This window comes from Achroia grisella, unplaced genomic scaffold (genome assembly GCF_030625045.1).
Source record: "Achroia grisella isolate CSIRO2021 unplaced genomic scaffold, CSIRO_AGI_Agris_v1 utg782, whole genome shotgun sequence".
NCBI classification, from domain to species: domain Eukaryota; kingdom Metazoa; phylum Arthropoda; class Insecta; order Lepidoptera; family Pyralidae; genus Achroia; species Achroia grisella.
In genome coordinates, this window is record NW_026713022.1 from 5,499,283 (window position 1) to 5,643,461 (window position 144,179).

Here is a 144,179-nt window from a genome sequence, read left to right on the forward strand (position 1 = left end):
TTAAACTTAGTTCAGATTCCAGACTCTCACAAGGAATAGCTTGTAAGATTAAATACATATGTACTTTTGTTACTTTGTCAATATTGTAAGTTTCCTTGTGAGCAGTAAATAAAGATTATTATTATTAATCTACATATTTATAAATAGAAGTGAATTTAGTACTCCAACTGCCCAGTTGAATACAAATAAACCTACCGTGGATTCTACGATTATTATGTTACTAATATTGTTTTTTTTATATACACTAAAGTTTATTTAAATAAGTATTTTTTTTTTTCTATTTATATATGTTGCTGCCACAAATAAAACATATTTATAGAGTTTTATATGCATATTCAGTATGTCCCAGAGTCGGCCACTACTTATTTTTCATACCCCGAAGTGATAAAGGTAGCCACGCCACGCCACGCCACGCCCAACATTATTTTTATTTTGTGTAACTCTCTTGTTTATAATGTGGCATTAACAAATACATACAACCCTAAATTTTCACCCTTCTATCACCAATCCCTATTTTTTAAATAGTTAATAATTAAAAAATTTATATGAGAAAACAACATTTGGAGGTCAGATGTAAAGATACTATGTAAAAATATGTATTCAACGCGAAAGTTTTAATGAGACAGATGTACACACACAGACGATGTTAATCTCAGTTCAAAGTTAAAAATGGTAGTTAAGTTAACGTTTATGGTAACAAAAATCTGTAGATTTTGCCAAGCTGAAGAGGAAAGGCCACTATACATCCTATGTGGTTGTAGCCCACTCATGCACAAACGAAATATCTCTTGGAAAGTATACACTCTATCCTGAGGAGATAAAAACCATCGCTCTTAAGAATATCCTTCAATTCTTGTCCCTGACGGGTCTAGGTAGCGAACTTTGAAAAAGGGCGAGCACAATAGATCTATGCAGGTCGCGGTGCTATAGGTCTTAGCCAAATACTCTTATACATACTGGTGCCCCGCCAGAGTAAACCGTCAGCGCAGGCGGGTGCATCATTCCATTATCATCCACAAAAAAAAAAATACCCCTTATAGAACACAATAGATCTATAGTAGAGAAGGGGATTGTTAGTAATGTGGACTAATGACCATATTGCTAGCAGTGTACTATTTCAGGTTGACCTCCACGCGGTTCTCCCTGGAAACCATCGTGATAAATTCATTTCATTTACCAGAGCTAAGTGACCTGACCACATACTCATCTTAGTGATAAATTCATGGTGAATTTACCACTATGAGCTAACTGACTTGACCTCTTACTGATCTTATCTGTTTTACTGATAGCTTCACGTACCCCTGGGGGTACCACTAATTGGGAAACACCGATATTGATAGAAAACGTAATGGCACTCCCATAAGCTACCGTTTGGGGGGCAGGGGACTGTAAGTAATGTGGACTCATGACTCCATTACTAGCAATGTACCATGTTAGGTTGACCTCCACGCGGTTCCCCTGGAAACCATCGTGATAAATTCCTGGTAAAGTTGTCACGATGGGCTAACCTAACTGACCTGGTCTCATGCTCATCTTATCATCCTCCACTGGTGCACCTGACCTGACCTCATACTTATCATCCTCCAATGGTGCCCCACCAGCATAAACCATTAGTGCAGTCGGGTCCACCAATCTATTATCATCAAAAATATTACTGTTATTTATCGGCCCTTGATAATTGGTTAAAGCCACACCCCATCCGGAATTTAAAAACATATAACTACATATTATTATCTATTTAGGGCAATGGGAGTGGCAAATAAAACGACGGCCCACAGAATTCGAACTGGTAACCGCCTCCTATCGATATGATCAGTATTATTGATAAAAATAATTGTTGAATAATGACCGTGCATGGCAGTAGTTGTTCATGCACCGGATTTTCATTTAATGTTAGACATAGACATCTATATAAGGCAACAATTATACAACTTTTGTATTAATATTACAAAAAAAAACACATATATATTTTTTGTAATATTAATACAAACAAATAAGTGATTTTTTATTTTATTTTGACCCGAGTCTTCGACCGTGTGGAATTTATTCTTTCTTTTATAAAAATTTCTGATCTCTCGATCTGAATTTATAATGTAATATATTCATACATAACCAAACTTGTCTGTTACTTACTTACAACAAATAAGTAGAATACTTAAGAAATTAGCTTCCTTACAACATTAGGTATCTGTGAGTGAAAGTCCCGTCAAAATCGGTCCAGCCATTTCAGAGATCAGCAAGAACAAACAGACACAAAAATTTTGATATAAGTGGTGTATATACTCTCGTATGCATTTAGTGAAAATCTATTAAGATGAGAGTAATCTCATAAACAGACACTTTAATTTTATTTATATAGATCAATGGTTCCCAAATAGTTTTTGCTGCGTACCACTTCAAAAAAAGATCTCAAACCGTGTCTACCTCTTATTGTAGCAATCACACTAATGTTATAAAAGTGAAAGTTTGTGAGTGTGTGTGTATGTTTGTTTTACTGATAGCTGCACGTACCCCTTGACCCAGCTTCACGTACCCCTGGGGGTACGCGTACCACTAATTGGGAAACACCGATATTGATAGAAAACGCCATGGCACTCCCATAAGCTACCGTTTGGGGGGCAGGGGGCTGTAAGTAATGTGGACTCATGACTCCATTACTAGCAATGTACCATGTTAGGTTGACCTCCACGCGGGGCCCCCTGGAAATAATCGTGATAAATTCCTGGTAAATTTGTCACGATGTGCTAACTGACCTGACCTCATGCTCATCTTATCAACCTCCACTGGTGCCCCGCCAGCGTAAACCGTTAGCGCAGGCGGAAGAACCAATCTGATTGATTTATTTTTATTTATTTATTTAACTTCAATGCACAAAAATAAAGTGCATATTGGTATGTTTATATATTTGCATTTTTTCTGTATTTATCTACATTTGTTTTTAGTTATATATTAATTGTTAAATTGCACCGCCTTATTATTACTGATCAATGCGACTGTTGACTGGTAGAGAATGCCATCAGGCATTAAGTCCGACATGTATAATGTTTGGGTGCTAAAGAATAAATAAATAAATAAATAAATAATGTGTACATATGACTGACTAAACACCTTGCTGCGTTATCTACCAGGCAACCATGAGTGGTGCAGAGAAAGATTGTTGGCGGTTAACAAATATAAATAAGTAATAAAAATCTATAAAAAAAAACATATAAATATTATTAACGATCTCGGTGATGGTGATCCAGTGGTTTAACGCACCGCCTTACTTCCGATGGTCGCGGGTTCGATTCCTACGGCACAAACATTTGTATTCATAAGTATGATTGTTTGTATAGGTCTGGGTGTTTTCTATGTATAATATGTATGTATTTACGAAAAATAATATCTATATATTTGTATCAGTTATCTAGTACAAATGACACAAGCTTTAGATAGCTTAAATTGGGTACAGATGGCGCTGTGTGAATTGTCCTGAAATTATTATTATAATTGTTACGAGTATATACGACCTACTTATTAATTTGTGATTTAATATATTACGAGTAATAGTTTAGTTGTCAAATATAGATTGACATTATTGTAAATATATTATAAAAGGAGACAATAGAATTATTCTGCTGCTAACATATATATTATTTATTAGTAAACATATCATCTCAACAAAAAAGAACCCAACCACAACAATAATATTTAAATAAACATTTAATGATCTGATAATCAAATTATAAAATTTCAAGTTCGGTAAAAACGGATAAAATAAGATGGACGAAGCAAACACCGATATCAAAACAAATTAATATCAGAAACGGCCGTAGACTTGCCTTTTTTTGGACTACTCTAATGCTGTTGGCCGCAGCTGGCCTTTACCGCTTCACCAGTTGTCTTACTTGAAACTCGGCTTGACACGCTACCGCGTGTCTAGATATGTATCTCTCAGCATTGTTTTTATTGTGTTGTGATGTGTGATGTAATAAATGTTATTCTATTCTATTCATTACAAACTCATGAATATAAATGTTTGTACCGTGCGAGGAACCGTATCCGTGACCATAAGAATCAATGCTATGCTAATCCGCTACACTACAGAGACCGTCAAAATAGTAAAACACATCGCCAATTCTTCGAACTGGCATAGTGATGAATCATTGTTACAGCTATCGGTAATGCGAAATTCAGAGAATCAATTTAGATAAGTGAATATAATAACGAGCCTGACATCATATAGGTTATCATAGTTAACAAAAGTGTTCACCAGAATTGTATATTATTACTACCGGTGACCCAGCCCGCAAACGTTGTTTATGCTGAAGGGAAATAAATTTTATTTGTCAGAGAAAAGTTTTTTTTTAGGATGATAATAAAATAGTGCACCCTTTTTTCGGACTACTCTAATACTGTTGGCCGCAGCTGGCCTTTACAGCTTCACCGGACGATATAGGCGAGTGCAGATGGCACTCAAAACCCGCTGAAGGACTTAAGACTTAATTTAAGCACTTTTGAATAGTCAACCATTTTTTTTTTAAATCTACCGCTTATTCGGAAAGCTGTCTCATCACAAGAAGAATAAGCAAGAAACTTGTGTGTTACTCTTTTAAACAATCCTTGTAAGTTCACATTTTACAAGTCGAAACGTGTGAATACAAACTACCAACCAGCACTGATTTATTTAGGCTCAAATATAAAAACACAATAAGATTAAATCAGTCGTAGTGATAAGAGCAGACCAGTCCCTACAAGCAGCACTCGTTCATGAGTATGACGGATGAGCCAGCTATGATTGCGCTCTACCATATTTTAGGGAGCCCAATGACCCGGCCAACCACGCCGCCACATGTCTGGACATTTTAGTGAGCATGACTACTCATTCCACTCGACCTCGTCATAGCTACTTAAATTTATTATATGGAGAGGTTGAAGGCCAACTCCTGCCTGATGATACGACTTTAGTCTGAGGCAGAGCCGTAGCTACCGCCATATATGCCGTATCAACTATACGGGGCCCTCAACGTGCGTAATCAAAAATTAACTTCCCAATTTTTTTTATATCACAAATGACAAAAGTAAAAAAAAGTATTTTTTTCGCGCATCAGCTGTAAATGATTTGATACCGAAAAAGGCAAGAAGAGTGTATATTTAATTTGAACTGTTTGTAAAAATTTTGGAAATTTTTTTATTATATTTTTATTTTTATGCATTTTTTTTCTTTTCTAAGAAATAAAGGCCCCTTCGTAAGGGCCTCCAAATATATTTTTATACGCTTCTGGTCTGAGGGCACCGCTAGGGGTTCGAAGCTCGGCTCAGACCGTCGTAATTCCGATTCCCGTTTGAATTTAACAGGGGATCGATGGGAAGCCTGCGCTAACGGTATACGTTGACGGGGCACCAGTGGAGGATGATAGGATGAGCATGAGGTCAGGTCAGTAAACCCATTCGTGACGAATTCTGCAGTAATCATCAACAATAGTTTCCAGGTTCCAGAGATGATCGCGTGGAGGTCAACCTGATATGTTACATTATTAACAATGGTGTTATGATTTCCCCTTTCTTACAAACCCTCACCAGGTTAGAGGAGTTAATTCTTCTTTAGTCTTATTTTCTATCGCCACTTTCTAACAGCTTCAACTTACTTAGTATTTATATTATTTTAAAAAGCAAACAAAATAAAACCTTATTGAATAAAACAAAAGATATGGTATTACTTACCAATAACTATGATGCCCACTAACAGCGCTTGTAACCCATATATGTGCGAGTTATTTATTTTCTGATCGATCATTCTGTAATAAAAGAAAGTTCTATAAATACAATAGAAAGAATAGAATAGCAATTTTTTTATTCAAATAAACTTAAATTTAAAGACTTTCGAATAATTATACTCATTTTTTTAATCTACCGATCATTCGGAAATCATTCATCACAAGAAGAACATACACTTAGACTGTAGAATGAACTTCCTGCCGAGGTTTTCCCATGTGACTACAGCATGGGGTTTTTCAAGAAGGGTATATTACGGTTTCTTAAGGGTCGGCAACGCGCACGTGATACCCCTGATGTTTCAGGCGTTCATAGGCTCCGGTAACCATTTACCATCAGATGGGCCGTATGCTTGATTGCCACCATCGTAGTATAAAAAAAAGAACGAGCAAGAAAATTGCGTGTTGCTCTTTTAAATAATTGTTGTAACTTAACATTTTTAAGTTGTAACATGTGAATAAAATCTACTAACTAGAACTGATTCATTAGATTAAAAAAATTAAGTACACAATCAACTGTTTAAATAACTAAACAAGATTCAATAACGCAGCACTCGTTCACGAGTATGATGTATGAGCCAGTCACCACTGCGCTCGACCATATTTTAGGGAACCCAATGACCTGGCCCACCACGCTTCCACATGTTTGGACATTTTAGTGAGCATGACTACTCAAGACATTCGACCACGTCATATCCACTTAAAATGACGAGACCACGACTCGAGAAGCCTTGCGACTTCTCTACTAGTGATCAAATTCCGACAGTTATTACATCTGCACCCATACGACACTTCGTCTCTGAACGAAGCATCATCAGGCAAAGTTACGAACACTGATATGACTATTTGCTTTTGACAAAATTGTAATAGCATATGCTGGTGGTCACTCTATTCTCCCTAATTGCAGTTACCCTTAAATAAATTCAAAACATCTGTTAAATCATTTTTACTGAGCAAAGCCTATTACTCACTAAACGATTACTTGAATGACGAGCGTGCATGGCAATAGTTGTTCATGTCACACCTATATAAATACTTATACATTGTAAATAAACTGACTTTAAAAAAAAAAGTAATTCAATTGAGTTTCTTGCCAGTTCTTCTCAATTGGATCTTTATCCGACCGAACTGGACGTTAGGGAAAAAAAAATATAATGAAAAAACTTGACATTCATAAGCGGCTAAAATGTCCTACATGAATAAATGATTTTTGAATAATAATTTTGAGTTTAAAAATTAATCTCTATTTTTGTAAACATGTACAAGCAGATTTGAAAAGAACAAGAGCTGAGTTTCTTATCCGTTCTTCTCAGCTCGAAAGCACTCCGAACCGAACGGTAAATTAGACATATCATAAGAGTATGTAAGAGGCCTACATGAATAAAGATATTTTAATATGTACAATATAGTGTTAGAGTTAGAAAGAAAAAAGTTATAGAAGTAACTAGCTGTTGCCCGCGGCTTCGCTCGCGATAATTTACCCCCTTAGGGGTGGAATTTATCAAAATCCTTTCTTAGGGGATGCCTACGACATAGTAGCTTTATGCATGCAAAGTTTTAGCCCGATCGGTTTAAAATTGACAAAGTTTCATACAAACTTTCATCCCCTTGGGGGTAGAATTAATCAAAATCCTTTCTTAGCGGATGCCTACGACATAACATCTAACTGCATGCCAAATTTCAGCCCGATCCGTCCAGTGATTGGGCTGTGCGTTGATAGATCACTATGTCAGTCACCTTTGAGTTATATATATTTAGAAGATACTAGCGTCAACTAGAGCTAACGGGTACAAAGAGAGTCGAATTAAGGCGCGAGAGACAAACTTCTTGGCGTTCCATGGATTCACCGTGCACGTGCCGGGTCCATCGTGTGGCAGAGAGTGAAACTCCGAGCAGTTCCCGGACTTGTGAACCGGGTGTAGGTTTAAGGGGCTCTTTGCCGACGTACTACAACACTCACCTTCACCGCTCGTGTTTCTCTCCCTGCCCAGATAAATCTAGTAGGAGCCTGCTAGTGGAGCTTTAGATACACGTACTAGATGTAGGTTTAAGATTCCCCTTGTCGACGTACGTCACCACTCACCTTCACCGCTCGTGTTTCTCTCCCTGCCCAGATAAATCTAGTAGGAGCCTGCTAGTGCAGCTTTAGATACACGTACTAGATGTAGGTTTAAGATTCCCCTTGTCGACGTACATCAACACTCACCTTCACCGCTCGTGTTTCTCTCCCTGCCCAGATAAATCTAGTAGGAGCCTGCTAGTGCAGCTTTAGATACACGTACTAGATGTAGGTTTAAGATTCCCCTTGTCGACGTACATCAACACTCACCTTCACCGCTCGTGTTTCTCTCCCTGCCCAGATAAATCTAGTAGGAGCCTGCTAGTGCAGCTTTAGATACACGTACTAGATGTAGGTTTAAGATTCCCCTTGTCGACGTACATCAACACTCACCTTCACCGCTCGTGTTTCTCTCCCAGCCCAGATAAATCTAGTAGGAGCCTGCTAGTGGAGCTTTAGATACACGTACTAGATGTAGGTTTAAGATTCCCCTTGTCGACGTACGTCAACACTCACCTTCACCGCTCGTGTTTCTCTCCCAGCCCAGATAAATCTAGTAGGAGCCTGCTAGTGGAGCTTTAGATACACGTACTAGATGTAGGTTTAAGATTCCCCTTGTCGACGTACGTCAACACTCACCTTCACCGCTCGTGTTTCTCTCCCTGCCCAGATAAATCTAGTAGGAGCCTGCTAGTGGAGCTTTAGATACACGTACTAGATGTAGGTTTAAGATTCCCCTTGTCGACGTACGTCAACACTCACCTTCACCGCTCGTGTTTCTCTCCCTGCCCAGATAAATCAGGAGCCTGCTAGTGCAGCTTTAGATACAGGTTCTAATATAGTTACTGCAGTTTTAGACAGGCCAAAATCTTTTAGAAGATTATAGAGATTTCGTTGGTATACCATTCGCTTCTACTTCAATTGCATATAAATTAACCACATAGCCATTTTTAGTTAATTTGTAATATTTATTTATTTTTGTTGTACGATCTTTAGGTATATATGATTCCCATGGTATATTTTTAATTTGTTTGCTACGGATACAGACCCCATATGTCCATATAACTATTGTTAACTATCGTGTGACGCACCATTAATTAAAAATGGTAAAGTCAATAATCATGTAACCTGAAACTGAACGTCAGAGGCCAGAGCCAAAGTAATCTATGTGACATTGACAAGTGGATGACCGATGATTGAACGTAAGCTTTGGAGCTTACGTTTTGGAGTACTTAGGAGATACTTACAGTTTTGGAGCGAAAGTGCGATTATAAAAACAAATAAGAGATAGGTAATTGTGAATATTGTAGACATTGAGGTGTTTCTCTCCCTGACCAACCGGCATTACGCCTAAGTCGTCAGGATACTAGTGATTTTAAAACTATCTACTTGTAGTTACACAATCGGCATGGATACAGCGATTGTTCTTGAAACTATGTCCAATACTTTCCAACAGTTGATGAATCAAATGAGCGGCATCCAAGAAGTACGAGAAAAAAGGAAGGAGGTGAACGGTCACTCTAGATTTAGTCGCGAATTGGTTAATTTAGTTATAAGACGAGTCAATCGCGATTCATAATTGTGATTTAGAATTAAATAACTTTCTTTTGTTTTTAAAAAGCCCATCACCGACCGTCAGAACGTAATTTGCTAGTAAATATTATTATGAATGGTTAGCACAATATGTTTAAGCATTTCAATGGCGGATAACTTTATATACAATGCGGAAAAATATAACATAATCGATATCTACTAATATACTACTATTATTAAGGACGTAACTTTGGATGTTCGAGAAATTTCCCGTACTACTACTGGTCAAAGTTTGGGAAAATATTTCAGTGTATTAAAATATTGCCTATATACCTGTTCAGACCTGTTCAGTGTTAAGACCTGTTCTTAGTATTATTTTAAGAACAAAAAAATCGAACTGATTATTAAAACAATTTGTAACATACTGTAATAAGATTTTGTTTACTAAAATAAGCCACAGCTACAAACTACACTGTGTCTCTCAAACCATGACATTGGCAAAATAACCGATCAAAATTGTTGGCGGCCATTTAAAATAAAGAAGAAGACTCTGTTTTCATTTAAAATTATGATAAAAAATTACTACATTTATTAAAATCCGTTCCTAGGGGATGCCTACGTCATAGTAGCTTTATGCATGCAAAGTTTTAGCCCGATCGGTTTAAAATTGACAAAGTTTCCTACAAACTTTCATCCCCTTGGGGGTAGAATTAATCAAAATCCTTTCTTAGCGGATGCCTACGACATAACATCTAACTGCATGAAATATTTCAGCCCGATCCGTCCAGTGGATTGGGCTGTGCGTTGATAGATCACTACGTCAGTCACCTTTGAGTTATATATATTTAGATACTAGCAATTCTAGAGTCAACGGGTACAAAGTCGCAGGTATAGCTCGTTTGTAAACAATACTGACGAATTAAGGCGCGAGAGATAAACTTCTTGGCGTTCCATGGATTCACCGTGCACGTGCCGGGTCCATCGTGTGGCAGAGAGGGAAACTCCGAGCAGTTCCCGGACTTTTGAACCGGGTGTAGGTTTAAGGGGCTCTACCGACGTACGTCAACACTCAAAGGTTTGAGTGTCGCAACGCGCACGAGACACCCCTCGTGTATCAAGCATCCATAAGCGGAAAAAAAAAAAGCGTAAGCATTTACTATGAATGGGCCATATGCTTGCCAGCACGGCAATATAAAAAGTAATTTTATAAAACATACCTGAAGCTGTATATATCCTTATTAAAAGTTTCAGATCGTATATAATTAAAGTACAGCTGACATTTCTTCCTACAACTGTGTGCTACACCGTTAATACTCCATGATATTTGTTTGCATTCATTGCTGATTTTCACTACAAGTAACGAAAAAAATACATTACATATAACATCAGCGAAAATACAATATTTTTCAAGCGAATAAAAAAAAAATCAAGGCGGAGCTAACGTTTTGTTTATCATTTATTATATTTGCGCCGCCAATCATTCTCCGCATCACTTATGATTGACTGGTAGAAAATGCCGCGTGGTGTTAAGTCCGCCAAATTTACTTTACTATATATTGTATTATGTGTATTGAAGTTAAATAAATAAATAAATAAAATAAAGTTACGCACCGGTCATTAAACTTATAATATTCTGAAGGAATTTATAGTGGAAAGTCGCAATTCGCTCTACGGACAGCATTTCTGAACGATGCCGGCATACGACTGCGCCAGCGATTACTAACATAGACACTGAATCTAATTTTAGAAAATAAAGGATGACGTGTACCTGTCTATGGTATAGCAACGACAATCGATACTTCAATATAATGTAACAGTTGAGTCAAGTCAAACGGGTATGATATTACGACGGCCTGAGCAGAGTTTCGAACCACTATCGGTGCCCTCAGACTAAAGTCGTATCCGTCAGGCGGGAGTTGGCCTTCAGCCGCTCCATATGTCCTCCCGCGGGTTTGGAGTGCCATCTACTCTTGCATCCTATCGTCCGGTGATGCTGTAAAGGCCAGCTGCGGCCAACAGCATTAGAGTAGTCCGAAAAAAGGGTGCACTATTTTATTATTAGGTATGTCAGCTAGCATAGTGCAGTAGGTCCTCATAAGTCTTTATGTATAGACTATGCATATAAAAACTTTTTATTTTAATTTTTGTCTGTCTGTCCGTTCATTCCGGCTAATTTCTGAAATATCTGAACCAATTTTGACAGGACTTTATTGACAGGTAGCTGATGTAATAAGGAGTGACTTAGGCTACTTTTATTTTAGAAAAATAATGTTCAATTCCATGCGGACGAAGTCGCGGGTACAGCTAGTTGTATGGTAACTATATCAACCTCTCTTGATGTTTCAACCATGTTGCACTATATAATTATAATTTATGTCATGTTTAATAATTATCATTTCTATAAATAATATTAATTTTAATGATAAATAATAAATATTGTGTGTCATTTTATGTCTATTCTTGTAGTAAATAGGTATACAGATAACAGAGAATTATATTGATAATCCTGTATGAATGTTTATAGTTTTATGACAATGGAATGGCAATATATAGGCCAATGGCAAGCTGATATAACCCACTGAGAGATGACAACGTCATATTTAACAAGTTAATCACCACGATGATATCAGAAAAATTTTCACATGACCATGGTAACTTAAGTAATCTTTGTATAAAATTCCCGGAAATATATTTTTTTTTATAACACGGGACAAACGGACATGCGGCTCACCTGATGGTAAGTGATTACCGCCGCCCATGAGCACCCGCAACACCAGAGGAATTGCAAGTACGTTGTCGGCCTTTTAAAAAGGAATAAGCTCTTTTCTTGAAGGATTCAATATCGTATCGGTTCAGAAATACCATTGCTGGAAGGTGATTCCACAATGTGATTGTGCATGGTAAAAAGTTTCTAGAAAACCGCAGTATGGAGGACTGTCATTCATACAGATGATGAAACGGTACGGTTGTGAAACTCAGCAGCTGGTATTTTTTTTTTGAGGGTTGATAATGGAAAGGAGTTCCCGCCTGCGCTAACGGTTTACGCTGGCGGGGCACCAGTGGAGGATGATAAGATGAGCATGATGTCAGGTCAGTTAGCCCATCGTGACAAATTCACCAGGAATTTAACACGATGGTTTCCAGGGGTAACCGCGTGGAGGTCGACCTGACAAGGTACATTGCTAGCAATGGGGTTATCAATCCACGTTACTAACAATCCCCTTCCCCCCCTAGCAGCTGGTATTTTTTTTTTGAGGGTTGATAATGGAATGGTGCACCCGCCTGCGCTAACGGTTTACGCTGGCGGGGCACCAGTGGAGGATGATAAGATGAACATGAGGTCAGGTCAGTTAGCCCATCATGCAAATTCACCAGGAATTTAACATGATGGTTTCCAGGGGGAACCGCGTGGAGGTCGACCTGACATGGTACATTGCTAGCAATGGGGTTATCAATCCACATTACTAACAATCCCCTTCCCCCCAGCAGCTGGTATTAATCTGAACAATTTCTCACTCCCCGTGATATATGCGGTAGAAAATGCACAGAGATGCAATATCTCGCCGCAAAGCCAATGGGTCAAGTCTGTCACATAGACGTTGACTACCAATGCTTCTGGCTGCTGGGTTCTGAATGCGGTCAAATGGAAGTAGCTGGTATTGTTGCTGGTACTATTTTTGATGTGACATATATATGACTGACAGGAGGACTTTTGGAGGAGGCCTATGTCTTGGGACAAGCTGATGATTGTCAGCACAGAAGGTATAAATAAAAATAAATAAATAATATGACTGACATGACCAACCAAGTATATTAAAACTTTTTTCTCGACACGCAGTGTCAGTCTTATATGTCTGATGAATCCAAACAAGATACAAGTATGAACCTGTTGTTTTGATCACAGCGCCTTCTACCAAATCGCGTACGTCAGATATATGTCTGACATGGCAAGGTAGAACTTCTTAGCGTCAGACACATTTGACTGACATGGTGATTAATGTATTAACATGTAGATTGCATTGAAACATCTTATTTCTCACATAGATACTGGGCATTATTTTTATTGTTAATTTTTTTTTTGGTAGATAGGTATCTGCAATCTGTACTGGTACTTTAAGCAGGTGAGTTGTTGGTAGTAGGCGTGGGAGGATCTCTATCCTTTGACAAGGTCGCCATGTTTCAGCAAGCTAGAAATCTTTCATCCAGCTCAAGAATATTTGAACTTTTTGATCTTTTTGCTGGGTTGTTAACTAGAAGTTTCTGAGCTAATTCGTTTGGGTCAATAGCAAGGCAGGCCTTATATTTGATACTATATATTGTTAATTATGTGTATTATTTTTTAAATATGTTTTAGTGTACATTAATTTGAGGTAGACATTATTTAACCCCCAGATTTATTTCAATTAAACTGCCCATGGATGACTTCCAAGTCTCAAAATGTAAATTCACATTAGTTGCGAAATGACCTACTGTGGGCATGCAGTTTTTAATGTGTTAAATATTAAAGCTATTACACTAGAGATGCTATGAGAGACAAATTTGTTTGTATTACATCCAGCAAGGTGGACCGACGATCTGGTCAAGATCGCTGGAAGGCATTGGATGCGAGCAGCGCAGGACTGATTGTCGTGGAGATCTTTGGGGGAGGCCTATGTCCAGCAGTGGACGTCTTCCGGGCTGCGATGATGATGATGATGATGACATGGATTAAATATGCAGGTGCCAGGTACAATGTGTGGCTGAGCGAAGAACTACCAGCTGTTCCTGACCAGACTTGTGACCGGGTTATAGGTTTAATGGACCCCTTCACCTTCAATGCTCATGTTTCTCTCCCTACACACCAAAATATGGTAGTAATGTGTTGTGAGGATCTCAGAAAAAGTGCTGAATATTTGGCAACACTAAACACAAACATTTAGTCGGCAACATATAACCTGTTTGAGTAACTCTCTCATTTATTTCTGCCACATATATGCCATCTTTCTTTGTAATATGAATTTTACTAAGATAAGGCAGTGTAATCACAGACAAAGTGATATTGATGTGATGATGCTATTCATTTATTTGCCACTTATGTGGGACAACAGCTTGTTTGAGATTCTATCATTTTCATATATAACAAAAAAAAATATGTAAACTTTATTAGACTAAAAATAATCGTATGTTCCATATTTAAAAGGGAAATAAAAGTAAATTTACCTGGTTAAAGTAAATTTACCTGGTTACTTATATTTTTATGTCTGTTTGGCTGTATGGGCCGAGTCCTTTTGCCTTTCACTGAGATGGGAAAAACCGAACCAAAAAAAAAGTTAGTCTGTCAGAAGACCTTCACAGATTATGTATTTTAAATTACACAAAATATTATATTTAATCAGAATTGAATATAAAAACTTAACTATACGAATAGGTAACGGCTGACCGAAAGTCGGGGAAACTATCACTTAAAGCGAATATTTTGTGCAATATATACTTTATCAAAGTTAGAATATTACAGGCAATCAAGCATTATCATTATCAATACGCCCTGTATTGATATGAATCATGAAAAATGTATATCTTTTTTAATTGCAATAATACTCACGTTTACAATTTCCTTTACTAAATGTATTGTTTTTTATACACTGCCTTAGTAATTGCTTGAATGAAAGAATTTTACGTAACAATTTAAAAAAATTATTTTCATGTTTAAGAACAAAGTAAAAGTTTCAGTTATTTACTGTAACTTATTTTTATTTATTGTTACGACCACAGAGAACGACAAATAGAGCCATAGACTGCTCACCGTTATAGTGTGATAGTCAAGTTTGCCAACCTTAAAAGAAAATAAAGTAATAAAAAGAAATCCTATTAGTAATAATACAGTAAAAGAATTTTTGTCATCTTAATAAAATTTTCTATTCCTATTCAAATTTATGATATTTTAAAAATTGATTTTCTATTGAACTAGCCTTTTGTTTTTTAAACATAAATATAATCTTATAATTAATGTTCTATTACTCAGATTTGACATTATTGTACAAGTGTTCGAAAAATAGAACTTTATAACTACGAAAGAAGTTTTACCGGCGATCGGCTTTTGGTATAAGTATATAGTCAGTGTTCGACTGAACTTTGGAATTCGGTTTCGGTTTCGATTAAATACAGTAGAAATTATGTAGTATTATCTTATCTATGGTAGAAACTATGAACGAAATCGGAACTACAAATAACAACAACATATACTTAAGGAGATTCACTCTGCACTATCTATATAGTGCCAACCTAAACGAAGTTTATGCTTAAGTGTTAAACAACTGATACAGATTATAGTTATAATTAAATTATTATTCCAAAAATTGTTATTATTATTATACTTACGATTCCACATATTGAAGACCTTCAGTATTACACTACTAACAAATTACACATAAATAGCACTTCTAAAAACTACAGATAATCATCTAATTAAATAAAAAATTATAAAATACGAATTGGTAAATGTCACCACGAAAAAAGTATCCAATGGAATAAATATTTTGGAAACTAGTGTAAGTAATAAGTAATATTTAACTACGACGGCGCGGCGGCGTTAATAAAAGAACTGCGCAGTTGAATTTTATACGCATTTGAGTATTTGTGTTACATGGATATTTAAGTGTTTCGGTATTTCCCCTTGAAATGCTATTTTTTGAAGTTCGGAAATGATTTATTTTATCTTGATTGTTAAAGTCATGACACACAATGTCACAGAGTAACCATTTATTTAGAAACTCGAATTTAGTATGCATGTGGTGGCGATATGCATATATACCTATCAAAACAAAATTTTAGTTATATCACTAGAAAATACTGGAGATAAAAATTAATTAATCTTATCAATTCATGCCTGTATTAATTATACTGCCTATTTGACTGACAAAGAAAGAAGAATTATAATGGTTGTGTGTAAATTTTTCCAACAAGGTTATTGCCGTTACGGTCAAAATTGTAGATTTGAACACGTCTACGGATCAAAATATTCGTATCATGGTAAATTTTTTTTTACCCAACTTTAATTAATTTTATATATTTATATATATTATATAAAATTAATTAATTAATTTTATATATATTATATAATTATATTAATTTTATTTAATTAAAATTTAATATCTTTAGAATTTATTTCTTTATTTAAGACAACCCACAAGGTTTTTGCTCATTCTTTTTGTGGTAATCTGCGTTTTGAATTTGTGGTAGAGTAAAAAAAATATAACTATTCAAAAGTCCTCATACTAAGTATTTTTTAGATACATAATCTTATATATAAAATTCTCGTGTCACAGTTTTCGTTCCCATACTCCTCCGAAACGGCTTGACCGATTCTCATGAAATTTGTGAGCGTATTGAGTAGGTCTGAGAATCGGCTAACATCTATTTTTCATCCCCCTAAATGTTAGGGGCAGTCCACCCCTAATTTTTTTTTTTATTTAAAGCAAAACAATGTTTGGTTACTTAACGAACTGCTAATAACTAATGAACTGCTAGACCATAGTGGACATACTTATTAATTCCAGGTCTTAGCCCTGACAAAGAAGACTCAGTAGCACCTGTTGTGTGCAAAAATTCAAAAATAATTTATTCATGTAGGACATTTTATCCGCTTATGAACATCCCATTTTACATTATATTTTTAATTTTTTCCCTACCGTCCAGTTTGGTATATAGATCCAATTAAGAACTAACAAGAAACTCAATTGAATTACTTTTTTTTAAAGCCAGTTTATTTACAATGTATATTTATATAGGTGTCTATGTCTAACATTAAATGAAAATCCAGTGCATGAACAACTATTGCCATGCACACTGTCATTCAAGTTTAGTCTTTTTAGCTCATCATCATTTAGTTCGTAATAGGCTTTGCTCAGTAAATATGATTTAACAGATGTTTTGAATTTATTTAAGGGTAATTCCAACATGTCCTTTGGTAAATTTCTATACCTATTCCCATAAAAGACCTATTAACTTTTTCTAAACAATACTTGGGGCCAGCAAGTTTGTCTTTAAATCTAGTATATACTTATTGTCCTTATCATTATTTTGAGTTTATGCCTTTCACCAAATAACCTTTTGCCATTGCTTTTAGCCAACCCTCCAGCTTCACAAACCAGTAGCGGTATAACTGATGAGCAACTCGTAACTCAAGTACAATCTGACATACAGTCTGCACTGAAGGGTTCTCAGTGGATTCTATCCAGTTATACACCTTTTAAGGACAAACCTATGTTCCCGGGCATAACTGACCTATCACCGGAAGAGGCAAGGCTATTTATTTATGAGGCGAAGGCAAACAACAGCTTAGACTTAGCTGTAAGTATCTTTCACTTTTTTATAATAATAATAATCATAACCCTTCCAGCGATCTGGACTGATCTGAAGATCACTGGAAGGATGCGAGCAGCGCAGGACCAATAGTTGTACAGACCTTTGGGGAGGCCTTAAACAAGCATATGGCTAAAGGATGATGATGATGTATCATAACTCAGGACAATTTACACAGCGCCATCTAGTCCCAAGCTAAATAGAGCTTGTGTTATGAGTACTAGTCAAGTGATCTAACAATAAAATATTTTTTTTGTAAAGGCTTGCATAATATACATAGAAGACAGACCAATAAAAACAGTCATACTTATGAATACGTAAGATTGTACTGTGCACAGATATGAATCTGTGACCATTGGAAAGTACGGCAGTGTGCTAAAGCGCTAGACTACAAGGCTGTCAATTTTATTTATAACTATTAACTGACTACTAACTTCTAGTTAACTTCTACTGATTTTGTGCGATAAAAAACAATCTATGTATATCTTCTGGTGTAATCTTTCTTCACATCAAATTTAATTAAGATCTATTAAGTAATTTATTATTGAAAAGGCAACAAACAGACATACAAGATCAAGTGTATTTTTTTATTCGCATTTGCAGTATAATTATAGCTAGTAAGAATATAATTGGGTTACCAGTTATTCAAATTCAAAATATCTTTGCTCATGTAGGATCATATCATAACACACATCAAATCTACAGTCAAATAGAACTTGATGTTAGAGATGAGAAGAGCTGACAAGTCTTGTATTCTTTTATAACACAAAAATATTTTTTTTGTAAATGCATATTGTCATAATGTTCTAAATGGAATCTTGGAATCTGCAGCCTTAAACATTGATATCTTGTGTCTTTCCTGCTATGATCTATTTGATACGTCTAATATCTATACATCTATACCAAAATAACATTTTTTACCATTTTTGTCTGTCTGTCTGGCTAATCTCTGAAATGGCTGTGCCAATTTTGTCGGACTTTTTTGGCTGGTAGCTGATGTAATAAGGAGTAACTTAGGCCACTTTTATTTTAGAAAAATAAAGTTAATTTCCACGCAGACGAAGTCGTGGGAACAGCTATAATATGCATGCATCAGCAGCGCATGCCTCCTACTTGTTACAGTATATATAAATATATACACTGTAACAAGTAGGAGGCATGCGATAATCACCATAGAAACCGTTATGCACTCATTCGTAGTGCTATCGGATAATATTCGAAGTCGCGAATACAACTAGTAACATATATTTTTCTAATATCTAATTATAATATTTTTGGTTTATTTATTTTTTCTTGTTATGTGGCCCCCCCGGGTAAAAGCCTCTTCCATCTTCTGCCAAACCTTTCTATGACAGTTTGCATCCAGTCTTTTTATTTTTTATATCATCAGCCCATCTTTTTCTGCCTTCCTACTCTTTTGCCTCTATAGTGTACATACCAGTTCTAAAATCTCTTTTTTTTTCAGATTAATTTCATGAACAATCTGTACAAAGAGACACGAAATAAATACGTACAATTACTTTACCCATCACCATCCATTATTGATATATTAAGGAGGATAAACAAAGGTGAAACAGTTAGTTCACCATTCACAGACACAACTTCTGGACCCACTACAAATGCTGCATCTGTGTTCCGTAGCGCTGCACAAAGCACCTCAGTGTTCGGTGCCAACAGTTCTGCTCCTAACACATCAGTTTTCGGTCAACAGCAAACAAGCATTTTCGCTTCCCAAAGCACAGACAACTCCGGTGCAAAGTCAATATTTGCGCAAGCCACTCAAAACGCTTTCGGTTCGAGTCAAACAAATTTTGGTCAAAGTCAAAATACTTTTGGCCAGAGTCAAACGCAAAGTTTTGGTCAAAATCAAAGTAGTAACGTGTTTGGTTCCCCGGTCCAAGATAGCGGTGGTGCAAAATCGATTTTCGCACAAGCCAGTCAAAGTATTTTTGGAGGTAATCAACCCGCACAAACTCCTCAGAATGTTTTTGGGAACGCTTCTCAGTCATTCGGGTCGCAAACGGCGTCTTCCCAAAATCAAAGTGTATTTGCAATACAGAAGAGTGTATTTCCAGTGCAACCAAATGCGATCAATGTATTTGAGCAACCAGCAAACACCAATGAAGCGGGAGTTTATAGTACCATGGATGACATTTCCCAAGAGGATATGGAAGACTTCAAAAGTAATGAGTTTAAGTTAGGGCTTATTCCTGAAGTACCCCCACCGAAAGCACTATGCTTCAGATAGTTTTGTAGGTTAGTTGTAGTAAATTATTAAATACCTTATTCAGTATTAGTAGTAAGTGTATATTTATATAAATAGCGTTTTGTTACACGTTTTTAGTCTTTCAAAGAGTAATTGTATTCTAAACTTATAATAATTAGTGCCATCTAGTCCCAAGTTAAGTTGAGCTTGTGTTATAGGCACTAGACTACTGATGTAAATACATAGATGCTTTTTTTGTAAATAATGTACATACATAGTATACATTGAAACACCGAAACCGATACAAACAATCATACTCATGAATATTAATGTTTGAACCGTGCGAGGAATCGAACCCGCGACCATCGGACGTAAAGCGGTGTGGTAAACCTCTAGACCACCAAGGCCGTCGTAGACGTTGTTTTATATATGTACATAATGTAAATAAAATATAGAATATAGAGCAGTGTTTCTCAATCTTTTGCTTCACCTTAGCCTCTCTAAATTCTTTTGTCCATAATTTATAACATTAAAAAATAATATTGTTCACTTTAACAAACTGTAATAGGTTTTAGGGGGGAAAGAGGATTGTTAGTAACGTGGCTTGATAACCATTGCTAGCAATGTACCTTGTCAGGTCGACCTCCACGCGGTTCCCCCTAGAAACCATCGTGTTAAATTCCTGGTGAATTTGTGACGATGGGCTAACTGACCTGACCTCCTGCTCATCTTATCATCCTGCACTGGTGCCCCGCCAGCGTCGTCCGTTAGCGCAGGCGGGTCCACCATTCCATTATCATCCACAAAATAAAAATTGGTTTTAGGAAGAATTCTCTAATCAATACAAATGTTTGTACCGTGCGAGAATCGAACTGGTGATATCGGAAGCAATGCGGTTAGCGCACCGCCTTACTTCCGATGGTCACCATCACCAAGACCGTCAAAAAGATGATAGAAATAAAATTTTAACAAAACACACCAAAAACTACAATTAACCATTGGTGACATGACTGACAACATACTCATTCAAATAAAAAAAAAGAAAGCTGTATCAATTCGGTTCCTAAACGACGGAGTCATGAAGTAATAAATATTAAAAAAAAATATAAATGCATTCTCTAAACCTACTCCTTTGTTGGAGTCGGATAATGAGGACAAAGACAGGTCGCATCCATTGTGGTCAAATCACCGGGTTTGTGGTTAATCTATATTTTTTTTATAGGGGAAAAGGAGGTAGCCTTTATGGGGAAAATTCTAGCAATGGTGCCATAGATAACTTTATTAACAATTCTTTTCCCAATAAGGGTTCAAGAGTGTAATAAAAAAATGCTTTTTGTAAAAAATACCTTATTTATTTACTTACAATATTATTTTACAATAATGATGGTGATAAAATGACAAAGCATTTATACAGTCTTCTTTTTTTGATCAATAAATGAATCAGTAGAATTGTAAGTGGCGTTTGTAAATTTGTACTAAATTTACTAGTTTTCTTTAATCTATGTGTGTCAACACATAGACTAAAGAAAACTCCGGAAAAAAACCTGATAACATGTTTACTATGGTTTTTTCCCGGACTACTCTAATGCTGTTGCAGCTGGCCTTTACAGCTTCACCGGACGATAGGGGGCGAGTGCAGATGGCACTCCAAACCAAGGAAGGACTTATGGAGCGGCTGAAGGCCAACTCCTGCGTGACGGATACTACTTTAGTCTAAGGGTACCGCTAGGGGTTCGAACCTCGGCTCAGGCCGTCATAATTTCGATCCCCGTGAATTGGACGGGGGATCGATCGGAGGGGCGGTTACTAGGGCTGCCAACCTCTCATAAAAAAACTAGGTCAATTCAGCTAAAAAAAGGACGCAGTAATAGATCTGCAATAGGTAAATGTGTACTGATAATAGGGGAAATGAAATTCATTGACTTAAAATAGTCATATTTTTTAATAAAAGCATTTGTATAAAATAATGTTTTTTATTTTAATTTTAATGTTATAACCGAAGTTCTTGATTTTAAGAAGGTAGAATTATGCTTAATTCTGTACCTCCAAGAATACTACAAAAATACAAGTTCTGGGAAACCAGGACGGTTAGCAACTCGTATAGTAGATTTGACATATCATAGGTCTATAATAGACCTACAGCAGTGTTATAAAAAACAGCCTATAGTATCACATACAGGGTGTTGTTAATGTTCTATTTCTCCGATGTAACGTCCGGAACGAAACTGTCACCTGCACCATGCTACAGCGCACATGGTATAGATACAGGCTGTTAATATTGTATTTCTCCGAGGTATATCTGCTTGTCTCTGGAGGCGGACAGTAGGATGGGTATTATATACAGGATGTTAAGTGTTCTATTTCTTCGATGTATATCTGCTTATCGCTGGAGGCGGAAAACAGCATGGGTACTAAATATAGGATTAATGTTCTATTTTTCCGAGGTATATCTGCTTGTCACTGAAGGCAGAGAGTAGGATGGATATTAAATTACTAAATACAGGGTGTTAATGTTCTATTTCTCCGAGGTATATCTGCTTGTCGCTGGAGGCGGAGAGCAGGATGGGCTCCGTGGGATGGAAGTGTACGTCGTTGAGTGAACCGTTGTGTCCGGGCAGCCTGTACACGGCGCGTCGCGACGTCGTGTCCCACACGTACAGGAACCGATCCGCGGACCCTGCAGACACCTGCACGGACACATCCATATCACATAGTTAGGGACAGTTATTATTCCCCAATAGGGGGATTAGTAAATTTATTGTTCACTTACATGTTATTTAAGTCTCATTATACAATAATAATAATAATAATAATAATAATAATTACCCTGGACAATTAACACAACGTCATTTAGCCCCAAGGTAAGCAGAACTTGGGTTATAGGTACTAGACAACTCATATAGATAAGACAACTATGTTTTTTGTAAATACATACATTGTGGTATAGTGATGCAAATCAGCACGTTCAGTAAAAGATTGTGCGAGTGTACGTTTTGTATAACGACACGTAGGTCACGCAGTACCTCATATATATAGTTTATGTAATTATGAACTAGAGTATTCAAGATGTAACAGTTAAATATACAAGTTACACCCTACTGTGTGTGTTTAATACAAATGTATGTGCCGTGCGAAGAGTCGAACCCGCGACCTTCGGAAGTAAGGCGGTGTGCTAAACCGAGGCCACTAACAACCCCATACCTAACAGTGTACCATGTCAGGTTGACTTATACGCAGTTCTCCTGGAAATCATCATGGTAAATTGCCATTTGCAAAGATGGGCTAGCTGACCTGACTTCATGCTTATCTTATCATCCTCCACTGGTGCCCCGCCAGCGTAAACGATTAGCGCAGATGGGTGTACATTCCAATATACATTAAAAATATTGTGGGGAAATGGATTGTTAGAAATGGGGATACTACCATAGATAGAATACTTTTTCATGTGGTTAAGACCACACTAAAATTGTATTTATATGTATATATAATACCTTGGAGCCATCCGGGGACCACGCGCACCGTAGGAGGTTCTTCTCAAAGTTGTGCTGGTGACCCGACATCAGCTTCACGCAGCGCTCCGACGGCGCGAACGGTCTCACATCCCAGATCCGCAGCGTGTTATCCATAGAGTTTGACAGAAGGTATGAACCATCATACGATAGTGCCAGTCCTGTGTTAGAAATAGAAAGAATAATAATAATATATATAAGATATATATAATAATAATAATATACATAAAAGTCTGTAATAGAACTACATGAATAAAGATACTTTGAATGATAATAAGTTTATCCGAGTCTGCGCTCTTTTAATACTCCAATTATTTATAATATTTTATTTTGTTGTTATTATTTATGCTTCTATTAAAATTTTTATTAGATTTACTATTATTTCTTGTACTATATATTTATATATATATTGCTTTTCGACGCGTATTTTCTTATTGTACTTGTATCCACCACTCCACAATTCCTTTCAGTCACTCAAAGGTTGACTGGAAGAAATCCCTCTTTTGGGATAAGTCCGCCATTGTACCATCTATTTATTTTTTTATAAGACATATGTATCTATTAATATTTTGTACAATAAAGAATTACAAACAAACAAATTTATTTATTAACCAAATTGTTTCACATTAAATTCAAATTCAAATTCAAAAATAATTTATACATGTAGGACATTTTAGCCGCTTATGAATGTAAAATTTTTACATTATAATTTTATTTTTTCTGAACTGCCATGCACTCGTCATTCAAATAATCGTTTAGTGAGTAATAGGCTTTGCTCAGTAAATATGATTTAACAGATGTTTTGAATTTATTTAAGGGTAATTCCAACATATCCTTTTGGTATCTTATTGTAAATTTTTATACCTATTCCCATAAAAGACATATTAACTTTTTCTAAACGATACTTGGGGACAGCAAGTTTGTCTTTAAATCTAGTATTAATATTATGAATATTGCTGTTTTTTGGAAATAAGTCAAGATTTTTCTGAACATATAGGATTATTATATTACATTAAATGAAATTTACATTAAATAAGTCGACTGTGTGAGACGTACAAGCACAGATTTGAATACCATGCGAACAAATTAGCCCTAAAGCGTCTAGATACCAAGGATGAAGTATTCCACTTGAAGAGGGAATGTCTGGCCAAAATATAAAATAAATGGGATTCACGTCAATGGACGGACCTATCCCAAAAAAAAAACAATATATTTGATTATAGCCATAAAGCTGATGGCAGATAGAAAGAGAAAAGGGAAAAATAAAAAATATATATTACTATTTATATTTATATATTTTCTTAAGCCGGGGCTGCGATCTCCTTGTAAGTGAAAATGAAAATGCAAAAATGTTTATTTCTTTAAAAACAATTCACTTACCATAACATAGTGTTGGGATGACTCACATTCCAGTTGTACATTGTACAAGCTCTACTTAGTTTGGGACTAGATGGCGCTGTGTGAATTTTGATGGTGTTATTATTCCCAGTTACCATCAGGCAAGCCCTAAGCTGCTATTTTAGCCATATAAATAAAATAAAATATTGGTACCAAAGAGCAATTTGACGCATTACCAAAAGTATCATTTATGGCAAAACTTTTTTTAATAAATTACCCCCGGACTTGAGGAAAATACCCTTATATAAATTAAAAAATCGATTACATTATTGATTATTGGACAAGTGTTTTTATAACATCAGAGAATATTTATCTGATGATTGTTGACATTTTTTTTATATTGTATAATTGTTACTATTAATATATAATCATAATAGTGCATAAGACATTAATTTTAAATTATAATATTATAGATGCTGTCCCAGCAAACAATGTTTTGCCTTAAAATAAAATTTAGGGGTGGACTACTCTCAGACCTACTCAATACGCTCACAAAATTTCATGAGAATCGGTCAAGCCGTTTCGGAGGAGTATGGGAACGAAAACTGTGACACGAGAATTTTATATATAAGATTAATTTTAATATACTCAAAATTTGCAAACACGTAAATTGGGGCAATTAAACAGTTGCCAATAATATTATTACCTGAACATATTAAGCAATATCTAACTGTATAATACGCAAATAAATTTCATTTCATTTAAAAAAAAGGGCTTTCAGAATCTTACCTGTCACTGTGTCTGTATGTCCTTTAATTTTATATGCTATCTGGTTATTTCTAATGTCCCACACTTTGATTACATTATCAATGCCCCCTGATATAATCTTCTCTGCTGTATCGTTGAACAGCACTGAAGTGACGGGGTATGAGCTATCGAAGGAAGCTACTGGATTCCGTTTCCTCGCATCCCATAGTTTTATAGTATTGTCATCTGAAGCTGAAACTAGTAGTTCTGGACCTCTTCTTGCACCTGTAAAAATAGAATAGAATAGAAAATCATTTATTCAAATAAAATTACATTGAAGCAGTTTTGAATAGTCATAACATTTACTTTTTTAATCTACCGCTCATTCGGAATGCTGTCTCATCACAAGAAGAACAGGCAAGAAACTTGTGTGTTGCTCTTTTAAATAATTTATTCTTACTTACAATTTAAGTTTAAGTGTGTGAATACAAACCACCGATTAGCACTAATTCAATGAAATAATAATAATAGTAGTAGTAGTAATAGAAAAAAATTAACTGGATTTTTTTTTATTGAATTTTTGACGGTCTCGATGGTCTAGCGGTTTAGTACATCACTATATATTTTTTTAAAGGTTGATAATGGAATGGTGCACCCGCCTGCGTTAACGGTTTACGCTGGCGGGGCACCAGTGGAGGATGATAAGATGAGCATGAGGTCAGGTCAGTTAGCACATCGTGTCAAATTCACCGGGAATGTATCACAATGGTTTCTAGGGGGAACCGCGTGGAGGTCAACCTAACATGGTACATTGCTAGCAATGGAGTTATCAATCCACATTACTAACAATCTCCTTTACCTCCACACCACTATCATTATATCACCATCCTCTCGCGATGCTACCTTAATACCGTTGACACAGATTGTTTCACTATTCCATATTCATATAGACAGGTTTAGTAGTTCAGTGGTTTAGCACACCGCTTCAATTCCGATGGTCGCGGATTCGATTTCTCACACGGTAAACATTTGTAATGTTTACCGTGTGAGAAATCGAATCCGCATTCTTTCATAAGTATGATTGTTTGTGTTAAGGTTCACATCAATATTGTAGAAAAATCCGATATTTTAAAATGATATTAAAAGAAGATAGCTTGTGTTTCTCGGCCTGAGCCGAGGTATCTGTCAGGCGGGAGTTGGCCTTCAGCCGCTCCATAAGCCCTTCCGCGGATTTGCAGTGCCATCTGCACTCGCCCTCTATCGTCCGGTGAAGCTGTAAAGGCTAGCTGCGGCCAACAGCATTACAGTACTCCGAAATAAAAAAAATACCTATAAGGGTCGGGGTGTTCTCTATGTATATTATGTATGTAATTATATTAAGTAAATCAGGATTGAGCACAGTGGAATGTTTTGTTATTTATAAGAAATATATTAAAAAGCTTAAAAGACACTATTTTTTATTGAGATAATTTTTATACATAGAATAATGATAGTATTTATAATGTTTGTTGCTAAGTAACAGCTCGCTAAGAAGTATGTATACTTCTTCACAAATTAGAAAAAAAAATATCTATGTATTTCAGTTGTTTAGTAGGTACCCATAACACAAGCTCTTAGACATTAGAGAAGGTCGTAATGGTAGTCAAAGTTTCACACGGAATATTCATAGTCTCACACTGAATATTCGTAGTCTCACACATGTTAATTGTGGCGGAATTAAACAAATATCCATCGAGTAGTGAAATGGACTTCCGCAAACTAACACCTAATTATATTAAATACAAGCTGTACCTGTGACTTAGTCCATGTGGAATTTAACAAAAAAGTAAAAGTAGCGAAAGTTACTCCTTATTACATCTACAGCTACCTGCCAATAAAAGTCCCGTCAAAATCGGTACAGCCATTTCAGAGATTAGTCGGAACAAACAGACAGACAGACAATTTTTTTTTTAATTTTTTTTGGTGTATATACCTTATTTATATTCATATGCATGTAAAAAACGGTTATTTCAATATTACAAACAGACACTGTAATTTTATTTATATGATTGTTATATACATGTGATTATTATAGGTATAGATTACAAACCTGATACTGAATTAACGAAGTTGGAATGTCCTTTTAATTTTTTTATTCTAACACCAGTTGGCACGTCCCACACGGCCACTGTGTTGTCCGTTGCACAGGTGTACAGATGTGACCCGTCAGGAGAGAAGCACAGTTCCAATATGGCCCCAGTGTGGCCCGACATCACCATCACATTTTCACATTGTCCATACACATTCCATACAACTGTAAATTAAAATATAAGCCCCAAATTTGAATTTAAATTCATCTGTATTATTGTAAACATGTACAACATTTATTTGAAAATAATACAAGATAAGTTTCTTGTCAGTTCTTCTCATCTAGAAATCACTCCGAACTGACGGTAGATTTGATATATCATAAGTCTGTAATAGATCTACATGAATAGAGATATTTTGAATTTGAATAACATCTAAATAAGCTTTGGTTAGGTTGTGATAAGATGGCGCTGTGTGTATATCTAAGGTTATTATTATTCGTTAGATTTTAAAGTTTTTGATCATTTAATTTATTTCAACTAATTTTGTTATATACATTTCATCATTTTCGACTACTCCTACATCCTTGTCTTTGAATAGATTTTAAAATGATTTCCATACTCACATATTTGTCTATCAAAACCCGCAGATGCTAAATGTTTGCCCTCTGGGTGGAATTTAGCTGAAAATATTTCCCCTTGGTGCCCCTCCAGCAACATGATGGGGGCATATAGATTGGAAGTGCGTGGCACCTGAAGATATGATTATTAAGAACAATTATTCATTAAAATGAACGGTGAGGTCGCTCCGTGAAGCCTGTGAAGATACCAGGAGTCTTCTGCGCTTTTGGGAGGAGCTTGGCTGGCTACTTTAGTAGTCTGGCTCTGCACGCACAACGACCCGAATCAGAGGCTAATTGCGGAGACTGGAGTCCAACATACAATACAATACAATTCGTTAAAATGTCCTAATTAACAATGTAAACTAGTTCTTGACTTCTTAGTGTAAAATAAGTTGAAATGACAGCATAAATACTTTTATTTATTGCTAGTTGTGCATGTGGTTTCACTCACATGAAATTTATATATTTGTTATTCTGAGGTAAAGATTCATCAAAATTTGTTCAGTAGCTATTGCATGAAAGAGTAACTTACATATAAACTTCAACATTATAGTAAGAGAGGAAGATTGTATTGTATTGTATGGCTATTTTAGATGAAAAACAAAAACTCTTCATCAGATGTGAGTGCGATTTTCATATGCTTAACCGGCTAGAAACTTTCTAGTAAATTCACTATGATAGGTTAGCAACCCTAAGTATATTCTCATTAAAGTACCTTCCACTGGTGCCCCGCCAGTGTCCACCGCTAGCATAGTAGGGCACACTGTACCAATATCATCCACAAAAAATAATATCAAAACGCCTAGTTCGTATGGTTATGACACCAAATTCTCCACTTATGTGAGATTCATGTCCAACAGCGGGAGATGGTGGGTGACGAGGGTGATAATATAAAAAGAGAGTTTATATAAACTTACTGCTGAGGTAACCACGGCTTTCTCTCGAGTTCCGACAACAGATATTTCATGGCGCGTTCGCTTGGCCGGGACGACAGAATAGTCGTCTGCCTTCCTTTTTGCTTCTATTTCAGGCATGTTTAGCTTTAGTGTTAGACAGGTTAATATTCTATAAACTTCACAACAGAAAACTCCATAAGAGGAGGTTAGAATAAGGAAAATAAATTCTAATTTCTGAATTAAATAAACTGTGTATTTTGATTTCTATGTTTGATTGAATGAAAATGAATGATTGGATTTGACAATCAGTCGAATTTATTTTTTTATTTCACTATTTTGTGAACCAGGGTTCTAGCTCTTTATCTGTTTGCAAAAAAAAACACATTTATAGATTTATTCAGTTATAATTTGAGTGCAATGCTTTTATCGGTGCAGCTCTTGCAACTTTCCACATTCATGGATAGAAAGCTAATATTTAAAAAAAGATTTAGGTTGTTTGCAAGTGGTTAAATTTCTGACGAGTAAAAATCCAACGTGCCAATTCCTTAAAAAGAAAAAAAAAACATTTACTTTAATTTTGTCTGTGGATTAGTCTTAATATTTTTTATTATTATTTGTTTATGTAATTCCTTCCTAACCAACGTAACATTGTAGAATTTTTTTAATAATTTCCGAATGAAGTCTGTTATATTAAGAGTATGCAAAAATTACAACTTACTTTGGCAATTATTAAACCGCACGCTGTTAAAAATCCAGTAGCACTTTCTTATATTAGACATGTTATGAAAAATAAATTTATTGTTATTAAAACAAAAAGAGTTTCTTTGGACATCGAGAGTGCTAGTAAATTTTATAAGGAGCATGTTGGAAAATTCTTTTACCAACGCCTCATTACTTTCATGGCGAGGTAAGGGCTTTGTTAGCAAGAATATAAATTAAATTAATTAATATTACTGATGTTATGATCAATAATAATGGTCAAGTTGTATTTTTTATGATTGACTAGCTGCACCCGCGACTTCGTCCGAGTCGAATTTAACTTTTTTTCATAAAATAAAAGTAGCCTAAGTTACTCTTTATTACATCACCTATAAATCGCCACCATCGCCAATAAAAGTCCCGTCAAAATCGGTCCAGTCATTTCAGAGATTAACCGGAACAAACAGACAGACAAACAAAAATTGTAAAAAATGTTGTACCGTATTTATATTCATATGCATGTAGTGAAAAATGGTTATTTTAATATTACAAACAGACACTCCAATTTAATTTATATGTATAGATGACGAAATAAATCTTCGTCCGTCGCTGATGGTATATCCTGCTGGGCCATCAGTGGAAGATAATAGGATGTAAATATCGTTAGGTCAGATCAGAAATTAATCATGATGGTTTTCAAGCGAAACTATGCTCACTACATTGCTGGCAATAAGCCATTAGTCCTTAGTCCTTATTCCTTATTGCCTTCCTTAAATTTGTAACTAGTAACTTTTTCATAAAGGACTGGTAAAAATAACTAATATCGCTCATGTGAATAGAAATATTTTCAATATCTATTTCTCCATGGAATTTCATCACAATTTGTTTAGCCATTAGGACACTAAGTGGTAATGAACAATCAAACAATGGTGTCAGATTTATAATTAAAAATTTACAACTACAATAAATAATAATATACTGCTACAATAAATATAAAACTAATTTAAATGAAAAAAAAATATTTATGTAATATTGTATGTTAATATATCAGTGTTTTTTTTGTTGGAACAATAGTTCAGATTCCAGACTTTCAATAACTTGAGAATTTAAACATAATTTATGTACAGACTTATGAGTAGTAAGTAACTATTATCATTATTAACCATTAAGGGTTAATGTTAACCTAAAGGGTGCCGAGGAGTATTGTGGTGCTCTCGCTAGTAAAAATAAATGTAAAACACTAAAAGGCTCAATGGAATGCACATATACCTGAACTATGGATTATGCTAGTGGGATGATGAAGTAGGATGAGCGTTAGGTTAGGTCAGTTGGTCATCATGGAATATTCACTAGTAACTTATTATGATCATTCCATAGAGGTCAACCTGATATGGTACACTGCTAGCAATGGTGTCATCAGTCTACATTATTAAGTATCCCCTTTCCCACATATTTCAGTGGTTTTTTTTAAAGAATGATAATGGAATGGTGCACCCGCCTGCGCTAACGGTTTACGCTGGCGGGGCACCAGTGGAGGATGATAAGATGAGCATGAAGTGAGATCAGTTAGCCCAACGTGACAAATTCACCGGGAATGTATCACGATGGTTTCCAGGGGGAACCGCATGGAGGCGCGGTTCATTAGTTCACATTACTAACAATCTCCTTCCCCCCATATTTCAGTGGTTACATAGACCTACATGTAATGGGACATTGCAATGCAATAGAGCTGTGGAGACGATTACTTGGTCCAACCAGTGTCTACAGGGGGCAGTTCCAGGATCCAGACAGTTTGAGGAGTTTATTTGGTATTTCTGACACTAGGAATGTCGCTCATGGTTCAGGTAAAATTATTCAAAATTGGCTTCCAGGTTTTTCCATGTCACCGTATAAAAAATAAAATTGATTTTTTTGTATGTTGATTACAAACAAGCCGACAGAAAACTTATGTATGTTTAAAAAGTCAACAAAAAATTGTTGGTATTAAAAATATTCTAACATATCACAGTCATGTTATGAGCAATATGTTAATCCATTACAAATGAGCCTATAGAAAATTCTTGTATGTTTAAAAACTCATAAAATAGAAATTGAATTTAAAAAATCTATCCCACAGAAAGCCATCTTGAGCATACTGTAACTTATTGTAATTCACCAATATTTTTTTTAAACCAACTTTTTCTTTATTTTATGTATTTGGAATAACAAGCTTAGGGCCCCACTTGTTGGTATGAGGTAACTGTTACCTATATAAATGAATAGCACTATGGAGAGGATGTTATATAATATTGTGACACTCACAATATCACTCATGCATTGCCATTCCATAGGTCTAAGATGTCATGCTTCTTCTTATGTCCTCTTATTCTGTAATTTCACTGCCCAATCTGCACCAACAACTGAAACAGCTTACAAAGCAAGCTGCTTGGCAGCTGAAATGGGTGCGACTGAGGTCACTGCATTCTCACATGCTGTCGAACAACTTTTTACAGTCTACTGAACACAGCATAAAAAGTATATCAAAGTAATTTACATGTTTCAGATTCTCCATCATCAGCAGAGAGAGAAATTAAGTTTTTCTTCCCTGAGTTTTCATTCCACGATTGGCACAACAATGTTGAACCGCTGTACAGGAAGGGTCCTATAATATTTAATGATCATTTATTCCAACACGTTAGAAAACTATAGCACAATTTAAAACTTATTAATAGAAACTACCGGTGGTCTAGCGGTTTAGACACCTTACCTCATCATCGCTGTTTCGATTCCTCATACAGTACAAATTCGATTTCATGAGTATGATTGTATTTGAATGTTTCCTAAAAGTACTAAGTATGCATGAAAAATATATATTTATGTATTTATATCAGTTATCTAGTATCCATAACGCAGGGTCTGACTAACTTGGGACTAGATGGTGCTGTATGATTTGTCTAGGGTGATTATTATTATATTTTGACCAAGGTAGACTGTATAATCATCTGCATGGTTACATCTGTTTTCTATACTTCAGCTTTCTTTGTAAGCTATTTCAGTTCATCATCAGAGAAATTTCAGTCATGTCTTACATGAACCAAAAATTTACGAGTCAAGAAAACCGTAAACCACACCAAAATCAAAATATCTTTATTCATGTAGATCTACTAGACTCTTATTATATATCAAATCTACCGTCAGTTTCGGAGTGCTTTCGAGCTGTGAAGAACTGGCAATAAACCACAATAAGAGGGCAAAATCACCGATACCATTGGGTCGAAGCCGTTCAAATTTAAAAAAATTAGGATTGAAAAATAGTTATTACCACATAGGGCGAAGTTATAATGAATTTATAAAAAGAAAAGTTTATAAACGGTGGTTTATAAAGATCATAATTATTATAGCTCATCAAAATGACAGGATTGACTGATGACAATTGCAATAGGCAATATAAAGTTTTATTTATTAACTCTGTAATAAATATATATATTGTTATTTCTTCCAAAGCATTATTATCAATTAGTGATTAACCTTTCCGGTCAATCGATTTGTAGAAAATAATAATTTCAACAGAAAGTCATACAAAAAACTAGTCTCAAGTAATTACTCTTGAATCGTTAATTTGCATTTGAACTTATGTGAATTTTTATGTATACCTAAGTACTCATATTTATGTTAAGTAGGTAAACTTACAGATCATATAGGTCAAATTTGGTAGATCACGTTTTACGCGTGGGTATCAACGTTATTTATACATTGCTAGCAAAGTTTTTTTTTTGGATGATAATGGAATGATGCACCCGCCTGCGCTAACGGTTTACCCTGTCGTTGCACCAATGAAAGATGAGCATGGTCGGGTCAGTTAGTCCATCGTGACAAATTCACCAAGAATTTATTACGATGGTTTCCAAGGGGAAACCGTGTGGAGGTCAACCTGACATGGTACATTGCTAGCAATAAGATCATTAGTCTACATTACTATCCCCTTTCCCCCCTGCTAACAATGGGCTAATTAGTTTATATTACTAATGATTGAGGACCACAAAAAATATAATAAAATCGTGTGTTCTTTGGGAATAAAATTGTAGGTAGGTAGGGGAGGGAATTGTAATGTATTTAATTAGTAAAGTCACGTTACCAGCAATATACCTGAGAATTTCCCAAGTCATGTTATTTATAAAGTGGAATGTGTTTGTTTTAGCTCCAGAGTTGATTTGTGATAATTTACGATTTTAACACATTATGAACGGGGCAGGATTTTGTACCCGTTCTGAGGATTTCCACTTATAAGGTACTAGAACTCGTTCCGCACATTGCCGTTTAAAAGCAGGGAAGATATTAGTGGCCGTTTAAAATAAGTAATTTTAAGTGACACAAGGGAAAAATATATATACATATATATATTTATTAATACGGGTTACATATGTATACCTGCCCCGCTCATGATGAGTTAAGAATATTACATAATTGTAATATTTTATGTTATGATTATTACATGTAATAGTTATAATTTATATTGAATTATATCAGAATAATGATATTTTGTTATAAAACCAAATATTTGTAACTTTAGATTAGAATAATCGATTTGAGTTATAGAAATATAATTTCTATTATGTTAACAAACCTGTTTTATTTCACTAAACAATCAAAATAACTAATAAATCAATATATGTATTTAAATATCCAAAAACGTTATAGAAACACTGTAAACCATACAAACTTTATCTCATTATATTAATTACAACAATATTATTCAACATATATTATTAATTAATTATAATCTAACATACAACAAAATGAATTATCTTATTTATATGGAGATCACAAGAATTTTGTAAACATTAAATTTTGATTTAACTGGACGGTATGAGGTACAATGGTACGGTAATTACAACTGGAGACAACCATAGAGTTGGTTCTATTCTCCAATCTTGACAAAAACCTTTGGCCTCGAGAACACTTTGATACCCTCTTCCAACTTGGCAAGCTGCTTTTCTAATTCCATTTTTCTATTTCTCATTCTCAATGTATCAGTCTTGACTGGCATTTTGTTTAATTCACTTACTAATTCTGCAAAACCTGTAACATTTCATGTTCTTAAGAGATGATAATATAATGATGCACCGGCCTGCACTAACTGTTAACATTGCTAGGCCACCAGTGGACGGTGATAAAATGAGCATGGTCAGGTCAGTTAGCAGTTAGCATCATGGCAAATTTATGACCAATTTATTACAATGGTTTCCAGGGTAAACCGTATGGAGTTCAACCTGACATTGTACATTCATTGGTTCATTGGTTCACATCACTAACAATTCCCTTCCCTCTGACATTTGAAGTTATAACATGAAAATAATTACCAAATTGTATGTTTTGCAAAAAAATAAGTCTCATATCCTGTGAAGACTTAAATATAACATAATTCAAATAAATAAATAAATACAAATATCTTTATTTTGCCTGATATAGTAATAATTTGATTTTAGTTGTGCCTTGCAGGTAATTTTATAGGACTGCAAACAATTGTATTGTTAAATAAGTATAAATAATGGCAAGAAAATTAGAATCATTCTGCTGTCTTTATAGACAAGGTTTTAAAGCCAGGTAGTCAATAGCAGTTAAAAAATTAATAATCTATAATTACTTCAATATAATGTTGGTTTTATTTCAAAATTTGTAAATATAACAAAGCTGATTATAAATTAGGCCCCACACTAGATGAACCTGTATTACAGCGGTTCACAAAAAAATTGCTAGATGTTATTAACTATTACAGATCAGGGACTGGTCTTCTCAGGTTACTAATATTGATTAGACATTTTGCATTTGCAATAGCATATATATGCTGGTGGTTACTCTATTCTCCCAAATTTGAATTTAAAAATGAATCTGTATTATTGTAAACATGTACAACATCTATTTAAAAAGAAAAGCTGAGTTTCCTGTCAGTTCTTCTCATCTTGAAATCATTCCGAACTGACGGTAGATTTGACATATCATAAGAGTCTGTAATAGACCTACATGAATAAAGATATTTTGAATTTTAATATTATAAAAATTAAAAGTGCTTACTATTTCTAAGCATGCGCAAAGTTTCCTTCCTCTCAGTGTCTGGGAGTGTCACATGGCCGGGCGGACATAGAGTGTGGTCATCTTCAACCTTTGAGGCTTCCAATTCTTTGGTAATCTGGTCCTTGCGTTCTCTTATGTATTTTGGTACAACACCTTTCTGATAACCTACAATTAAAAGGCTAGATTAGTATTTGACTTTAGTTGAGAAAAGACATTTTGTAATTGCTTAGAATAATATAAAAAAATAGAGTAGTTTCTGCCTGTGATTTGCCTTATGTCCGACTAGACTAAGTAGCATACTCAGAAGGAAAGGAACAGTAGATCTCCATAGATCGAGGAAAGAACAAGAACTGAGTTTCTCGTCAGTTCTTCACATCTCAAAATTATTCTGAACTGATGGTAGACTTGATATATCATAAGAGTTTGTTATAGACCTGCATGAATAAAGATATTTTGAATTTGAATTGGTAAGTCTGTAATAGACCTACATGAATTAAGATATTTTGAATTTTTGAATTGGAGTGCTCTAAATATCTGGAAATAGCATTCAAACCATACAAAATGCTATAAATAATATGCTATCTTTCATTATGATTATTTAACAATCAAAGTGCATTCACATTCAGAGTACTATTAAAACCAAATATGTATATAAGGAGGCTGCTGCGGTTATGTGGGGAGCTCGCCTGGCTACTGTAGTAGTCTCAAGTCACATGCATAAGGGTCCATACGAGAGATCTAATAGCAGAAAAAAGAGTCATACATATAATACAATCTAAAAGTATAAAAACATTCATACCAGAGGGCAAATATGGGTCTTTGTCTTTCCTCTCCAGAATAGAGTTTAGTCTACTACGATTACGCTCCATTTCTACCAGATCATCAGTGTTACGTCTATGTGGTGAGGACGCAGGACTTCTGTGGTGTCCACTATCACCACTTGCTTTCAGTTTGGCCTCCTCTTCACTCTCTTTAGGGTACAGCACTGTCAACTTTGCACTTTCCAATTTCTGTGCTAAATTTGTTTCCACCGTCTGACAAGCGACATCCCGTAAACGGCCAGATGATTCTGAAGACTTTTCATCATCATCTAATAAGTCACCTTCGGGTCTGGTTTGTCTCAACTCTTTCCTCTTTAAGAACTCTGCCATATCACCTTTCTTTATTCTCACATCAGGGTGTTTCTTACGAGAGTTCATTGAGTTAGCTTTAGAAACATTTAGTGTAATTTTCCCGCTCTTATTTGATGGTGATGATTTAACTTGGCTTAAGGAACTACCCATCGGCGTCGGGTTGCTCGGTCGCGTACCGTGAACATTTTTTAATTGAAATCTAGGTTCTTTTGGCGACTTGCCCTGTATAAACTTTAGTTGTTTCATGTTTTCACGGATAAAATTTTTTTTCTGTTCCTTTTCTGAAAATTACATACATAACACTAAAATTCATGCAACTATAAACATAAGTTATTATTAAAACATTTTATAATTAGATGGCCATGACTCTCTTCGTTTTGTGATACAAATATTATCAATTTAATTTGAACGTAACGAATAATGACACTTACTTGGCTCTGGAAATATGCCTTTTAAACTGTACATCATAGAAATCAAATCACAAAAGTCAAGTACATAAAATATACACTCATTATTTAGTGTCCAATCTAAATAGCACACTTTATTGGTAAAAAGAAATGTTCATCATTTTGCACTATTGATATTTCAGATAATAAAATTGATATCAATGATTTTTATATTTTGCGCTCGGTTTTTGTCACGTATATTTTTTTAAACAGCTGTCAGCTGTCAGTCTATGGTCAAGCATTGTTTCTGGCCACTATTTGTTTTCGATTACAATATCAACAATTTGTAAACTTATTATTTTACACACTGCACGTTCAGTTTTACTCATGCGAGAAGTTATCTTTTCACCATATACCTATAACCTAGGTGAATAATCCCCGACTGATAAACAATGGAACAACATTATATTGTGATAAGCGGCAGATATGCAAGCTAATGCAGGAAAAAATAGGTACTCATTAAAAACGGTTCATTCAGCCATTAACACTTATCAAGTAAAATCAGGCTTGCATCAGCAGGAACAATATAATTTTATTTTAGAGATGAATTTGTACATCTTAAAACATATTTTTCTAGAACACTATATTGATATAGGCGGTTTGAATGTACCTAATTTAAGAACTCTGCGGCTAAAGTCGAGGCAGGCCGTTATGTCTGTGGTAAAATGAGGTGGTGAATTATCTGAGAATGGTTGGGTGAAAGAAGACAATTATAGGTAAAAGAAAAGCTAGCTGAAATAAAAGGACTAAGAGCACACACTATACCGGCCACAAATTTTGGATTTAATGCAGAAAGTACTTTGAAGATACTTGTTTTATTATATTAATACTTTTTAGGAGACACATAAATAAAAACTTTTTGAATATATATTAATATTTATGGTTCAAAGTACAAAATCTCATTTGATTTTAACTAATGTAATGAAAATATTAAAACCAAAAGGAACCTGATTTTAGTTTGGAATTCATCATTTTTTTTTTGGATCGTTTTTTCCCTTTTTAGGGAAAGGCAAAAGGACTCAGCCCATACAGCCATTGTCTTCAGTAATATTTTCTTATATTATTTTTTTTCTAATAATATTGTATTTGTCTAGTTTCCAAATGTCAACATAAAATTATAAATAGTTATTATCAAATTTATTAGTCGCTACTTATATATTTTTTGACTAGTATTTTATAATTTTTTTGTGTGCGTTATCCTAATTGAAGATATTTTAGTGCAACCAAAGAGACTGCGTTAATAATATGGCAAGCACTGCTGCCTCCGCAATGAACAAGTTTAGGATTTCAAGAAGGGGAAGAAAACTACAGACATCGGATGACCAAAGAACCCTGGTCGCTCTACCAAAGGATGTTCCTGAAAGGACATGGTAAATAGTTTTTTAGAATTCAAAACAGAGACTATTGTGACATTCAGCTTCAATAGTAACCAATCAGTATTGTTTTTCGAACTATTCTACTGCTGTTGGCCGCAGCTGAACTTCACCGAACGATAGGGGGCTGCAGTTATATAATATGTCGTCATAAAGGGCAAGACAGAGGCAGTGTCATTTTTTTTTAAATTTTCGAACAATTCTAAGGTTGTTTGAGAAGGAGCTAACCTTAACAGCTTCACTGAACGATAGAGGGTAAGTGTAGATGGTATTCCAAACCTGCGGAAGGACTTATAGAGCGGCTGAAGGTCAACTTTTTCCTGACGGATACGACTTTAGTCTTAGGGCATTGCTAGGGTTTGGATGCTCGGCTCCGGCCGTCGAATATCGATCCCCGTTTGAATTGGACGGGGGATCAATCGGAAGGGCGAGGTATGTAATCATTACGTCTTGAAATGAATTGTTGTGAAGAATGGGAGATAATAAACGAAGTTTACGAATACTATGTCACACCATTGTGAAGTCACAATATGTTTGCCATTCCATGATCATTATTTAAAAATCCAATTGAATAGATATCTATCTTCATATCTTTATATATATATATCTTTTTTAAAGCAGTTAAAAACATAATTGTAATAGAATAATCCCGAAAGACGGATGCACAGAGTGATACGGTGAAAATAGATACTAATATTTAGTAATTGGCTAAGAACAGTATTTTAGAGAAGAGAGCACATATATTTTTTTGTTTCTCTCACGATGAATTTTGAACTAAGTCTTCTTGGCTATTATTCTTGGAACATAATGTGGTCCCAAATAATTCACAGTCAATTGTATTAATATTTTTATAATGATGTACAGGAATTTAATTAACTTATTACGTTCTTCGCGACATTGTTTTGACTTCTTCCGGAAGTATTCAGAGTACGGTGCGTTCTCAATTCGTGATTATAGAATAGAATAGAAAATCCTTTATTCAAATAGTCTTAAATTTAAGCACTTTTAAGTATAAAAATGTTAGTGTAAAAATTAATATAGGTTATAAAAAGTAATATAACATTATTTATGTGTACCTATTCACAAACACGTCAATATATCTCGAATAGATAAAATACGCTCGACCCATATTAAATAAAAACCTATAGAAATGTTTGCACAAAAGTAAATAAATGGTTAATATATTAGATATGTTTTAGAGATAATCTTGCTCTTGTATCACTGCTTTTTCGTATGCATGTACTTATAAAGAATATTTTTCTGAAGATTATAAGATATTACGAATATTATTGTATTTGTTGTGTGATATTCTGCCGCCCTACAACCGGCGTCTAAGGCGCCCGAGCCGCGCCCGGGTAAGAGCGGCCCGCTCTCACCACCTCAACTACAATACTGTCACAATAATATTGATTATTTCATTTAGTAGTAAAATATAGACTAATAGCGACGGTTTATTTTAAGGGGGTGGGGATTATTAGTAACGGGGAACTAGTGACCTCATTATCAATGTATAGATCAATGTACCTAGGCAGGTTGAGCTGTATGCCACGAGCGTAGCTACTGTCGTATCTACAGTATCAATTATACGGGGTCCCCAACGAGATAAGCAAAAATTATACTTCCCAATTTTTTTTTATTTCACAAATGACAAAAGTAAAAAAAAGTATTTTTTATACCCCCGGCGCAATTCAAACGGGGATCGAAATTACAACGGTCTGAGCCGAGGTTCGAACCCCTATCGGTGCTTTCAGAGTAAAGTCATATTCGTCAGGCGGGAGTTGGCCTTTAGCCGCTCCATAAGTCCTGCTGCGGGTTTGGAGTGCCATCTGCACTTGCCCCCTATCGTCCGGTGAAACTGTAAAAGTGAACTGCGGCCTGTAGTTAAAAAAAAAACTGCACCACCATCTATACCGTTAGCGCAGGCGGGTGTGGAATGAAATAGCCATTATGATATATTAAAAAAAGTTTAAATTTCAAGGGCAGAAATACTTCAAAAGGAAGAAAATGATTCAGTAATCTTTGACATACGCGAGGAAATTGTTGAAGAGGCTCTGAGGATTGTATATGAGCGCTATATGGAGAGACAGAATGTTCTGTTCACCGCGCACTGTGCTGCTCAAGCTTGGCTCAAGTTAATTGATTGGTAATTAATAAACATTGATATATATTTATCATTTTTATTTTATTTTTTGTTTTTTATATTTTTTGCGTATTTAATTTGTGTTTGTACTTACTGACATTAACTCTAAGAAAATTGTAATATTAACAAAAGGGCCAAAAAATAACTGAAAAAATAAATAATAATAATTATTATATAGTAAGTGACCCCGCCAACTAATCACAGAAATATCTCTGGACAATTAACACAGCGCCATCTAGCCCCACGGTAAGCGGAGCTTGCGTTATGGGTTTTAGACAAATTATATAAATATTTAGACACTTTTTTTTTGTAAATACATACATAATATATATAGAAAACATCCAGACCGATACAAACAATAATACTCATTAATACAAATGTTTGCACCGTGCGAGGAATCGAACCCGCGACCATCGGAAGTAAAGCAGTGTGCTAAACCGCTAGACCAGCGAGCCGTCAATAAAGAATAATCACAAGTCAAGAAGCATCACAATCCAATTAAAGATGACATTATATGTGTATCATAAAAAAATATATAAATTATCACTTCTGTTTTGAAATTAAATGAAAATAACCTGAAATTCAAAATTTTATGTTTGTCATGTAAGGAATTTCTACCGACACGATCCTGGGGAAGATCCCAGTGCTCACCCCCCTTGTTTCATCCCCAAACGAGTGGAGTCGTGGATACCGGATGAGCTGCCAGAACCGTCTCCTAAAGACACGTGGAGCCGCCACGAGCTGAACGTAGTGGAGGAAACAGCAGACGAGGGTCTGCAGAAATGGCCAAGTAACGATTCACTAGATGTACCAGTTGTAGAAGAGATTCCGTCAGAATACTGGTAAATATTTGTACAATCATTATTAAATCGTTATAAATCTGTCTGAAAAAAGATTTAAATGTCATATAAAACACTTCCTTTGTAAAAAAGCTTACTATAAAATTAAAGAGTTCGTTAATTATAATAATGTATTCATAGAAAACTTAAAATCCATAGCGCTGACAATACTATCTGATTGCATTGAGAATGAGTGCGTTTTCTATGTTGATTATCGCATGCATTTTACTTGTTATACTGTAATTAGTTTTTGAATAGATGTTTTTTTTATACATATGTATATATATAAAAAAACATCAATTCGAAAGAGCAACACACAAGTTTCTTGCTCATTCTTCTGTGTTGTGATGTGATGAATCTGCATTCCGAATGAGTGGTAGAATTAAAATATGACTATTCAAAAGTGCTTGTAATGAGTTTATTTGAATAAAGATTCTTTATTTTTCCATTCATCCCTGTTCGCAGTCATCTCGTTATTTACTCCCTTTCTTCCCATATCATGTTTCGCACAGTCTTAGCTCATTTAATCTTGATTATCTTAAAAACAATTGATCAATCTATTAACATTTAATTTCAAGGTTCCCGGGCAAAATTAATATGGCGGAAGAATTTAGAAGAAGCGGGGAGAAGATAGATTCCTGTGTTGAAGAAGTAAGTTCATGATTGTATGTTATGGATGACAATGGAATGGAGCACCCGACTGTGCTAACGGTTTACGCTGGCGGAGCACCAGTGGAGGATGATAAGATGAACATGAGGTCAGGTCAGTTAGTCCATCGTGGCAAATTCACTAGGAATTTAACACGATCGTTTCTAGGGTGAACCGTGGAGGTCAACCTGACATGGTACATAGCACTAGCAATTGTGTCATTAGTCCACATTACTAATCCACATAACTAACTTTCCAAATACTAAATTACTAATTTCCTTCCCCCCTATATAGTGTTATACCAGTATTAATTAAAAAAAGGTAAACGTATTTAGTTTAGTATTATCTTATATAATATCTGGTCTTCCACAGTTTTCTAGAAACTTTTTTCCACACACAACCACATTGTGGAATCACCTTCCAGCAATGCTATTTCCGAACCGATACGATATTGAAACCTTCAAGAAACCTGCCTGTGTTATAAAAAAAAAATATATATATAAAATTCTTTGTGTCACAATACACCTCCGAAATGGCTTGACCTTGGCTTGTTTATGAAATTTTATATACATATTCAGTAGGTCTGAGAATCGGCTATTATCTATTTTTCATACCCCTAATATAACAAGAGAATATTTTTTGGACAATTTTTTTTATTTTTATTTATTTATATTGTGGCTTGAAAATGAGTACAACCCTAAATTTTCACTCTTTTGTCACCAAACTCTATTACAAGCTATTTAATAGGGATATTAGTACTTCAATGTACAAGGCATATATAAGTTTGCTTCTTAGCACATGCTTTACCATTTGGTTTATCACAATCATCAGAAGCCGCTGGTTGTGATGGCGGGGGTAAGCGGGGTGTGGAATTACGTGCAGACCTTGAGTGAGAGTACTTCCTCACTCTCCCATGGGAACCTAGCTGCTGAAAGCGAAGTGCTGCAGAAGGTCACCGATTACAGTACAGAGGAACTGTCGCAAAAGGTACTCATCATCCGCTTCTTCCTTATCCTATTTATTTGTGGTCGGCGTAATATGTTTTCTCTTGCATTCATCCCTGTTCGCAGTCATCTCGTTATTTGCTTCTTTTCTTACCGTATCATCTCTCACACAGTCCATCCATCTCTTTTTCGGTTTTCCTCTGCCCTTATAACTATTCTTCTTATTAAATATTCATATGTAACACCATCTTAAAGATATTATCTTCATTCCTACACATTACATGCCATCCATGACTGTGTTTTGTGAGGGAAATGAATGCGTCAATAAAACAAGTTCAGTTTTTAGACTAACTGCATTTCTTTTTACATTCATTGATATACCCCACATAAATCTTATATATAAAATTCTCGTGTCACAGTTTTCGTTCCCATACTCCTCCGAAACGGCTTGACCGATTCTCATGAAATTTTGTGAGCGTATTGAGTAGGTCTGAGAATCGGCCAACATCTATTTTTCATCTCCCTAAATGTTAGGGGTAATCCACCCCTAATTTTTTTTTTTAGCTAGTAATATATAAAACAGCCGACAATGACAATCTCAAAAATCGCAAAACATGTAATAAATACACCGTGACGACCTCGGTGGTATAGCGGTCTAGCACACCGCTTTATGTCCGATGGTTGTTCGATTCCTCGCACTGCACAAACATTTGTATTCATGATTATGATTGTTTGTATCGGTCTGGATATTTTCTATGTATAATATGTATGTATTTACGAAAAATAATCTATGTATTTGTATCAGTTATTTATTTTATTTAGTACCCATAACACAAGCTTTAGCTAGCTTAACTTGGGTCTAGATGGCGCTGTGTGAATTGTTCTGAGATTATTATTATTATTATTACATGTTTGTAAAGTGGATCCAATTCAGAAAAGCTTATAAAACACGCGTTCGTTTAAAATGAAATGTAAATAGTGAAGTTATATTCCATACCTGCACTGTTTGCTGCTTTTGTTTTAAATTACTAAGTGACCAGTAGGCAGCAGTAGGCATGCTGATTAAAAAAAGTAAAACGACGGGAAAGCTATAGTGTGCATCTTAATTTTCGTTAGCGGAGGTATCTGATACCTGAGTAAGAGGTGATGAGGGTTTTGTGAGAAAAACTATGGAGATAATCGGAAAACTATGGAGACAAATTCGCCAGGGATTTAAGTAGATTATTAAATAAATAACCCTGGACAATTGACACAGCACCGTCTAGTCCCACGGTAAGCAGAACTTGTTTTATGGGTACTAGACAACTGATATATATACATACATAATATACATAGAAAACACCTAGACTGATACAATCATGGTGAGGAATACAAATGTTTACACCGTGCGCGGAATCCAACCCGCGATCGAAAGTGTAGCGGTGTGCTAAATCGCTAGACTACCGAGGCCGTCAAACTTATTACAAAAAAGAATTAAAAAATCATATAAAATTCATCGAGGACTTAGTATAATAAACATTGTACAGGAGTCGACCTTCAGCGCTCTGAAGACCACGACGCCAGTAGACGGGTCGTTGCACGGCGCTGGTGACTCTGCAGTAGACCGGCTGAAACCTAAGAGGAGGCACTCGGAGAAGAGCAAATTATTCAGCCGAGCCAGGTATAGTTTTTAAAGAGTGATAACGGAATGGTCTTCCCGCTTGCGCTAACGGTTTACGCTGGCAGGGCACCAGTGGAGGTTGATAAGATGAGCATCATGAGCTCAGGTCAGTTACAAATTCACCAAGAATTTATCACTATGGTTTCCAGGGGGAACCGCGTGGAGATAAACCTGACGTGGTATATTGCTAACAATGAGATCATCAGTCCACATTACCAACAATCTCCTTTCCCACCTAGCTGGGTATATTGGCACAAGCTTAGCAAGAAACTGAACTGAATAGTCAAGTTCTTTTTTTATTGCAGGACTGTATTAAAGTGAACATTTTAGAAATTATAGGATATATATTTATTTATTTTTTTGCACATAAAGTGGTATACATGGAAGAATTAATGCCTGATAGCATTTTATACCAGTCAACCATTGTGCTGACAGAGAGTCGTGCCATTACCATCATCATCATCGCAGCCCGGAAGACGTCCACTGCTGGACATAGGCCTCCCCCAAAGATCTCTACGACGATCGGTCCTGCGCTGCTCGCATCCAATGCCTTCCAGCGATCTTGACCAGATCGTCGGTCCACCTAGCTGGAGAGCTTCCCACGTTGCGTCTTCCGGTCCGTGGTCGCCACTTGAGGACTTTACTGCTCCAACGGCCATCTGTCCTACGAGCTATGTGCCCTGCCCATTGCCACTTCAGAGTCGCAATTCTTCGGGCTATGTCGGTCACTCTGGTTCTTCTGCGGATCTCCTCATTTCTGATTCGATCACGATCAGAGTAACTCCGAGCATAGCCCTCTCTGGTGCCCTTTGAGTGACTCTGAGCTTATTCATGAGGCCCATAGTTAGCGACTACGTCTCTGTGCCGTAAGTCATCACTGGCAACACACATTGGTCGTAAACCTTCGTCTTGAGAGTCGTGCAAACAATAGATATTAAGTTATAAATACAGATAAATATAACTTTTTTCGGACTACGCAGCTGGTCTTTACAGCTATACTGGACGATAGGGGGCGAGTGCAGATGGCACTCCAAACCCGCGGAAGGACTTATGGAGCGGCTGAAGGCCAACTTCCGCCAGACATATACGACTTCTGTCTGAGGGCACCGCTAAGGGTTCGAACTTTAGCTCAGTCCATCGTAATTTTGATACCCTTTGACTTGAATGGGGGATCGATTGGAGTAAAGCGTACGGAAGGTGAAAAGTAACTTATCATATGACATAGCGACTTTCCTAGAGTTGTCAAAATTGTCGCGAAAGGCAAAAAAGAAAGCGAAAAGATACTGGTGAGAACTATAGTAAATTCCCGTATATACTTGACAGCATGCTCGGAAGATCCAAAAATGCTCTACCTCCTTTGGACATCGGGGATTCCAGGTCCCGCATCAGCATTATCTCGGATTGTCGTTTGAGAAACCTAAGGTACGTTAATTTTAACATGAAATTTTGTTATTTTTATTTGACTTGATTATAAAAGTTCAATAATATTTCGGTAGATTTGACATATTAGACTAGTCTGCAAGAGACCTACATGAATAAACATATTTTGAATTGAATTCATTTGAAAAACAATATATTAAATATATAAAAGTTAATGTAGCTGTACACAATAATACATATATATATATATGGATAGTAAATATTTGTACGGATATGTTATCCTACTAATATTATAAATGCGAAAGTAACTCTGTCTGTCTGTCTGTCTCGCTTTCACGCCAAAACTACGGAACCGATTTAAATTAAATTTGGTACACAGATAGTCTAGACCCTGAGAAAGGACATAGGTTACTTTTTAATGCGAATAAGGGGTTTTAAGGGGTTGAAAATGGAGATAAAGGGTTCTTAGGTAAGTATCGTCATTTTTTAAACTAATTTTTAGGGGTGTTCATTAAATAGTATAAATAAATATGACTATTTTTTATATTTTAATTTTTCCTACCGTCCAGTTCAGTATATATCCAATCGAGAAGAACTGACAATAAACTCAATTGAATATTTTTTTTTAAAAACCAGTTCATTTACACTGTATATTTATATAGGTGTCTATGTCTAACATTAAATGAAAATCCCGTGCATGAACAACTATTGCCATGCACGCTCGTCAAATTTATAAAATTGTTACCCTTAAAGTAAAAATAGGGGATGAAAGTTTGTATAGAGAATCGTTATTTCTAAAGCTTTAGGAGGTAGCTGATGTAATAAGGAGAAACTTAGACTACTTTTAATTTAGAAAAATAAATTTAAATTCCACGCGGACGAAGTCAGCTAGTCTGTGATAAATATTGTTTGCCGAACTTTATTTCTTTATGGCATATATTACTTTTCTATGAATTAACATTGAATGAAATGCATAACATTTCATTCATTGTTAAGGTTTTCTACTGTCAGATATTCCCGTGTTTTCGTGTTTGCTTCAGCATAAACAGTTCAACAATATGTTATTTATATATATATTAGTTCTATGTTATCATATAACTTTTTTTTTTGTATTTAATGTACTTTTAGTTTTTACTAGAGCCTGCTACTTCGCGCTATGCGAAATGTAATAAATATTAAAAAAAAAAATTTCACACACACACACACACACACATGTACACTTCGCTGTTGACGACCTCGGTGGTCTAGCGGTCTAGCACACCGCTTTACGTCCGATGGTCGCGGGTTCGATTCCTCGCACGGCACAAATATTTGTATTCATGAGTATGATTGTTTGTATCGGTCTGGGTATTTTCTATGTATAATATGTATGTACTTACGAAAAAAAAAATTATCTATGTATTTTATCAGTTACTTAGTACCCATAACACAAGTTTTAGCTGGCTTAACGTGGTTGTAGATGGCGCTGTGTGAATTGCCCTGAGATTATATATATATTATATTATATGTTGATATCCTGTAATAAAACTGCAGTAGGTATCTAAATTTGCTCTATTGTAAAAACTGTATCAATTAAAAATATTTTATATATGTATATACTAGCTGTCCTGGCAAACGTTGTTTTGCCTTAAAATATAAAAAAAAATTAGGGGTGGACTACCCCTAACATTTAGGGGGATGAAAACTAGATGTTGGCCGATTCTCAGACCTAATCAATACGCTCACAAAATTTCATGAGAATCGGTCAAGCCGTTTCGGAGGAGTATGGGAACGAAAACTGTGACACGAGAATTTTATATATAAGATAATTCAATTCAATTCAATTTATTTACTGTATGATATGTCCTGTCCTTGTATTATAAGTGGATTCTTAATTTTATTTATAACATATTAAATGTGTAAAGAATTCTGTAATCCTTTCTCAGTCATAGATATAAGTCTATAACGGCCTCGGTAGTCTAGCGGTTTAGCACACATCTTTACATTCGATTATCGCGGGTTCGATTCCTCGTACGATGCAAGCTTTTATATTCATGAATATGATTGTATCGATCTGGATGTTTTCTATGTATATTATTTATGTATTTACAAGAAATCAAAGTATTTATATCAGTTGTCTAGTACACATAACATAAGCTCTGCTTACCGTGGGAATAGATAGCACTGTGTTAATTGTCCAGGGTTATTTATTATTATTATTTATAATTGTGTTCAATCTTTTATGTCTTTTATAATCTTTTAATATATTCTATGGTATTTAATATTGGGAACATGAACTATGGGAAAGTACACAGTGCACGTGCAAAATAAGAATGCACGTTGTACTTGTTCTTGTAGAAATATAAGGTACCTGTCTCATTAACGAAGAGTAGCGGCGCGACCCTTTGCCATGCCCGCTATTTTCAAACATCTATATGTGTTTTTTTATATGGATGATAATGGCATGGTGCACCCGCCTGCGCTAACGGTTTACGCTGGCGGGGCACCAGTGGGGGATGATAAGATGAACATGAAGTCAGATCAGTTAGCCCAACGTGACAAATTCACCGGGAATGTATCACGATGGTTTCCAGGGGGAACCGCGTGGAGGTCGACATGGTGACATGATACATTACTAACAGTCTCCTTCCCCCTCGTACATGTGTGTTAGCCGCTCCATAAGTCCTTTCTTTCGCGTTCGCGGCTTTAAAGAGTACGGAAGCTGTGACTAAGAAACTGAGAATAGTTTGAAGAAAAAACAGTGGCTCATTATTCAGCGCATATGAGATGTGATAAAGTTTATAAAAAAAAAATGTTTTAGTCTAGTTAGATGGACTAAAGGTAGTAAAAAGTGGTCTGCGTAGGTCTGGTCGCGCTTTGCTGGTAATTTGTGTTTCCATTGCAAGGTGCAGATCAGGCATCGAAATTACAGGACACCATGATTAATCACATGAAAGAAAGAAAGAAAGAAAGAAAGAAAAATATTTTATTCAGTGCAATGTAAAAAATACAATATAAACAACAAACGGAAAAAAAAGAGCAAATAAAATGTACATATAATTAATGATAGATTTTGTTTAAAGGATGATCATGGAATGGTGCACCCGGCTGCGGTAACGGTTTACGCTGGCGGGGTACCAGTGGAGGATGATAAGATGAACACGAAGTCAGGTCAGTTAGCCCAACGTGACAAATTACCGAGAATGTGTCACGATGGTTTCCAGGCGGAAGCGCGTGGAGGTCGATCTGACATGGTACATTGCTAGCAATGGAATCATTAGTCCACATTACTAACGATCCCCTTCCCACATGATAGATTGATGACTGACCTGACTGACCGATCGTGATGACTGCAGTGCTACTCATGTAAATCGTATACAGGGACGTCTTTCACCTATTGGAGGCCCTAGGCACATTAGGATAATGGGGCCCCTATGATCATAGTAATTGTTCGGACATCATCGACTCGCCGGCCTGGAATCCGCGAGCAATGCTGCGAGGCGCGGCTCGAGAGGGTGCGTATAGTACCGGACTGACCGGCCCTCACTTCTGATCACGCCACTGAATACGATACGCGAGCTCAATATTCTCTCATTCTCTGTATTTTTTATATATAAATTATTACATTAATTTACAGTCCATAAATCAACCTTTTAATTTGAAAGTCCTTAGTTTAGGACCCTACAGTAATAAAGCACTATTTTGAATTGAATTTAGAATAGACAAAGTAATTTTTAACATAACTCTTACGAGGTGTATATGATGATGCCCTACCTTCAAAACAAACCAGGCAAAAATAATATATACAATTTAAGAAGTCGTCATGATGAGGAGTTCAAGTTCTTGCTAGACATTTATAATAAAATCAATAAAAACGAACTAATTGACCAATGTCGGTAAGGATTCGTTAAGACTGATTTTCAGGCGAGAGTAGAGTAGCTATAGGTTATCGTTTGGTAATGTAGTAGGGACTAGACTAGACTAGGTGGCCCCAATCCACGCGGGGCCTGGGTACGTGCCCAATGTGCCTAGTAGGGAAGAGCGACCTGATCGTATACATCGCTTCGTACCCGTCGGTGTGACAAATGCCTAAAGCTTTAAGTTCACAGTGGGTCGTCGACCTCAGATCTTTGTCTTGAAGTGGTCCCATTCAAATGTAATCCGGTGATTATAATATAAGAGAAGACACATCTTTGTCCACGTGGTGTTATTGACATGACCTCGGTTTGGTTTAGAAATACAACCTTAGTACATGCGATATAGGATTGATTTTAATTAGTTATCGGATTTGCTGTCTATTTCACTGCTTCTTATTGTATTTTATATGTGTTATAGATGAAATAAATATAATAAATATGGCAAATTATTATCATATTTTAAGTCATAAGTTCTGAGACTAGATGATTATTGTATTTGGTTTACCTGATAGCAGTATATATATTGATTTAAGAGGAAGTTTATATTTAAATGTATATAACTCAAAGGTGACTGACATAGTGATCTATCAACGCACAGCCCAAACCACTGGACGGATCGGGTTGAAATATAGCATGCAGGTAGATGTTATGACGTAGGCATCCGCTAAGAAAGGATTTTGATTAATTCTATCCCCAAGGGGACAAAATAGGGGATGCAAGTTTGTATGAAACTTTGTCAATTTTAAACCGATCGGGCTGAGACTTTGCATGCATAAAGCTACTATGACTATATAATATTCTATTATCAGTGCTATGACGTAGGCATCAAAGGAGATTCATAAATTCCGCCCCTAAGGGGACAAATTAACGCAAGCGAAGCCGCGGGCAAAAGCTAGTGATATATAAAATTCGTCCTTGAAATATTTAGACATTCCGAAATAATAGAAATGTTTTATTAATAATTTATTCTTACTTTCTTACCAATAATACAAATGCGAAAGTAACTCTACCTGTCTCACTTTCACGCCAAAACTATTGAACCGATTTAAATGAAATTTGGTACACAGATAATCTAGACCCTGAGAAAGGACTACTTCATAATGCAAAAAAAGGATTGTAAGGGGTTGAAAGAAAAGGGAGATAAAAGGTTGTATGGAGGTATCGTCATTTTTAAAGCCAGTAGATTAAAAATTATTGTTAGGCTGTAGTGTGTAAATATGACATACAAAGTTTGAAAAATTTTACCCTTAAGAGAGTAAAATAAAATAGGGATGTAATTTTGTATGGGAATACGTCATTCGTCGTCTATTCCAAGAGGACGAATTCGCGGGCACAGCTAGTAATCTATATTCGTGTAAAAATAATGTAAACACGTTTGAATAGACATATTTTTCATTCAACCAGGAACGTGTAATAAAGTTTAATAATTACACACATTCATCAGGGAAACATTTATTAAACAACAATTCATTCAATAAAACATCTCAATAAACCGGTTGAATAGAAAACTTTATAAAGAGAATACAATGGCAACCCCACAAAAGGAGTTCTCGCATAAAGCCGATTGCACACGTGCACAAAAGTCAGCTGTAGGACCGCTGGCGGGCAGCGATTCAGCCGCTAGAGGGGCAACTCGCTCGCTTTGTACAGCTAAAAGCTTTTGTTACTAATAGTGATGGGCTCTCATAGTGATGGGTCCGGCCGCTCAGAGTTTGCGGTTCTGATAGGCCGGGATAGAATGGGCTATGTGACTTTGATCTGACGTACAATTTACGGCAAAATATTACATATTTGCCTTATTAATGAGTGACAACATTATAAATTTAATAATTATTGCAACTTATAATATACGTATTAATTTTGGGCTAAGATTATTAACTACTTAACAAATACAAAAACAATAATTTTTAGAATTCAAACCACATCAAACTGCGCTGTTTCAAGGTTTTGTCAACTGTTTGTTTTTGTAGTGATAAATAGAAGAGAAGAATAGAAAATCATTTATTCAAATAAACTTAATTTAAGCACTTTTGAATAGTCTAATTTTTTTTTAAATCTACCGCTTATTCGGAAATCTGTCTCATCACAAGAAGAATAAGCAAGAAACTTGTGTGTTGCTCTTTTAAATAATCCTTGTAAGTTCACATTTTACAAGTCGAAACGTGTGATTACAAACTACCAACCAGCACTGATTTATATAGGCTCAAATATAAAAACACAATAAGATTAAATCAGTCGTAGTGATAAGAGCAGACCAGGATCGTGAATGAGTGCTGCTTGTAGGGATACAAGCAGCACTCATTCACGAGTATGACGGATGAGCCAGCCATCACTGCGCTCGACCATATTTTAGGGAGCCCAATGACCCGGCCCACCACACCGCCACATGTCTGGACATTTTAGTGAGCATGACTGACTACTCATTCCACTCGACCACGTCACAGCTACTTAAAATTACTATATGGTAGTTACAGTATTCGCACTTTACATGAGGATGCATGCGGTAATTTATACAGAATCCGCTACGCTATCATATATCAAGAAAGCAGAATGAAAAATAAATTATAACGTTGTCCGCGAATAAACTTATACTGATGTGACCAAATATGTCATTTATCATTGCGGATGGACTACACATCTGTGTATCGTATATATTGTAGACTTTATAAAAAGTCATCTGCGTGTCTGTGGTATCCACAGCCTCACCTATAGCCTATTTCGGCCGCTAAGCAAATTTCAGTGTTAAGATATAGCTGTGAAATTACAGGATACCCTATAATACAAAGAGTATTATGTGGTATATAGTAAGTATCATGCGGTGATATCACCCTGAACGGCCTCGATCATCTAGCGGTTTGGCACATCGCGTTACTTTCGATAGTCGATTTCTCGCCAATTGACGACCTCGGTGGTCTAGCGGTCTAGTACTCCGCTTTACGACCGATGGTCGCGGGTTCGATTCCTCGCACGGCACAAACATTTGTATTCACAAGTATGATTGTTTGTATCGGTCTGGGTATTTTCTATGTATAATATGTATGTATTTACAAAAAAAATATCTATGTGTATGTATCAGTTATCTAATACCCATAACACAAGCTTGAGCTTGACAAGAATTGTCCTGAGATTATATTATATTATATTAATTTGATTCCTCGCTCGGTGCAAACATTTGTATTCTAGGTATGTATTAAAAATTTCTTTAGTTCAGGTGTAGTAGTATCCATAAACACAAGCACTGCTTAGTTTGGGACTAGATTGCATTGTGTAAATTGTAAGGGGTTATTATTGTTATTAGAAAATCTGACCAAAAGTAAATCTCTTATCTCGGATATTCACGGATATGGATACGAATATCTGGCGCATCACTAGTCGCGACACGCATGATGGATGGCCCGAGATGGATTAGGCCTTTTTCATTTGCCAAGCGTGTACTGCAAATTATTTTTGTAACTTATGTTAGTTGGTATTCTTTCATGGCCACCGTTAAATCATGTTAAATTACGTTACTTTTGTTTGTAGTATAAACTGTGGACATTTAATCATTTTGTAAAGCGATTTCTGAGCATTCATATATACATATATGATTATTATTATTTTTGAGCTAATCTATCATATTGTGTAATATTATCATAGATATAGTGTAACATAATATATAATACTGGTCAAGGCAATAACTTGCCCTGTAAACAACGAAAAAAGAAATAGATTTCGTTGTAAAGTCACTAAATAATATTGAGACAGAAATTATACATACATATAATTACTACGGGTGTGTCTGTTGGGGTTACGAACACTGATTAGACTATTTGCTTTTGCAATAGCATATGCTGGTGGTCACTCTATTCTCCCAAATTTGAATTTAAATAATAATACAGTTTTATTTTTAAATTTTATTTTGGGAGAGTAAAGTGACCATGTACAACATTTATTTGAAAAGAATACGAGCTGAGTTTCTTTTCAGTTCTTCTCATCTTGAAATCATTACGAACTGACGGTAAATTTAATATATCATAAGAGTCTGTAATAGACCTAGACATAATATATATATAAATACTAGCTTTTGCCCGCGGCTTCGCTCGCGTTATAATATAGGGGATAAATTCCCCTTAGAAGTGGAATTTATTAAAATCCTTTGTTAAGAGATGCCTACGTCATAGTAGATTTATGAATGCAAAGTCTCAGCCCGATCGGTTTAAAATTGACAAAGTTTCATACAAACTTTCAGCCCCTATTTTATCCCCTTGGGGGTAGAATTAATTAGAATCCTTTCTTAGGCATCCGCCTACATCATAACATCTACCTGCAAGCCAAATTTCAGCCCGATCCGTCCAGTGGTTTGGGCTGTGCGTTGATAGATCACTATGTCAGTCACCTTTGAATTATATATATATATATATATATATATATAAATATCCCCTTGGGCACTTTGTGGCTCAGACGTGCCGTATAGGTAGTTTTTTGTTGATCCATTTTCACTTGTTGATCCGGAGGCCTTTTGTTGATCGAATGCCAGCTGACCATATATAAATGTTGATCCGTTTTGAGCCACAACTGTCACGTCGAGTAATAATAATAATTAAGCGATTTATACACGATTTTATACAAATCCACCTTTTTGGCATACGACCACTTCTTGATCCAATTCAAACGGGCCAATCAGGGTGCAGCATTTGCCAAGGGCTTCCTCATTGGCACGTTTGGGCTACTACATTATGGCTACAGTAATTTAATAATGTCTAGCTAGTATTTCAAGAATAATAGTCTATCTAATCTAAATATTTATAGAAATCAGTCTGGAGTAACGTGACTCCAGATCAAACCTCAATACTGTTATTTTTGGACGGGAATTTTTCCTTTTGTAACAACGTTACTGAGCGAATGAAGAGAAGACGTAACGGCGGATCCAGGGGGTAGCGTCATGGAGGTCTTGGAAGTCATGGGGGGTCATAACTCTCCTCCCCATTAGGATTTAGGTAGACTACTAATTGAACTAAAAAATAATGAAACAGCTAAATTTTTTGCACGATCGGAGTGTTGGTGCAATGGTATTAATTATAATTAAACATTGTTACTTAAAATATAACAGTTAAAGTACTATAACACTAAAAGCAAAATAGGTATTTTCAAAATACCTTTACAAAATTACTTTTTGAGTTTTTGTCCAAACCTCAGATATTTTATTTATTTTAGGTATATCAATCATTACATAGTATAGTATAGTATAAAACAAAGTCGCTGTCGCATCTAACAAGTACATAAATAAAGAAAGAAGACTTTTTAGCTCTGAATATATTTCAAAAATCAATTACTTGTGTTAATCAATTTATATACTCGTTCTTATTTCATAGTACTTGTTTTGATCCGAATATATACAGATACCGTAACGGTCTATTAATTATGAATTTATTATACCTAACCTAGATATTTTATTTTGAAACTCCGTGTAGTAGTAGTATCCGATAAGGGTATGCGAACCCTAAGTATTATTACAAAATGACCAGTAATTTCGAAGAAATAAGCCTTTGAATTTCAAATCAACTTACCAAACGGACGCTCAAGGTTCGATTCCCGCCATAGAATTTTTTTTTGTTTTGACTTTTATGTTATATTTTAAATTAACTATTTTAATAATTAAATGAATTTAATCGAACAAAAAGTTGTCAAGTATTAAATTAATTTTAATTTACATTAACTATTATACTTTCTAAATTGTAAAGCAGCTAACAATTATAGTAAGATCTTATAAATAATTAACACAATAACATTTCAAATGTATTTTCTTTATTATTACAAAATATTGTTTGTGCATGCTATAATAGTTAATGTCACTTAAAATTTATTTAATATTAAACAACGTTTTTATCGATTAAATTCATTTAATTATTAAAATAGTTAATTTTAAATATTACTTTAAAAAAAAAACAAAAAAAAAGTCAATGGTGGGAATCGAACCCGGGGTGTCTGTGTGGTAAGTTGGTACACAGGTACACTCCTAACTAGTAAAATTAATTTAATACTTAACTACGTTTTTCTCGTATAAATTAATTTAATTATTAAAATAATAAATTTTAAAAAAAACAAAAAGAAGTAAATAACAATAGTCAATGGTGGGAATCGAACCCGGGATGTCTGTGTGGTAAGTTGGTACACAGGTACACTCCTAACTAGTAAAATTAATTTAATACTTAACTACGTTTTTCTCGTATAAATTAATTTAATTATTAAAATATTAAATTAAAAAAAAACAAAAAGAAGTAAATAACAATAGTCAATGGTGGGAATCGAACCCGGGGTGTCTGTGTGGTAAGTTGGTACACAGGTACACTCCTAACTAGTAAAATTAATTTAATACTTAACTACGTTTTTATTATAAATTCATAATCGTATATAATCATAAATTAATTATTAAAATATAAAATAAAAAAAAAAACAAAAAAATAAATAATAATAAAAAAAGTGTAAGATTCGAACTCGGAGTATCTATGTAGTAAATTGGTAAACAGGTACACTACTAACTAGGCCATATTGGTGTTGTTTACTGTGGTGAAAAAACTAGTATATATATAAGTTACACGTACAATTTCAAAGACTTATTTCATGAAAACTACTGGCCATTCTGAAATCGAAATAGAAATAGAAAATCATTTATTCAAATAAACTTACATTGAAGCACTTTTGAATAGTCATTACATTTTTTAATCTACCGCTCGTTCGGAAAGCTGTCTCATCACAAGAAGAACGAGCAAGAAACTTGCGTGTTGCTCTTTTAAATAATTTTATTATTACTTTACATTTTTAAGTTTAAGTGTGTGAATACAAAACAACAATTAGCACTAATTCAATTAAATACTCAAATAGAAAAAATATTGAATATATAACCAACTGGTTAAACAATTAATAAGAGAAAATCAGTCATAGTGATTAGAGCAGACCAGTCCCTACAAGCAGCACCCGTTCACGAGTATGACGGATGAGGTCGAGCGCAGTGATGGCTGGATCACTGCGCTCGACCATATTTTAGGGAGCCCAATGACCCGGCCCACCACGCCGCCACAAGTCTGGACATTTTAGTGAGCATGACTACTCAAAACACTAGACTACGTCAAAGCTACTTACAATTGCCATCTGATAGTTATAGTATTCACATTTTACATAAGAATGCATGCGGCAATCAATACAAAAACCGCTACGCTTTCATGTTTCTAAAATCAATCAAATAAATCAAGAAAGCAATGAGAAAATTAAATTATAACGCTGTATGCTAATAAACTAGTTATTTACTTGAAATAAAACTTTAGGGTTTGTATATGTAATGTTTGCATATAAAATATGATTAAAGGTTACCAGTGTATTTACACTTTTACTGAACAAACAGAGTTGTTTATTACTGAAAATATTGTGTGGAAGCCATCAATTACTTTCAGTGCACTTATAGCTTTGATCTTTTCCTAATTATTATTATTAAGTTTTAAAGTGGTTGAATTTTGCGTAGAGTGTTTTTATACGTTATTTCTAATTTACCATTTATTTTAAGTTTTTTAAACTCTATTCATCGAGACCAATCTAATGAGTCCAAACACGATATTTCTGCTGTAAGTTTTCGAAGAGTATGTTCATCATCTGATAATACTGGTGCCAGTATGAAGTCAAGGTTAACAGATAGATAGATAACTAATTACTCTTATTTCGTCAAAATCTTTAGATTACGTATAATAAATTCATAATATCGCTACCTATTCGAATCAAAACAAGTATTTTAGGTACTTCATGTACTAGTATATAAATTCATCAACACACAAGTAAATGATTTTTTAAATATATTCAGAGCCAAAAAGTTTTTGTGCATTTAAAAAATTTTGCTGATACGGAGTCACTATTGCAGGAAATTGTTGAAAAAATATATATCGAGTATACTATCGACGAATACTTTATCTAGGGAACACGCGGGAACGCGGAACGGCAACATGTTGCCGTTCCGCCACGATACCGTTATAGTGGTAGAAAGAGAGAGACAGTGGAACCAGCAAATGTATCTACGGGTCGTGGCTGGATCTACAAAGTGTACAACTAAGTGCGCGTATATATATATATATATATACACTTGTCTTTAATTCAAAGGAAATATAAATAATGAACACATCACATTTAAAACAGTAATAAGTACGTAATATTATCACATGGTAACAGCACGTATTATGGCAAAAATAAACATCGGCTGATTTGAAAAGATTTATTATAGTAATAATAGTAATCTCAGGACAATTCACACAGCTTCATCTAGACCCAAGTTAAGCTAGCTGAACATTGTGTTATGGGTACCAGATAACTGATACAAATACAAAGATTTTTTTCGTAAATTAATATACATATATTATCTATACATAGAAAACACCCAGACCGTTACAAACAATCATACTCATGAATACAAATGTTTGCAGCGTGCGAGGAATCGAACCCTCGACCACCAAGCAGGAATCAAAGCGGTGTACTAGCTAAATCGCTAGACTACCGACAACTGTACACGCGACTTCGTTCGCGTGGAATGTAATCTTATATTTTAGTAGTTAAATTACACACGGACGAAATCCCGTGTACAGCTAGTCATCAATAAAAAAAAACACGTAGGTATCTCTAATATATTATACACTAACTAATACTTCGTCCGCGTGGTTTTTATAAATAAAGTAGCCTAAGTTACTCCTTATTACATCAGCTACCTGTCAAAAAAGGTCCCATCAAAATCGGTCCAGCTATTTCAGAGATTAGCCGGAACAAACAGACAGACAGACAGACAAAAATTGTATAAAAATAAATTTTAGTATATGTACCGTATTTATATTCATATGCAAGTAGTAAAAAACGGTTATTTCAATATTACAAACAACAGGCTTCAACATTCTCAAGTACCACAAAAAAGATGTTTTTTCTATCAAATAAACCGTTTTTATTAAAAACAAGCTGGGAACAGCGACTTCGTCCGCGTGGAATTTAACTTTATTTTTCTAAAATAAAAGTAGCCTAAGTTACTCCTTATAAATCAGCTACCTGCCAAAAAAAGTACCGTCAAAATCGGTCCAGCCATTTCAGAGATTAGCCGGAACAAAGAGACCGACAGACAGACAGACAAAAATTATAAAAATTGTTATTTTGGTATATGTACCTTATATATATTCATATGCATGTAGTAAAAAACGGTTATTTCAATATTACAAACAGACACTCCAATTTTTATTAAATGTATAGATGTATAGATTATTATTTATTTATTCATCCAAAATAATACAAATTGTGTAGGATAACGTAATAGTAACATTACAGTAAAATTTTGTCAACAACATAATAGCAACTTAAATATTAAATCTCGGTATATCTATAGAATAACTAGCTGGCCCCAGCGACTTCGTCCGCGTGAAATTTTATTTTATTTTTCTAAAATAACAGTAGCGTAAGTTACTCCTTATTACATCAGCTACTTGCCAAAAAAGTCCCGTCAAAATCGGTCCAGCTATTTCAGAGATTAGCCGGAACAAACAGACAGACAGACAGACAAAACTTGTAAAATATGTTATTTTGGTGTATGTACCGTATTTATATTCATATGCAAGTAGTAAAAAACGGTTATTTCAATATTACAAACAGACACAATTTTATTTACATGTATATATAGATTAAAAAAAAAGTAACAGTCATAAGGCTAGTCGTATGCCTAATATATATAATAGTGTAATAAATTCATTTAAACAGAAATTGCGGCAACATTATTTAATTTTGTAACTTTTTTACTGTCCTTCTCCTTTTTTCACATCTTTCTGTTATATATATAGTTCTCTCTATATTTTCTGTTTTTCTTACTTTCAATTTGAGACTGTACTTATAATTTGATTATCGGATCATTATGTATTTATTTATACATTTATGGGTTATATATTTATGTATGTATATTGTTATTTTTTTATAGAAATGTATATTTTGCTTTGTATTTATATATCTTTTTTTGACATTTCTTATTTATATTAGTGCACCGCCAATAATCTTTCGCTGCCCCACTCATGGTTGCCTGGTAAATAACGCGGCAAAATATTAAGTCCGCCACATGTACAAATTTGTTTGTGCATTAAAGTTAAAGAAATAAAAAAAATACAATACTGTTTAATGAAAATGCGTATTGTCTAGTGCTTAGAGATGTATCAAAATAAGGTCAACAAAAAAGTCCATGATGGTATATGTCTATCTCTTAAGGATAACCAACAATAACCATTTTTTATCTTTTACATTTTACGGGAATTTTTTTTATCGTATGTTTCCCTTAAAATCATGTAAACTATGTTATTATGTCATAATCTAAAGAAATAATAATATTTTATAGTGACATATCCACTATAAAATACCAAAAAGTAGCAATGTAATTTGTTACGCGCGAATCAGCTGTTATAAGGTCAAAGGTCGGTGCACCCCGCGTATTTGATAAATAGTGCTTCTCTGGATGTCTTTAAGAGAAAATGGCAGTATGTACGTGTATATGTACAAGTCCTTAAGTGTTAAGTTTTTCAAATGTACAATAAAGAATAAATATTTTTAAGTACAGTACTTACGTACATTAATAAAATATCAACTTTTTACTTGTATCTATTGTTATCAAAATTAAATTATAAGTTCTTGACTTGACCACGACTATGTGACCCTCTCTTGGCGCCAAAACGAGTGAAAAAATGAACAGCATACGACGACGACGCAGTACCTATAGAGTGGAGCAACTGCTTATTCAGTTTTATTCAACTATTTAGTCCCTCCACCGTTACAATGAATGGAGGCGGATATTAGAATGTATGTAGCATTGCGAATATAAAATATCTAGATTAGGTATAATAAATTCATAATTGATAGGCCGTTACGGTATCAGAGCCAAAAAGTCTTCTTTCTTTGTTTATGTACTGTTAGATGCGACAGCGACTTTGTTTTATACTACACTATGTAATGATTGATATACCTAAAATAAATAAAATATCTGAGGTTTAGACAAAAATTCAAAAGGTACTTTATTTTGAAAAAGTATTCTGAAAATACCTATTCTGCATTTAGTATTTGAAATACAAAACACAAAACTATTTTTGTTTTTAGAGTGACATTTCTATGAATTCACTGTCGATAGCGAGCGGTGCGATGGAAAAAGATAACCGTTTATAAAAATATAATAAATAGCCCTGGACAATTAACACAGACTGATACTGAACTGATATAAATAGATATTTTTATTTTGTAAATACATATATAATATACATATAAAACACCCAGACCGATGAAAACAATCGATGACCGATGAGTACAAATGTTTGCACCGTGCGAGAAATCGAACCCGCGACCATCGGATGTAAAGCGGTGTGACCACCGAGGCAATCGAAATATATGAATAATCTTATGAATTTAATTTATTCTAATTTGTTTGTGTGCGTGGGGTGCGGTGTACGGTCCCCCCTGCCTCCCCCCTGCCTCCACCGTTGCTGGAGCTTGCATGTATGGAACATTGCGAATATAAAATATCTAGATTAGTAAATTCATAGTTGATAGACCGTTACGGTATCTATATATATTCGGATTAAAATAAGTATCGCAGTAAGGACCAGTATATAAAGTGATCAACACAATTAATTGATTTTTGAAATATATATACAGAGCCAAAAAGTCTTTGTGTATTCAAAAAATATCTAATTTGTTTGTGTGCGCGGGGTGCGGTGTACGGTGCAGGGGGGGCCCTGCCTCCACCGTTGCTGGAGCTTGCATGTATGGAGCATTGCGAATATAAAATATCTACATTAGTAAATTAATAAAGTCATAATTGATAGACCGTTACGGTATCTATATATATTCGGATGAAAATAAGTATCGCAGTAAGTACGAGTATATATAGTGATCAACATAATTAATTGATTTTTGGAATATATTCAGAGCCAAAAAGTCTTTGTGTATACCAAAAATTTAGCCGTTCGGAGCCATTCAGTCACGAATTATTAGTAAAAAAAGTGTCGAGTATATCGTACTATCGACGAATATATATGGCCGCATCGCAAAATAGAATGCGACGTTGCCATACCGCCTGAGATATACGCGATAGGTGTGAAGTTATTCAGTGCAAAAGGTGGAATCGGCAAGTGTTTAGGTTGTGGCGTGATCAACAAAGTGCCCAAAGAGGTGTTTATATATATATATATATATATATATATATATATAGATTAAATACAATTTAAAAACGAACACAAGTAAGTGTATATATATGTATATATCAATTTCAAAGGCATTGTCAAGCCGGAGCCTTTGCCATCCCGGGATAAATGAAAAAAAAGTAAATAAATACACTTGAAAGGGATAAAAGCCATCCGTATCCTATATTTACAGTTGGAAAATGAAAAGAGGGTTTCCACAGATAACAAAAGATATTTGATGACATACGAGAGGACAGTCCATTACATTACCAACCATTCAATAGCACGCATACAGCTTTATCATAATGTAATAGCTACTTAATATAACCACAGATAATATAACTATATCCCTGAAAAAAAGACTCAAGCCTCATATAACCTACTTTAATAAAAATGCTTTTTATAAATTTGAAGAGTTTCTAAATGATAATAATGTTTTTGTAGAAATAACTTAAAATTCATAGCGCTGACAATATTATATGATTGCACTAAGAATAAGTGCGTAGCGGTTTCTATGTTGATTATCGAATGTCTCTTGTTATTGTATAATTATTCATTAACATTTATTCAAAAGAGCAACACACAAGTTCTTGCTCATTCTTCTTGTGATAAGTCTGCGTTCCGAATGAGTGGTAGAATTATGTGTATTTAAAACAAGCAGTTTTAATTGAATAAAGATTATTTCTATGTTACGTCTTCTTTCAACTTAATCTCCATTTTTTATTTAGTTCATAAACTACAGTTCTAATACCAGAAAACATATGTAAATATTTACACAATTGTAATCACTCCAGTTTCTACGATATAGGCCTAACAGGTCCAGTGTAGAACTATATATGCTCGTTTGAATGTTATTTTAAATAAATAATTACACAATAACAAGTAAGAGGCATGCGATAATCCACATAGAAATCGCTACGCACTCATTCCTAGTGCAATCATATAATATTGTCAGCGCTATGAATAGATAAACATTATTATTGTTTGCTAGAGGAACATTCCAATGTTTAATTTGTTTTAATTTAAATAAAAAAAATATGTAGAATATATTGTACACAGATTTTAGTAATGACGCCTCGGAATGTTCGAGAAGTGCGAAATATATATAAAATAACATCGATGTACGAAGCCAAAAAAGAGAAAAAAAAAAACAACGATGTTGTGTGCGTGACGTTCCAAATTTGAATTTTTATAATTTTATTTTTAAATATATTAAATGGATATTTGCGATCGCAAACAATTATCATTTATAAACTTTATTTTATAATAAGCACTTTTACAGAGAGTCTTTTGTGCAATATTTAAATATTTTTTTTAGGCAGATTCAAATACAAATTCAAAATCAAAAATCATTATTCATGTAGCACATTTTATCCGCTTATGAACATAAATTTCTTTATATTATATATTTTTCCCTACCGTCCAGTTCGGTATATAGATCCAATTGAGAAGAACTGGCAAGAAACTCAATTGAATTACTTTTTATTTTTAAAGCTAGTTTATTTACAATGTATATTTATATAGATGTCTATGTCTAACATTAAATGAGAATCCCGTGCATGACCAACTATTGCCATGCACGCTCGTCATTCAAGTAATCGTTTAGTGAGTGGGCTTTGCTCAGTGAATATGATTTAACAGATGTTTTGAGTGATTAAAGAGAAATAACTCCAATCTACTCACAGTAAGTCGTAGGCATAAGCTAGTATGTCCATACAATACATTGTACGAACTATATAGTGTATGAAGAAGCCCATATAAAGCCCATTGACAAGAAACATAGAGCTAATCATAGAGGAAATTGATTGTAATCGACACAAAGGCACCTGTCCCAGTTTCTATTCAGTAGGTTTCCCTTTGAATATTTTTCAATTTCCACTAAAATTATTATCAATAAAGTCGAAAATCGTGTAGCTGTATGTATATATTGCTTTTAGTATAATATTTATAGTGAGTGAATGAATAATGAACGAAATGAATGGTATGAGTAAGTAGTAGTTAGGTAAGTTTCTATTCATTAAATTGAGTATGGTTAATATTAATTTAGTTATTTACATGTTTTGATATTTTTATTAAATACGAGAATATGAGAATCGTTGGCAAGCCGCTATAAAGTATAAAAGAATTTCGCTTCCCGTTGTCTGTCTGTACCTATGTATGTTTTGATCTTAAAAAACTACGCGGATTTTTATACGTTTTTTTTAAATAGATAGAATAGATAGAGTCACTCAAGAAGAAGGTATATAGCATCCCACTATTGAACACGGATCTTTAATCGTGCGATAACCTATAGTCCAAAGCGGGCGAAGCCGCGGGCGGAAAGCTAGTTTAGTTATATTTGTTAGGTATTTTAGAGATTTTGTAAGGTTCTACGCGCCAAAGCATTATCTTGTTTGAAATAAAAACTATTAGTTATTATATATTCCTGAATGGATCTATTTAAGTATATACTTTAATTAACTAATTTACATCTAAACATAAATAATTACATGGTAAATTAATATACAATAAAAAAAATACATAAAAGTTAAATGCTAAGACTGTCCCGTGTCTTACCTGGCCTGGCGTTATGGGAACCTTTAGTTCCCATAACGCTCGCAGCATTTCCACGTTGAATAATATATAGTATGTACTTAGTTTAATGTATGCTGAAAAATTTCAGTCTCAGATTTCAGTCTGAGACAGCTCGATAACTTTAAAATTGACAAAGTTTCATATAAACTTTCATTCCCTATTTTATCCCTTTGGGGGTAGAAATAATTAAAATCCTCTTAGCGGATGCCTACGTCATAACATCTACCTGCATACCAAATTTCAGCCCGATCCGTCCAGTGGTTTGGGCTGTGCGTTGATAGATCACTACGTCAGTCACCTTTGAGTTACATGTATTTAGATATGATTGTATTTATATTACGTATGTATTAAAAATAATCTAAGTATTTATATCAGTTGTCTAGTACATAACACAAGCTCTGCCTACCGTGAAACTAGATGGTGCTGTGTTAATTGTCCAGGGTTATTTATTTATTATTAATGATGATAATATTCTTATAATAAATACCTGTTCCAAATGAAATAGTTTAGATGGAAAAATAACAGGTATAAAAAGTGTTTCACATGTGCTGCAAAGACTTGTATATGAAAATCGAAAAGATTATTCTAGAGTTTAATGTCAGGTGATCGACCTCTCACCTCGCTGTCGGGAGTTCGATTCCCGCTGTGACCTGTATAATTTCACGCCCATTATACAACAGGGGGAGAGTATAATGTATAAAATTAATTAAATCGAAACTTCTGCTTACTATGTATAGAAATTACAATTCCTGAATTTCAATTGTCCAGTTTAAAAGTAGATTGATGTAAAGCCTATGGAAATTGTTTTGAGGTTATTGTATTGTATGTTGCTAACCGAGCGATTCTCGTACCGGTACGAGGTTTTTGTACTTCAGTACGAAGTACGAGATTTTTGTCTACAGAACAGTACGAGGTAATCGAGACAGAGTAAAAAATCTGCGTACTTACCTCTGTCTACTTATTGTAACGTAATTTGAAACCAAATTTCACTTAGTGTGGTCAATGCTGATGTGAAAAAATATGGTCTTATTATTGTTTTTTTTTAATATAAAATTGTATATATTCAACAGACCTCTAAAGTTATTTTTTTTTATGATATAATTACTTATAATTTATTTTCTTTATTAAAAATTAAATAGATTCTGCATTAGAATACTAGTTTTCTGTAACACCATCTATATTCTAGTCCTATCCAATTCTAATGGAGATCAATACTACGACGCCTTGAGCCGAGGTTCGAACCCCAATCAAAATTAGATTGATGTAAAGTCAATGGAAATTGTTCGAGGTAGTTCATTCCATTTAAGTGTACGCGGGAAGAAGCCTAATTTTTTAAAACTGGCCGACCATTGAAACAGTATTGTGTGCAGTCTGTAGTCACCTTTAGATGTCATTCATCAGTCATGATTGATCGTTTAATGGTTCCCCGCCAATGGCATACCCCTTACCTCCATAAAGGTTAATTGCAATAAACGCCATGTCGTTTAGAACCAGGGTTGCCATCTTATATTTTTTTGCCTCGTACTCATACAACGCAACAACAATGTGAGGTTAAGTTTAAAAAAGAAATGCAGTTGAGTTTTTGCCAGTTCTTCTCAATTGAATCTGTATTCTAAACTAGACGGTAGGAAAAAATTATAACACAAAAAAATACGTTCATAAATGGCTAAAATGTCCTACATAAATAAACTATTTTTGATTTGATTCAGCATATAACAGCTTGGCGTCATATGTTCTGAATTCTTTCTTACTTCGTACATGAATGGTTTTGACGATAGAATAGAACAGTATAATAAAGGAACGAACTAGAACTAGAGAGTTCAGAATTGAATTGATCGTTCCATGTCTATTATACGAAAAGTACAGTATACGGGAATGAACACAAAAAGAGAGTTAAGAACTCAGTAGATCTCGAACTGTTATGTAAAGAGGGCAGTATAATTATAGAAGCAAACGCACTAGAAGTAGAGTTCAGAACTAAATTTAATTCGAAATATTATGAGAAAAAACCTATAAATAAAGGTAAAATCGAACTGGAATCAGAGAGTTTAGAACTGAATCGATCGTTTCGTATCTCTGACTATTATATATTATAATTATGAAGATGTCATTTTAAGAAAAAGAGCGAACGAACTAGATGTAGAGAGTTAACTAAGTTGATGGTTCGGTCTCTCGAACTGTTATGCAAAGATGACAAATATAAATAAAGGATCGAACAAGAACTTCAGAACTAGAATGTGAGTGTGAACGTGAGAGTTCAAAATTGAATTGATCGTTCCGTATTTCTGACTATTATACGAAGAATTTAAGTAAAAGAGCGAACGAACTGGAACAAGCGACTTCAGAACAGAAGATTCATCGTTAAGTGTCTCGAATTATTACACATTTTCTATATAGTAGATATATACGCGTAGTAGATAGATAATAGCGACTGGGTTGTACTACAAAATTTTTGCTGCAGTGTAAAATTTACTCATTTTCGGCAGTTCAAATATTTCGTATAAAATTTAACAACATTGTTATTTTATGTCATAGCTGACAAACGAGCTTGCGGCTCATCTGATGGTAAGTGATTATCGCTGCATATGAGCACTCAACACCAGCGGATTTGCAAGTGCGTTGCCGGCCTTTTATGAAAGAAGCTCATTTCTCGAAGGTTTTCTTCTTTTGTTCGAATAGACCAGTGGTACCAAATTAGTTCTTGCTGCGTACCACTTCAAAAAAGCCTCAAACCTTGCGTACTCCTTATTGAAGCAATCAGTAATATTACGACAAAAACCAAACTGGCGTGAAGCCGGAACGTGTGACGAGTAAGAGGGCAGCCCAATGACGAGATGTGGCAGGCGCGTGGCTTTTACGATGATAATCGTTATGAAATAATATTTTGGAAATGGTTCTTATTTTTAATGATAGCCGCATGTACCCCTTGATGGAACTTCACGTACCCCTGGGGGTACGCGTATCACTTGTTGGGAAACATAAGGGACCAAAGACCAAAAATCTCCGACGTTTTTGACAACCCTGTTTACTACCAAAACTGTCCAGGAGATACTGTCAACAGTACAATTACGATGTAACATACAAACATTCGACCTATTACCAACCTTATGCTGTACACGTAGAAGCTATTGTGTAATAGCAGTGTTGTATTAAGTTGGCAACGAGAAGAATTAAGATAAATATCGTGATTTTTGGAGGGAATGGCTGGAAATGTTCTTTTTATTGGATTAACTAGTCGTTAGTTTGTTTTATCTCGTGTCTCATGTAACTACCTACACGGCAGTAGGTCAGACAAGGACAAAGTGAGGTAAGGCCAGGATTGTTTGTTACAAGTTAGAACTATATGCCTATATACTTATATGTATATACTAGCTGTCCCGGCCCTATGGCTATTAAAAAATAGGGGTTGGTAGTAGAAGGGAGAAAATTTAAGGCTAAATGTATGTATTTCTTGAAGCCACATAATAAAAAATAAAACTATTTGGGAAAAAAATTAAAAAAACAATTTTTGGGGTGAGCTACCCTTAATACTTAGGGGTATAAAAATTAGTTACCTATTATCTGATCTACTGAATATATAAAATTTTATCAAAATCAGTCAAGCCGTTTTGGAGGAGTATAAACACGAAAACTGTGACGAGATAATTTTATATATATATTTTTTAAAGGATGATAATGGAATGTGCACAACATTGTGCTATCAGTTTAATTATATAAAATTATAACTTAAAATCCATAGCGCTGACAATATTATCTGATTGCACTAAGAATGAGTGCGTAGCGGTTTCTATGTTGATTATCGTATGCCTCCTACTGTGTAATCTTAATGTAAGCACTTTGGAATGGTAAATTTTTTTTATTCTACCACTCATTCGGAACGCAGACTCATCACAAGAAGAATGAGCAAAAATGTTGTTGTTCTCCAGTGTTGCTCTTTTGAATAAATGTCATCTATACATATAAATAAAATTTAATAAATAAATAATGAAATAACCGTTTTTACTACATGCATATGAATTTAAATACGGTTCATACACCAAAATAACATTTTTTACAATTTTTGTCTGTCTGTCTGTCGGTATGTTTGTTCCGGGTAATCTCTGAAATGGCTGGACCGATTTTGACGGGACTTTTTTTGGCAGGTAGCTGATGTGGTAAAGAGTAACTTAGGCTACTTTTATTTTAGAAAATTAAAGTTAAATTCCACGCGGACGAAGTCGCGGGAACAGCTAGTATAGTATAAAACAAAGGCGCTGTCTGTCCGTCCCTATGTATTTTTAAATCTTTAAAACTAACCAACCGATTTTGAAACGTTTAATAGATAGAGTGATTCAAGAGGAAGGTTTATATATATAACATATGTAAACCCGTGCGAAATCGGGGCGAGTAGTTAGTTAAAAATAAATCAATGTTAACAAGCAAATTGGAGCTCCGCTAGATGCTTAATTTCGCAATGATTCGTGTAATCCTCGGTAGTATAGTGGTAAGTATCCCCGCCTGTCACGCGGGAGACCGGGGTTCGATTCCCCGCCGGGGAGGTTACTTTTTGCTTTAAAATTTTTGACGACCTCGGTAGTCTAGTGGTTATGCACACCACTTTACTTCCGATGGTCGCGGGTTAGATTCCAGTCTGCAAACATTTATATTTAAGATTGATTGTTTGTGTTGATATGGGTGTTGTGTATGTATGTTACGTATCTATGTATGTATCATTATAGTTGTGGTTTGGTTGGCGTGTTGATAACAGAAGGAGTTATATTAATAAAAGATTGAATATATGACGGTGTATATAATATCAGAATTAAAAATAAGAAATAATAATTAATGTAACATCTTTTTAAATCAGTAATTTTTAAGTGAATGAATTTGACATTTTGACAATATACTTTTTATGAAATGTTTTTCTTTATTAATAATGGATTTATTATTTATGTACCCGTGTTGTATGGCTACTTAATGCAAGGAGTTTGGTAACCTATATAGTATTTACAAATAAAGTATCTATGTATTTATATCAGTTGTTTAATACCCATAATACAAGCTTGCACTGTGGTTTTTTATAGGGGACAAATGAGCTTACAGCTCATCTGATGGTAAGTGATTACCGCCGCCCATTAGCACCCGCAACACCAGAGGAATTGCAAGTACGTTGTCGGCCTTTTAAAAAGGAATAAACTGTGTAATTGAAATTTTACACAAATGAAAATCATTTATTCTTCTATTTCTTTAATTGAATTAGTGCTAATCGGTAGTTTGTATTCACACACTTAAACTTAAATTGTAAAGTAAGAATAAAATTATTTAAAAGAGCAACACACAAGTTTCTTGCTAGTTCTTCTTGTGATGAGACAGCTTTCCGAATTTGCGGTAGATTAAAGAAAATGTGATGACTATTCAAAAATGCTTCAATGTGAGTTTATTTGAATAAATGATTTTCTATTCTATTCTATTCTTTATTCGTGTGTGCCATTTTAGCTGATTATGAGCGTCAAGTTTTATCTATTTTTTTTTACTAGAACAACATTTACTACGGTCTGTTGGATATTCTATTATTAGGTGTGTACATATGATTTATGACTACCATATCACATAGATGTATGCGCATAGAATTTAGTCGGAATCCTCCCGCGCGGCAAATCTACAAATCACCTTCACATCAATCGTTCAAACACCGCGTGATTATGCGGCCGCTGTAGACCAATGGCCTGGCATGGCCACTTTGGAATATTCCAGTGCCGTTTTCTTTAGATATAAAAATAATAATATTCCTGTACAATACACATAGCGCCATCTAGTACCACGCTAAGCGGAGCTTGTGTTATGGGTACTAGACAACTGATATAAATACTTACTTTTTGTAAATATGTACTTAATATACCTACATATAAAACACTAAAACTAATACAAACAATCATTTTCGATATTACAAATATTTGTACTACGCAAAGAATCGAACACGCGACCATGGAAGTAAGTCAATCTCGATGACACCATAATGGCAGCATACCTTCCTAACTGTCCACCGGTTCCGTACCTATGACTTTACAACACAAAAACACGACACCGTCCTCGCTGGCGAAGACGCCGACCTCAACCACACTATACTAAGTCTTGAGTCTTGACTAAGTCATGAGCGTTGTGGCCGGTTTTTTTAGTGTCGGCCAGAACAGAACTCACGAATTTCTTAGTATCATCATCAGTTTCTTCCTTATCCCATTTATTTGGGGTCGGCGTAATATGTTTTTCTCTGTCATTCATCCCTGTTAGAAGTCATTTCATTGTTCTCGTCATTTACTCCCTTTCTTACCATATCATTTTTCACACAGTCCATTAAATTCAAATTGAAATTAAAAATATTGTTATTCAAATGAAAAGAATACGAGCTGTGTTTCTAGTCAGTTCTTCTCATCTCGAAATCATTCCGAACTGACGGTAGATTTGACATATCATAAGAGTCTGTAACAGACTCTTCTTCTCATCTCGAAATCATTCTTCGGAATTATTTCGAGATGAGAAGAACTGACTAGAAACACAGCTCGTATTCTTTACAAACAAATGTTTGTACATGTTTACAATAATACAGACATTTTAAATTCAAATTTGTGAGAATAGAGTGACCACCAGCATATGCTATTGCAAAAGTAAAAAATCTAATCTAGTTGACGACCTCGGTGGTCTAGCGGTCAAGTACACCGCTTTACGACCGATGGTCGCGGGTTCGATTCCTCGCACGGCACAAACATTTATATTCATGAGTATGATTGTTTGTATCGGTCTGGGTGTTTTCTATGTATAATATGTATGTATTTACAAAAAAAAAATATCTATGTGTTTGTATCAGTTATCTAGTACCCATAACACAAGCTCTAGCTAGCTTAACTTGAGTCTAGATAGCTCTGTGTGAATTGTCCTGAGATTATTATTATTATTATTATTATAATCACTGTTCAGAACCAGTCCCCACATGCAGCACCCATTCACGACTATGACGGAGAGCCAGCCATCATTGCACTCAACCATATTAGACATCACATCGACCCGTCCCACCATGCCGTCACAAGTTTGAACTTTATAGCGAGCATGACTGTTTCAAGTTACTCCACTACGTCATTTATATTATTAACAGCATAGGCACCAATATTGCCCTACGGCTATTTTTATTGTTGTATTTATTTAATAAGGAAATGAATATTATTTTCAGATTGGAAACACAGTACGAGATTTCGTCTGAGAAAGTCGATACACCGCCCGGCGAGATCGTGAAGCGGAAATAAGTCGTAAAAATAAATAATAATGTATTTTTAAAGGAATGAATACTTATATGGATATATTAACAAATTAAGCGTCTTATATATAAAAGTATTGAACTTACAATTCAATCGTTTTATTTAATGGATCTAGTTCTTCTCTTCTTACTAAAATAATTTTACATTATAATTTATTATATAATAATTTTAAACGTGAAAGTTTGTGCGTATAAATATATTTGTTACTCTTTTACGCAAACTACTGAACGGATTTTGATAAAACTTTACAAGAATATAGCTTATAAATTACAACAACATATAGACTCGTAAACGTAGAAATTTGTTGGCTGGATGTTTGTTACTCTTTCACGTAAAAGGTGGTTGAATGGATTTTAATTAATCTTTATAATAATACAGCATATATATATATATAATAATAATAATAATAATAGTCTCAGAACAATTCACACAGCGCCATCTAGACCCAAGTTAAGCCAGCTAGAGCTTGTGTTATGGGTACTAGATAACTGATACATATACATAGATATGTTTTTTTTTGTAAATACATACATATTATACATAGAAAACACCCAGACCGATACAAACAATCATACTCATGAATACAAATGTTTGTGCCGTGGGAGGAATCGAACCCGCGACCATCGGTCGTAAAGCGGTGTGCTTGACCGCTAAACCACCGAGGTCGTATATATACCCATATGGGTAGTGGGTACTCGTACATCAAAGTATATATAGGCTATAAATTCACAGGCACAGTTAGTATTTAATAATCTTGTTTCTAGCTATTTTTTATATCAAAGAAGGTGCGGATACTTTTTCATAGTTTATATGTTTTTGTAGATTTCTGTGTCCGTCTATCTGTTACATTAGACATGCTAAATGAATAGATTGGTTTTGTTTATTTCATAATAATGTTTTGTTATAGGTGTGTTTTATTTATATGTGCATATCAATAAAACCAAAATTAAAGTTACTTTACAGTTACTTCTAGTCCCAAGATGAGAAGAAGAAAAAGCGACTAATGCGCCAACCATATATAGCAGATTATTAAATAAATAAATAAAAAAGCTTGGAAAATTATCACACCGCCATTTAGTCCCACGGTAAGTAAATCTTGTGTTATGGGTACTACAGTTAGAATACTGAAATACATTTTGTTTTACATACGTCATATACATATAAAACATCTAAACCAATACAATCATACTCATGAATACAAATGTTTATACCGTGCGAGGAATCGAACCCGCGACAATTTTACGTAAAGCGTATACTTAACCACTACACCACCGAGGCCGTCAATATGAGGTCATAATTGAGTGACGTCATTCTTGTGGGGGTTTCTATTCCCTTCAGTTACACAACAAAGGGTTACTTTTAGAGGGTCAATAGCCATATCGATCACGGAGCCTCAACACGGCGGACAAACAGACCGACTGACAATCCATCTTAGTGAACGGGAGAGTGCTCTTGTGTTAGTTGAGTTTAGACGTGGGGCTGTTTAGGGTTCCGTAGTAAATTTATATATTGTTTAAATAATTTATACATGACTTTGAATTCAATGTACTAGTCAAGCTAGACTTATACTGCGGCATTTACCATGTGGATATTCCACCCTAATATTGTTAATATTATAAACGCGAAAGTTTGTTAGTATGGATGGATGTTTGTTACTCTTTCACGCAAAAACTACTGAACGGATATTGGTAAACTTTACAGTAATATAGCTTACACATCAGTATAACATACGCTGTAATTTAAAGTCAGTCTATTCTCACAAATTTGAATTTAAAAATGTATTATTGTAAATATGTATAACATTTATTTGAAAAGAATACAAGCGGAGTTTCTTGACCCGCTGCTCTTCAGTTTACCCGTGATCACGGCCGTTGAAACACTGCCGAAATATCGGGAACTCAACAAAAATAAAACGTGGTAAGATCCTGTGATTTACTAATTATATCTACTTATAAATAATGACCGCGTCAAACTTACAACAGTATATTCTTGTCAGTTCTTCTCATCTCGAAATCACTCCGGACTGACGGTAGATTTGACATATCATAAGAGTCTACAATAGACTTACATGAATAAAGATATTTTGAATTTTGAATTTTGAAAAGATATATTAATTATATTGTGCGAAATATAATGCTAAATGTCAAGTAAGTGTGCAGACAAAGTACAGTCGATAATAAATACATTGCCATCAGATTACTGTGGATAAATTTGCAACTTTCGCATTTAACAAAAAAAAAAAGATTATATATAAGTTCTATAAACCAATAAGATACAGAATTTCAAGAACAGATTAAATGGGAGCCTACCAATTCTGTAGTATTTGTTGGAAACTCCAATAAAAATAGTTGTTTAAAGTAGTTTTTGGGTGGACGAGTTACAAACATCCATCCATCCATACATCCTTATACATAAACTTTCGCATTTATAATATTTTTCTTATGGTTGATAATGGAATGGTGCACCCGCTTGTGCTAACGGTTTACGCTGGCGGGGCACCAGTGAAGGATGATATGATGAGCATGAGGTCAGATTAGTTAGCCCATCGTGATAAATTTTCCAGAAATTTATCATGACGGTTTCCAGGGGGTACCGCGTGGAGGTCAACCTGACATGGTACATTGCTAGCAATAGGGCCAGAGTCCACATTACTAACAATCCCCGTATATTTCTAGTAACATTATATGAACTCAAGGTTCTTTCTACATTATACTAGCTACTCGCCCCGGTTTCGCACAGGTACATGTATAGGCAGGTCTGAGAATCGGCTACTATCTATTTTTCATATCCCTAAGTGACAACCCTTATGTCTACCGCTAACATTATTTTTTATGTATATATTTTTATTATGTGTCATTAAAAAATACATACAACCCTAAATTTTCACCCTTCAATCACCAACCGCTATTTTTTATTAGCGTTATTAATTTATATGGCAAAACAACGTTTGCCGGGACAGCTAGTAAAAATAACATATTTATTGTTTGAAGCGAAATAAAATCAAGCAGATCAAGTTATTTAATTCACTTGTTTATTTGCTCAAATATTGCTTATTGCAAGAAAGAAAATAATAAGCATCAATAATGTTGAGAGATATATCTAACTTTACATCTGTCTGACGATCTGTCCTCGCATTTATATTTTACTAGCTACTCGCCTCGGTGTACATGTATTATATATATAAACCTTCCTCTAGAATCACTCTATCTACTAAAGAAAACCGCTTCAAAATCCGTTGCGTAGTTTTAAAGATTTAAGCATACATAGGGACGGACAGACAGCGACAGCGACTTTGTTTTATACTATGTAGTGATAAAGAACCCTCGTATTGAACACTACTCTCACATTTACTATCAAGTAGGTATGATATCGCATCCCCATTGGTTAAACTGCAGGGGCTAGTTTCGGCTGACCGGCGGATCATCTCGATTATCCCTACTCATCACAGATGATGACAGATTTCGTGTCATTTAATCTCTGTCAACACTAAGAAACACTCATTGCATAGGCGTCTGAATTTAAAAAACTTAATATATGGTGGTCGCTAACTATGGGCCCCATCAACAAGCTCAGAGTCACTCAGAGGGCAATGGAGAGGGCTATGCTCGGAGTTACTCTGCGTGATCGAATCAGAAATGAGGAGATCCGCAGAAGAACCAGAGTGACCGACATAGCCCGGAGAATTGCGACTCTGAAGTGGCAATGGGCAGGGCACATAGCTCGTAGGACAGTTGGTCGTTGGGGCAGTAAAGTCCTCGACTGGCGACCTCGGACCGGAAGACGCAGCGTGGGAAGGCCTCCAGCAAGGTGGACCGACGATCTGGTCAAGATCGCTGGAAGGCATTGGATGCGAGCAGCGCAGGACCGATCGTCGTGGAGATCTTTGGGGGAGGCCTATGTCCAGCAGTGGACGTCTTCCGGGCTGCGATGATGATGAATATATATTAGTAGATATTTTTAAACTTCGTGTTTAATATACATTATTTATATTATTAACCGGGTCTTAACACCAACTAATTTTACGGCAAATAAAGGTCTCTCGACGTTTCTCACCGGGAGATCATCACTATAGTTTCCAGGTGAATCGAGTGGAGGTCTACCTAACTTGGTACATTGCTAGCAATAGAGTAATTATTTCAAATTCAAAAATTATTTATTCTTGTAGGACATTTTAGCTGCATATGAACGTTTTTATATTCAATTTTTTCTCTACCGTCCAGTTCAGTACACAGATTAAATTGAGAAGAACTGGCAAGATACTCAATATTTTTTTTTTTAAAAGCCAGTTTATTTAAAGCCAGTTTCCCCTTCCGGGGGGAAGGGGACTGGACTCATGGCCCCATTGCTAGCAAGGTACCATGTCAGGTTGACCTCCACGCGGTTCCCCCTGGAAACCATCGTGATAAATTTCTGGTGAATTTGTCACGTTGGGCTAACTGACCTGACCTCATGTTCACCTTATCATCCTCCACTGGTGCCCCGCCAGCGTAAACCGTCAGCGCAGGCGGGTGCACCATTCCATTATCATCCATAAAAAAAACAATCCCTTCCTCTCGCCACAATTCTGTTGCGTATGGGACACACACAGTGATAAGGTTATAGAGGTGCTCTGAATAAAACTTACTTTGATCAATTTTAATGCGGAGGGTCACACTTAGCAAGGATGGTCAGGTCAGTAGCCAGTGGCCAGTGACCCTCAAAGGCCTTTAGCCTGTATTGTTATCTGTAACGTATGCAATCTGAATATATAAATGCATATTGAATGTGGAATCGTGGTTTTGACTTCTTGGAGATAAGTGAATATACTCAATATTGAAGATTCAAATATACTTTAACTAACCGGATTTCTTTAGGTTGACTTTTCTGATATTTTTTTTTATAAATACATATAAAACACCCAGATACAAACAGTCATACTGATGAATACAAATGTTTGTACCGTGCGAGGAATTAAACCCGCGACCATTAGACGTAAAGCGGTGTGCTAAACTGCTAGACCATTGAGGTCAAATAAACATCACGCTACTTTTACACGGGTATGTAAAAAGAATAGGGTCCCATTGGTTTCTATGTTTATGCACAATTCGTTAATAGTGATGCATATTTCAAGATTCAAATATACTTTCAATTACCGGATTTCTTTAGGATAACTTTTCGTTTTTTTTTGTAAATGCATACATAGAAAACACCTAGATACATACAAATAATCATACTAATGAATACAAATGTTTGTACTGTGCGAGGAATTAAACCCGCGACCATTAGACGTAAAGCGGTGTGCTATACTGCTACATCATTAAGGTCAATTAAACATCACGCCGCCCGCGCCACTTTAATAAGGTCTCATTGGTTTCTATCTGTATTCACAATTCGTTATTTCTCAGTTGACATAATAAATAATATTCAAATTTAAAAAGCTTTTATGTAGGTAGGACATTTTAGGTTCTTACATAAGTATTTTATTATTAGTTTTTTCATTGTTTACATAAAAATGACGTGATCCTGTAGGATGTTAAGGGTGGTAGCCACTAACCACATGGAAAAGGTGGAAAACACAATTTCTATTACTTATCAAAGCTTCTGGAGTCCACAAAGAAGAAACTGGAGTACAAGCGAGTTTGTTGATGAATTTAATTGGAGCAGATGGACTTCATGTTTACCAGACTTTTGCATTTGAATTTTTTTTATCAATATATTGACGTCATCACGTTGTGTGATACACAATATATTGATAAAAAAATTGATGAACATTTCGGCGTGAAGACAAATGTCACATTAGCAAGATATAATTTTTTTACTCGTAATTATTTATGTAATTAATTATTTATTCTAGAGACACTCATTCGTGTGGTAGACAGATAACTGCAGTGTTGTTCATTTCTGTAGACGACTGTTGCCGCTTGCCATCAGGTGGGATGTCAGCTTTTCCATTTTGGTTACATACAAAAATGTTGTTTAAGCTTAAACGGGAATTCGAGGGATGGTTGTTAGATTCCAAATGATTTTTATTTAAATAAAAATGCAACATTTCGATAAAAAAAAAAAATTGAAATTGAAATAAAGAACAAATTCAAATTAACAGAGAAATTTGAATTTGTTCTTTATTTTATCTTTTTTTTATTACGTTTTATGGACATGGCAACGCACATATTTATAGGCTGCCAGTTACAATTTAGTTTTTATATATAATTGTACAGGTGTTGTCTTGTAGGATGTTAAGGGAGGCAGCACTTCTCATTCGTGAGGTAGTCAGGTTAATCTCTGTGATGTTTATTTAGACTGTTGCCACTTACCATCAGGTGGGCTGTTAGCTTTTCCATACTGGTTACATAAAAAAATAATGTTCTTTAAGCCTGGCCGAGGATTAGATGAATGATTGTTAGATTCTAAATGTTTTTTTTTTTAATGAAAATGCAACGTTTCGATAAAAAAAATTGAAATTGAAATAAAGAACAAATTCAAATTAACATAGAAATTTGAATTTCTTCTTTATTTTAACTTTTTTTACGGTTTATGGACATGGCAACGCACATATTTATAGGCTGCCAGTTACAATTTAGTTTTTATATATAATTGTACAAATGTTGTCTTGTAGGATGTTAAGGGAGGCAGCCACTTCTCATTCGTGAGGTAGTCAGGTTAATCTCTGTGATGTTTATTTAGACTGTTGCCACTTACCATCAGGTGGGCTTTTCCATTCCGGTTTTTTGTTTTTTTCCATAAAATGACGTTGGATTTCCAAATCACAAGGCGGGCTCGACGATGCAAAAAATAGGTCGTAAAATATAAAAGCGAGGACAGATCGTTTGCGATTTTATTTGCATGATTATGCGCATATGCTATTATACATCACGTTATAATATAATAACGCTAGCGTAACGACGCGGGGCGCGACGATATTGGATTTTTAATACGGAAATTCGAGGTTTTATCAAATTTTATATAGGCACTAGCAACCTACCCTGGCTTTGAAGTAATTATAAAGATTTTTTTAATACAATACATCTTATTAATATTATAAAAACCGAAAGTTTGTGAGTGCAGTGGATGCCTGGATGGATGGATGTTTGTACTCTTTCACGAAAAACTACTGAAAAACGCCTGTAGAAAGAAAAATACAAAAAATTTTACGTTCATTAGCGGTTAAAATGATCTACATGAATAAATGATTTTTTATTTTCATTTTGAAATGCTTTTGTGTGTGTTCTGAATATGAATAAATGATACACTTTTTTTTATTTTTTCATTTTGATTGAATGTTTAATTTGATGTCCAATTCAAAGTCGTACATCTGAATATAGCCCTTAGTCGTATCCACATCTTATTTTGTATTAAAAATATTAATACAAAATACTTGACGTTCATACAAACATGTCCTACGGGTATAAATTATTTTTTATTTAATTTCATTCGATTTAATAGCGATTAAGTATTCAAATTGAAACTATATATATATTAAAAAAAAAATACTGAGATATGTAAATATTCTAAAAAGATTGAATAAAGTTTTACAATAAACTTTTAATTGATTATTTATTTGAATTAGTGCTAATCGGTAGTTTGTATTCACACACTAAAACTTAAATTGTAAAGTAAGAATAAAATTATTTGTAAGAGCAACACACAAGTTTCTTGCTCGTTCTTCTTGTGATGAGACAGCTTTCCGAATGAGCGGTAGATTGAAAAAAATGTCATGACTATTCAAAAGTGCTTTAATGTAAGTTTATTTGAATAAATGATTTTCTATTGTATTTTATTCTAATATTTTTAATAAAGTTTATTAAAAGAATCGTTTATTAAAATGCGCTAAAAAGAATGTAATTTAACTTTCCTTGAATACTTTTACCACAGATAATATTACTAACAGTGTATAAGGGTAGTAAATAATCAACTTTACATAAAAGTTTATAATAATAATAATTTTATATATAAAATTCTCGTGTCACAATGTTAGTTACCATACTTCTCTGAAACGGCATGACCGATTTTTATGAAATTTTCCATAAAAATCGGTATCATATCCCTAAGTGATAAGGGTTGTCTACCGCTAACATTATTTTTTATGTATATATTTTTATTATGTGTCATTAAAAAATACATACAACCCTAAATTTTCACCCTTCAATCACCAAACCCAATTTTTATTATACCGTTATTAATTTATATGGCAAAACAACGTTTACCGGGACAGCTAGTAATAATAATATATTTATTGTTTGAACCGAAATAAAATCAAAAAGATCAAGTTATTTAATTCACTTGTTTATTTGCTCAAATATTGCTTATTGCAAGAAAGAAAATAATAAGCATCAATAATGTTGAGAGATATATCTAACTTTACATCTGTCTGACGATCTGTCCTCGCATTTATATTTTACTAGCTACTCGCCTCGGTGTACATGTATTATACATATAAACCTTGCTCTAGAATCACTCTATCTATTAAAATAAACCGCTTCAAAATCTATTGCGTAGTTTTAAAGATTTAAGCATACATAGGGACGGACGGATAGCGACAGCGACTTTGTTTTATACTATGTAGTGATCCCGAAACTTGGTGTGCCTTTTGGTATACCTGCTCCAGCTTTCTCCATTGAACTTTGTCTTCCACAACCCTTTTCCAGATTGGTCCCAGAGTCGAGTTGATTTCGTCAATCAAATTTTTTGTTTATTTTATTTATTTATTAACACTTTATTGCCCCAAAGACAAACAATTATACAAAGAACAAACAAATAATAAGTAATAAGGTACAAAAGGCGGTCTTATCGCTTAAGCAATCTCTTCAGTTTGATTAACAGTATCTAGTATTTAATCTTAAAATTATTAACATTATAAACGCGAAAGTTTGTGTTGTATAAACGGTTGTTTGTTACTCTTTCACGCAAAAACTACTAAACGGATTTTGATGTAACTTTACAGTAATATATATTAATACATCAGAATAATATATCCATACTAATATTAAAAATGCGAAAGTAACTCTGTCTGTCTGTCTGTCTCGCTTTCATGTCAAAACTACTGAACCGATTTAAATGAAATTTGGTACATAGATAGTCTAGACCCTGACGAAGGACATAGGCATTTTTAATGCAAAACAAAGGTTGCAAGGGGTTCAAAGGTTATATAGAAGTGTCGACATTTCACGCAAACGAAGCCGCGGGCACAGCTAGTAATAAATAAATAATTCGATACTTTATTACAATCCTCATGAGAAATCATTTGTCGTTCAATAAACAGTGCGCCGCGCCGTTCCAGTTATTGTTATCGAATATCTATCTCTAAATTGCAATATTTCTGTTGTAATAACAAACAAACAAAAACATTAATTTATTTCCAGAAGCTTCGGTTTGCTTGGTAAACAAATAAACGATGATATGTATGATCCATCGATACAATATTTGCACGTCAGAACACTGATGGTACGAGTTATACAGTCATATTTGTAGACGCCATACCGCTCTGTGAGATCCGCGATTTTCCCCCATCGATAGGATGAGCATACTCGTTGTCATATTGAAGACACATTCTTGAATATTTTTTACATTTTTGTATATATTTTTTTTTTATTATTCTAGAATAGAATAGAAAATCATTTATTCAAATAAACTTACATTGAAGCACTTTTGAATAGTCATAACATTTTTTTTTTAATCTACCGCTCATTCGGAATGCTGTCTCATCACAAGAAGAACAAGCAAGAAACTTGTGTGTTGCTCTTTTAAATAATTTATTCTTACTTACAATTTAAGTTTAAGTGTGTGAATACAAACCACCGGTTAGCACTAATTCAATTAAATACTCAAAAAGAAAAAATATTGGATACATAACCAACTGGTTAAACAATTAATAAGAGGAAATCAGTCATAGTGATTAGAGCAGACCAGTCCCTACAAGCAGCACCCGTTCACGAGTATGACGGATGAGCCAGCCATCACTGCGCTCGACCATATTTTAGGGAGCCCAATGACCCGGCCCACCACGCCGCCACAAGTCTGGACATTTTAGTGAGCATGACTACTCAAAACACCAGACCACGTCATAGCTACTCACAATTGCCATCTGATGTTTATAGTATTCACATTTCACATAAGAATGCATGCGGCAATTAATACAAAACCCGCTACGCTTTAATATTTCTAAAATAATTGAATCAAGAAAGCAATTCTCCTTATAAACTATTACATTTTTGTTAAATACACATCATACATATAATTTACCAGTAGCATCTATACTAGGCCGAGCCTGTATCATAGATACTACCTTCTTCCAGCGACAAATAGGTAAAAATAAAATGTTGCAATTGCATGGGTAGATTTACATTTCAACTTATACAAAATATGAATGAATTGCATGGGCATCAATCCATTCGCAGCTCGTAAACAGGTTTACAAGTGACTCAGCGCGACCACAATAACCATGAACATAAACAAATATAACGTTAGTTAACAAACTAAAATAATATAGTTTTAATTTTATCTTTTTATATCTTAATGTACGCTTAATCTTAAATTTGTTTATAATAACAGTATATCGTGGATGTATGTATATCGACGATGGATATATTTTTTAAGATTTTCTACAGTATCTTAATCTTTTTTTTTATTGGGTTGTTTGGACTATTGTTAGGTGACTGTAGCACCTGTAGCACTGCGACCTATATAGATCTATTGTGTTCGCCCTTTTCAAAGTTCGCTACCTAGACACCAGGGTCAAGAATTGAATGATATTCTTAAGAGCGATGGTTTTTATCTCGTCATGATATAGTGTAAACTTTCCAAAAGAGATATTTCGTTTATGCATGAGTGGGCTACAACCACATAGGATGTGTAGTGGCGTTTCCTCTTCAGTTTGGCAAATTCTGCAGATTTTTCTTGTGCATAGGCCTAGTTTTGTCATATGCTTATTTTATTTGCAGTGTTCTAAAATGAGTCTTAATATTATAAAAAACGAAAGTTTGTGAGTATGGATGGATGTTTGTTAAATTAAAAAGAAAACTACTGTGCAGATTTTGATGAAACCTTACAGTAATACAGCTTATATACATTAGAATAGCATATAGGGTATACATTTCATGCGAGTGATACCGCAGGTATAGCTAGTGTTATTATAAAATAGAAGAGTAAACTCTTAAACGAATGTTAGTAATTTGTTTTATGTGAATTGCGTAAGATTTTACAATAAACTGCCAGTCTGTCCTCAAAATCCCAGAAAAAAATCATACGTCTTTTAAAAAAGTAAAGTAGGTTATTGTAAAATTAGAGTTTAAAAATGAAAATAATGTTTTGTAGAAAACATCTAACTTAAAATTCATAACACTGAAAATATTATCTGATTGCATAAAGATTAAGTACGTGGCGGTTTCTATGTTAAATGTCGCATGCCTAATCCTTGTTAATATGAATTTATTTACTTAAAACAATATTTAATTAAAAGAGCATCATGTATATTGCTCATTCTTCTTGTGATGAGTCTGCGTTCCGATTGATTTGGTGTATAAAAATACCTGTTCAGAAGTGCTTATATTATGTTTTTATCTTTTTTTCCAATATCTAAAGTATTTGTCAGCGTTTCAGTAGCAGCAATTAACGAAGGTAAAGGTACACGAATTAGGTACAGGTAATTTACCATCTACCCCCTGGTTTACCACGGATTAAATAAATAGCGGCAAAAGTTTCTGACACTGAGAAATTAAAAAAAAAACATTTTAAGTCTACCTAACTGTAAATACGATTTTTAATTTATCCACGAAATATAAATATTAAATGTCATTTTAAATAATTTTTATGTATTTTATAATAATAATAGCCCTGGATAATTCACATAACGCCATTTATTTATTCCGTTAAAATTTAACCTTTAGTTTACCACGGCTGTTATACCAGTGTGGATATGTCCTCGGGAACTCAATAATAACCAATAAAACGTGGTAAGATGTATGTTAGACTTCACGTGGTTTGATCATCACGTCCTTCAATTTCCGAAAGATTAATTTTATGTAACTTCACTAAAATATTATACACTATCTGTACCCGCGGTTTCATCCCCAAATTTAGAAACTATGTGTTATTCTGGCGCATAAGCTAAAGTTTAATTACAATCTACTTAGTAGTATTTGCGTGAAAGAGTAACAAACATCCAATAATCCATTCACACTCACAAACTTCCGAGTTTATAATATCTTATTAAAGATATGAAAACTCCACGATATCCACGTGCAGTATGGTCACCCTAATATGTGATGACGTCACGTAGAGAGTAACATCAAGGTGGCACGTGCTCGATACTTCCCTATTTGCAGAAACAAATGCACTGCATCGCATCTAGCCCTGCCAACGTTGATATCTCTGATATTCCACCTTCTTCTGCTGAAAAATATTGTATCTGTGATAAAATATGACTTGTTTAGGTGTTTTGTAGATTTTATCTTACGGACAGAGGTAATGTTATTTTCGTGTTTGTATTGTACTATATTTATTTATTATAACTTTAATGCACATACAAATAATAAAGGTGCAAGTGGACTTAACACTATAAGGCACTTTCTCTCAGTCGACCATGAGGTAAACAGAGATTGGGCGGTATGTTATTAAAAAAATAACATGCACAACAACAAACTGGGTTTTTAGCAGAATTTCCAACGTACTTGTAATATTTCACATTAGGAAAAATATCTTGAAGTAGATTATGGGACACAGTCACCTAGATACATCAAAATAATAATTGCATTTAATAATGTCTAGTAAGACATGATTTATTTAAGTTGTTATTTTATTTTATAAAAGTTGTTTAAATTTTGAAGCATGAAAGTGGCGCCGGTGTCGGAGAGGTTGAAGAGTAATCGTCTATCATGGTATGGACATGTAATGCGTAGGAACGAGGATAATATTTTAAGAAAGGTGTTACATATGAATGTGGATGGTTATAAGGGTAGAGGAAGGCCGAAAAAGAGATGGATGGACTGTGTGAAAGATGATATGGTAAGAAAGGAAGTAAATAACGAGATGACTGCGAACAGAGATGAATGGAAGCGAAAAACATATTACGACGACCACAAATGAATGGGATAAGGAAGAAGCAGATGATGATGATGAATGTCTAGTAAGACAAATTCAATATTGTGTACTAAGCACTGCTGTGTCTAAACTGTGTCACCCCACCTTACATTTTCCTATTGTTATTTAGTATATAAGATCATTATTTCTATGTACATATTGTCAGTTTATTATCGTCTGTAATATACATCGTCTCGAAATTATTAAAGCTCTGCTTACTTTAGTGCTAGATGGCGCTGTTTGAATTGTTCAGAGATATTACTAGCTTTGTTAACGGTGTGTTTTTTACACACCAAGTCATATAGATAGAATATACTTTATTTGCGACATACAGTAAAGAAGAAGCACAAACAATATAACAAAGGACACATGCATCGTTACAATAAGGCGAGCTTATTACTAAAAGCAATCTTTTCAAGGCAATCTTAGGGAAACTGATTGAAATATCGAATAGGTAGGTAAAATTGCTGCCCACCTTCATGAAAGAGGACTACTGGCCGAAAGGTGTGGTATATCGGCGCTAGCGTGGCAGATTGCCGTCTTCAGTCCGTGATCACCCAGACAATATCATTGTATTAGTTTTTAAATATTATATTATATGTATGTTAGTCTATAAGGTATTTATAATATGGGCATAGTTGCCTGAAATAAATGAATAAATAAATAAAATAAAATGACCTGAACAGGAGGAAACTAAAAGTAGCAAATATATAATGATGATAAACGAAAATAATAATAAGTAAATATTATATGACTTAAATTTATGTAAATAATAATAATCATATATTAAACTAGATACACTTACATAAATTACATACATTAGCGTTGAGCGGAGCGCGTATATTTTTATAAACTCGATCTTGACTGATCGGATTTTTTTGGGTGGTCACCGATGGAGGCTTGTGTAGGGGTAGAATCAATCAAAAGACCTAATATCGGACTTCTCGACCAAATACTCCAATAGACTACTGCTATTGAGTAAAAACAACATATGCATGATGACTAGGGCCCTCACAGGACACTGCAAATTAAACAAGCATATGGCTAAACTAGGCCTATGCACGACAAGTATCTGCAGATTCTGCCAAACTGAAGAGGAAACGCCGCTTCACATCCTATGTGGTTGTAGCCCACTCATGCATAAACGAAATATCTCCTTTGGAAAGTTTACACTCTTTCCTGAGGAGATAAAAACGATCGCTCCTAAGAATATCCTTCAATTCTTGTCCCTGACGGGTCTAGGTAGCGAACTTTGAAAAGGGCGAGCACAATAGATCTATGTAGGTCGCAGTGCTACAGGTGCTACACATCTGACAATGGCCCAAACAATCCAATAAAAAAAAAGGGGTAGAATGCACAGCGGCAGTAAATATAGTGAAATAAGAAAGTAAACTAACAAGGCTCACATACGATATGTTAATAGAAAATCTTACGAACTATAGAAAATATTTTCTTTATATAAAATTCAAATTATCTTCTACTAATAACGGCCAGATATAAATTTAAGTTCCAACACTTTTTCGATCGATCGATCAATCCGTTTCGGAGGAGTTTTTTTTTCGGACTACCCTAATGCTGTTGGCCGCAGCTGGCCTTTACAGCTTCACCGGACGATAGGGGGCGAGTGCAGATGGCATTCCAAACCCGCGGAAGGACTTATGGAGCGGCTGAAGGCCAGCTCCTGCCTGACGGATACGACTTTAGTCTGAGGGCACCACTAGGGGTTCGGCTCAGGCCGTCGTAATTTCGATCCCCGTTTGAATTGGACGGGGGATCGATCGGAGGGAAAAAGGAGGAGTGTTGTTACAAGGAGTGCAAATTTGATCTCTAGAAGACAGCTCCACGCTTCGCATTCCCCTCAATAAAGTTGGTGTGTCTGTTTGTAATTTAAAATTAACAATTTTTCACTAACATAAAGAAATAATTTAAAAAATTTAATCTATCTACCTTTTTGTTCTTGCTTATCTCTGAAACGACTGGACTGATTATGACTGGACTTTCAGTAGCAGATAGCTAACGTTATAACTATGTAGTAACTTAGGCTACTTTTTAGACAGTTTATTAGTTTTAATTCCACGCGGACGAATTCGGGGTTAAGAGCTACTAAACGTATATAAATATACAAACTTTATTGTTATCTTTCTTACATTACAACGCGCAAGAGACAAAGAAAACATTCCTTTTTGCCTTGCATGTTATAATGTTAAATTTAGGAAAAAAAATCAAATACGTCATACTCGTGAACGGGTGCTGCTTGTGGGGACTGGTCTGTTCGGATTACGAACACTGATTAGACTATTTGGTTTTGCAATAGCATATACTGGTGGTCGCTCTATTCTCCTAAATTTGAATTTAAATGACTCTGTATTATTGTAAACATGTACAACATTTATTTGACAAGAATACGAGCTGAGTTTCTTGTCAGTTCTTCTCATCTCGAAATCATTCCGGACTGACGGTAGATTTGACATAAGAGTCTGTAATAGACCTACATGAATAAAGATATTGTGAATTTGAATTACTTCCAGTTTCTTAGTAATAATAAAATTATTTAAAAGAGCAACACGCAAGTTACTTGCTCGTTCTTCTTGTGATGAGACAGCTTTCCGAATGAGCGGTAGATTAAAAAATGCAATGACTATTCAAAAGTGCTTCAATGTAAGTCTATTTGAATAAATGATTTTCTATTCTATTCTATTCTATTCTTATACGAGAAACTTTATTTGAACAAACATTATTTCTATATCTATGCAGAACCTTTTCCCGTGAAAATCTTGTATTCGTACAAAACATCATTGTTGTGGTTAAGTGCGGTATATCCGTAACCGTGGGCACACGTACCCACTGATGTAGCAGTGGTCCACCGGGCCGGATATGACGTCATAAATAACCATAACTCACGGAAAGGGCTGCCGAGAGCAACTGATAAACTTGGAATGAACGGAGCCCTTTTTTGCCAAGTTACGCGAGAAAATGTTAATGAAAAAGCGGGGTAAATATTTTTCCTCTGCCTCTATTACTTTGTGTATTATAAAATTTGGTTATGAATAATTTTGGGATGAAGTTTTCTGTTCCGCCGAGATACAGGGGTGCATGCAACGATGAATATTATATTTTTCACTAAACCCTCCCTATCGCGTGGGTGCAGTTATACAAGGGTTTTTTTAATTAAACACAGACTGTACTTATAATGTTGCTCTGTATAAAAGAGATTTTAAATTAGAGTAATAATAAATAAATAAATCTGAATTCTGAATACTTATTAATAATAATATAAATAATTATTAATTATTTCTCGAGTTTATTCATTATAAAAAAAAAAAGTCAATTATTTACTTTTAAAATATTAGTAGTGTTGGATTAGGAATCCGTATAAAGAATTAATGAAAATAGAGAGTGGACTGTATTTTTAAATAAGAAAATAATTAATGGAAAAGGAAGTAGAAGTACGATTTCGACCTGGAAGAACGTCTTCCACACTCCGAACACCCCAAAGTAAGCAATGTAACACCAAACTTACTCACCTTTGCTCAGGAACGTCCCGATGTGTAGTACTGTTTAGTGGCCACGCACTCTAGAGCAACGGTCTTCAACGTTTGACAAATGAAGGGCCCAAAAATTTTTTATCATCATAGATATTTTTATAAGGATTTTTTTTATTTTCCATTAAAGGTACTTTTTATTACTAAATTGTTGTCGTTATTGAGAGTGGGCCTATGATGTTGGCGGGCCGCAGAAAACACATCGGCGGGCCGCAAGCAGCTCGCGAGCCGCGGGTTGAAGACCCTTGCTCTGGAGTGTATATTTTCATAAAAACATTTATCTTATGTTAAATAAATCATTAATTATCTTGTTTTATAAAGTTAAAAATACGGAGCGTCCTTTTTATTCCAGTTCTTATTTTCAATTGTTTTTTTATTATTTTTTCGAAGTTTAAGTGTCCACATGTTTTTATATGTGTTCAGTATTACCGAGCACCCTTTGGTTCAGTAAGCAAGCCGGTGATACAACCTACTTAGACTAAGGAGGTTCGGAATACTGAACACTATGTTTTATTTACAAAAAAAATATCTAAGTAGCTACTTAGATATTTTTTTGTCATCAGTTGTCTAGTACCCATAACACAAGCTCTCCTTACCGTGGAACGAAATGGCGCTGTATTAATTGTCCAGGGTTATTTATTTATTATTTATTAAATTAATTAATTATAGTCGAATTCCTATTATTGGGCGATCACTATATATTATTATGAGAAAACAGACAATGTTATATTCAAATTCAAAAATCATTTATTCATGTAGGACATTTTAGCCGCTTATGAACGTCAATTTGTTTACTTTAGAAATTTTAACTTTTTAAAATTATAAAGTAACTTAACTGGAATGTAGGGAGTCCAGTTCAGTTCAGTATATAGATCCAATTGAGAAGAACTGGCAAGAAACTCAATTGATTTTTTTTTTAAAAGCCACTTTATTTACAACTAGCTGTACTCGCGATTTCGTCCGCGTGAATCCCGTCAAAATCGGTCCAGCTATTTAAGAGATTAGTCGGAACAAACAGACATACAGACAGACAGACAAAAATATTAAAAAAATGTTTTTTTATATGTACCGTATTTATATTCATACTAGCTTTTGCCTTTTTTCTTTCGCGTTTATTTATGCCCTTAGGGGTGGAATTTATCAAAATCCTTTCTTAGGGGATGCCTACGTCATAGTAGCTTTATGCATGCAAAGTCTCAGCCCGATCGGTTTAAAATTGACAAAGTTTCATACAAACTTTCATCCCCTTGGGGGTAGAATTAATCAAAATCCTTTCTTAGCGGATGCCTACGTCATAACATCTACCTGCATTCCAAATTCCAGCCCGATCTGTCCATTGGTTTGGGCTGTGTGTTGATACATCACTATGTCACCTTTGAGTTAGATGCGTATTTAGATTTTTTTATTTTTTATTTATTTATTTTATTTAAAGATAACAATGACTTACAAAGTTATGACTGTGTACTAAAAAGCATGAATGCTTTGTGCGCACACAGGGCCGTATATAATACAATAATTACTTATCTGCTAGTTTTATGACAGGTATACAAATCTTATTACAACTTAATTTACTATTTTTAAACCAGCCAACAAATGCTTTTATGATTAGTAAACAAGCAATACAATATAGAATAATAATTGAACAATTATTAGTAATTGAGTGGGTATGTGGTGAGTTCAGTTGAGGTAAAATAATTGAGGGTAGGTATCAGTACCGGTCGTGTACGTCTGGATTTACTCACTTCGTATATACATAGGATGTTTCAAATACTTATGTATATCACAATTCATAAAAAGATGTATAGTGTATATTATTAGTTATTCATATTATAATTTAACAAGTAGGTGTATAATATTGTTTTAATTTCCATTTTATGTTTTTTATATTTAATTCTGTTTTAAGATTAGTTGGCATACTATTTATTAGTTTAGCTGTTACGTAATGCGAAGTTCTTTTTCCGTAGAAATTATTGAACCTTGGGAGTACTAGTTTTTTATTAGTAACACCGCGGGTTATGTTCGTTCGTCTGGATATCTGTTGATTCTCTGTCTTAAAGTATTGTTCGCACAGTATAGTATATTTTATTTTGTTATGTATGGATATCAGTTTACAGTATGTAAACAGATCGTGATAGTTATATTTATATTGTTTTTTAATGGTAATAGGAACTATTGTTTTGAGTAATCTTATCTGCAGTTCATATATTTTGTCCAAGTGCGATTTAAAAGTGCGTCCATAGCTACTAAGACCATATGATATGATCGATTCTCCTAGGGCTTTATATAGTAGTAGACGTATAAAGTATGGAGTTTTATTGTTTATTAGTGTAAATTTTGCGAGCAGGGATCGTAGTTTGCCGCATACGTAATTAATATGTTCACTCCAATTCAGTCTACTATCAATAATTAGTCCTAGATAAGTTTGTTTTTCTACCACATCAATTTTGGGACAATGACAGGTAGAGGTACTTGAGCTATTATGAAGACATACATGGTCATGTGCAATTAAGTTAAATGGAATTTGACTTCTATTGTGACTGGAACTTATATACATGAGTTTCGTTTTGCTAGCGTTAAGAACTAAACCTACATCGTGGGACCATTTGCAGAGCAAGGTAAAGTCTGTTTGGAGTCGATAGAGAGCATTTGAGAGATCATGGTCAGCTGCCACGAGACACGTGTCGTCGGCATATTGGTATAATTCACAAGACTTTATAACATTGACCAGACTGTTTACATATGTGAGGTAATGAAGAGGCCCGAGGACGGAACCTTGAGCTGTACCTTCAGTTACCTTTATCGTGTCACTGATAGCGTCACATACTTTTACGCAGTAGGATCTATTGTTCATATAGTCTCGACACCATTCGAGGAGTGGTCCTCGTATGCCGTGATCCTGTAAACTTTCAATAAGCACGTCGTGACGTAGGGTGTCAAATGCGCTACTATAATCAATGAAAACAACAAGAACATGTTTGCGTTGATTTAGGCTTTTATTCACACTGTCTGTAAACTGTGATAGCAATTGTGTTGTGTTCTTATGTGGTTGAAACCCGAACTGTTTCTCTGTTAATAAGTTATTCGAACTATAAAAATCGTATATGCGTTGACTGATATACTTTTCAATAATTTTATCTATTGCTGTTAAAATAGTAATACGTCGGTAATTATCATAGTTGTCCTTTAGACCTTTTTTGTGGATAGGACGGACTAACCCTTTTTTGAGTTCATCAGGATAATATCCAGATGCTACACTATTGTTAATTAGTTGTGATATCGCCGGAGATATCTTATCATTAAGTAACAATATGTCACTAAATCTTATGGAATCAACGCCAGGTGCTTTATTAGGATTAATTGATTTAATAATCTTATTAACATCACATGCTGTTGCTTTTTTAAGGCGCATAGATAAGTTGATGGGGTTTTTATATATTTTGGGATCAAGAAGCTTTGTTGTACAAGATGGTATGATATACTTTACACTATTGTTAAAGGTGTTTGCAAAGTTATTCGCAATATCACTAGCTTTCATGAAATTTTTCTCAAATGCTTGTAGTATAATTTCATCAACTGATTTTCTAATTCTACCGGTTATTCTGTTTAATATATCCCATAAATTTTTAGAGTTATTCTTGTTAGTGTCGATAGATTTAATAATTTCACTATTTTTAGCCTTTTGTACTAATTTATGAGCATAATTTCTAGCTTTATTATATTTTAGCTTTAATATCATATTATTACTATCCTTTTTCCATAACGTATATAATGTATCTTTATAGTTACAGGCATTTATAATTTTTTTATTTATCCATGTATTATTTTTTCTATTAGAATTTATATTTATTTTTTTATATATTTTCGAATTTTTATAACATTCATGAATACTATTTTTAATGATATTATATATTGTAATTGGACATGGGTTCTGAGCGATCGTGTCCCAATTTAGTTCACAAAGCATATTTTTAAGTTTTTCATTATCGTATAAAACTTTATATTTTGGAACACTCTGTACACGTGGTTGGCCTATGCTCGCCATTATTACGGCGCGGTGATCCGCCAGTACGACACTGAGAGCAGCGGAGTAAATATCTTGAGTTCGGGATTTTACAAAGATGTGATCTATGCAAGATCTGCTTGTTTTGTCATTACAAGTTTCGATTCGTGTATGATCTGAAATCCCGGGCTCAAGGCCGCAGCTTGACATCATGTTAATGTATTTATGTTTTGTAGGGTTATTGAGTGCGGTGTCTATATTGATGTCCCCTAATATATACATATCGTTAGTGTTATTTAGTGATGTTATGAGTTTATGAAGTTCGTGTATGAACAAATGTTTACTATAATTAGGTGGACGGTATATTGAGCACAGACCTGCGACGTAGTTTGATGGTGTTTTTATATAACCTATTATAGATTCGCACTGGAATGTTTTTATTTTAACCCTTGTAAAAGTATGTTTTTTATGAGTATAGATTATTATACCTCCTCCCTTACGTGTGTTTCGCAGTTCTGTGTGCATATTATAGCCATCTAAACCATAAAGAGAACAAACAGAATTTGATATATTTGCCTCTGTTAGCACTACTACGTCTATAGAGGTTTTACTATTAAGTATGTACTGTTCTAACATTGCAAAATTTTTTATTATAGATCGTATATTTATATGTATACATATAAAATTGTTAATCTTAGTCGGAATGCAATTCAAGAAGTGATCAATACTATGGCAGTTAAATAGTTCTGTAATATCCATTTTGGATGTTTTTAATATATATATATCTATATTGTAGGGTATCTATATAAGTATCTAATATTATGGTACGTTACAAAGTTTCTTGATGTCTGCTTCTCCTCGAATATGTATAACAGGTTTAGAGTTGTCATCTTTCCGTATAAATATTTTTCCCTTTTTGCTCCATATATATTTGTAGGTTCCGTTTAGTGATTGTTTAGTACTCCATAGTAGTTTTTTGTTGTATGCTGTTAAAAATGGACGTACGAATATCCGATTTTGAGCAGCCGCTGGAGACGTAGTCGGCATTAAATTGGAGGTATATATTTTACAGTTTTTAGAAGCAGATACCCAGCTTTCTTGCATTTCTTCTTCTTTAAGTTCTACCTGTACGACGCCAGGAGAATCCCTCTTCCGTGACAATCTGCGAGCGGCCTTGATATCACTTATCGGTTGCTTTAGTAATATTGCTACCTTGTCCACGATGTTTTTTATATTTTCTTGTTCGGTATAAGGAATATTTGAGATTTCAATGTGTCTAGCTACTTGGTGTTGTTCAATTTCTTCTATTCTTTGCTCCATTGCATTAATTCTGGTTTCAAGATGCTTGTTTCTATTTATTAAATCTATATTTTTACGTTGGATGTCCTGAACTGCTTGTTTGCATGCTTCTGCGACTTCCATTACTTCATCCATCTTTTCACTGTGGTATTGAAGAGAGACACGTAGTTCATTGATTTCTCTTCTAACAGCCTTTTCCACTTCTTTTGAAATGTTTTGTAGGAGTTTCTTCATATTTATTTGGTTTGTTTCTGTGTTAAGTAATTGGTTTCCGTCTTCATCAGTGTCATCGTCAGGAACTACGATAGAACTGCGTTTAGATGTTGACCTTTGGCATTCTTGACATGTCCATTCTAGGTTCTCTGACGCGCGTATTGCCGTCAACTGTTTGTTGGAAAGGCCTGAACACAAGGTGTTGAGATGAACCAGTTTTTCACATCTACTGCACTCCAAACCAGGGATTCTTTTTGTTATTGATTTATTACATTTATCACACTTTTCCATAATGAAGGTAGGTAATTAATTTCTATGACAACTTGTATACGTGCGCTCAGAATGAAAGGAAGAATACGACATATTAGATATTTAGATGCGTGTAGTAAAAAACGGTTATTTCAATATTACAAACAGACCAATTTTATTTATATGTAGGTATAGATTCAATAAAGTATTATTTAGACTATTGGGCGATCACTATATATTATTATGAGAAATCAGACAATGTTATAACCCATCTAGCTGTTTTAATATTGATTTATAGTATCTGTATGTTGCCGATCGAACTTAAAATGGACCACACGTGTTCCATATAAACCTGCGACTCGGGTGAATGGGGACTTTTATAACGGAATCCCATCAAAGGTCCATGGTGTATTGATGCGGCTGATGTAATGCATTACGTCCGAATACAATAAAAGGTTTACTTATTTATCTTTTATACCTTTTTGGGCTTTGTAATAAATAAACAATAGTTGTGTGTTGCTGTTTATACTCTCCTTTTTGTTCTGATGTATATAAATTTATATAATAACTACAGACCCGCCTCGGCTTCATTGCTGCATTGATGATTTACAAATGTTTGAATATCTCAGCTTTTTTTATACCATAACACGCATGTATAATAATAATAATAATTATAGTATATATGTATAATAATAATAATAATATATAAAATAACAGATCCCTTCCTCTACAATAGAACTATTACAAATAGATGTCATTCTCAACACATGCCGTATTGTAAGAAAATTTCTGTCTTCATCACCATTCATCAACTCATCCACGCTTGGCTAAGGTCTGCGTGTTTGAAAGTATATAGTATATAGTAATAGATCTCTACTGGGTAAGCGCCCTAGATCCTAGGTCTTACCATCATTTACCATCAGATGAGGTAAGACCAAGCGCAAACGCATTATTAATAAAAAAAAAAGTATTACTCCCGTCAAAAGGGAGATATATTATTATTATATTTATATAATAATAATAACAATAAAATAACCGATATATGTATATTGTGAAACTGTGGAAATAATAATAATAATATAATATTCCAGGACAATTCACATAACGCCATCTAGTCCCGAGCTAAGCAGAGCTTGTATCATGGGTACTAGACAAGTGAATAGATCCTTTTTTCCTAAATGCATACATAATATATATAGAAAACAAACATATCGATACAAACAATCATATGCAAATATCTGTGCCGTGCGTGAAATCGAACACCCGACCACAGGAACTAAAGCGGTGTCCTAAACCGCTAGATCACGGAGGCCGTTAAACCTTCCTCTTGAATTATTCTATCTATTGCTGAGAACTGCATGAAAATCCGTCGCGTATTTTAAAAGATATAAGCGAACAGACAACATCGCAGATTTCGTTTCATACTATGTAACATTAATAATAATGCTGTCTTTGAACAATTCACACAACGCCATCTAGTTCCAAGTTAAACAGAGCTTGTGTTATGGGTATTAGACAACTGTTATAGAATAGAAAATCATTTATTCAAATATAGTTTATAATTTAATATTATAAATTATAAACTGTTATAAATAATTAGATATATTATTTTTGTAAATACATACATAATATACATAGAAAACACCCAGATATATATAAACATACAAGAATATAAGTTTGCACCTTGCGAGGAATTGAACCTGCGACCATCGGGAGTAAAGTTCGGTACTAAGCCGCTGGACTACCGGGGCCGTCAAATATAATAAAATTAATATCTTATTCTGTTGTAAAATGATTGTATTTTCACTCCAATATTATTTGTAGAATGACATATATGGAATTGTGAGTCATATTTTCTTTATTTTAAAGTAATAAAATACAATTTATCAAAGTATTTGGGTTAGGTTGCATTGTAGAGATTTCTTTATACGTTACTAGCTACTCGCCCCGGCTTCACCCGGGTGTATATGCATTATACATATAAACCTTCCTCTTGAATCACTATATCTATTGGGCTTCCTAAAATATGGTTGAGCGCAGTGATGGCTGGCTCATCCGTCATACTTGTGAACGGGTGCTGCTTGTAGGGACTGCTCTGCTATAATCACTATGACTAATTTCTTCTTATTAATTGTTTAACCAGTTGGTTGTATATTCAATATTTTTTCTATTTGAGTATTTAATTGAAGTTGCTTGCTCGTTCTCCTTGTGATGAGACAGGTTTCCGAATGAGTAGATTAAAAAAAATGTGATGACTATTCAAAAGTGCTTCAATGTAAGTTTATTTGAATAAATGATTTTCTATTCTATTCAATTTAGAATTCCCCCCTTATTATTTACCCTATATTATTTTATTATTATATGAATTATTTACCACTTCAAAATCTGTTGCATAGTTTTAAAGATTTAAGCATACATAGGGCCGGACAGATAGCGACTTTGTTTTATACTATATAATGTAGGCACTTTCTTTAGCAGTTTTTTTTTGTTAATATTTTTCTGTGCTCAATAAAGTTATATTATTATTCTAGTGCTGAAATTCTAGAATATAACGTTTAGTATATACTGTTTTTTTTCTGTCGAAAAGGAACTGCTTTTTTCGCTGCGAAAACATCATTCATAATTTTGTTTGTACATTTTTAAGGATGATACCCATTTATTTTCACGGTCTATCATTATTTCGCTTGATTATATTAAACGAGTAGAAATATGAAGCAAGCAAAAAAAAATTCCTAATATCTTTAAAAAGGGAAATACTCAGAAAACTCGGAGAAAAACACAAGAGGCCGGGGAAACGACAAGTGCGTCTCGTTAAGAGAAAGGGAAAGCCGTTTTAAGATTGATAAAGGGTCCTAAAAGGTCCGGAAAGAGGGCAGAGCAGAAATATTCCCATTGCTCTGTCGGATAAGAACAATTTCCTAAGGGATAAAAATCTATTTTGAATAAAGAATTCCCTTTTGATATCACCGTGTTGGGACGATTTGGCATGTGGTAGGTATGAAATTATTTAGGCCATGGCGAAGTACGAAATTATTTACCATTTTTATTTTTGTTCCTTCAATTTTTGATACATAAAACATTTATAATATTACTAGTGCTGCACGCTATTTCAGTTGCGTGAAATTTATAGCCTACATGACTTATACGTATATATAACTGTATAACTGACCAATATATATTTTTTTTATTAAGTATTTTACGGCCCTGGAAATTTCCTTTCAGCCAAACAATTACATTGTGCAAATACAAATCAGCTATTAATTACTAGGTACAGCTATAGTAAGGACGCTATAGCTGTACCTAGCTGTAGTATTGAGTATGAAGTCCTATAGAAATGGATAACTTTCTGTGTTTTGTAGGATAGGTGGCAAGAGGCTGGGTGCTTCCTTTTTATTATATAAACTTATTAAGCTATCTATGAAAATAAGTCTCTGAAAACCAAATGCTGGACATTTCATTATAATATGTTGTAGATCTGCGTTTTCTGCTGTGTAGTAGTCACAATTTGAAGAAGATTTCAATTTCATTTTATACAAATGAACCGGAAAATGCCCATGTCCTATACGAAGCCTATTAATAGTTGTAATGTATCTTCTAGATGGTTCTTTTAATTTGAAATACCATGGTTTTCTAAAATAACTGACCAATAGTTCATTGTTTCCAGTAATAACAGTGTTGCCAACAATTATTCTCAAATCTACTTAATATATCTTATTAATATTAGAAACGCGAAAGTTTGCGAGTATGGATGGATGTTTGTTACTATTTCACGCAAAAACTACTGAACGGATTTTCAAGAAACTTTACAGTAATATAGCTTATACACCAGAAAACTAATAGGCTATAATTTAAATAGATATATTGTAAATTAGGCTAAATATTATGATAAATGTCAAGTAAGTGTGATGCAGACGAAATCGCACGAGCCAGCTAGTAGTATATATATATGTCCACTATAATATTTTATTATAGGTACATTTTTTATTTGTAAGGGGTCGTAGAGTATAAGTAAATAGGTCTATGATGCTTCAAATGAATATTTGACTTGCACAAAAGGCAGTCGACTTTTGAATCGAGGTTAAAAAGGTATTATTATTGAGAGGGCATCACAAGTTGTTCAAGATTACACGAAAAAGTTATCCGCAGAATATAATTAGGGTGTGTTCACGGAACTCGAGTTGGGCCCATGAATAGAAATAGGAGGCCAGAGAGCCCTTAGGGTAGGGTAGCCTGTTATCCGGAATAATTACGGCTTGTCAGCCATTTTGTAAATAAGTTACGTCACAACATGGCCGCTGCCCGATATGAACTCTCATATAAAGCGGCTCGAATTTCCCATTATTTGTTGGACGGTCTTTTGTGTTGGTAATATCTTTTCTACAAATAATAAAACATTAATAAGCAGCAAAGTAATGTACGCGTCGCGTCCGTCCGTTGTGAATATTTTTAAGTACATTTTGTACGTTAAAAGATGTACTCAAGGAAAATTATTTGATATATTTTTTTAGATTTGTATACTAAAACAGCTAGATTCAATAGTCATTTGTGCTGAATGAAAATAATTGAATCAAATGCATGTCAAGAGTGCAATAACAGCAGTCAGACCTTAAATTACATATTTTTCGAATGTTCCGCTTATAATATTCAACGCTTGGTCTTTATTGATAATTTACTGAATATTTACAAGAAAACCGGAAAAAATCCCGCGCGACATCCAAGATATGCTAACTAATTTTGAAACATATATACCTATATATTTAGATGTTGAGATGGATGTGTGGTGTGACGAGGATAGACAAGATTAAGAATGAATACATCAGAGGAAGTATGAAAGTGGCACCGATGTCAGAGAGGTTAAAGAGTAATCGTCTATCGTGGTATGGGCATGTAATGCGTAGGAATGAAGATCATATCCTAAGGACGGTGTTACATATGAATGTGGATGGTTATAAGGGTAGAGGAAGACCGAAAAAGAGATGGATGGACTGTGTGAAAGATGATATGGTGAGAAAGGGAGTAAATAACGAGATGACTGCGAACAGGGATGAATGGAAGAGAAAAACATATTACGCCGACCACAAATAAATGGGATAAGGAAGAAGCAGATGATGATATACCTATATATTTATACGTTACCTCTATATCGATAGAACTTTAAATAGTTGATACAAGGATATGGACTATGGATAAGACTTAAATTTTGAATACGAATGAAAACATAATGAACATACATAAGAATTGGCCTTTGGCCTCATCACTTGACCAACTATGAAGAAGTTTAAACATAGAGAGACAAATTCTCCAATAATTTATCAGGGTGGTTTCCAGGGGGAACCCCGTGGAGGTCAACCTGACGTGGTATATTGCTAGCAACGGGGGTTACTAGTACACATTACTAACTGCCTCCTTCCCCCTGGAAATTTGAGTTATACAATAATTTAGTTGGTTTATATTTGATTCCACGTTATTACAGTAAATTTGATGGAAAATAATATTCATTTTAAACGGGCGATTTATTTAAGAACCTTGGTTATATTCGTGAAGGGAGCTCTCATTTACCAAATTAATCTTTTCAACTAATACATAATGTTTTTGGCACTGACATGAATGTAATAGAGCGTACATTTATGTAAAATACCTTTCTGTGGATTTTGAATCTATTCGGCAAGTATAATAATTTGAATTTATTCGTTCTTATATAATAATATAGTCTTTGTTTTGTCATTTTTTGGTATATCAGTCTCATCGAACTTCTCTCTAAAATATATTTAGAAAATTATAATTACAGATTAAACTACGATGGGACTGACGTACCAAAAATGGACAGAAGTATCAATTATTTTTATTAACGTTTTTGCGCTAAGTTAAGTTTAGTACTAGAAGTCAGGTGCCAAGAGACCTATAGCACTGCGACCTGCATAGATCTATTGTGCTTGACCGAAAGTCTCTAAATTAAGAAAAAAATTATTAGATTATATATTAGAATCAATCCGAAATATTTATGTATATGAGGAATCATGCCTGTTACAAACCCATTGTAATCAAATCTGTTTGCGCAATAAAAAATATGAAATGCATGGAGAAGAAAATATATTCAAGGTTGATATTTTTAAACTATACAGTTTTATTATTTAAACTAAACTTTAACTAACTATTTTAAAACTAGACGCTGTTCATGTACATCTACGCTGATTTGCATGCATATTTACCATTTTCCGTAAAAAAATCACCGAAGATCGCAACTCTGCTTTTCTTTAATACCTTAAATATCCTAATATAATAATAAATATAATATTTTATCCATTCTAACCGTATATCTCCGTGGTTATAATGATAATAACATAGGACGATTACGTCAGAATTTCGCAAATATTAAACGATTCCTTTCAGGTTTGATTTCGTCAATTTAATTAATTGATAGCCACTAGAGGCCGCGTTTGGATTGCGGCGTAATTTACGAGTGCTGAGTGCTGAGTGCTGAGTGCTGAGTGCTGAGTGCGGCCATCATCCCGGATCCAGTTACGTTTGTTTTAATTTATTAAATTCAATTTGAGAATGTTTACCGTGTCTCATTATCACAGATTATGTTTCTAATTTGTGTATGACTGTTTGTTTGAAAATTATAAACCAATTATTTATTTTACTTAATTTTCAGTTAGAAATAGAAATAATCTTAATTCAAAAACTCAATACAAGAACTTTTGAGTAGTCATATTTTTTAATTTAACATTCGGAAAACAGATTCATTACAAGAAGAATGAGCAATTTGTGTTGCTCTTTTGAATAAATGTTTTTTTTTATAAATAATTACACAATAACAGGTTAAAGGCATGCGATAATCAACATAAAAACCTCTACGCACTCATTCTTAGTACAATCAGATAATATTGTCAGCGCTATGAATTTTAAGTTTTCCTACAAAAACATTATTATCATTAGTTAGAGTTAACTTACTTCTATAATATGCTTTTTTACAAAGGAAGATATTTACGACATTTGTATTTTTTTTCAGTGAGATTTAGAACAGACTGGCAGTTTGTTGTAAAACCTTACGTTAGGTAATTGTAGATATATTTACACAGATGTTTTTTATTGTAGGGTCGCAGTGCTACAGGTATATACACTGTAGCACTGCGACCTACATAGATCTATTGTGCTCTCCTTTTTCAAAGTTCGCTACCTAGACCCGCCAGGGAAAAGAATTGAAGGATATTCTTAGGAGCGATGGTTTTTATCTCCTCGGGAATGAGTGTAAACTTTCCAAAGTAGATATTTCGTTTATGCATGAGTGGGATACAACCACATAGTATGTGTAGTGGCGTTTCTTCTTCAGCTTACACAGAACTTACAGAGATAAATGGCAAGAAATCAAATGCAAAATCAAAACATTTTATCCGCTTGTGATCGTTATGTTTTTTGTATTATTATTATTTCACTACCGTCTTGTTCAATATACAGACTACTACAGTGCTACAAACATCTGACAATAGCCCAAACAACCGAATAAAAAAAATAACACGAATAATTTTATGGCAAATAAAGGTACCTCTCTCTAGGCTAGTGTAACCTAGTCGAAAGGAGGGAAGGGTTAGTAATGTGGACTCATGACCCCACTACTAGCAATGTACTATGTGAGGTTGACCTCCACGAGGTTCCCCCTGGAAACCATCATGATAAATTCATGGCGAATTTACCACGATGGGCTAACTGACCTGACCTCATGCTCATGTTGTCATCCTCCACTGGTGCCCCGCCAGCGTAAACCGTTAGCGCAGGAGGGTGCAACATTCCACTATCATTCACAAAAAAAACCTAGTCGAAATGTTGAGAGATATAAGTTTACTTGCCATAGAATTATTCATGTTAAGATCCGGTTAATAATATAAATAATGTTTACACGAAAGTTTAAAAATAACTATCACAATTTTATAATTATATAAAAATCGTCCTTATCTCTTCTCTACCGCTCGCTGTGCCTTACAAGGTCTATAATTGATCGACTTTGAATTATATCTACCAACTGCTTACTGTAAAACTATGGAATAATCAATATAAATATATGTAACTCAAAGGTGACTGACGGACATAGTGATCTATCAACGCACAGCCCAAACCACTGGACGGATCGGGCTGAAATTTGGCATGCAAGTAGATGTTATGACGTAGACATCCGCTAAGAAAGGATTTTGATTAATTCTACCCCCAAGGGTATAAAATAGGGGATGAAAATTTGTATGAAACTTTGTCAATTTTAAACCGATCGGGCTGAGACTGCATGCATGAAGCTACTATGACGTAGGCATCCCCTAAGAAAGGATTTTGATAAATTCCACCCCTAAGGGGATAAATTAACGCGAGCGAAGCCGCGTGCAAAAGCTAGTAGAATAAATAAATACATACTTTTGGTCAATAAAATGCCGTTTAAAGTGGACGGACAAGCGACGTTTTTATTTCTATTTGCTGGTTTTTTGCTCGGAGCCAGGACCTCGTCAGTTATTCCGCACACGAAAACTGTATACGAGTATGGCAGTTAACCGCATTGCCATAAAAAGAGGCCATATTTCCTGCAGATTATTTTCACTGGGCACCGTATATAATGTAGGAAACGTATTTTGTTCGATCGTAAACGTTTTATTTGAGATTTTATTGTAAAATTTATTAAATCGTTGGTATTTTTTACGTATTCTGAATGGCAAATACTATGACAGTCTAATGGAAACTGATGAGCGTCGCTTATACACTTTTTACAAGGTCTGTAAAAGATTATCTCTGGCAATAATAATAATATTTCAAGGTAATTGTGTGCGCTGATAAAAGAAACTTAATAAATAGATCACTTGCAGTTGGCAATTATTTGATTGTTTGTAATTTTTAAGAATTGTTCCGATTAGTTTGCAATAATGGGGTTTTTTTAAAGGATGATTATGGAATGGTGCACTCGCCTGCGCTAACGGTTTACGCTGGCGGGGCACCAGTGGAGGATGATAAGATGAGCATGAGGTCAGATCAGTTAGCCCAACGTGACAAATTCACCGGGAATGTATCACGATGGTTTCCAGGGGGAACCGCGTGGAGGTCGATCTGACATGGTACATTGCTAACTATGGGATCATTAGTCCACATTACTAACAATCCCCTTCCCCCCGCAATAATGGGGTTTTTTTTTTAAAAGGATGATAATGGAATGGTGCGCCCGCCTGCGCTAACGGTTTACGCTGGCGGGGCACCAGTGGAGGATGATAGTATGAACATGAAGTCAGATCAGTTAGCCCAACGTGACAAATTCACTGGGAATGTATCACGATGGTTTCCAGGGGGAACCACGAGGAGGTCGATCGGACATGGTACATTGCTAGCAATGGGATCATCAGCCCACATTACTAACAATCCCCTTCCCCCCCAATAATGGGGTTGACATGTCTGAAAACAAAAACCCCAAAATAAGTTTAGATTAAAAAAAAAAGGCAATTCACACTGCGTCATCTAGTACCAGGCTAGGCAGAGTTTGTGTTATGGGTACTAGACAATTTTTTTTATACCACGATGGTGGCAAATAAGCATACGGCCCGTCTGATGGTAAATGGATTACTGTAGCCTATGAATGACTGAAACACCAGGGGTGTCACGTGCGCGTTGCCGACTCTTAAGAAACCTTAATATACCGTTCTTGAAAAACCCCATGCTGTAATCTCGTGAGAAAACTTTGCCAAAGATTGTGAAAGTTCATTCCCCAAACTAAGTGTACGCGGGAGGAAGCTCCTCTGAAACCGGACTGTCCGAGACCACTTAAGTTCCAGCGTGTGGGGATGTATTCCCTGTCGATGGCGCGCGGTGCGATGGTAAAAGGTAGCCGTACCGTCCCCTACCGCCCAGTTCAGCACACATTCAATTGAGAAGAACTAGCAAGAAAGTCAAATGATATTCTTTTTTAAAGTCATTAACATTCAAGATCAAGTATCGCATCCAATAAAAAATAGAATAGAATAGAAAATCATTTATTCAAATGAACTTAATTTAAGCATTTTTGAATAGTCATAGTTATCATTCTTTTAATCTCCCGCTCAATCAGAAAGCTGTCTCATCACAAGAAGAACGGGCAAGAAACTTGCATGATGCTCTTTTAAATAATTGTAACTTTACATTTGCATTTCGAAACGTGCGAATACAAATCACCAACTATCACTAATATATTAGGGTGAGATATTAAATACACAATAGAATTGTGGTGGATAATATTATATATGTATGGATATATATATGTTTGTACGTCGGTTCTTTATGTGCAGAAAGCTATTGCATCTACTCTATAACTATATGAAATAAATCGATGCAAAAAAGAGTAAATGATGTAAAAGAAGAAAGAAAACGATGAGTAAATAAAAAAAAATCGTATATTTTTCTTGTGTCACAAACTTTTTTAACTTTAAAAAGAATGTATTCTTTCTTTATTTCTTTCTATATAATTTGAATTGTGGCCAGCAATAAACTATGACATCCACAACAAGGATTAAAAACAGTTGTAGATTAAAGCAGACCAGTCCCTACAAGCAGTACTCGTTCTCGAGTATGACGTATGAGCCAGCCATCATTGCGCTCGACTATATTACACGACTAGAACGGAACCTTTACATCCACTGCGGAATAAGACCCGAGAAATATATCACGTTTAAAACGCACTTACTTCCGTGTCAAGTCCACACTAACCCTCCGTTCTCGTGACGAAATAACTGCGCCGTGTAACAGCTGGTTGTCACGCGAGGATCATCAGGCCCTGTTACAGTCACCACACGTACATTGCTTACTTTATAGTTTATGATATTTACATGTGTAATTTTTTTATTATTTGCCACAATGTTTCATTCTTCATTCATAACAGTGTTATATTTAATGTTGTACCTAATCTTATATAATTCTTTATTGCACTTAAATACATTTTTAGATATATTAATCTATACATATATATATAAAATTGGAATGTCTGTTTGTAATATTGAAATAAACGTTATTTACAATATCCATATGAATATAAACATGGTACATATACCAAAATAACATTTTTTACAATTTTTGTCTGTGTGTTATTTCCGGCTAATTTCTGAAATGGCTGGACCGATTTTGGCGGGACTTGTTTTGGCAGGTAGCTAAGGAGAAGATAAGGAGTAACTTAGGCTACTATTATTTTAGAAAAATACTTTTATTTTAGAGAAATAAAGTTAAATTCCACGCGGACGAAGTCGCGGCTACAGCTAGGTAGAAATAATGTTAAGAATCTTGTGAACTTTATTTATAATTATATTATACTTTCATTATTATTAGTCTTATGTGGTTGTAGTCCACTCATGCATAAACGAAATATCTCCGTTGGAAAGTTTACAGTCTTTCCCGAGGAGATAAAAACCATAGCTCCTAAGAATATCCTTCACTTCTTGTCCCTGACGGGTCTAGGTAGCGAACTTTGAAAAAGGGCGAGCACTAAGTCGCAGTGTTATAGTTCCAAGCACCTGACAATAGCTCAAAGGCCCAACAATAATCTCAGGACAATTCACACAGCGCCATCTATACCCAAGTTAAGCTAAACTTGTGTTATGGGTATTAGACAACTGATACAAATACACACATATATTTTTCGTAAATACATACATATTATACTTAGAAAACACCCAAACCGATACAATAATACTCAATACAAATGTTTGTGTCGTGCCCGGAATCGAACCAGCGTGTTAAACCGCTAGACTACCGTAAAATAGTCATGACATAATACTGGGATGGGTCCCATACACATCATCCATAAAACTAATAAAGAACAAGCAATGTAACTGATACTTCGTAAATGCGTCGCATGCAGTCATTACCGATGTAGTGGTCGGTAACACCATAAAAGTTTACGACCCATCAACTTCACCGTTTCCTTTCGCTCACTGCGCCAAACTTTTTAATTATAATCACACCCTCGTATCACACGTGCGTCGTTAAAACTCAAAATTGTGTGTTGGTTTAGTTTGCGCGTTAACTAGTCGTTATGGAGCCGGCTCTACGCTATGGAACAGGGAGTGCGTAACTGGAACAGGGAGCGTGTAACAGGAACAGGGAGCGTGTAATAGGAACAGGGAGCGTGTAACTGGAACAGGGAGCGTGTAACAGGAACAGGGAGCGCGTAATAGGAACAGGGAGCGTGTAACAGGAACTGTGAGCGTGTAACAGGAACAGGGAGCGTGTAACAGGAACAGGGAGCGTGTAACAGGAACAGGGAGCGTGTAACTGGAACTGTGAGCGTGTAACAGGAACAGGAAGCGTGTAACAGGGACAGGGAGCGTGTAACAGGAACAGGAAGCGTGTAACAGGAACAGGGAATTGAATTGTCAATAAGCTGACGGACAATCGGTTAGGCTAGTTAAAGCTTGTGTTATGGGTACTAGATAACTGATACAAATACATAGGTATATTTTATTTCATAATTACATACATATAACACCCAGACCGTCACAAACAATCATACTAATGAATACAAATGTTGGTGCTGTGCGAGAAATCGAACTCGCGACATCGAGGCCGTCGAAATAAGATTGTTAGCAAAGTTAGCTATGTACCTCCCTGTGGTATCTTCTGGAAACATAGATAAATTCCTGGTGAATTTCCCCCAAAATGAGCAAGCGATTGTAAGTTAATTTACATTGTACACTTATATAAAAAAACTGACTGTTCTCTCTGTTCGATCGGTTAGTAAGTCGTAATTGTTGCACCCCATTTCTAGCTGTGTATCATGTCAGATTGACCTCTACGCGGTTCCCCCTGGAAACCATCGTGATAAATTCTTGGTAAATTCGTCACGATGGGCTAACTGACCTAACCTCATGCTCATCTTATTATCCTCCACTGGTGCCAGCGTAAACCGTTGCGGGTGCAACATTCCATTATCACCCATAAAAAAAACTGTAGCTTGTAGAAGGGATTGTCAGCATAGTAGTAAAATATAACCCCATTGCTAGTAGTGTATCATGTCGTGTTGATCTCCACGCGGTCACTCCTGGAAACTATCTTGATAAATTCCTTGTCATATTGCTACGAAGGCTAGCAATTATAAGTTCATTTACAGTATATACTTATATAGGTGTCTATGTCTAACATTAAATAAAAATTTCGTGCATGAACAACTATTGCCATGCACGCTCGTCATTCAAGTAATTGTTTAGTATTTTATTAGAATATTTATTAATACAATTTAATTTGAATAACAATATTCCTTATTCTAAAATAAGTTTTATTTTATTATTTCTATTTCTAAACCTAAATGTCGCTAGCATAGACAAATATACATATATAAACACAGAGAACACACACGAATCGAGAACATCCTTCATTCAGAAGTTGAAAACATCTCCGAGTTTTGAGGAAAACCCTAGCAAGACCCAGTATCTCTCGTTGGAGGACACGTAAAGCAATATTGTACGTGACACCTCACTGATGTACATCCTGACAATTTTATTTTACTCACCCAAAAATATCGGGCTAAACGATCGTCAACCTTATACCTTTGCAATTAATAATATTGCTCTGAATATTGCTGGCAAATATAAAGTTGGCGACATATCTAAATTACGATATGGATGTAAGCAAATATGCCAGAACAGGAGTTTGCCATCTAAATATATAAGCATTTAGGACAATTGTTTTGGAACGAAATGCTTCTATTATAATATGCTATACTAGTCTATGAATTTTTGTTTTTTAATCTGTCATTTGGCAAATAGGCCTGCAATCGGTTTTTAGTGAATATATATTAATTTAACACTGGCAGTTTTTATATATACTTGTATCCATATTCAAAATATGAAGTTCTTTATATTCATTTTTGTTTTATACACTTCTTTAACTGCGCTCTGCTATAATAAATGTCTCTTCAAGCATCTCTCTTATTGTCATTCATTATTACTATTTTAATATTAATAATAGTAATAATATATTTTCTTTCGAACTGTAATGTTTATCAACAGGTTCCAAAATTGTTTACGCATTAAAAATGTCTATCTCTTTTAAGCGCCTGTTAATTAATCGCATTAACATAATACATTATTCATGTTTCAGTCAATTTTGCATTTCATAAATTAGTAGGCGTTTTTAATATAATTTTCTTTTGATACTTTACATCTTGTAATATGGTATACTGTAATACAGGTTTTCACACAGCACAGATATTACTTATTTTGCTAATATTATAAATGCGAAAATTTGTAAGTATATATGGCTGGATGTTTGTTACTCTTTCACGCAAAGACTACTGAATCAATTTAAACAAAATTTGGTACACATATATTCTAGACGCTGAGAAAGGACATAGTTTACTTTTTAATGCGAAGAAAGGGTTAAAAGGGGAAATGAAGGGTTGTATGGAAATATAGTAATTTCTAAAGGTAGAAGTAGAAGTGTGAAACTTCTTTTTAGGCTATTGATTCAATATAACTAAATATGACATTCAAAGTTTATAAAAATAAAATGAAATGGAAATTCCTTATTCTCCATTTCACGGGGGCACAGCGAGTGTTATTTACGTATACAAGCGTTAAACGCTTACATTTTCCTTCAGTTGTCAGTTTGTTTGTCCTTTCAATAACATAAATAAATGAATCTAAAAATAAATTTGTATTATGTAGGAGTTGTTTAGAAAATGTTATTCGTTGTTCGTTATATTTAATCTTAATAAATCATTTACTGTACCTACTTATATGTACTTCCTATAAGTTTTATCTATACATATAAATAAAATTGGAGTGTCTGTTTGTAATATTGAAATTTAATACATTTACATACATACGTTTTTCAATACATGCATATGAATATAAATACGGTACATTCACCAAAATAACATTTTTTACAATATTTGTCTGTCTGTCTGTCTGTCTCTTAGTTCCGGCTAATCTCTGAAATGGCTGGACCGATTTTGATGGGACTTTTATTGGCAGGTAGCTGATGTAATAAGGAGTAACTTAGTCTACTTTCATTTTAGGAAAATTCTCTAATTTACTTTTTGTTTAAATTCCACGCGGACGAAGTCGCGAGTTTAGCTAGTATGTGAATATAAAATATCAATATTAACCTCAATTCTTTTTATAAGGCACTATACAATATAGAATAGTATTTTTTGTTTGATAAATTTAGCAATTATTTAATAAAGTCCAAAAAACTGAATGTATATAAAAACTGAACGGGATGAGTTAATTTTTTATATAAAATTTATTCCATTCCTAAAATAAAATCATCCATAAATCTTTATATAGTATAAAATGAAGTCGATTACGCTGTCTGTTCGCTTATATCTTTTAAACTACGCTACATTATATATATAAACCTTCCTCTTGAATCACTGTAACTAAAAAATCACTGTATTGCTAAAAACTGCATTAAAATCCCTAGTTACAGTGATTCAAGAGGAAGGTTTATATATATAATGTATGTACACCCGAAGCCGGGGCGAGTCAAATTTGGGATATATAGTTATATATCCCAAATTTGAATTTAAAAATGAATATGTACCATTGTAAACATGTACAACATTTATTTGAAATTAATACGAGTTGAGTTTCTTGTCAGTTCTTCTCATCTCGTAATCATTCCGAACTGACAGTAGATTTAATGTATTATAAGAGTCTGAATCTTGAATTTGAAGTTATTTTCGTTTTTTTTACTTAAATTCAGTTATGGAAGATGACACAAATATTTACAAGGTCATATGTGTAAGGTAAAAGTAACTTATCACAACCACATACGTCTTCATACATATAGCAAATAGACTTATATGTACGTCTATATGGTAGCATTTCTCTCTAAACCAGTATTACATGTAACGATTATTTAAAAAAAATAATAGATGATTAATAGAATAGATAAGAATAAAGTCGAGAAACTGGTCAGTGATTGGTCATTTCAATTCACTTAGACTACGTGCGCGAATCGGATAAAGTAATTAATAAAAATTATAACAAAATAATAATGTTATTGGCAATGGGTGCAATGATACTAAATAGAATAGAATAGAATAGAAAATCATCTATTCAAATAAACTTACATTGAAGCACTATTAAATAGTCATCACATTTTTTTAATCTACCGCTCATTCGGAAAGCTGTCTCATCACAAGAAGAACGAGCAAGAAACATATGTGTTGCTCTTTTAAATAATTTATTCTTACTTTACAATTTGAGTTTAAGTGTGTGAATACAAACCACCGATTAGCACTAATTCAATTGAATAATCAAATAGAAAAAATATTGAATACACAACAACTGGTTAAACAATTAATATTTTTACAGTTAAAAAAATAATCTATGTTTTGAGGATTGTATGATAATGGTATACGCTGGCGGGGCACCAGTGGAGGATGATAAGATGAGAATAGGTCAGGTCAGTTAGCGCATCGTGACAAATTCACCAGGAAAATCACACGTGGAAATCAGCCCCACTCCGATCGATCCCCCGTCCAATTCAATCGGGGATCGATATTACGACGGCCTGAGCCGAAGTTCGAACCCCCAGCGGTGCCCTCAAACTAAAGTCGTATCCGTCAGGCAGGAGTTGGCCTTCAGCCGCTCCATAAGTCCTTGCGCGGGTTTGGAGTGCCATCTAACGTCCGGTGAAGCTGTAAAGGCCAGCTGCGGCCAACAGCATTAGAGTAGACGAAAAAAAAACGTGGAAATCAACTTCACATGGTATATTGCTAGCTATGGTATCATTAGTCGGTGTTACCATAAATTACTAACATTTCTCTTCCCCACAGCTTTTGAGTAATAAAATGTTATGCCTCCTTGCTCTATAAATTTATTTCCGTAATTCACTCCTCAAATTGGAACGTAGCTTGCTCTCGATCTCAAGCAGGCAGTTATGTTCTATGTTCTATTCTATTTCAGTTCTATGTTCGAAGTTCCTCCCTACAAACATATTTATTACTTATTTCTATATTACATTGTACACATGTTTCCGCTCCGCGGTTTCACCCGTTTTTAATTTCAATAAAGTATAACATATTCTGATGTATATATTACTGTAAAATTTCATCAAATCCATTCAGTAGTTTTTTGCGTGAAAGTGTAACAAACATCCATTGTCAGAAAATTTCGTATTTATAATATTACTAGTTTTTACCCGCGGCTTCGCTCGCATAACTTCATTCGTGGCTGCTAGATGGCGCTGAAGTAGCAAAATGTTTGATATTTATTTTTTCTGTTTTTTATGAAATCGCGGGCACAGTTAGTAGGCTATAATTTAAAGAGATATTAGGAAAATTGAGATGTTATGAAAAAAATAAATGTCAAGAGTGATGCAGGTGATGTTGCGCGGGTAAGCTAGTTTCCAGTGATGGCTGGATCATCCGTCATACTCGTGAACGAGTGCTGCTTGTAGGGACTGGTCTGCTGTTATCACTACGTCTGATTTAATCTTATTGTCTTTTTATATTTGAGCCTAAATGAATTAGTGCTGGTTGGTAGTTTGTATTCACACGTTTCGACTTGTAATGTGATCTTACAAGGATTGTTTAAAAGAGCAACACACAAGTTTCTTGCTTATTCTTCTTGTGATGAGACAGCTTTCCGAATAAGCGGTAGATTAAAAAAAATTGTATACTATTCAAAAGTGTCTAAATTAAGTTTATTTGAAAAAGTAGAATAGAATAGAAAATAAAAATCATTTATTCAAATAAACTTAATTTAAGCACTTTTGAATAGTCATAACAATTTTTTATTTATCTATTGTTCGTGATTTTCTATTTCCAATATACATAAGCATATATTCATATTATATGTATAGTATATCGTATTCTACGGTTCAAGAGAGAAGAGACTATATATATAGTCTCTTCCTCTCTCTTGAGCTATGCCTATATAGGCATAAAAGATATTACGGCCATTTAGTTTATTAACTACACAATGTTACTTAGGCATTAAATCTTAATTAACTGCGAAAGATAGAAGGGATGCCTACACCTAAATCTATAGGTAGCAGCTGTTTCTCGTCCTAGAACGATGTACTTACTTCATAATGGGCACAATTTAGTTACACTGTTGTTTCCACCTGTCGCCATTTTTAATAATTAATAAAGACTTTGAGTTAGTGTTAAAAAGTATACATTTTTTATCTATGGTAAGTGGATAACTTTTTTATGATGTCAAATGATGCAAAGATATTATATTTCTATTGCAGTCTTCATGGAATATCCTACATTTGAATTTAGAATGGTAGATAGGTACTTTTGTTTGCCATTCAAAGTTGTATAAAAAGAGCTTCAACTGCTATCAACTGCTATCATCTGTTCCTGCATCATTGACGTCGCCGCATGATATTGGCTGATATTGCAGGTTCTCGTTCTTGATTGGCCGATTCTTGATTGGTTGGTGATTCTATTGCCGTGGTAAAATGAAAGTACAGAAAAATTATAAATGGCGTCTTCTTCTTTTAAGGGGGTCTTCCTATGTGATGGGTTGAAAAAATCGATTTTTTTTTTCATAAATTGCTCCCTTAACATGTCTAGAATACGGTAGTAAAGCGATTTTAGAAAATTCGAAGTCGTTTTAAAGATACAGCAGGTAAAAGAAAGAGCGGTTCGGAGCGGTGAGTTGGCAGTTAGAGACCGGGCCTATTGTGTACCGTCGGCTTTATACCTGGCCTCCCTTTTATTAATATATTTGTTTATACAAGTTTAGACACGTTTCTACAGACTTAAAAAGGATAAAACCAATAAAGGAATAGGAGGAAAAGGAGCAGGTAAACTTACTGATAAAGTTATCCAAGAAATTACAAAATTCTACGGATTAGCAATTCGACGCCATCCAGATTCGCTTGAAGATATGAGAAAGGAAGTTTGGGCAACGTACTATCACAAATGTTCTTCTGATGAAAACCCTCAGCATCAATTTTGTCCAGAAGGCGAAGACAGTTGGTGTAAATGGCGTAAGGCTGAAGCTAATAATGAACTGGACCAATTTCATCACGATAAACCACCTCTAATTCCGCAAGTCCAAGAAGCTATCAAACCGGTTTTCGAAGATTTATCGAAAGACGAATTATTAATTCGTTGTTTAGGAGCAGAGACACAAAACAATAACGAATCTTTGAATTCTTTGATTTGGACTTTCGCTCCTAAACATCTTCATTCTGGTCCCAAAGTTGTTGAAATTGCTAGCTACTTAGCAGTTATTATCTTTAATGAAGGTTTTCAAGGTATTTTAAAAGTTATGTCGATTATGGGATGCCCTGTTGGTCGTGAAGCCCAAGCGTATGTTGAGAAACGGGATGAAAAGCGAATCTTACGCTCTGAGCGGCGCGTAAGTGATGTCGTTAAACAAGCCAGGATTGACTCAAGAGCTGAACAATCTGCTTTAAAAGAGATTCACGAGGAAGAGGAAGGAATACTCTATGGACCAGGCATCGCCGATTGAGAGTAAGTTGATATTTTAATAGTTTTTAACGGACTTGAAACTTTAAACGCGTTTTTCTCAAAACTGTGTTTTTCAAACTTTCCTCCATTGTATCTCAGAAACGGCTGGACCGAATTACTTGAAATTTACAGGGCACACTCAATATATGTAAACGCATGGAATGAACTATTATCAATCGAAAATTTTCAAAACTTCGATTTTTTTATAGCAAAAAACAAAAAAAAAACGCCTAATTTGCAACTTTTATTTCAAATGTCTATCAAAAATCCAATTTTTTTTATATTCATTTGATTATAGGTCATTACGTGCTTTTAAGCCTACAAATTAAAACGCCGTTTTTTTTTTTTTTCAGATAAGCCGATCAGCCGGAATCGTGGAGGAAGTGGGAGCTCTGTTTTTCGAGGCGGGGGTGTTCAGAGCGCTGTAACTCTAGTTTGACTGAATATTTTTAGCTGAAATTTTATATTTATACTGTCCAAATATGTGTTAATAAATGATAAAAAACTTGAAGCTCTAAATATTTACTGGTCGTAGAAAAAAAATCCTAAAATATCCCTAAAAAACAGGCCGTCACATAGGAAGACCCCCTTAAATTTAGAACATTAAATAAATACATATTTTGAATTTAGAATATTCGATAATTCAATGAACTGAATAAGTGAATGTCGTGGCTGCTTAATCGAAATTCGACCCTAATTCATTCAAATTTTAAGTTTGACAGTTATTAAAGCGCCATCTATTAAGAACGAATCGTTTACGAAAATATATTCCACATGTTTTTATTATTAATTGTATAATAATATAATTATACTAGCTGTCCCGGCAAACGTTGTTTTGCCATATAAATTAATAACGCTATAAAAAAGTAGGGATTGATGATAGAAGATAATAAAAAAATAGAAACTAAATATTTTGCCTAAAAAATAAAAAATAAAAATTTAGGGGTGGACTACCCCTAACATTTAGGGGAATGAAAAATAGATGTTGGCCGATTCTCAGACCTACTCAATACACTCACAAAATTTCATGAGAATTGGTCAAGCCGTTTCGGAGGAGTATAGGAACGAAAACTGTGACACGAGAATTTTATATATAAGATTATAATTATAATATATGTGTTTTTAAAATATAAGTCTACAAGATTCTATACTAATCTGTCCTTAGAATATTCATTAAAAGGGATATAAAGTTTTTGTTTCATGTATTAATACAATATTTTAATATACATATACGAGTATGTTATTCTCAGCTAACATACTCTAATATTGTTAATTACAGTTGGCCTTTACAGCTTCACAGGACGATAGGGGGGGCGACTGCAGATGGCACTCCAAACCCGCGGAAGGACTTTTGGGACGGCTGAAGGCCAACTCCCGCCTAAAAGCTATAGTAGAGTTGAGAATCTTGACACAAGTATTTTTATATTTAACAGGCTTTAGCAACTATATGGAGCTTAGTAAAGATTGTAGAATAGAATAGAATAGAAAATAATTTATTCAAATAAACTTACATTGAAGCACTTTTGAATAGTCATAACATTTTTTTTTTTTTTAATCTACCGCTCATTCGGAATGCTGTCTCATCACAAGAAGAACAAGCAAGAAACGTGTGTGTTGCTCTTTTAAATAATTTATTCTTACTTACAATTTAAGTTTAAGTGTGTGAATACAAACCACCGATTAGCACTAATTCAATTAAATACTCAAAAAGAAAAAAATATTGAATACATAACCAACTGGTTAAACAATTAATAAGAGGAAATCAGTCATAGTGATTAGAGCAGACCAGTCCCTACAAGCAGCACCCGTTCACGAGTATGACGGATGAGCCAGCCATCACTGCGCTCGACCATATTTTAGGGAGCCCAATGACCCGGCCCACCACGCCGCCACAAGTCTGGACATTTTAGTGAGCATGACTACTCAAAACACCAGACCACGTCATAGCTACTCACAATTGCCATCTGATGTTTATAGTATTCACATTTCACATAAGAATGCATGCGGCAATTAATACAAAACCCGCTACGCTTTCATATTTCTAAAATAATTGAATCAAGAAAGCAATGAGCTTAGTAAAGATTATCACTACGACTGATTTAATCTTATTGCATATTTATATTTGACCCAAAAAATTAGTGCTTGTTGGTAGTTTGTATTCACACGTTTCGACTTGTAAATGTAAACTTACAAGGATTATTTAAAAGAGCAACACACAAGTTTCTTGCTCGTTCTTCTTGTTATGAGACAGCTTTCCGAACGAGTGGTAGATAAAAAACAAATTGTTATGACTATTCAAAGTTTATTTGAATAAATGATTTTCTATTCTATTGTGTTAAAAATATAAAGGATTTTTGATATATTTTTTAATTTGAATCGTTTAAACTGGACTGGGGAACAATCGTAGACATAGCGTTTTGACACAACTACAAACAGAACAAAAATGACTTTAATAGAATTTGGATATTTTTTCTTTAATCGTGACGTGCACCTGTCGTTGACTGTGAAATGTACAAAATATACGTTGGATATTGAGTGTTATGTCGCGAACATGGTCGGATCAAACACAATTTGGTAAGTGTGTATGTCTGTCTGTGACATGCGCGGTGTGGCGCCGACAGCTATTTGTCCTACATGTAATATTATGTTATCTGTGGTCCTACGTACAATGTTTATTTTGTAACTGCGGGGCGCTTTCCGTAATGTATCTATTGTTGTTAAAATTATATAAGCAGTTGGTATATATAATTGAAATGGTAAACAACTAACTTGACGGTAAGTGGCAACCGTCGCCTATAGTTATATGAAGTATGAAATTTATTTAACTGCGTACCTTGAATGCGTTTTCATTTACTTTATCACAAACATGTCTGGTGTTGTATGTGTCCAGGTAGAAGAAACCGCGAGGACAGGCGAAAACATGGTTCTAGTATCATCGTTCATAAATAACATACAAAAATACAAGTGACTTTTTGTTTTAGTTCACCGTTGTACGGCACTTCAAACTTATTCCAATTACATAAAATAAAAAAATAAAATAGTCTAGGGTTGTCAATTCATATCTCGAATTAAAATGAAATAAACTTTTAAAATAATAATATAAAATAGTCTAGAGTTGTCAATACTGTAATTCATATTTCGAATTGAAATTAAATAAACTTTTAAAATAATAATATAAAACAGTATAGAGTTGTCAATACTGTAATTCATATTTCGAATTGAAATTAAATAAACTTTTAAATTCTATGGACTATTTTATCTTTTAACAGATAAAATAGTCTATAGTTGTCAATATTATAATTCAAAATTCGAATTAAAATTCATATCGTCAATAAAAAGAATTACAAGCAGCCAATATTTAATAAAGACGTAAGTTGGAATTTCATTAAATATCAAATTCAATTATCTATTTCTGTTTAATTTTCTTAATTAATTTTCTAGTAAATAGAAGCCGTGCGTTTTGCAGAAGTCTCACAGATAATATTGTCACAATTCCGAGAAACGAGATGCCTCTCTATTGCTATTTACGCAGTAAGTAATTACATTAAGACAGAATCTATTATTTGTAGTACTTTTGGAGTAATATTGTCTTTCATTTGACCTGAACTAAATGGATCAATATTCTGTACAGAAGTAGGTATTTTGTTCCAGTGGCGTAGCTACCTAGGGGCTAGGCGGGGCAGTGCCCCGGGGCCCTCAAGCTCAGATGCCCTCGAAACCTTACCAGAAAATCTCGATCAAACTGAACTTTTCAAAATTTTTCCAATTTTCAAAATAAATATGATAGCTTGCAACCCGAATTTCGTCATGGCAATTCAGTTGAGAGAAATTCGAAAGTTATACCTTCTACCCCAAGAGCCCACGACTGCCAGACATATGTTATTTTAGTAAACGTGAAAGTTCTTGTATGTGTGTCCCCAACACAGGTAAGAACGATCCCCAAACATGAAACCTGGATCGTGGTTCCTTTGGCAGGTAACAGGTAACAAAGGTGTAAAAAATTTCATATCAAATTCGTTATTTTAAGAAACTCCATATTTTCATATATTGTTCGTAGCATTATTATAACTTGCGCTGCTCATTGCCAGACACTTAGTGTGGTTCCAACCCCCCCCCCCCCCTGCCGGACCCCCCTAAATTCGGTATTCGGAATTACCCTAAATTCTTTCTGTGGGTATAGCGATGTGCGATTTAAAAAAACTGTAATGTAGGGCCCTATTTTTTTATATATAAATAAAATTGGAGTGTCTGTTTGTAATATTGAAATAACCGTTTTTTACTACATGCATATGAATATAAATACGGTACATACACCAAAATAACATTTTTGTCTGTCCGTTCGTTTGTTCCGGCTACTCACTAAAATGGCTGTACCGATTTTGATGGAACTTTTTTTGGCAGCTAGCAGCAGGTAGCTGATGTAATAAGTAGTAACTTAGGCTTGTTTTATTTTGGAAAAATAAAGTTAAATCCCACTAGTGAGCTAGTATTTTCTATAATACAGATTTTGGGAGACTACTTACTTACTGGAATTTAAAATTAATACGATAGGTTATCTGTGGAACGGGTATTATAATTTTCTACTCTATGGACATGGTGCAGCATTAAAATATCCACGTTATCGAGATGTGGGTGAATAAACATGTCACGTGAGGGGTACGCTATCGAAATCCAGTTTACCCAATATTAATGTACTTACATTTACGATGTTGCATCTTACACCGTTGCGTGCTGTAGTCGCTAAGACTGGTTCATTTTGATTACAGACATTTGACGGCCTCGGTGGTCTAACACCGCCTTACTTCCGATGGTCGCGGGTTCGATTCCTCGCACGGCACAAACATTTGTATTCATGAGTATGGTTGTTTGTATTGGTCTGGGTATTTTCTATGTATAATATGTATGTATTTACGAAAAAAAACATATCTATGTATTTGTATCAGTTGTCTAGTACCCATAACACAAGCTTTAGCTAGCTTAACTTGGGTCTAGATGGCACTTTGTGAATTGTCCTGAGATTATTTATTTATTTTGTCAAATAACTCTATTAAATAGAGTTATATATAGATAGATAGATAAAATCTTTATTCGTGTCAGAAATATTACAAACAAAATGTTATATAATGGATGATAAAGTATTGGTGCTGTTTGTGCTGGTGGCGAATTTGCTAGTTTCCAGGGCCTCTTCTACGTGGCAGTCGACCAGGTTGTTTATTGGTAATGAAGAACCATTTCTGTAGCTAATATTTCTTATTACTGACAATCTCCAACTCCTCACATAACACTGTTTTTCACTGTTGTTCATTAATAGTAATAACGTTTGCTATTACGGCAGCGCGGCGTGACGGTTTCAGTGGTCTAACGGTTTAGCACATTGCTTTACTTCCGTTGGTCTCGGGTTCGATTCCTCGCACGGTACAAGTATACATGGGTATGATTGTTTGTATCGCTCTGGATGTTATATTTATAAGTATTAAAAAATACATATCTCTATATTTATATCAGTTCTATAGCATTCATAACACAAGGTCTGTTTAGCTTAAGACTAGATGGTGCTGTGAGAATTATCTTGAGTTGTTATTATATTATTATTGTTATTAATTTGGGACTAGATGAATTGTTCTGAGATCTAGATATATTTAAATTCAATAAGGCAGGCGCGCTGACAGGATTGTTATTTAAAAATATGACTGAAGGGTAGTAGGTTCAAATCTGATGGATACAAAAAAAAATGTGTAAATTAAAAATATGAATTGACACATATATTTTTTTGTGTCGACCAGATTTGAATCCACGACCTCAGTCTAAGTTACCGTGACGTTATTTTAACGTCTTCTATCGTTTGCTTGATTGGTTACAGCACGGTGTGAGTGCGGGCGGGCGGGGCAAACTTTAGTCGCTGGTATGTTATTTATGACTTCCCTACCTCATTTAGGGCGCTTGCTGTTCCGAGTCTTATAATAAATATGGATATGTATCGTATTTCTACACACGTATATTATCAATATTATTGTATTCAAACTCATATACATGTTAACTTGTATATATATATATATACTAGCTGTCCCGGCAAACGTTGTTTTGCCTTAAAATTGAAATAAAAAAATAGGGGTGGACTACCCCTAACATTTAGAGGGATGAAAAATAGATGTTGGCCGATTCTCAGACCTACTCAATACGCTCACAAAATTTCATGAGAATTGGTCAAGCCGTTTCGGAGGAGTATGTGACAACTGTGACACGAGAATTTTATATATAAGATATATATTACAAGTTAAGGAATGAAGAAGTGCCTGAAAGGGTTAAAGAAAAGAGACAGTATATTTTCTTTAGACTATTTTGTTCTATGTAAAAAAGCTTATTATAGAATTTAAGAATTTATAAATGACTAGCTGTTCCCACGACTTCGTCCGCGTGGAATTTAATTTTATATTTCTAAAATAAAAGTAGCCTAAGTTACTGCCTGTTACATCAGCTACTTGCCAAAAAAAGTCCCATCAAAATCGGTTCAGCCATTTCAGAGATTAGCCGGAACAAACAGACCGACAGACAGACAGACAATAATTGTAAAAATTGTTATTTTGGTATATGTACCGTATTTATATTCATATCCATGTAGTAAAAAACGGTTATTTCAATATTACAAACAGACACTCCAATTTTATTTATATGTATAGATGTATAGATAATAATATTTTTGTAGAAAATATCTAACTTAAAATTCATAGTGCCGACAATGTTATCTGATTGAACAGATATTAAGTGTGTAGCGGTTTCTATGTTGATTGTCGCATGCCTAATCCTTGTTGTTAATTAAATATAAGTAAATCAATATTTATTTAAAAGAGCAACACACAACTTTCTTGCTCATTCTTCTTGTGATGTCTGCATTCCGAATGAGCGGTAGAATAAAAAAACTTGACTATTCAAAAGTGCTTATATTAAGTTTATTTGAATAAAGATTATTTCTATTTCTATTCTACAGATCACAGTTATTATTGAGAATAGGCGGGGAAAATGTTGGGGCACGTGATACGACACGACGAACTAATTAACTACATTATAGAAGGAAAAATAGATGGAAAGAGAGGAAGGGGAAGACCAAGACACAGCTATATCAAGCAAGTTAAAGAAAAAGTTGGAGTCGTGTCGTATCAACAGCTAAGAGGACTGATAGAAGATCGTGGAAGGTGGCGGGAGCTCCACCGACAAGAGCACAGCTCTTAAATTATGAAGGAATGTATTACTAACTACGCGCCCCGGCTTCGCACTGGTATTTTAATAATAATAAAGCCTTTTTATTTCCACACTTATCAAATTCAAATTCAAAAATCATTTATTCATGTAGGACATTTTAGCCGCTGAATATAAATACGGTACATACACCAAACTAACATTTTTTGTCCGTCTGTCCGTTTGTTCCGGCTACTCTCTAAAATGGCTGGACCGATTTTGACGGAACTTTTTTTGGCAGCTAGCAGCAGGTAGCTGATGTAATAAGTAGTAACTTAGGCTTCTTTTATTTTGGAAAAATAAAGTTAAATCCCACGCGGACATCATTTTCATGCTTATGAAATCATGCTTATGAACGTCAAGTTTCTACATTATATTTTTTTTCCTACCGTCCATCGTCATTAGTAGTTTAAACCAACAATATTAAAATATGGTTAGTATATACACTCGCGAGCAACCAAATCGACTCAAGCGCTACCTGTACATTCAAACATTGTTATAAATAAAAGTATACAACATTTAAATAAAAATAATATGTCATTTGAAAGCTTGAAATCTAAGCTTTAAAAAAACATCATCACCATTAAATATAACAAGTACCAACATGTTTATTTACGCAATTGTATGGGACAAATTACTCATTACGCTACCTGCGAGTTGTGCTCCCCTGTACCCCTTTTTTTTTTTTTTTTACTTGGAGAAAATCCCTCATGGAGACTCGCCGGCCCCGGGGGAAGCCCACGGGTACTGTGAGACTCCTACTCACTAAAAACTCCAAGGTATCCCGACGAAGCGCCTATAGCCGGAGTCGCGGGATCGAAAGTCAGTCCACCGCAACTCCGGCGGCGTTGCCCCTTTTTTTTTTTTAAGTTGGAGAAAATCCCACATGGAGACCCGCCGGCCCCGGGGGGCCCCTTCACTAAAAACTTTATTTTGGGGTGTCCACCGCAACTCCGGCGGCACTCTCTTGAGAAGGCCACCTTCTCGGGCTTTTCTTGGAGATGCAACCGCCCCCGCGGTGACATCTCAGGCCCTTGCGGCGATCTGAGGCGCCCATGCGCCCCTCCACCTCGGATCGCTTTGGATGGAGCCACCCTTATTGGGCGGAATCCATCCTGCTCGGCCCGCTCTCACGGTTGGGGGCTTTGGGGCCCGACCCTGTACCCCTATACCCCTATACCAACCCCCGTGACCCTTCAACCCTTATCAGTCGTCTTATCAACAGTTGACCAATACACTTCTTCGCAACCTGCATTCATTGTATTCAAGAAACCATGGGTACCACACCACAAGAAGCCGCTTAAGTTGTTGCCTTATTCCAACAAGGATTCAGTTAGCGAGTAGTCACTTCCCAGTATCACTTGTATATCTATACATGTAAATAAAATTGGAGTGTCTGTTTGTATATGAATATAAATACGGTATATACACCAAAATAACAATTTCTATTTGTCTGTTCGCTAATCTTTGAAATGACTAGATCGATTATGACGAGACTTTTTTTTGGTATTTATATTTACGCTATTTTTATTTTAGAAAAATAAAGTTAATTTCCGGACGCGGATGAACTCACGGGTACAGCTAGTATTAGATATAAAACTTAAAACTTACGTACAAAATGTAAAATTAGGGGCTGTTCAAGTATTACGTAAGCAGATTTATCACAATTATTTACCCCCCATCCGCCGTTGTCAGCAAAAGTAAGCAAAGCTCTTACCCCCTCCCCCCATGCTTACGTAAACATTTCTCAATTAATGTATTGTTTTTTTAGCAAAGATAATGTGAGGGTTGCCATTCGTGTAAAAAAAATAAATTACGACCGATGACGTAATCATCATACAGACTCCCCCACCCCCATGTCATCCAAAATAAGCAAAGAAAAGACCCCCCGCCCCCCTATAGTGCTTACGTAATACTTGAACGGCCCCTTACAGTTAAACACTATACAGAAATTAGAACAATATTACTGTAATTAAACGTTATTAACGAAAAGTTACTGTCGATTAACCCGTAGTTAAGTTGCGAGATAATAGTATAATTGTATATAACATTGCCGTTATTGTTTAATACCGAACAATATAGAAAAACTTATTTCAAACTCAACAATATAATACTTTGGATTCATTTCATTAAGTACAATTGAAGATTAATTGTTACTGCATTAAGACTGCGTTCCTGTCATTAGATAGATAGAGATAAATTCTTTATTTAACAATTACAGACACATAACAGAGATACAGAAAAAACACTGTTGATTATACGTTTATTTGAATAAAGGTTATGTTTATTTGAACAATATAGAAAAACTTATTTCAAACTCAACAATGAAACCAAGAAACCAAGGTATTATGGTTTCACTTCAGTAAGTACTATTGAAGATTAATTGTCACTGCATTAAGACTGCGTTCCTGCCATTAGATAGATAGATAGATAGAGATAAATTCTTTATTCAACAATAACAGACACATAACATACATGAGATACAGAAAAAACACTATTGATTATACGTTTATTTGAATAAAGGTTATGTTTATTTGAACAATATAGAAAAACTTATTTCAAACTCAACAATGAAACCAAGAAACCAAGGTATTATGGAAAGTACTATTGAAGATTAATTGTCACTGCATTAAGACTGCGTTCCTGCCATTAGATAGATAGATAGATAGAGATAAATTCTTTATTTAACAATTACAGACACATAACAGAGATACAGAAAAAACACTGTTGATTATACGTTTATTTGAATAAAGGTTATGTTTATTTATATTTCACATTAATACATCTGAAAGCATGTCAGTGTGGCGCCACGAAGGGCCGCTAGGTGTCGCCTTAGGATGAAGGTTCGGCCAATAAATATCAGCTGATAGTAATATAACCTTTCTAATGATTCGCTGGCCTTTTTATATTAATAATAGTACGCAACGCCAGAAGAAAGCTCTATGGCTGCGGGGCCGACGTAGAACGTAAAATGTTGTACTACATTACATTTACTCCTGACTTTGTTCGATTAATTATTTACAGAAAGTATTAAATGGATGTCGCAGGTTTAAAAATTTTGCGTGAAATATTATTATTACTAATCTGATAAAAAAGTGGATAGTAATATTGACGATCTGATGGTCCAAATTTAGGAACGACTTACTTCCGATGGTCGGAGTTCGACTGCTCTGAAGTGCAAACATTTGAATTCATGAGAATGATTGTTTGTATGGGTCTGGGTGTATTCTATGTATAATATGTATGTATTTAGAAAAAAATATCTATGTATTTGTATCAGTTGTCCTACTCCATAACCATTAATCCATGTACATGTACTCTGTTTAAGACACAGTCCCAGCTCCTTCTCATAACATGTTCATACCAACTCAATCTCTTACCTCACAACTTGACTAGAATATCATCTCTCTCTCTTTCTACATAGTTTTTCCCATCTCATCTGCTCTCAAAATCTTCCTGTATCATCTGTCCTGAATCGTTTATTTGTTTATTATATTAGATCGTTATTGATTTATTGACTGTCATGTTAGTAGGGGTTTTCCTCGTTCTTCTCAAATCAAAATATCAACAAAGTAGGTACGTTACAGACTCTTACGCGCGCGCGCAAATCTACAGTCAGTTTGAAATGTTTTCGAGATGAGAAGAACTATAATATAAATAAATAGTATCTAATTCAGATTACAATATTTTAGATAGATTACTTCAATAGATTACTATTATAATATTTGTAATTCTTAAAGTTATTCTTAAAATTGTTCTATTAGTTTTATATATTGTGAAATTTTAATATTTGATTTGTACTTTTAAATTAATCCTTGTTCTGTTTGCCACGTTCTCTTTTATTTTCTTTTGCTAAGTCATTGAAAACCTGTTATTGGCGTCCTTCTCTGGATAAATATCTGTTGATTAATGTATTAGATTGTAAGCTGTTGGTTTTCTAATAAATAAATAAAAATAAATAAATAAACTGACAAGAAACTCAGCTCGTATTCTTTTCAAATATGATTTTACATGTTTGTAATAAAACAGATTCATTTTTAAATTCTAATTTTGAAGTATAGAGTGGCGATCTGCATCCTTGTCTAATATATCATTTTCTCTAGTATAAAAAAGCAATATATTTTTTTTTATTAGTCTGATTAAATTACACAAACGGACAGATAAATTTTATATAGTAGTTTAGTATATTGATGCGTAGCCAGTTACGTTCTGATACCGTGACCTTTTAACAACCGGTTGCCAGTTGCCGCTCGCTACAGTTATCGCCCGCGGCGTGCCTTGTACTTCTATCGCTATTCGATCAAACGATTCCAACTGTCGATTGCTATCGCTATTCTATTATACACTTTATGTATGAGTTATTAGGCGCCATATTGCATTTCGTCATTTGTGGAAATCAGTTTGTATTCACACAAAATAAATATGTAATGCTAAATAAATAAATAACTCTGGATAATCAACACAGCGCGGTCTAGACCCACGGTAAGCAGAGCTTGTGTTACGTGTATTACACAATTGATATAAATACTTGAGGCTTTTTTTGTAAATACATACATATATAAACACCCAGACCGATACAAACAATCATACTCATGAATATAAATGTTTGTGCCGTGCGAGGAATTGAACCCATGACTATCGGAAGTAATGCTGCGTGTTAAACCGCTAGACCACCGAGGCCGTCAATAACATTTTTTTTAAAAGAAAAACACGTATTTACTTGATCTTATTTCTTTATTATTATTTCGTTATTATATGACTATTGAAAGTTCTTATATTAAGTTTATTTGAATAAAGATTCTTTCTATTTCTTATTCTAATACAGTTATATGTCACTGCTTTTAGCGTAGTAGATTGCTATCACGATTTAAACCGAAAGGTCGTAAATTCGAATCTGAATGATATAAAAAAATGTTTGAATGTCAATTTGTATATCTGATATAATTCTCCGGTAATGAAATCACCGATAACAAACAAATTAATAAGAGACAGTTATAGCCCTCTGCCATTTCACATACAAGTTCATATGATGTGAACTATATCGTTTAATAATATTATAAAGGTGTTTGTAAGTACGGATGTTTGTTATTATTTCACGCAAAAACTACTGAATGGCTTCTGATGAAACTTTACAGTAATATAGCTTATATATTAGAATAACACAGGTTATAATTTAAAAATATATTATGTAAATTAGGCGAAATATAATGATAAATGTCAAGTAAGTGTGATGCGGACGAGGTTGCGATACTGGCAGCGTTCCCTCTTTGAATAGCTAGACTAATTCTTTGTCCGAGGTAGCTGCCAGCTCTTCGATCTTCTGTGATGTCGACTAACCTTTTTGTTACTGGAGCGGGAACACAACTACTATTTTAATAAAAACCAAATACTAGTAAAAATGTGTATTCTTCCCAAAAGGGCTCACAGCAAGAAGTAACAAAACAATATAGATAGTCAAAAGTGACATATAAAAAATAGATATAAAAATATAAAGTTTACATGAAGGAAGAATACACATTTTTACTAATATTTGGTTTTTATTAAAATAGTAGTTGTGTTCCCGCTCCAGTAACACTTTTCGTTATTTCTTTGAAAAGTCTTATATATGTATAATAACAAAAAAAGTAAGTCCTCGCAATCAAAGTTACGGCTAACAACTAGTATTATCTACAGCAGATAATAGTTTAGTTTGATATTTAACCACACTGGTGTCTACCCTACGACCCTACATGCGTAACTCCTCTCCAATAATAACATGCAGTAACAGTTCAGTAATTAATTATTACTTTAAACCTGCTTATCGGATTAAACGAGCTCCTACTAAAAGTTCAAAGGGTCCAAATTTGCATTGTAACGGGAAATGTCCCGAAGTTTGACCTATTAAGTTAGGATGAGCTGTGACGACCCAAGTTTAAACTATAGGGCTTATTTAATAGGTATTAGGATATTGTTTAATGTTACATCTCATCTCATGTGATAATTATTATAATATCTTGGATGGGCCTAAGTAGGTAAGTAGTAACTAGTAGTTCCTTTGTAAAAAAGCTTACTATAAAATTGAAGAATTCGTTAACGATAATAATGTTTTTATAGAAAAACTTTAAATCTATAGCACTGACAATATTATCTGATTACATTAATAATGAGTGCGTAGCGACTTCTATGTTGATTATCGCATGCCTCTTACTTGTTATACTGTAATTATTTATATAAAAAAAACATCTATTAAAAAGAGCAACACACAAGTTACTTGCTCATTCTTCTTGTGATGAATCTGCATTCCGAATGAGTGGTAGAATCAAAATGTGACTGAATAGTCAAAAGTGCTTGTAATGAGTTTATTTGAATAAAGATTATTTCTATTTCTATTTCTATTAGGTTAGACATAGGGACCTACGTAAACGACCTAAGAATGATGGATGGTCAAAAATAGCATAGATATGCCAATATACAACAGAATAACAGAGTCTGATATAAAACTGCCTGAAAAAATATTTAAATGTCATATAAAATACTTCCTTTGTAAAAAGATTACTATAAAATTGAAGAGTTCATGAATATAAACGTTTGTGTCGTGCGAGGAATCAAACTCGCGACCATCGGAAGTAAAGCGGTGTGCTAAACCACTAGACTACAGAGACCGTCAATCTATATTTGTTTACTATAGTACAGTGAGTTCTACTAGTATTACACGTTTAGTTTTATCAAATCAAATCAAATCAAATCATTTATTCGCAGAATACAGTGCTTAGAGGTGTATACAATCTATACATATAAATAAAGTTGGAGTGTCTGTATGTAATATTGAAATAACCGTCTTTTACTACATGCATATTAATATAAATACGGTACATACACTGAAATAACATTTTTTACAATTTTTGTCTGTCTGTCTGTCGGTCTCTTTGTTCCGGCTAATCTCTGAAATGGCTGGACCGATTTTGACGGGACTATTTTTGGCAGATAGCTGATGTGATAAGAAGTAATTTAGGCGACTTTTTTTAGAACAATCTCTTGATTTTAGAAAAATAAAGTTAAATTCCACACGGACGAAGTCGCGGGAACAGCTAGTATTCAATGTAATGTCCAGTATACTCAGCTTGCATATAGGCGTGCAAATTTTTATATAACTAATCTGGTCTGAATGGTGAAACACCTCATCATCTGGATTTTTGAATGCTTACCATAATTAATTTAATGATTTATTAATTCGTTAATGAATCAAATACTAGATGGCGCTGTATATAAGCAATGTTCATTGTTGTGTTCACCATCAGTAGATGGAGATCTAAAATGAACACGTGTACAGAGTTATTACTTTTTTTTTATATAAAAGACGTAGCACAAAAGTTGATCAGCTCATGAATATTAATTGCAGAAATGATATACATTTATGCATTATTGTTATATAATGGCACGAGGCGTTGACTCATACATTATGATATCATTGTTGTTTACGTCTAGAAACATCCCAACATAGATATTATTTTTATTCAGAATGTTATGGTAATAAAGTTAGGTAACCCATTTTTGCTGGCCGCACGCAACGCTGGTTACCGTTTTGTGGACAAATTAAATCCTCGAACATTAATGTTAAAATTCGAATGCTGTCATAAAATTTTGATGCGACTACTACAGAGATTAATTCTATTTAAAAATTCTTTAAATGAAAATCTTATCTTAATCAAATATTAATTTTAAAATTCCAATGCTATCATGAAATTTAGATGCGACTAAAACAGGAGTAGACTCTATTCAAAAATTCTTTAAATGAAAAATCTTATCTTTTCTTAATAGTATTATAAATGCGTTGTTGTTTACGTCTAGAAACATCCCAACATAGATATTATTTTTATTCACAACGTATAGTATAAACGTATAGTATATAGTAATAAAGTTAGGTTTTCTATTTTTGCTGGCCGCACGCAACGCTGGTTACCGTTTTGTGGACAAATTAAATCCTCGAACATTAATGTTAAAATTCGAATGCTGTCATAAAATTTGGATACGACTACTACAGATGTTAAATCTAATGCTTTATGCTATAGCTTATACTATACATCAGAATAATATATAGGCTATAAATTTCAAAAATCATACAAATCAGTCGAGTAGTTTTTGAATAACAGAGTCACAAACATTCATTAAGATTCATTACAATATATAGGTATGTATCATTCATTTACAAATAATAAATATCTATCAGTTGTCCATCCATCAATAACGCAATATTTGGTTAGATTGACGACCTCGGTGGTCTAGCGGTCTAGCACACCGCTTTACGTCCGATGGTCGCGGGTTCGATTCCTCGCACGGCACAACCATTTGTATTCATGAGTATGATTGTTTGTATCGGTCTGAGTATTTTCTATGTATAATATGTATTTACGACAAAAAAATTATCCACGTATTTGTATCAGTTATCTAGTACCCATAAAATAAGCTTTAGCTAGCTTAACTTGGGTCTAGATGGCGCTGTGTGAATTGACCTGAGATTATTATTATTATTATTGTTATTCTTTATTTTTTCTCAACTATTGCTGGTTTTCTCCACACTTACGGGCCGAAACCAAGTAAGTGCAGAGTGTGTGTATGTGTGTGTGCGCGTGTATGTATGTGTGAGTGTGTGTGTACTTATTGTTATTATTATTATTATTGTTATTCTTTATTTTTTCTCATTTATATTATTATTATTATTATTGAGACTAGATGACGCTGTGTGAATTATGCTGAGTTATTATTATTATTGTAATTCTATTTCATACACACCCCTGTGAATAAAAATATTTCCACGTGAACACAAATATAGAACTGTTTTTGGATCGTGTTTACTGTTCGAATCTACATCAAACGCAGCATCCACGGTACATTTGTAAGTCTTTATTCATGGATCCACCGCAACATATGATTTTAGAACTTATTCTAACGTACTATGATTCTTTTTTATTAATTTCATTGACATTACGTCCTTTATCAGTCAAGTGGACATCAAAGAAATGTTATTAAGGAGTATGTTTAATTTATTTATTTAATAAGGAAACGGCAAATGGTTCTTGCAGTTGTTTGTTTTTGTACTTAATTATTATCTATATACTAGTTGGAGTAGCCCGGTTTTGTATGGATAAATATTGTTAAGCACAGAATATAGAATAGAATAGAAAATCATTTATTCAAATAAACTTACATTGAAGCACTTTTGAATAGTCATAAATTTTTTTTTTAATCTACCGCTCATTCGGAATGCTGTCTCATCACAAGAAGAACAAGCAAGAAACTTGTGTGTTGTATTTTTAAATAATTTATTCTTACTTACAATTTAAGTTTAAGTGTGTGAATACAAACCACCGATTAGCACTAATTCAATGAAATATATACTGCGAATAATTCTTAATTTAGACTTCGAATGAATAATTCTGATGAAGTTCATCATTCATCATCATCATTTTATTCTGTGTCTATTTAGAATTGACTTCCACCATGTGCGATCTTCCGCCTTCCGCATCCATTTACTCCCGACCACCATCGTGATGTCGACGGTCCATCTGGCAGGAGGGTGACGCGACCTCCACTCTATAACATTTTTTTCCATCTGTCATCGATGACTCGGCTGATATGCTCAGTCCATTGCCACTTCAGCTGATATCTTCAAATTCAAATTAAATAATCATTTATTCATGAAGGACATTTTGGTCAAATTTTTTTGGTCAAATTTTTTATAGTATATCTTTTTCCCTACCGTGCCGTTCAGTATATAGATCCAATTGAGAAGAAGTGGCAAGAAACTCAATTGAATTACTTTTTTTTAAAGCTAGTTTATCTACAATGTATATTTATATAGGTGTCTATGTTTAATATTAAATCAAAATCCCGTGCATGAATAACAATTTGTATATCTTTTTTTTTATGTATGATAATGGAATGCTGCACCCGCCTGCGCTAACGGTTTACGCTGGCGGGGCACCAGTGGAGGATGATAAGATGAACATGAGGTCAAGGTCAGTCAGCCCACAGTGACAAATTCACCAGGAATTTAACACGATGGTTTCTAGGGGGAACCGCGTGGAGGTCAACCTGACATGGTACATTGCTAACAATGGGGTTATCAATCCACAAAAAAAACAACTCCGTCATTTGGTCATACAAACAGTCGTTTCACCTTCGAGCTTTGATGGACACGTTTATTTTTTCACCACTACCATTAAAATATCCATACACGCACTGTTCGACCAACTTGACGTATAGTTGTGAAGAAAAATCATTAGTTTTTTTTTATTAAATTTATAGTAAGTATACTAGCTGTGCCCGCGTTAAGTTTCATATAAAATACAGTCTATCTGTTATTCTGATGTACAAGCTATATTACTGTAAAGTTTCATCAAAATCCGTCCAGTAGTTTTTGCTTGAAAGAGTAACAAATATGCATACTCACAAACTACGTACTAGCTACTCGCCCCGGCTTCGCCCGGGTGTACATGTATTATACATATAAACCTTCCTCTTGAATCACTCTATCTATTAAAAAACTTCAAAATCCGTTACGTAGTTTTAAAGATTTAAGCATACATAGGGACGGACAGACAGCGACATCGACTTTGTTTATTACTATGTAATGACTAGCTGTGCCCGCGGTTTTCTCCGCGTTAAATTTTAATACAAAATACAGCCTATCTGTTATTCTATTACATAAGCTATTACTGTAAAGTTTGATCAAAATCCGTTCAGTAGTTTTTGCGTGAAAGAGTAACAAACATGCATACTCACAAACTTTGGCGTTTATAATATTTTTAAGACTAGATAGATGAACAACCTCGCTTGGGACTAGATGGCGCTGTGTTAACTGTCCAGGGTTATTTATTTATTTGTGTATGTATGTACTTAGTAAAAAGTTTCTATGTATTTATATATCAGTTGTCTAGTAACCATAACACAAGCTCAACTTAGCTTGGGACTAGATGGCGCTGTTTGAATTGTCGTGAGATATTATTATTATTATATTAATTCTTTCTCATCAGTTGGGAAGTCAAGGAACATACTCATACAGCTATAACAGTTGTACTTTTTATATAACTATTTTTTCTTGTAAACTGGATGTTTTGGATTAATAGAAACTTCCTGTGCCTATTGCGTTAATTTCTAGAATTTTCCACAGTAGGTTTTGAATGTTTAACATAAAATCTACATATCTGTTAGCAATAAAGAATTATTCACTACTAGTGCTATTACTTACAAAGGATTCAACTGTATCTTGTTAATTGTTTTAAAATAGCACCATTTAGATAAAAAATAGGCCATTAAACTTGATAAGTGAGGCATAAACACTTAATTGTTGCGATAAAATTACGAACATAGACAAGTTCTATTGTTTTTTTGCTCATTGATATATTTTCAACGGCTATAAATGAAGGCAGCAATTTATTGTCTATGGTGGTAATGTAATTAAATTATTAGTCATTGTTTGTGAGCTAAGTTTGTGGCAAATGTGTAATAATTAAGTTAAGGATAGACCACGCGTTTGTTTGGTTATAACTAGCTGTACCCGCGACTTTGTCCGCGTGGAAATTAACAAAAATGTTAATTAGAGATTTTTTCTAAAATAAAAGTAGTCTATGTTACGCCTTATTACATCAGCTACCTGCCAATAAAAGTCACGTCAAAATCGGTCCAGCCACATATTATAAGAACAAAGTTATATATATATATATATATATATACTTAATGATCAGAGGAGATAAGCAAATAACTATTAACAAGGCAATTATCTATACATATAAATAAAATTGGAGTGTCTGTTTGTAATATTGAAATAACCGTTTTTTGCTACAGGCATATAAATATAAATATGGTACATACACCAAAATAACATTTTTTACAATTTTTGTCTGTCTGTCTGTCTGTTCCGGCTAATCTCTGAAATGGCTGGATCGATTTTGACGGGACGTTTTTTGGCAGGCAGCCATGTATAAGGAGTTATAAGGAGTATCTTAGGCCACTTTTATTTTAGAAATATGAATTTAAATTTCACGTGCACGAAGTCACTAGTACATGTAGTAAAAATAATAATTAACAATATAATAACATGAACATCACAAAAATATAATTTTTTTTTACACAGAGTAAAAAATTTAATAATCTGTATTGAGTTTTGTTCGCGAGCACAGCGTGGGATGCACCCAGCCACGTGTCGCCATCATAACGCGACGCCTACACGACACAAACAGACATACACACTCGAGGAACAATGTGCGTCACAACCATACCTATATAATTATATAGGTATTAATGTAAATTAATACAAGATTTATTGCACGCGCATTATGTATTTTATATATAATACTATAGTTGAAATTGATATTTTAAAATTCATATATATACACTTTTGATATATGTATATTGGGTATGACTATTTCAAATATTAATTTTAATAAATATATATTACATACTAGCTGTGCCCGCGACTACGTCCGCGTGGAATTTAGGTTTATTTTCTAAAATTAAAGTAGCCTTAGTTACTCCTTATTACATCAGCTACCTGCTAAAAAAAGTCTCTTCAAAATCGGTTCAGCCATTTCAGAGATTAGCCGGAACAAAAAGACCGACAGACAGACAGACAAAAATGATTAAAAATGTTATTTTGGTATATATGCCGTATATATTCATATGCGTGTAAAACGGTTTATATGTTATAATAATACTAGCTGTCCCGGCAAACGTTGTTTTGCCTTTAAATAAAAAAAAAAATAGGGTTGGACTACCCCTAATATTTAGGGGGATGAAAAATAGATGTTGGCCGATTCTCAGACCTACTCAATACGCTCACAAAATTTCATGAGCATCGGTCAAGCCGTTTCGGAGGAGTATGGGAACGAAAACTGTGACACGAGAATTTTATATATAAGATATATATTACAAGTTAAGGAATGAAGAAGTGCCTGAAAGGGTTAAAGAAAAGAGACAGTATATTTTCTTTAGACTATTTTGTTTTATGTAAAAAAGCTTATTATAGGATTTAAGAATTTATAAATGACTAGCTGTTCCCACGACTTCGTCCGCGTGGAATTTTTTTTTTCTTTTTTTTTTAAATATTACAAACAGACACTAATTTTTTTGTATGTATAGATTTGAAGCAAAAACTTTGTATCTGTTTTTACGAAAATTGCGCGGAGAGAGAAGTATGACATTCTGCACATTTATATGGAGATAAAAAGAGGTAGAGTAACGATATATTTTTATAATTATTCATATAAAAGACATCAAATCTATAGAAAAAACATTAAACACTATATATTTGACACACGATCATATGTGAATTATTTGTCTAGAGACTTACGACTGTTAAATTAATTACGACCTCCGTGGTCTAACTGTCTAGCACACCGCTTTACGTCCGATGGTCGCGGGTTCGATTCCTCGCACGGCACAAACATTTGTATTCATGAGTATGATTGTTTGTATTTGTCTGGGTATTTTCTATGTGTAATGAGTATGTATTTACAAAAAAAAAATAACTATGCATTTGTATCAGTTAAATAGTGCCCATAACACAAGCTTTAGCTAGCTTAACTTGGGTCTAGATGGCGCTGTTTTAATTGTCCTGAGATAATTATGGTCGAATTTTGACCACTGGCCGACCACTAGCGCATTATAATAGAAACCTGAGTTGAGATCTGCCCGATGATTCTAGAAAATGTTAGGGAGTACCTGATAAGATTGGAAAGGTCAGGAATCTCGAAAACATATCTCACGGAGCGTCCTGTAACAGAAAACTATGTTGAGAACTGCTCGAAGATTCTAGAATATATTAGGGAAGTACCTGATAAGATTGAAAAGGTCAGGAATCTCGAAAACATATCTCACGGAGCGTATTGTAACAGAAAACTATATTGAGAAGTACTCGAAGATTCTAGAAAATGTTAGGGAGTACCTGATAAGATTGAAAAGGTCAGGAATCTCGAAAACATATCTCACGGAGCGTCCTGTAACAGAAAACTATGTTGAGAACTACTCGAATATTCTAGAAAATGTTAGGGAGTACCTGATAAGATTGAAAAGGTCAGAAATCTCGAAAACACATCTCACGGAGCGTCTTGTAACAGAAAACTATATTGAGACCTGCTCGAAGATTCTAGAAAATGTTAGGGAGTACCTGATAAGATTGAAAAGATCAGGTATCTCGAAAACATATCTCACGGAGCGTCTTGTAACAGAAAACTATATTGAGAACTGCTCGAAGATTCTAGAAAATGTTAGGGAGTACCTGATAAGATTGAAAAGGTCAGGAATCTCGAAAACATATCTCACGGAGCGTCTTGTAACAGAAAACTATATTGAGAACTGCTCGAAGATTCTAGAAAATGTTAGGGAGTACCTGATAAGATTGAAAAGGTCAGGAATCTCGAAAACATATCTCACGGAGCGTCTTGTAACAGAAAACTATATTGAGAACTATTCAAAGATTCTAGAAAATGTTAGGGAGTACTTGATAAGATTGAAAAGGTCAGGAATCTCGAAAACATATCTCACAGAGCGTCCTGTAACAGAAAACTATATTAAGAACTACTCGAAGATTCTAGAAAATGTTAGGGAGTACCTGATAAGATTGAAAAGGTCAGGAATCTCGAAAACATATCTCACGGATCGTCTTGTAACAGAAAACTATATTGAGAAGTACTCGAAGATTCTAGAATATATTAGGGAAGTACTTGATAAGATTGAAAAGCTCTGGAATCTCGAAAATATATCTCAAGGAGCGTCTTTTAACATAAACCTGTGCTGAGAATTACTCGAAGTTTCCAGAAAATAGTAGGACATAGGTGTGATAATATTGAAAAAGTCAGGAATCACAGTGCGTCTTTTAAGAGAAAAACTATGTTGAGAAGTTGCGAAGATTCTAGAAAATGTTAGGGAACATCTCATAAGATTGAAAAGGTCAAGAATCTCGAAAATACATTTCATAGAACGTCTTTTGACAGAAAACTATGTTGAGAACTGCTCGAAGTTTCCAGAAAGTAGTAGGATATAGGCGTGATAAGATTGAAAAGGTCAGGAATATCTGATAAATATGTACAATACATACATACATAATTAAAGCTGTTATCATTATTATAATTGTTAGTTATTCTTGTACGGACGGCACATGTTAACTAAATACCTATATGTTTATCAATACTTGTGTATTATACAATATGTAGTTATTGGAATTAAACTCCCATAATTAATGCAGTATGTACTGTAACATTTATATTACATTGCAGCGTCGTCTGCACATCCTTTCACTCCCTATTTCGTCCCTTCTAATTAGTTTTTAGAGATTAAATTTGTGCTAGTTTGACTTGCGGTCAAAGGTCTCATATAATGGTAAGTGATCTATATTTTTTTTAGCACAGGGGACAAACGAGCAACACCAGGGGAATTGTAACTTATTTGTTGCAGGTTCGTTGTCGGCCTGTTAAAAAGTAACAAGCTCTTTTCTTGAAGGTTTCAATATCGTATCGGTTCGGAAATACCATTGCTGCAAGGTACTTCAATGTGGTTGTGCGTGGCAAAAAGTTTCTAGAAAACCGCACTGTGGAGGACCGCCATTCATTCAGATGATCAGGATGGTATTTTAGTATCTGGCGGGTGGTACGGTGGTGAAACTCAGCAGCTGGTATTAATCCAAACAATTCCTCAGAACACTCACCGTGATATATGCGGTAGAAAATGTACAGAGATGCAATATCTCGCCGCAGAGCCAATGGGTCGAGTCTGTCACAAAGACCTTGATTATCAATGATTCTGGCTGCTCGGTTCTGAATGCGGTAAAATGGAAGTAGCTGGTATTGTGTTGCTTGATTACGAAATTTGAGCGAGTTTGACCATAATGTCCGTAAGATGGTAATTGAAGATGCAGTCTAAGCTCAAGCTAAAAAAGTGCCTATTTTTTTATTTATGATAATGAAATGGTGCTCCTGTCTGCGGTAACGGTAAACGCTGGCGGGGCATCAGTGGAGGGTGATAAGATGAGATCAGGTAGGTTAACCCATCGTGGCAAATTCACCAAAAATTATCATGATGGTTTTCAGAGAACCTGAAATCGACTTGAAAGACTTATTGTAGACGAAACACTGACGCTGGAACAAGGCTCCATTCCTTAGGTGCTCGCTTAAAGAAAAGATTTAATCTGCACCTTTCACAAGATAAAATATCTGGAAAAGTATAAAATAGGGGATTTTATACTTTTCCAGATATTTTATCTTTGTTATTGAGATTCAATCTATCTTCAATATGTTATGTTGTTTATCAGTATGTCCATCTGTCTGCTTTTTACATTTCACAAATAAACAGATCTAACAAATTTATTCTTTTATACTATTTATTTTCTAAGATATACAAGAAGTCCTTATATGTTATTATTATTCTTTTTATTTGGAGGCTTTTGGCCTCGGTGGTGGAGTGGTATAACACACTGCTTTACGATTGTCGCGGGTTCGATTCCTCGCACGGCTTAAGCATTTCTATTCATGAGTATGATTGTTTGTATCGGTCTGGATGTTTTCTATTTATAATATGTATTTATTCACGAAAAAAAACTATATATTTGTATCAGTTGTTTAGTACCCATAACACAAGTTTAATTTGGGTCTAGATGGCGCTGCGTGAATTGTCCTGAGATTATTATTATTTTAAATTTCGAACAAAATATTTTCTTTAACACAAACTTGAGATCCTAAAGGCGTATTATGTTTGTTTGTCATTTATACCTTCTAAACACGTATTCCTGAATTACGTTTTAGATTTCTGAATAGCTGTATGGATGTTTGTTTAAAAAGACTTGACGTTACAGATGTAATTTGAATATGTTCTGTGGCCCCGGAGGGGGGGGGGGGGGGATCAGGTAATGGCAAGTACAATTGTGAGAGTGAGCTGATTGTCCATTAAAAACTGCGTATAACGACGCCACGTGGAGATGTACACTCAGCTGAATATTAATTCAATATTAATATTATAGACTAGCTGTACTCGCGACTTCTTCAAACGGGGATCGACACTACGACGGCCTGAGCCGAGGTTCGAACCCCTAGTGGTGCCCTCAGACTAAAGTCGTATCCGTCAGGCAGGAGTTGGCCTTCAGCCGCTCCATAAGTCCTTCCGCGGGTTTGAGTGCCATCTGCACTCGCCTAACGTCCGGTGAAGCTGTAAAGGCCAGCTGTGGCCAACAGCATTAGAGAAGTCCGAAAAAAAAACGATTGCACGTTACATATCAACGTGATTACTTATTTTGAATCTGTCCGAGGTAGCTATCAGCTCTTCGGTCTTCTGTGATGTGGACTAACATATAATTATATCTATATATCTATAGATATATCTCTGTGATGTTGATTGTACGTACTCTAAACACCCGATATTCCCACCAAGGCTACACGTGTCCTGATTATTCAACGCATGTAATATCTATTAATACACGGCTACTTTGTTTGTATGTATGTAGCACTCGGTATAGAAACGGTAGTTTGTTTATGACCCTCGATGCAAAACGAGGGCAGTTATACGTTCGACGTGTCTTCGTCTGTCCCATAGTAATTACTAAACAAATTGGCCTTTTGTGACCAGAGCTGGATTGTACAAGTATTCAATGAAAACTAGGAATAATTAACATATATATATTTATATATATTTCCCAAAAGGGACCATATCACTATGATCACATTGCTCTTATAAAAAAGCCAGTAAAAAACAGCGTAAAACCGCGTTAAATAGTGACCTTGACCAAATGAAAAAAATATTTAATGACCTAACCCAATAAAATCCAAATGAAATAGTTTCACTGTTATAACTTCAATAATAACGAATTTACATAAAAATCTTCATCCCTTATTTTAATTTACCCCTTTATTTAAGGGTAAAATTTACAAACTTTGAATGTTATATTCATTTATATTTAATCAACAGCCTAATAAATAAGTTTCAAGATTCTAGCTTCAAAAATGACGATTCTTCCATACAATCTTTCATCCCCAATTTCAACCCTTTACAACCCTATTTTCGCATTAAAAAGTAGCCTATGTCCTTCCACAGGGTCTAGACAATCTGTGTACCAAATTTTATTTAAATCGGTTCAGTAGTTTTGTCGTGAAAGCGAGACAGACAGACAGACAGACAGACAGAGTTACTTTCGCATTTATAATATTAGTAAGGAAGTAAGGATATACAATGAGAAATTAAACACAACAGAAGAGAAATAAATATAATAAAAAAAAGAGGGCTCATTGAAAAGTTACATATAAAAAAAAAGGTATCAAATATTTATAAAAATAATAGTTCGTAAGCTGCCACTTATTATGATGACTTTTTCGATGATGTATAAATATAATAGAAAAAAGAGGGCTCATTGAAAAGTTACATATAAAAAAAAAGGTATCAAATATTTATAAAAATAATAGTTCGTAAGCTCCCACTTATTATGATGACTTTTTCGATGATGTATAAATATAATAGAAAAAAGAGGGCTCATTGAAAAGTTACATATAAAAAAAAAGGTATCAAATATTTATAAAAATAATAGTTCGTATCCCACTTATTATGATGACTTTTTCGATGATGTATAAATATAATAGAAAAAAGAGGGCTCATTGAAAAGTTACATATAAAAAAAAAGGTATCAAATATTTATAAAAATAATAGTTCGTAAGCTGCCACTTATTATGATGACTTTTTCGATGATGTATAAATATAATAGAAAAAAGAGGGCTCATTGAAAAGTTACATATAAAAAAAGGGTATCAAATATTTATAAAAATAATAGTTCGTAAGCTGCCACTTATTATGATGACTTTTTCGATGATGTATAAATATAATAGAAAAAAGAGGGCTCATTGAAAAGTTACATATTTATTTATTTATTTATTCATGAACAATGTACATTGTATTTGAATGTTGATACGATGGTTAATAAAATTAATAAATTTACATGTTGTCATTTTACAGAATGTCATTAATAACAAAAAAAAAAAAAACATCAAAAATCGTCAACTGAGTACAGGCATTTATCTATTAGTAGTGACTTCAATTTTTTTGTAAAGCAACTCAAACTATTCAATAATTTAAGATCCTTCGGTAACCTATTATAGAGTATCACCGCTTGATTTCTTGGGCAGTGTGTTACTACGTTTAGAAACAAAACATATAAAAAAAAGGTATCAAATATTTATAAAAATAATGGTTCCTAAGCTGCCACTTATTATGATGACTTTTTCGATGATGTATAAATATAATAAAAAAAAGAAGGCTCATTGAAAAGTTACATATAAAAAAATGGTATCATATATTTATAAAAATAATATTTCGTAAGCTGCCACTTATTATGATGACTTTTTCGATGATGTAGATCGACATGTAGAATTTCTATAATTTGTATAGATTTGTAAGTTTGTATTGTTTTATCTACAAAACATAATTGTATTTGATTCATCTAATGATCAAATAAGATAACAAGGTCAATATTCTATACAATTCCACAGGTTTTTGTATTGCAAAAAATGTGTTGTTTTTTCTACCAAACGTCATAGTTTTTGGTTCATCTAATGATCAAATATGACATCAAGGTATTATTATATTATTAATGTATGTAGTATATGTACTGCCGAAGCAAGTACACGAGTATAAGTTAACTTCGTATTCAGTATGCGAGTCATCTAGTCATTAAACAAATGTTATGTAAAAAAGCCTATTATAGGATAGATGAATTTATAGATGATAGCAATATATAGCAAGTATAAGTTTATTTGCGGACAACGTTATAATTTATTTTTCATACTGCTTTCTTGATATATGATAGCGTAGCGGCTTTTGTATTGATTGCCGCATGCATCCTCATGTAAAGTGCGAATACTGTAACTACCATATAGTAATTTTTGTAGCTGTGACGTGGTCGAGTGGAATGAGTAGTCATGCTAACTAAAATGTCCAGACATGTGGCGGCGTGGTGGGCCGGGTCATTGGGCTCCCTAAAATATGGTCGAGCGCAGTGATGGCTGGCTCATCCGTCATACTCGTGAACGAGTGCTGCTTGTAGGGACTGGTCTGCTCTTATGACTACGACTGATTTAATCTTATTGTGTTTTTATATTTGAGCCTAAATAAATTAGAGCTGGTTGGTAGTTTGTATTCACACGTTTCGACTTGTAAAATGTGAACTTACAAGGATTGTTTAAAAGAGCAACACACAAGTTTCTTGCTTATTCTTCTTGTGATAAGATAGCTTTCCGAATAAGCGGTAGATTAAAAATAATGTTGACTATTCAAAAGTGCTTAAATTAAGTTTATTTGAATAAATGATTTTCTATTCTATTCTATTCTCAATAAATCACTGTAGAACTCAACATGTGGACTCACGCGGTATGTGGCAGCTGTTTGTATGATTGTTTACGACTATAGTTTTATTATTATATACTACCTGCATCCGTGACTACATCCGCGTCGTATTTAACTTTATTTCTCTAAAATAAAAGTAGAATAAGTTACTTCTTATTACATCAGCTACCTGTCAATAAAAATCCCACCAAAATCGGGCCAGCCATTTCAGAGATTAGCCGAAACAAACAGACAGACAGACAAAAATAGTAAAAAATGTTATTTAAGTGTATGTACCATGTGCATGTAGTAAAAAATGGTTATTTCAATATTACAAACAGACACTCCAATTTTATTTATATGTATAGATTACTTACTATAGGTACTCGCTTCGTGTCATTAATCATAAGTAAGGTTCAAGAAGGGTTTCTTAAGAATAGAATAGAATAGAATAGAAGAGCAACACGCAAGTTTCTTGCTCGTTCTTCTTGTGATGTGACAGCTTTCCGAACGAGCGGTAGATTAAAAAAAATGTAATGACTATTCAAAAGTGCTTCAATGTAAGTTTATTTGAATAAATGATTTTCTATTCTATTCTATTCTATTCTTAAGGGTCGTCAACGCGTAAGTGACACCCCTAGTATTTCAGGCGTCCATAGGTTACGGTAACGATTTACCATCAGATGGGCCGTATGCTTGTTTGCAGCCATCGTAGCATAAATAGGGTTTCTTTGTTAGCAAAATATGTTTCCCATGGAATCGATAACCTTCCACCGACAATATTGTCCATAAACAACTCACAGCATCCCATCCTTTGTTCTCAACATGATTTATCTTCTGTGAAAATATCTGTTTATTGTTTCAGTGCATCTTTGTACAACACGTGGTTATCCAGTCAGGCGGAAGGTACTTAAACTAAAAACTTAAGTAATTTTTAACCAATTCATAAAAAGGAGGAGTATCTCAATTTGACTGAATTTTTTAAATGCTTGTTACTTTATGACTTTTTTTTTATGAACTGATTGAAAAGAATATTTGAAAAATTACAAATTCACATTGCTCCCATTTTTTTTAAATGAATAAAAAACATAATATAGCCTAGGTACATGTTATTCTAATGTATAAGCAATATTACTGTAAAGTTTCATCAAAATCCGTTCAGTAGTTTTTGCGTAATAAACACCCCTACATTTCACATTTATAATATTACTAGCTAGTTCGCCCCGGCTTCACCCGGGTGTACATCTATTATATATATAAACCTTCCTCTAGAATCACTCTATCTATTAAAAAAACCGCTTCAAAATCCGTTGCGTAGTTTTAAAGATTTAAGCATACATAGGGACAGACAGCGACAGTCATTTTGTTTTATACTATGTAATGATTAAGGATTGTATACCGATAACCACTTGATTTTGCAAATAAATGATTTTATTTGATTTGATACACATTCTCACTACAATATATATACCACAGTTCTTCGGGTGATATTTCCCTTTAAAGTAAAACTCCGTAAATATTGTTATATTGTTTCTGCTTCATAATCCCTTTCCACTCAGAACAAAGCAGCCCATCAAAGCTACGAAGTTGCTAAAGTGGTACAAAATTCAAGTCCACTACCATACAGAAATTTGGACGTTAATTAATTCAAAAGATCGTGGCCAAAGTGGAAAGTTTAATAAACTTGCGAGGCATAGAAACAGCGGTCGGCTTGTGCACACCCCCGGAGCGATGCGATAGCTATAAGCTGCTTTTAAACGTACGCTCGTTCACGTGTTTAGCGGTTTTCACGCGAGAAAGAGATGCACTCGTAAAGATACACAAAGAGATTGAGAAAGAACACGCGGCTGGAGCTGGAGACGTTTACCAATACTGTTGAGGGCCAGTACCAAAGATTTTCTCTGCTTACTCCATAACGGACCTGGAATTGATATATACATAAATATAAATAATTTAATACTATAATGAGTTATTCGCTTGACTTAATAAATAAATAAATAGACGTGGACAATTAACACAGCGCCATCTAGTCTCATGGTAAGCAGAGTTTCCGTTATTGGCACTAGCCCACTGGTATACATTTAGGTATTTTTTTGTAAATACATTCATAATATAAAAAATAAACACCCTGACTGATACGAACAATCACACTCATGAATAAAAAATTTTGCACCGCGCGAGGATTCGAAGCCATCCGAAGTAAAGCGGTGTGCTAAACCACTACACCAATGCGGCCATCAATGTCTATGCATAAAAATATATCATACATTACCGGATATTTCAAAAATAAACAGAATATTTATATATAATTTAAAAATACTAGTACTAAAAAAAATTACAGTGAATATTTAACAGATAACTGTCACTTCTTTCCACTGTTCCCTTCGTTTTCAGCTTTCTGGCCCCAACTATTAGTGTTTATTTGTATATAATATAAATAATATACATATTACGACAATCCCCAGGTTTCCTTTATCACAAATACATAATATAAAT

At 34.4% G+C, this 144,179-nt stretch overlaps 6 protein-coding genes and 1 non-coding gene across 8 annotated transcripts; 4 read left to right on the forward strand and 3 right to left on the reverse strand.

Annotated features, from left to right (window-relative positions):
- The first annotated feature begins 16,121 nt into the window (after positions 1–16,121).
- LOC131851289 (nucleoporin NUP42-like) lies at positions 16,122–20,304 on the forward strand. Its single transcript, XM_059201772.1, has 3 exons — positions 16,122–16,353; positions 17,450–17,673; positions 19,151–20,304. The coding sequence occupies exons 1-3, from the start codon at positions 16,260–16,262 to the stop codon at positions 19,931–19,933; spliced, it is 1,101 nt and encodes a 366-aa protein (XP_059057755.1). The 5' UTR covers positions 16,122–16,259; the 3' UTR covers positions 19,934–20,304.
- A 1,811-nt stretch (positions 20,305–22,115) lies between these two features.
- Positions 22,116–29,327, reverse strand: LOC131851272 (U5 small nuclear ribonucleoprotein 40 kDa protein). The gene is made up of 6 exons (XM_059201750.1): positions 29,092–29,327; positions 28,178–28,304; positions 27,575–27,778; positions 25,528–25,770; positions 23,383–23,561; positions 22,116–22,578 (listed from the first exon to the last, which is right to left on the reverse strand). The coding sequence occupies exons 1-6, from the start codon at positions 29,206–29,208 to the stop codon at positions 22,399–22,401; spliced, it is 1,050 nt and encodes a 349-aa protein (XP_059057733.1). The 5' UTR covers positions 29,209–29,327; the 3' UTR covers positions 22,116–22,398.
- Positions 29,328–29,699: 372 nt separating this feature from the next.
- Positions 29,700–32,560, forward strand: LOC131851286 (nucleoside diphosphate kinase 6-like). Its single transcript, XM_059201768.1, has 3 exons — positions 29,700–29,977; positions 31,453–31,613; positions 32,312–32,560. Exons 1-3 carry the CDS (start codon positions 29,769–29,771, stop codon positions 32,455–32,457), a joined length of 516 nt encoding a protein of 171 aa, XP_059057751.1. The 5' UTR covers positions 29,700–29,768; the 3' UTR covers positions 32,458–32,560.
- Positions 32,561–34,446: 1,886 nt separating this feature from the next.
- LOC131851287 (uncharacterized) lies at positions 34,447–37,685 on the reverse strand. The gene is made up of 4 exons (XM_059201769.1): positions 37,385–37,685; positions 36,620–37,234; positions 35,821–35,985; positions 34,447–34,827 (listed from the first exon to the last, which is right to left on the reverse strand). Exons 1-4 carry the CDS (start codon positions 37,419–37,421, stop codon positions 34,667–34,669), a joined length of 978 nt encoding a protein of 325 aa, XP_059057752.1. The 5' UTR covers positions 37,422–37,685; the 3' UTR covers positions 34,447–34,666.
- Positions 37,686–38,493: 808 nt separating this feature from the next.
- Positions 38,494–72,396, forward strand: LOC131851261 (uncharacterized). Of its 2 annotated transcripts, none has more exons than XM_059201735.1 (8): positions 38,494–38,769; positions 40,751–40,915; positions 41,521–41,754; positions 42,330–42,402; positions 43,232–43,387; positions 44,871–45,004; positions 46,328–46,426; positions 72,256–72,396. In XM_059201735.1, exons 1-8 carry the CDS (start codon positions 38,645–38,647, stop codon positions 72,326–72,328), a joined length of 1,059 nt encoding a protein of 352 aa, XP_059057718.1. In that variant the 5' UTR covers positions 38,494–38,644; the 3' UTR covers positions 72,329–72,396. The 2 variants fall into 2 exon arrangements, with proteins under 2 accessions (XP_059057718.1, XP_059057719.1); XM_059201736.1 differs by having other exon boundaries at positions 40,756–40,915.
- Positions 69,521–69,592, forward strand: Trnad-guc (transfer RNA aspartic acid (anticodon GUC)). Its single transcript has one exon. It is a non-coding gene; the product is annotated as a tRNA-Asp (tRNA).
- A 21,358-nt stretch (positions 72,397–93,754) lies between the features above and the next one.
- On the reverse strand, positions 93,755–94,738 carry LOC131851353 (uncharacterized). The gene has a single exon (XM_059201844.1). The coding sequence runs from the start codon at positions 94,736–94,738 to the stop codon at positions 93,755–93,757; it is 984 nt and encodes a 327-aa protein (XP_059057827.1).
- Between the last annotated feature and the right edge of the window lie 49,441 nt (positions 94,739–144,179).

Excerpts from the sequence above, each read along its gene's own strand:
- LOC131851286 (XM_059201768.1), top strand. The coding sequence starts at position 29,769 with ATGCAAAAATTACAACTTACTTTGGCAATTATTAAACCGCACGCTGTT. Across the intron at positions 29,978-31,452 it reads CTCATTACTTTCATGGCGAG|TGGTTACATAGACCTACATG; the intron begins GTAAGGGCTTTG and ends CCCATATTTCAG. Across the intron at positions 31,614-32,311 it reads GAATGTCGCTCATGGTTCAG|ATTCTCCATCATCAGCAGAG; the intron begins GTAAAATTATTC and ends TACATGTTTCAG.
- LOC131851272 (XM_059201750.1), bottom strand. The coding sequence starts at position 29,208 with ATGCCTGAAATAGAAGCAAAAAGGAAGGCAGACGACTATTCTGTCGTC. Across the intron at positions 27,779-28,177 it reads GGGTTTTGATAGACAAATAT|TTGTATGGAATGTGTATGGA; the intron begins GTGAGTATGGAA and ends TTTAATTTACAG. Across the intron at positions 23,562-25,527 it reads ACATACAGACACAGTGACAG|GACTGGCACTATCGTATGAT; the intron begins GTAAGATTCTGA and ends TTTCTAACACAG.
- LOC131851289 (XM_059201772.1), top strand. The coding sequence starts at position 16,260 with ATGGTTGTGTGTAAATTTTTCCAACAAGGTTATTGCCGTTACGGTCAA. Across the intron at positions 16,354-17,449 it reads ATCAAAATATTCGTATCATG|CCAACCCTCCAGCTTCACAA; the intron begins GTAAATTTTTTT and ends CATTGCTTTTAG. Across the intron at positions 17,674-19,150 it reads ACAACAGCTTAGACTTAGCT|ATTAATTTCATGAACAATCT; the intron begins GTAAGTATCTTT and ends TTTTTTTTTCAG.
- LOC131851261 (XM_059201735.1), top strand. The coding sequence starts at position 38,645 with ATGGCAAGCACTGCTGCCTCCGCAATGAACAAGTTTAGGATTTCAAGA. Across the intron at positions 41,755-42,329 it reads GAGATTCCGTCAGAATACTG|GTTCCCGGGCAAAATTAATA; the intron begins GTAAATATTTGT and ends TTTAATTTCAAG. Across the intron at positions 45,005-46,327 it reads AAATTATTCAGCCGAGCCAG|CATGCTCGGAAGATCCAAAA; the intron begins GTATAGTTTTTA and ends TATACTTGACAG.
- LOC131851287 (XM_059201769.1), bottom strand. The coding sequence starts at position 37,421 with ATGATGTACAGTTTAAAAGGCATATTTCCAGAGCCAA. Across the intron at positions 35,986-36,619 it reads AGACCCATATTTGCCCTCTG|GTTATCAGAAAGGTGTTGTA; the intron begins GTATGAATGTTT and ends TTTTAATTGTAG. Across the intron at positions 34,828-35,820 it reads TTTGCGCATGCTTAGAAATA|GTTTTGCAGAATTAGTAAGT; the intron begins GTAAGCACTTTT and ends GAAATGTTACAG.
- LOC131851353 (XM_059201844.1), bottom strand. The coding sequence starts at position 94,738 with ATGGAAAAGTGTGATAAATGTAATAAATCAATAACAAAAAGAATCCCT.